A 142,138-nucleotide genomic window follows, 5' to 3' on the forward strand; every position below is an offset into this window, starting at 1 on the left:
CACAGACCTAAATAAGAAAAGGCTTTCAGGTGTCTGTGTGGATAAGGGCACATTTCTCCTCCCCCATGCAGGGGACGCACAGCACATAGCCTCTTCAGCTCACCCATCTGGTACCTCTTCCTCACTCATCTGTGGTAACAGATTCTCCAGTTTGCCTGCCCCAAATTCACCCATGCTTTCCTCATTGCTATCAGAACCCAACTTTGTTCAGGGAGACATCTATTCCTTTCCCACATGACTCATGGGAAGGTGACCCTGTTGCTACCTAAGGCAAATCCTGATGTCTTAGTAATAGTGATCCATTTCTCTTGACAGTGAGGGATTTAGGGTAGTCACAGGACCCAGTTCCAGCAAATGAAAAATGAAGTCTCCAGGATACTTTCTGGAAAGGTCTACTTGGTAATAAAGAGACACCACAGACATGGGGCCTTATGCTGCTAGACATTGTCTGGTTTAAGCAAGACTCCTGGAACTTTGGCAGCTATTTTGAGACCATAGGGAATAATCTGAACATAGCAGAATAGAAAGGTGAGAGGAACATGGATGTTTGATGACTGACTTAACCCTGGAACTGAACTATTGCCTTCTATCTGGATGAGAGCTTAAATGTTTTTTGTGCCGGTTAAATCAGGATCCTACCCTGATAATTAAAAACAAAAACAAAAACAATGGATCCTTTATTATAAAGACCCATACAACATAGAACATATGCAAAACCTTGGGGATTTCATTGTCTTCTATCCAAGTAAAAGTCCATCATCCATTCTTTATTGTGCCAGGTATGAACATGAGCTATATGGGCAGAGATATTCATCAAATACCCCATAGCAAGGTGAATACACATGTCCTGATAGACTGGTACAGAGACCAGACATGTATAGTTTGTTTTATTTTATTTTTTAAAGATTTTATTTATGAGAGAGAGAAAACATGTGAGTGTGTGCACACAAGTGGGGGTGGGTGGGCGGGGGAGAAGCAGACTCCCCGCTGAGTAGGGAGCCCAATGCAGGCCTCTACCCCAGGACCCTGAGATCATGACCTGAGCTGAAGGTAAATGCTTAACTGACTGAGCCACTCAGGCACCCTCATATAGTCTGTTTTACTTTTTTTTTTTTTTTAAGATTTTATTTATTTATTCATGAGACACACACACACACAGAGAAGCAGAGACACAGGCAGAGGGAAAAGCAGGCTCCATGCAGGGAGCCCAAGGTGGGACTCGATCCCAGGACGCCGGGATCACACTCTGAGCCAAAGGCAGATGCTCAACCGCTGAGCCACCCAGGGGTCCCTACAGTCTGTTTTAAATAGGAAAAGTTCTAAGATTCTGAAAATCTTAGAACAAAAGGTTCTGGAGAAGTTGTAAGTTCTTCATCTCTCTCATCTTTCCCATCTACTCTTCCCTCTTTTACTGACTGTAAATATCAAACTGGCAGCTCATCCAATTGTATTGTTATGAGAGAGAAAAAAAAAGGGATGAGTGGGTCCCTCTTAAGACACTTGAAAGAGAAAACCATGTGCAAGTTTCAGGCGTCTGTATGTACCAAACATGCTGAGATGACTTTTCAAGTCTCAAGCCATGGATGTTACAAAGATTATCAGTTACGAAAAAAGAGAATTTTTGATTATTCTAATGCTTATTAATTTTTAAAAATGACACATTTCCTATTGTTTTAGTGAAGATCGTGAGATATGGTCCACAGACTGATATGTGACCTTGTTTTTCCCACCAAATGCTTTAGTCGAGCTGGGAATAAATATTTTAGGGCATGTAGGATACTATGTTGGTTTATACCAAAACAATAAAAACAGAATGTTGACCTTATAGAAGCTAGCCAGGATCTGGAGTTTGGAGAAGACCAGTGAGCCAGTCGGCCTCCCAAAGGAGGCAAGTACAGCAGAGCTTAAGAGCAGCGCACCATGAATCCGACTAGAGGTCGAGTCCTGCTACTGCCACCTAGTAGCTGCTTAACTAAGCTATGAATGCTTTCCCCACTCCCTTCTGGGCAAGTCTTTAAACCTTTCTAAGCCTCCCCCTCCTCACCAATGAAATGAAAGTAATAGGTATCAGAACGGGGTTTGGAGAGGACTAAAAAGGTAATGTTTGCACTGTCCTAGGCACATAGCAGGGGAACGGAAAATGCAGCACGACAGCCCTTGCAAGCCACTGCACAGACTGCTGACGACAATGCCCGTTTTGTGAGGGACGTGGAAGCTCGGTGCAACAACACGAGTCTCCCAAACAGCCCTGCGCGCGCACACACACACACACACACACACACACACACACACACATTTAGGTGGCCACCCCCGAATAATGAAGATCTGGAGCTTAAGATGTTTTTCACTCTGGGGTTTCTTTGCTGATTCCCGCCCACTCCAGTTAATTTGTGTTGATGTTGAGGCCTTTCCCAGAACTTATTTTCTGTCTCCTTGGATGGGGCCATGCCTTCTGCCTTTCTGGAGGGGCCCCGGTCACAGGGCTGGCTGGGTAAGCAAGGACCTGCGCACGCTGGGATTGCTCCTGCATTGGCTGACTGGCTCCACCCAATCAGGCAAGTCCTTGCACCATTATGAGCTTCGTGATTCGGTCTGTCCGAGTGGGGGACCCAGGCCTCTTGGCATCTGTAAAGTAATAACGTGGGTTCCCGGACTGTTTCCAGCATTTTGAAATGTCAAAGAGACACCACGTGTCTGAACTCCTTTGGCCAATGCCCCACTGTCTTCTTCGGAATGACTCCGCGTAGACCTGGCTCTGAGCCGTGCTCCGGGTGACCTTGATCCTCCGACAGGCCTGGGGACACCCTATACCTTCCTTGAGACCTCAGGGACCCACTGCCACAGGAATGCGCATCCCGCGAAGCCATCGCCGCCGGGAACCCCTCCCGCGCTACCGGAGCGCGCACTCCCGGGCCAAGCGGCTCCCGGGTACGAGGCCCCGCCCCGCCCCGCACCACGGCCCAGGCCCCGCCCCTCGCCCTCAGCCCCTTCCGGCCGCGGCTCCTGCTCTTCTGCATGTCCCCGCCCCCCCGCGCGCGCCGCCCTATCCGAGGCCGCGCCCGGCCCGGAGTTCCCGCCCCCCCGCCCGGGCCCCGCCCCCCCGCCCCGGCCCAGCCGGCTGGCTCCGGCTTTCTCCGGTCCGCGGCCGCCCCGGCCCCGGCCCCGGCCCCGCCCCCGCCCCCGCCCCCGCCCCCGCCGGCCGGGGCGCCCGAGCCGCTCGCACTGCGCCCTCCGCACCTCTGCGAACATGGCGCTCCTGGCGGTGCGGGGCGTGCGGGCTGCGGCGTGCAGCCTGCGGGTCGCCTCCGTGTCCGCCGCGCCGGGCCTGCCGCGGCCCTGGGGGCCGAGGGCGGGCGCCGTCCGGACGCTGCGCACGGGCCCCGCTCTGCTCTCCGGTAAGCGCGGGCGGGCACGTGGGGGCGAGCGGGGCTGCGGAGGGCGACGGGCCGACCGCCGGGGTCGCGGGCTGCGCGGCCGCGGCCCCTGCCCCTGCGCCTGCCGCCTCCGGGTGGCGTGGCCCACGCCGCAGCCCTGGTGCTGCGGGCCGGGGAGCGCGGGGCACACGCGCGGCCGCCGGGGGCGGGCTCCTTCGCTCGCCGCTGGAGGACCGCGCAGCGTCGCTAAGCCCCGCGCCCTCGGGTGGTGATGCCGCGGGTGCGCGTCGTTAGGCCTGGAAGCGGGGCATGGTAGGCTTTGGTTCGCTGCGGCCGTCGCTGAGAGTCCGAGGTGAAGTCAGAGCAAGGGCACTTCATGAAACGAAAGCGCTGGCGCTGGATTTTTACTAGCAAAAAAGTGAGCATGACTTTGAAGGCTCCGCTATTTCCTAAAAACAGTGCGATGAAGTCTTCTGGACCCTCCGACGTTCTGCGAAAGTCTGTATCGGGTCCTGAATGTGTTGGGACAGCAATGAGGGCTCACGCGGACCTGGGGTTGAAATAACCGGGGCCCTGCCCACGACCGCCTTGGCTTCTGTGCTACTTTGCGCTTTAGCGCAGTTACTGCAGCAGGAAAAGTTTCCTCACTGCGAGCCCAAGTGCATGAGACGCCACCTGCGCCTCCAGGAATTGAGGCTTCTTAGGGATGCGTATAGGTCTGTGATGGCCGTTGCCTCATTAATTTCACTGTTTTAGAAACCTGTTTGGAAATGGAAGGTTTGATAACATTTACTCCAGTCCGAAACATAAAGATGCTTCTCTGTGGTTGCTAACACTTTCCTTTAGTTCTGTTGGTGACACATACCAATAATTACCAATTTGAATACAAAGGGAAAGCATATCGCAGAGAAGTGAATTTCAAGGCACCTTTTTTTTTTTTTTTTTGGTTATTCAGTGTTGCTGGGTTTTTGCACTTTCCAGTTACCTAGTTAAATATTGTCTAGAATATCAATACCCATGATCTGGTGTTCAACCAGGTTTGTTTTTTTTTTTTTAATATTTTTTTTCTTTATTTATTTATGATAGTCACACAGAGAGAGAGGCAGAGACACAGGCAGAGGGAGAAGCAGGCTCCATGCACCGGGAGCCCGACGTGGGATTCGATCCCGGGTCTCCAGGATCGCGCCCTGGGCCAAAGGCAGGCGCTAAACCGCTGCGCCACCCAGGGATCCCTCAACCAGGGGTTTTTTTTTTTTTTTTTTTTTTTTTTATTTATTTATTTATGATAGCCATACAGAGAGAGAGAGAGAGAGGCAGAGACACAGGCAGAGGGAGAAGCAGGCTCCATGCGCCAGGAGCCTGATGTGGGATTCGATCCCGGGTCTCCAGGATCGCGCCCCGGGCCAAAGGCAGGCGCCAAACCGCTGCGCCACCCAGGGATCCCTCAACCAGGGTTTTTAAGAACAGAGGCCCAAGTTCCAATTTCAGCCCTACCTCTTACTAATTATGTGATCTTGGGCAGAGTCACTTAACTTCTTAGTCTGTTTTCCCTCTATCATAATAGAGGTATTATGATAATACTTCTACCATACAGAGTTGTTGGGCGGATGAAATGAATTTGGTAAATGCTATTAAATATTATAGAATCAAGTAGGTAAAAATTGGCCAATTTTTGTTATCCGACTACTGACTTTATTTATTTTTTTAAGATCTGTTTATTGATGAGAGACACCGAGAGGCAGAGATAAAGGCAGAGAGCAGGGATCACACCCTGAGCCCGAGGCAGATGTTCAACCACTGAGCCACCCAGGCGCCCGTGACTAGTGATTTTAAAACACATACTTTTTTAAGTAGGCTCCACACTCAGTACTGAGGCTGAACTACAACCCTGAGATCAAGAGTCATATGCTCCAACTACTGAGCCAGCCAGGTGCCCCTGATTAGTGACTCTGAAAGGAGGAAAATGCAGACTTTTCATGAATTACTGAAAACACCTCATTTTGAAGCCAAAGATGTTTTTAAAGGCTCAGTAAGAAAGTAATTATTTACCTGACCTGTCCACTTTTATCCTATTGGGCTGAGGGTTAAAGGAGAATTAAACTAATCATTGTCTTTAGCCTAAATAGCTTGGCCTTGTAAAGAGTCTTGCAGACTTTAAATTAAGTGGGCTTGCGGGCATTTACCTTACTAATCTTGCTGTCTTTCATATAAACTTGTGGTTGCTCATTTGCTAAACTGAGTGTGAGCAACCTTATTCCTAAGATTATCTTTACAATTAGGCAAGATGGCAAGGCTCAAATTGATACGCAGTCTCAGAGAAGTCATATTTATAGTTGTCCATTTGTTGCTTTATTTTTTTAGATTTCGTTTTATTTTTTTTTAAAGATTTTATTTATTTACTCATGAGAGACCACAGAGAGAGAGAGAGAGAGAGAGGCAGAGACACAGGCAGAGGGAGAAGCAGGCTCCATGCAGGGAGCCTGATGTGGGACTCAATCCCAGGTCTCCAGGATCACACCTGGGGCTGAAGGCGGCGCTAAACTGCTGAGCCACCCGGGCTGCTCTAGTTGTTACTTTTAAAAGGTATAGATTTAGGGGATCCCTGGGTGGCTCAACCACCTTCAGCCCAGGGCGTGATCCTCGAGACCTGGGATCAAGTCCCACATCGGGCTCCCTGCATGGAGCCTGCTTCTCCCTCTGCCTGTGTCTCTCTGCCTCTCTCTCTCTCTCTGTCTCTTGTGAATAAATAAAATCTTTTTAAAAATTTTTTCAAAAGGTATAGATGTAAACTTTTCATAATTGGTATTGTAATCAGCCAATTCTGGAGTTGTAACCATGATAGGGAGAATTAAGTGTTGTGTAGCCACATACCTATATAGATAATTTGGTCAGAATCTCCTTAATTAAAACAAAGAATTACTTCACTCACAAACTTCTGAGTGGTAAGCTCTGTGTTAGAACTGAGAATACAAATAAAAATGAAATAAGCAATGCTCTTGCTTGCTTTGTGCTTCATCTCCTTCCTGGGGAGAATGGACAAAAGGACTATATGTGTAGCTCCTTAAGTGCTGTGTGTTGTAGGGCCACGGTCCAGGGAGAGTGGTGCAGAATGCCGTGGGAGCCAGCTGGAGGCTACAGAAGGCTTTTTGGCAGAAAAGAGCTTCTCAACTTGAAGTAGTCAAGAAAAGGCAGGGGGGTGGGGGGTGGTGAGAATTCCAGTCAGAACACCAAGTAGAAACTTTGCAGAAAGATCAGATTGACCTTAAGTATTTAGTATTTGAAGTGGAATGAAGCAAAGCAAGTTCCTTTGTGACATTTTAGAAATTCTTCCAGTGAAGACTATGAAATTAAAAGTTTTTTTAATGATTAGGGGGAAAAGAAAGCAGTAAGTTACATTCTGCTTCTAATCATAGCTATGTGATCAAAGCAATTTAATGCTGTTTTAAGTATAACTATCTTTTGGATAAAGAATAAGAGTGAACCAGAAAGACTTACTCTAAAAAAGCATTTGAATTGATGAACCATTGTCTATTAATTTCTGATGCATTAGTTTTGGAAAAATACTTGGCCTCATACTGTGATACGTATATTTAAGAAAATAGCATATGCTTTTTAAAAAATATTCTTTATTATTATTTTTAATTTTTAAAATTATTTTTTAAAATTTATTTGTGAGAAACATGGGGGGAGGGGGGGGCCAGAGAGGCCGAGGCAGACACAGGCAGAGGGAGAAGCAGGCTCCATCCAGGGAGCCTGACATGGGACTCGATCCCCCGTCTCCAGGATCACGCCCTGGGCTGAAGGCAGCGTTAAACCGCTGAGCCACTGGGGCTGCCCCCAAAATTTATTCTTTAAAGCAAGTGCTCTGACATTAAATTCTAAATAGCTTTTTTCACATCTCTCGAACTTTGGTCAGTCTTTTTTCCTGGCCATTGAATGTGGAGCAGAGCTAGACTTTCCACCAGTTAATGCCTTAGCTCTGAGGTGACTGTTGAGTTCTGATCTTAAAGTTTCTTTAAATGATAGTGACCACTTTCTTCAATGGCAGGTTTGAATTCAATTAAAATGGAATTTTAAGGGCAGCCCCGGTGGCCCAGTGGTTTAGCGCTGCTTTCGGCCCGGGCCTGATCCTGGAGACCTGGGATCGAGTCCCCACATCAGGCTCCCTGCATGGAGCCTGCTTCTCCCTCTGCCTGTGTCTCTGCCTCTCTCCCTCTCTGTCTGTGTGCCTCTCATGAATAGAAAATAAAATCTTTAAAAAAAAAGGAATTTTAAGAACTTAGTCAAATTATAATTGTTGCAGGTCAGTTTCAGTTATGTAAGATTCCACTTTATAACCAAGTTGCAGTGAAGCCCTCTTCTGTCAATTTCACCTAAACAGGCACATTTTTTTTTTCATGTTAAATCATTTATGAGCATTATGAGCATTTGTGCTTCCTCAACCCAAGTCTGTCTACAGAGGGACAGACTACCTTCTGTAAGACAGACCAGAAATGAATAAGTATACATAGTTTATATGTGTAATTTACACTAATGTTGGAATAACCATATCTCCAAAAAGATACACAAGGTATCCATTCACATCAGGCCATCTTTGCCTAAATGATACTGTTGAGAAGATATTTTGTCTTTTCATGTGATCTGGTTTTTCCTCAGCAGTATGTTACTAAAAGTCGGTGTCAGTGAGTCAAACACAAATACTAGAGAAGTCTTGCCTTTTGACAGTATTGATATGAAAAGTGCTTTTTAAGAAGTGATACCACTGCTTTTCTGAAATATTGGTCTTCTATTTTAGTGCGTAAATTCACAGACAAACATGAATGGATAACAACAGAAAATGGTATTGGAACAGTAGGAATCAGCAATTTTGCACAGGTATTGGATTGTTTTGAAATACTTAAAACAGTCTGCTCTTGCCTAAATTGGATTGTCTGCCTTTTAAAAACTATTATTCTGCCCCTTATTCTTTGTTTTGATGTTTAAAGAACATCAATCAAGTAAACAAGCAAAATATAATTTAGGGCAGTATATAGTGTTTTAAGAGATTATTAAAAGGTTAACAATTATAAGTAAACATACCTTATTCAAGAAAGAAATATGTTTAATGGTGTTGGGGCAGTTAAGGGAAAAATAAGAGAAACAGAAGGCCTGGGATGTTGACAGTGTTTTGTGAATAACAAAACATGCACAACCAGGGGGCATGAAGAAGGAAAACCCAGATTGGCACAGACTAGACAAAGGCAAACCTTCTATTTAGCCAGTCTTTTTCTCTTAATTTCGCTATTCCCAGTGATCCCATATTGTATCTTCACTGGCCTATGTGTGGCCCAGTACACGGTACTGTGTACAATACGGTACAGGCGCTGTCTTCACCTCCTCGGTTTATTTATACGAGAATCACCTACATGGGAAATTATACACAAAACAGTACATGATGGATGGTGATCTGAGTAGCACAAGGGTTGTAACTCCCCTGATGGAGAGCTGACTTCTTAACTTGGAGTCAAGGTCTTCAGGGAGTACCAGGCCTGAGTGGGTAGGATTTCAGCAAATACAGCAGGGGAAATGGCCTAAGCACAACTGCAAAGGTGGAGGAGCACAAGGTGTGTTTATTCTCAGAGGACCTAGAATATTGATGGGATGGCTTGTGACAGGAATGACTGCTGCTTGTGGGCCAGGCTAGCTGGCAGCCTGTTTTCTTGCAGGTCCTGAGCTAAGAATAGTTTTGCATTTTTGAAGAGTTGTAAGAAAAACAAAAGAATGTGGTCCCTCGAGTGTAAAATAGGAACTATCTGAATTATAGAAGGTTAGTGTTTGGCTTGTTCCTATTTACTAGGAGGTTTAATTTGATTTCTTAGAGGTCTGTGTTTCGTTTGTTTTAGGAAGCTTTGGGAGATGTTGTTTACTGTAGTCTGCCTGAAGTTGGGACAAAACTGAACAAACAAGGTGAGTATTTTTCTCATCTTGGCATATTATTCATGCCTTAAGTATCTTTACTTTGCATAACAACCTGTTTACACTTAGGATCAATTAGAGTGCTTTTTACTCAAGTAATAGAAAACTCATCTAAAAGATTGAACAGTTGGAGTTTATTTTATCTCCTTCAAGAAGTCTAGAGATAGATGGAAACAGGATTGTCTTAGTGGTATAGTGAAGAGTCATCAAGGACATGAATTCTTTTCATACTTTTTCTGCCTCAGTGTGCCAGAGGTTACAAAATGACAGCAAAATCTTCAAGCATCACTTTCTCAAATGGCCGTATCCAACAGTAGGATGAGAAGGTAAAACCTGTTTTTCCTTGGAGGCAGTAAACAATCTGTTTTTCTAAGTATCTTTGACAACATTGGTCATATTTTTTTCTGCTTAAACTTTCCCCATCATTTATCTTGCTTTGAACTTTTTCTTCTTCCTGGTTCTCAGTATCCTAGCTGGATATGTTATATATTATTAGGTCATATCCATTTTGAAGGTCTTCACAGGAACCTTTTCCAATGTCACTATAAGACCCTTGTTGTGATTGATAATCTTTATCTGTCCATTTTTCTTCTGTTAGAGAACAGTTCTTATTTCACTGAACATTTTCTGAATATCTCTTAATAGCAAGTGAGCAGCATAAACCTGCTGTGTTTAAAAAACTTACATTAACATAAATATATCTAAACTAATGAATGCTCTTTAAACTTTCTGCTAAGGCTTTTAGAAAATTGATGTAAAATTTACATACAGTGAAAATGCCTGAAGTGTACAATCCAATGAGTTTTGACAAACATAAACACTTTGTAAACCTTGCCGATTGAAAAACCCTTCTCAAGACAACCTGTTCTGATTTCTGTCACCATAGATTAATTTGCCTGTTATTTAACTTCATTTAAAAGGAACCACACAGTTTTTATATTTTATCTGGCTTCTTTTGTCCAATATCATGATTTTGAGATTTATGTTGAGTGATCAGTAGTTCATTATTGCTGAAGAGTGTACTATTATATAGCCTTTTAATCCTTTGTTGATGGATTTGTGTTATTTCTAGTTTTTAGCTGTTAGAAATCTATAAACTTTTTTTAGTAGAAATCTTTCTGTAGATGTCTTCATTTCTCTTGGGTACATACATATAGGAGTGGAATTTCTGGCATGTAGTATAGTAGTTGTATGTTTAACTCTGTAAGAAACTGACAAACAGCTTCCCAAAGTGGTTATACCATTTTACATTCTCACCAGCAGTATGAGAGAGTTCTAGGCACTGCAGATCCCACAGTGAGATAACAAATTGTTGAGCAGCCTTCCATGTGCTTTTTGCCACTCACATCTTTTTTTGTGTTTAGTCTCTAGTCAAACCTTTACCAAATTTATTTGAGTTGTCTTTTTACCATTGATTTTTAGGCATTCTATATATTCTAGATACAAATCTTTTCAGATCTATATATATTTTTTTCAGATCTATATTTTGTGAAGTTTTGTCATAGTTTATGATTTTGCCTTTTCATTTTCTTAACTGTTTTTTGGATAAACTTTTAATTTTTAACATGTCTAAGTTACTAATGTTTTTATTTATGTATAGAACATTGTATATTTTCTAAGAAATCTCTTATTCATTGATTCTTAACAGTCCCTTTATTTCATGTTCATATCTTTGTTTTCTTCCTTCAAGTTAGACTTAATTTGCTCTAATTTTTCTGACTTCTTTAGGTAGCAAATTGGGGCTTTTTAGTAAGTACGTTCTTTACCCAAACTGTAAATTGCATCTCCCTTGTAGTGAGTAGCAGCTAAAATCTAAGTTTAATTCTTTTAGGCTTCACTGGGATGCCAGCCGTGCGTGCATGGTTCAGGCATCATTCAGGGGCCTAGACAGAGTTTATACATAGGATTTGGGGCTCTCCCTTTTAGTCTCTCTCCTTACGATTTCCCACCTCACTTTCTATTAGTTATGGTGGCCTCAATTCGTCTTCTGGTCCCTTACACCAATTAAGACTGAGATTTCCTCTTAGAACTTTGGCTGCCCCAAATGACATAGATTGGTGTCTTGTCTTCAGGCTAAATGCCATTTTAAAAAAAAATCACCACTATTGTCCCTTCTTTCAAGTGTTATCTCCTTTCCATGAATTGACTGCTTTTGTTCATTTTCTAGTGTCTTTAGAACTCAGAGATCATTGATTTTTTTTTTTAACATGTTCTTTGTAAATGAGACCTAAAGATAATGATTTCCTTCAAAGCACTATTTTAGCTATATCCCACAAATTTGGGTATATTGTATTCTCAGAATCATTCAGTTCAGATCACTCGATGTTGTCCCACAGGTGACTAAGGCTCTGTTAATTTTTCAGTCTTTTTAAAAAAAAGGTGCTCTTTGTTCACATTAACTGACCCTTTTGCTGTTATTGCTATCCAGTGAATTTTATTTTAGATGTTATACTTTCCAGTTCTAGAATGTCCACTTTTTAAATTTCCATTTTTTTCAATTTATTCACGAGAGACGCAGAGAGGCAGAGACATACATAAAGGGAAAAAGCAGGCTCTTTGTGGGGAGCCTGATGCTGGACTTGATCCCCAAGACCCCAGGATCACAAACCGAGCAAAAAGGCAGATGCTTGGGATCCCTGGGTGGCGCAGCGGTTTAGCGCCTGCCTTTGGCCCAGGGCGCGATCCTGGAGACCAGGGATGGAATCCCACGTCGGGCTCCCGGTGCATGGAGCCTGCTTCTCCCTCTGCCTGTGTCTCTGCCTCTCTCTCTCTCTCTCTGACTATCATAAATAAATAAATAAATAAATACATACATACATACATACATACATACATACATACATAAATATAAAAAAAAAAGGCAGATGCTCAACCACTGAACCACCCAGGTGCCCCCGCCCCCAATTTTTCATTTCTTTGCAGGTATTCCCCCATGTATTTATACATGATGAGCTTTTTAAAAATCTGAAGATAATAGGTTCTCTGCTTATCCCAAAATGTAGGTCTATGGGTCATCTCTTAACCATAGCCCCCTTTTTTCTAGGATTTCAGCCCTCGGTTCTAGCCACCTTGGCAGGCCTACATTCCGTCCTCTGACCCCTCAAATAAGACTGGTTTTACTCTGTGTTCTAGTTAACACTGTGCATTTTAAATGGGGTTGTTAGTACAAATTACATGAAGGAAGATCTCACCCAGTTTGCCCCCCCCCACACCTTTTTAAAGATTATTTATTTATTTATTCACAAGAGACACACACACACACAGGCAGAGACACAGGCAGAGGGAGAAGTAGGTGCCATGCAGGGAGCCCGATGTTGGACTCGATCCCAGGTCTCAAGGATTACGCCCCAGGCTGAAGGCAGCGCTAAACTCCTGAGCCCGCCAGGCAGCCCTGGGCCCCCTTTTAAGGATTAAATCCACCTTTGGTCACTCTTCACAGCCTTCATATGGTTGTTTTTCATCTTGTTTAGAGTTTATAATTGCTATCTGCAGGAAGGCTGGTCGCATGAGGTACTTCACCATTACTGGAATCTCCTGATACTTGCTTTTTAGGAGCCACAGTAAATTAAAAGAAAATTGAGTTTTATACTGAATGAAAGCATATTTGGTATTCAGATATGTCACCATTTGTTGTTCATTCCTAAAACAGGTCCACTTTATTGAGATATTTATACCCTTCTCACAGGTGATATAAGCAGTGGTTTTATTTTTAAATTAAAGATATTTAGAATGTGGTATCATCCTGAATCAAAGGTGACTACTTCTGTATTTTATATTTTCAGGTTATTGACTTTTGATATTTAATGTTTAAATTTTCTCAATTTAGATGAGTTTGGTGCTTTGGAAAGTGTGAAAGCTGCTAGTGAACTCTACTCTCCTCTATCAGGAGAAGTAACTGAAATTAATGAAGCTCTTGCAGAAAATCCAGGACTTGTCAATAAATCTTGTTATGAAGATGGTAAGTTGCTAGAATTTTTTTCAAAGGATTATTGCTGCAGTTAACATTTAGAATTTAAAGCAAGCTTCAGCAGATTATAACTTCATCTTTTTGCACTTTTGAAACTAAGTAGTGATGTTGTGCTTTAAAAAAGGGAAACACAGATTAACTGAATATGATTAACTGAATATATAAGGTTAGGTTTAAGATCTCAATAAAAACATCGCCTTATTCTTCAGAGTTCTTAGTACTAAGCTGTAGTAGACTCTTCATGAACACTTGCAAAGTATTCACCTCTTCAGACATAAAGTGTCCAATCATATTGTGTGATGTAGGTGGTAACAGAATAATACCTATTCAATCAGTTTTGTCACATTTTCATCTTAATAACTCGGTGAAATGCAATAGCAGCAGTTTTCTCCATTTTGTCCATGAATTGCAAAATTAGGATTAGTTTGTAGTTCTCTGTTGCCTCACCTAACCCTTCTAACACTAGTAGTGCTTTCTGCTCCCTGTTCCCCTTCACCTCAGCAGTTACAGTATCTGTGTTCCTTTTGTTAAAGCTAGCTATCCCTGGTCTTATATATTTGGATCTCTCAATGTTGTTGATGGTTATGACAACTCAAGGCTTTTTAAAAAAAATTTTTTTAAAGATTTAATTCCAGTATAGTTAATATATAGTGTTTATATTAGTTTCTGTGTACAATATAGTGATTCAGCAATTCTGTACATTACTCGCAGCTTATCATAATAACTGTATACTCTTTAATCCCCATGCCATATTTAACCCATCCCTCCACCCACCTTCCCCTAATAACCATCAGTTCTCTGTACTTAAAAATTTTGATTCTTAGTTTCTCTCTTTTTTTTTTTTCTTTGTTCATTTTGTTTTGTAAATTCCACATATGAGGGGTGTCTGGGTAGCTCAGTCGGGTAAGCATCCGACTCTTGACCTCAGCTCAGGTGCTGATTGGAGCCATGAGTTCAAGCCCCATGTTGGGTCCATGCTGGATGTGGAGCCTACTTTAAAAAAATTCCACATGTGACTGAAATCATATGGTATTTCAGTGTGGTATTTCAGACTGACTTATTTTGCTTGACATTATACTCTCTAACTCCATCCATGTTGTTGCAAATGGCAAGACTTCATATTTTTCTTTATGGCTGAGTAATAATCTGTTTTACACACACACTACATCTTCATCTACTGATGGACACTTTGGCTGCTTCCATAGTTTGGCTATCGTAAATAATGCTGCAGTAAACCTCGGGGTGCATATATCCTTTCAAATTAGTTTTTGTATTCTTTGGATAACTACTCAGTAGTGCAATTAATGGATCATAGGTTAGTTCTGTCTTTAACTTTGAGGAACCTCCACACTGTCTGCCAATGGCTGCACCAGTTTACATTCTCAACAGTAGTGCACAAGGGTTCCTTTTTCTGCACATTCTCATCAACACTTGTTTTCTGTTTTTATTTTAGCCATTCTCATAGGCATGAGGTTAAGCATTCTTAATCCATTATAGTAGAATCTATTCTGGTTTTCTTTTCAATTGTGATATGCAACAATATTAACTGAATTCTTAAGGCTAAAATATAAAGCTCCTTGAATAAATAATGAGTGATTTATATAAAGAATACTAGATCAGTTTTGAGGCACTCAAAAATTTTACATTTTGAATGAATCTGACTTTTATTCTTTAAAAAGGTAATTTGGAATATGATACTTTTTTTTGGTTGCAGGTTGGCTGATCAAGATAGCACTCAGTAATCCTTCAGAACTGGATGAATTAATGAGTGAAGAAGCATATGAGAAATACATAAAATCTATTGAGGAGTGAAAATGAAACCCTAAATAAACTAGTATGAAACAACTTAATCTAGCATAGTTGTCTTAAATTAGTGGTGCATACAGGATTTAAAGAGCAACTATTAGCAATATCCGTGGAAAAAGAAACTACTTGCAATAATGCTAATGGAAGAAAACACCCTTAATTTTACAATGATTGCAGATAAACACAATATGCATCTTTTTTGCAACACCTTTGGATTATGCTAGGCTCCAGTTATGATACTCAGAATCCTGAAATTATCTGTGGTTAAAAACTAGTTATAAAAAATTATGTAATTCAAGGATTTGGGGTCAAAATAAATAATCTTTCCATTGGAAATAACTGGCAGTAGAGAAAGGTTTGTTAGTCTTATAGTGTCAGGTAAGGAACAATACTACCTTAATTTTGCAGCATTACTGCACTTGCTGGTGCTATTTTTATACAATGAAGCAACAGCCTTGCAGGAAGAGAAATAGTTTAATAATAAAATCTTCAACTTTGTTAATCATGGTTTTTTTGTTTTGCTGTTAATATTTCATTGAGTGACTCTGCTAGTATTTGTGAAAATGCTAATTTTAACTTATGGAAAGTTTTTTTTTAAAAGGAAATTTAAGCCATAACAATGAAAGGTTTCAAGAAAATGTTTCCTTTTAATCACAAATCTGGTTTTTCTTAAAGACCTAATTGCCTGATAGCATCAAGTACCATTTTTGGTCATCTTTAAGAAAGCACTGACTTTGGTGGTTTTTGTTTTGTGTGTGTGGTTTTTTTTGTTTTTTTGTTTTTTGTTTTTTTTTTTTTTAATGCTGCCAAGTTAAAAGACATAAGAGGAAAACAAGGAAAAGTTTGATAAGCATAACATATGGCATCCTTAAGAAAGTAAACCACATTCATGTTTAAGTAATGGGAACAGAAATGGGCATAGTGAAACTTTTTAAGAGCTCACACACTGACTTAGTAAATATCTGCTTAAGCAAATTTACAGTGCCCAGTGGTATTTTTAAGTAGCTAGATACCATATTCTCTAAGCCAAGTGTAATAAGCTGATATTTTGATGGGGATATGATAATATACTCACACACAACTATAAATATATATAAATACATAGACATAGCAAGAGCAGACATACTTCTATCATTTTTCCCAGTTAGTGCCAGAAAAGGGATATATTCAAATACCACCACCTTCTGATGGTGAATAAACTGCAAATGTGAAAACCTAGAGGAAATATGTAAGTAAATAGCAAATCTTTCTGCTCAGTAGAAACAAACCATCCTTTAATGGCTATGTCACTGCTGAGCTGTATTTTTGCAACCTTATCAAAGTGTTCAAAATATTTTTGGTAACTATCTCCTTGTTTAATTATTAGTCAATTTTTAATTATTAAAAATTAATTTGACTCTCCTTTGGAAATAGAAAAGAATGAGTAACAATTACATAGATTTACTCTTTTGAAGTACTCTCATACATTACTTCATGATGATTAAAGCAATATCCAGGGGCACCTTAGTTGCTCAGTTGGTTAAGTGTCTGACTTTGGCTCAGGTCATGATTCCAGGACCCTGGGATCCAGCCCTGCATTGGGCTCCCTGCTCAGCAGGGAGCCTGCTTCTCCCTGCTGCCACTCCCCATGCTTGTGCTGTCTCTCAAAAAATAAAATATTTTTTTAAATTTTTTTTAAAGATTTTATTTATTTATTCATAGAGACACAGAGAGAGAGAGAGGCAGAGACAGGCAGAGGGAGAAGCAGGCACCATGCAGGGAGCCTGATGTGGGACTCAATCCCGGGTCTCCAGGATCACGCCCTGGGCTGCAGGCAGCACTAAACCGCTGTGCCACCGGGGCTGTCCAAAAAATAAAATATTTTTAAAATAAATCCATATCCAGAGCTAGGTAGGACAGATCCATAAATACTACCATTTCACAGAAAAGAAAGGTAGCAGGGATGATAAGACACTTAAAGAAAGCTGGGCAGCCATGGTTAGGATTTTCACATTTCCTGGTGCATTCTCTTAATTCCTTAGCTAATGTTACTACAAAAATACTTAAATTGGAATAGGGGTGGTAGGGAGGGAGGATGAAGGTTCTTAAGAGGGGAAGCAAGCAAAAATGGCAATTCTAGAATAAAAGTTCATCAGTGATTATAATCTAAAAGAGATGGGCAGTTTTTTATTCTCCCATCCTTTCTCAAAGACACACTTGCACTGTTAGACTCCCTCTGAACTTTTTTAGAGCCAAACGGTATGGCAACGTGTTCTTTTGCTATTTAGAATACAGAACCATTTCAACCCTCATTTCTATTATAATGCTGCCAAAAATATCAGGCATTCGGTGGCCCTCCAAAAAGTAAATCAACAGAGAATTTAATTTCTCTGACCTCATATTCCTTTTGAATGGTTTTGGTTTTAATAGAGCAGTTTCATAAAGGTATAAAATAATGCTGATAATTTAAACTCAAGAAATGGAAAAAGTTACTCTAAAGGTATTAAATTTTTTTGATGATCTTAAAAATTTTATCACTTCCCCGAGTTTAAGGACGCTGACAGCCTTAAGTTTTAAGAAAAACTACTATGGGCGCCTATCCAGGGGATGGCTCAGTTCACTGAGTGTGTGATTCTTGGTTTTGGCTGGGGTCAGGATCTCAAGAACCTGAGGTCAGCCTGCATTGGCTCTGACCTCAACAGGGAGTCTGCTTGAGATTCTCTCCCTCTCATCTCTGTCGCTCCTCTTGCTTCTGTGCTCTAAAATCTTTAAAAGAATTATGCTAATTGTAACTGTCCTTATTACTGCTTAACATTCAGACCCAAACACACATATGCCTTCCTCAGAGAAGGCCTTCACTTTACAAGGAGATTAAATTCTTTATTCCGTGCAAAATGGCTTTACAACTCACCACCTACCCCCATCAGTATTCTTTGTAGACCAGATTTAGATTCACAACAAAAATAGAAAATATAGTTTTCATATATCTCCTGCCTCTATTTTTCTGTTTTTGAAACATTCCTTGGCTAACTCTAGGATCTTACTCTACTAGAACTCCTGATATCCTGATTCAGCCTATATTGGCTTTTTGTAAACATGACTAAACAGTTGACCCTTAATGTTTCTACTTAGTCATGCTATCAGGTTTTTACCTGCTAAACTACAACAAAGAGCCCATTTAAAAGCAAGGTGTGCAGGCACAGTTCTTGTGAAGGAAATCAGTTAACCATCTTCCAACTTCCACATGTACTTAATGAGAATGTGCTTACAGTCAAGCTTAATTAAGAGTCATTCAGTAAGGGGGCAGCCCCGGTGGCGCAGCAGTTTGGTGCCGCCTGCAGCCTGGGGTGTGATCCTGGAGTCCTGGGATCGAGTCCCACATCAGGCTCCCCGTGTGGAGCCTGCTTCTCCCTCTGCCTGTGTCTCTGCCCCTCTCTCTGTGTGTCTATGACTAAATAAATAAAATCTTAAAAAAAAAGTCATTTAGTAAAATTCTTAAGTTTTTTGGTATACTTTCTAGAAACAAAGTAGCCTTCATGACTAGGTAACAAAGCCTTCTGTTAGGTGATTTCAAATTTTCTGTTTTCAAAATAAGTGAAGGAGGACCTAACCCAACTATTATCATTAAAATATTTTTTGCTAACCGTGATTTCTGTTTGGAAAGGAATTTTTAAAAAGTTGAGACTGCTATAACAAAACCTCTTTTAAGGCGCCTGGGTGGCTCAGCGGTTGAGCCTGAGCCTTTGACTCAGGGCGTGATCCCGGGTCTGGGATTGAGTCCCCACACCTGGCTCCTCCAGGGAGCCTGCTTCTCCTTCTGTCTATGCCTCTGAGTCTCTATGTCTCTCATGATTAAATGAATAAAATCTTTAAAAAAAAAAACAAAACTCTTTCATATGCATCTTGTATGACAAGGTATTTCAGATTATATATATTTAGAAAATGAATAAAATGGGGTCTGAATCTGTCTTATTCTGACTGATATTTATCCACAGATACAAGAATCGGGAAGGGGAGGAACAGCGTCCCCCATTTCATTGATACGCTTCCAGTAACATTGTCTAGTATTTATCAACACATGTAATACATTCCTGATGTTTGTCAACTGAGTATTGATTGAATAAAGACATTTCTCAATCTGGAAACATTGGATTGTTTTAGCCTTATAGTCTTTAAGTTTTGCTTTCAATTTTTTGTTGTTGTTGCACCCCAAAGTGACACGGCTACTCAATAAGTCTTCAACCATAGATATGTTAGAATGAAGTTCTGTGTTGGAAGTAGAATAAGAATACAATTATGAATTTAAGGAGAAAAAGCAAAAGAATTTCCATCTTTTAATTATATTTTAAATAGATGTTGATGAGTATCAAACTCATTAAATTTAGATTTCTTCCAGTACTATTCAAATGAAGATTCAACATTTTTTTAAGGTTTTATTTATTGGAGAGGGAGAGAAGGTCCAAGCAGACCCACAGCGCAGAGCTCAGTCTCACAGCCTAGGAGATCAGGAAATGAGCAGGGCCCTTAGCCGACTGCCACCCCGGCGCCCTGGGGCGTAACATTCCTGAACGCCAACATTTGTGATACTGCGGATGTCAATACTTTGCTACCATTTAAATTTATGAACGTTTTATAACAAAAATGTGCAGTGAAGTAACGCAGTTTTGTACAACTTTTTATTTTTATTTATTTTTTTGTACAACTGTTTTTAGAAGTATGCAGGCATACCATTTCTTCCAGGTTGTGGGATATAACATACAAATGTGCACATTTTAGGTAAAGAAGATGACACCTAAAAAAGTATCCAGAAAAGTACTTTGCTCTAATATCCCAGAGAAATGTCACACAATAGTTTTTCCAGGCTCATTAGTACCGTGGGTTCTGTATAGGAGCCTTAGTGGCTATCTTCCCGAGTGCCTCTTAATCACAGTGCGATAAAAGACCTCTAATGCTTTCATACAGCAGAAACACTCAGAATGGGGGGGCCCTAGAAAGCGGACGGGCTCTCGGCTCCGTTGTGAGCCGGGTCCAGGCTCTGCCGCAGGGCACCTGGCTGCACCTCCAGGTGCTCAAAAGTGCGAGGCCCAAAGCAGGGGAGGAGTGGGCTGCCCCGCACCGTCTCCCACCTGCAAGGGCGCGACGCTACTTGCCTTCGGGGTCCCAAGGTCAGGGAGCGCGACGCCGTGCGCCGGCCTCCCGCAGGTGCTGGGCCTCCGACCACGCGCACCGCTGCGCCCTGTGGCCCGACGGCAGCGGCGGAACCTGAGAAGCCGCCCACGGGCCCTCGCCTTCTAGCGCCGGAGTCCACGGGGCATCGGCCCGCGCTCCGCCTGACCCCTTCCCTCGACGGCGGGCGCAGGCGCTGCCCCGCCCTCCCCCGCAGGCGGCGGGCGCGCAGCTGCGCAGAGCCTGCCGGGAGCACGTGCCCACAGCCCGCCGGCCGCGGCGCCCCGCGCGCCCCAGCTTTGTTACGAGAGGCGGGGTCTGTGTCACTTCCGCCCCCGCCCCGCAGGCCCCGCCCCCGCCCCGCAGGCCCCGCCCCCAGCGCGTCCGTAACCCAAGGCAACCGTCGCCCTCGCCCGCCCGCGGGACTCGGCTGTCGGGGGCCTTCCATCCCGTGGGCCCCACAGGAGGGTGTGAGCGGCCGCGGCCGCTTCCCCGCCCGCAGGGCAAAGCCCCAGACTCCGCAGGCAGCGGAGCGAGAGGCCCTGCCCGGTTCGGAGCTGCCTCTGAGGAAGGGAGGCAAAGCGGAGAGGTAGTTAGAGGCGCGGGGGGGCGGGGAACGGGTGGGGCAGTGGGAGGAGCTGGTGGGCGGGGCCTGCGGGGCGGGGCCGAGGCGGAAGGGGCGGGGCCTGCGGGCGAGTGGGCGCGTTCTGCGGGCGGGCAGGGCGCTTGAGAGGAGGGTGGGCATCTCTCGGGGCCCAGCAGGCACTGCTGGATGAAGAGGACCAGGAGGGATCTTGGAAGAAGGGATCTTCCCCCCTCAGGGAAGGGGAGGGGCTGGCCTAGGAGAGGGAAGAGCCCCGTGTGGAACACCTGGGCTTGAGGAGCAGCAGGCGGAACAGGCGGAGTGCGTGCTTGAGGACTTGGGCGTTCCTGCAGACTCGTCAGCCGTGTGACAGCTGGGGAGACCCGCGCTGCTTTACTGCCCTATTCCCGGAGGGATGGTGTATAAGCCACGCCCCTAGGGCTCCTTCTTGGGGTCGCCAAAGCTGCTGTGCTGTGTGGGCAGGTAATCGGCATAAGGCACGGATAATGAACTCGGAGAGATAAGATTTATATTCCTGAAAATGGGAACAAACTGTGCAAGTTGAGCGGCGCATGTGCTTGACTTTGAGGCAAAGATTCAACTCCCTGCGGACTTGCGTCCAAAACTGTAAATTAGATCGAAGTCTTCATATCATTTTCCTTTAGAAACTATATTAACAGTGATCAACGTGCCCAAGACAGTCTTCAGGACTTAACTACTTCATATGCCTGAAGCTTGGCTCTGCATGAAGAAACTTCCACCATCATTAACAGTGTTTCTATTCCTTGATTTGTCTTCTTTCAACACACGTTGTTAAGGATCCTCAGAAACATCCATTCAGAATTCCAGTTGAGATTGCCAGAAACCCATCTTTCCCTGGCTGATTTTTTTTTTTTAAGATTTTATTTATTTATTCATGAGAGACAGAGAGAGCCAGAGACATAGCAGAAGGAGAAGCAGGCTCCCTGCAGGGAGCCCGATGCAGGACTCAATCCCCAGACCCTGGGCTCATGCCCTGAGCCAAAGGTAGATGCTCAACAGCTGAGCCACCCAAGCATCCCTCCCTGGCAGGAATTCTGACATGGATTCAAAATTCTTTAAACCTGAAACTCCAGGACGCCTGGGTGGTTCAGCAGTTGAGCATCTGCCTTTGGCTCAGGGGTGATCCCATGGTCCCAGGATCAAGTCCCATATCAGGCTTCCTGCATGGAGCTTGCTTCTCCCTCTGCCTGTGTCTCTGCCTGCCTCTCTCTGTGTGTCTTTCATGAATCAATAAATAAAATCTTAAAAAAAAAACAAAACCTGAAACTTCCAGGAAGATGGGGGTGGGTGTAGGGCACGGTGTAGGGCCAGGGAGGTGGCAAGGAGTTTTGAGGGATCATAGCTTGCTTTTGATTTAAATATCCTGGGCTTTTGACCTCTCCTGGTCCATCAGCATTCCCCCCGCCCCCATTAATCTAAACCTGGGAATGTGTCAACCAGGTGTAGGAATCTAGAGTACGCCATTGGAATCTGACTTTTTATATAAGCAATGGCAAATAGGTGGCATGTGTGCTAGCACTCTTTATTCTCTGCAGACATCATTAATCAAACCACAACTTTTTCCTGCAGTGGGCAAGTCTTAACATCCTTCCCTGTCTCTCTTAACATCCTTCTCTCTCTCTCTCTCTTTTTAAAGATTTTATTTATTTATTCATGACAAACACATAGAGAGAGGTGGAGACATAGGCAGAAGGAGAAGCAGGCTGAGAGGAGCCTGATGCAGGACTTGATCCCAGAACCCCAGGATCATGACCTGAGCCAAAGACAGACACTCAACCACTGAGCTACCCAGGTGACCCTTAACATCCTTCTCAACACAATACCCTAGTTGTGTTGGGACTGATTTGAACTGACAATTGGCAACCTATTCTTCATCCCTATTATAGACAGTAAATATTTTAAGAATTAATAGACATCAATGTAAATATAAATTCATTTAACTCTTGGTAAGAGTCCTTTTTTAAAAAATTTTACTTAAATCAACAGATCAAGAATCCTGTAGATGAGATTTATATGCATAGGCCAGATAAATTGTATAATGAGGTGAATTTGCAGCCAGTTGGTAATTAGTAAATGCCCCAGTACAAGGCATATCCACATGGCATTGTCCTTTACCCTCTCCTCACCAACATTTTATCAGTGACAGATGATGTTACAGGAGGTATGCCCGTCAAATGCAAATCTTGAAGTGGTAATGAATGGCCAAACTGTGGGGTGTCAGAGTCAGATTGGCAAGTATCTAAGCAGGTTGGAATGATAGTCCAAAACTAAGAAGAGGAAATTTTAGAAATCTGATCCATTCAGAGGTCTATATCTAGTGCAAAAGAAGAAAAAAAATTTAAAGAAAATTAACAGCATGGATATGGAATGAAGAAGACAGGGATTATTAACCATTCATGTGGGAAAAAATATAGAATTTATAGTTGACCTCCATCTCAGTGTTCATCAAGATTGGGATATAGCTTTAAAAAATTGTAACAACCTTTGTTCAATTAATAGCTGTAGATTTCAGATCAAAGGGAGTCAGACTTAAAAGACATTTCTAGATGACCACATTTGAAATATTAGCCCCATTTCCAGTTACTATATTTGACCAGGAAGTTGTGCATTCTTAAGATGAGGGAATTTGAGATTCTCTTCTGAAGTAATCATAGCTGTCTTCAATTATTTTCAGGATTATCATATGTTGTTTTTTTGGGGGAACACCAGGAATTGAGGAGCATAAGTTTCAGGATTGCAGATGTTTTTGAGAACATTCTAATCTTCAGAGCTATCGGTGGAGTGAAAAAGGATGCTTGTAAAGTAATGAGCTCTCGATCATATGATTGTAAAACTCCATGGAAGTCAAGAAGTGGAATAGTATGACCCATTGATTTACTTCAAATCTGTAAACTAGGCATAATTTACCATCAGAAAATATGACTATCGCATCCATGCAGATTTTTGCATTTCAACATAAAAGTAAGAATGCATACAATTTGTAAGAAATCACATATCCACTCTTTTAGTTGATCTTAATAGCTTTTTGTATACTTGTATTTGTCATCTCTTACATGAGTTGGAAGAGAAGAATGGGCAATAAAATTTGAAGGCATGATTATTGGAGAAAAATTTAAAATTAAGACAGTTTTTCCACTAATTGAATTCTTTTTTTTTTTTTCTAATTAGGAAAAGACCACCAACATTCTATTTTTGTAGTGGAACATCTTATCCAGCTTGAACAGTATTCCAGAGGAGCACCTCGCAATCTGGTATGCAGTAATCTGGCTATTTGACTAAGAATACTATGTTTACTGACTTCAGAGATTATTCTTAGTTTTTGGTCATAAGGAGTCAATATGCTCCCATGATCCTCCATTAAATGAATAAAATACTTATAAAACACAATATTTATAACATGTAAAGTGCCTATAAAAATGCCTGGTGCACAGTTAAAACTGTCATGCAGCTGTTACTTCTATTATTTAATGTTATCATTACCTGGGTTTCTTTCGGCACTTTGGAATATAATGCGATTGGAACTTACTCTGGTACCCTCACTGGGTCCAACTTCTATTGACTCCAAAATAGGGGCTTCCTATTGGAAGGATAGTGGATGGGTATTGGATACCTGCCTCTTTGGCCTCCACTGTCTGTCTCAATATAGAGTTAATATTATCTTCCTCTCAGATTTCATATATTTTCATGACATGTGAGAAGTCATTGAAGTTGCTGGAGATGGTTAACCTGACAGAAGAGTATGTGGAACCTTTTCATAGGGCCATTGGGGAGCTGAGGCAACAGGCAATCTTTGAATCAATGATTCTTCAACCTTTTGCAGTGACAGACAGCTTTGTACCTCTGATGCAAGCCCTTTTCCTGAAAAAATGCTTGAGCATTTTCCAAGGTGTCCTAGATCTCCTGAAATGAAATCCATGCATGGTTGGGAGGGCTTCCCATCACAGAGCTTAGCTCTGGAGGGCAAAGGAGGACAACAAGGGTGGAGAATATTGAGGGGGCAGGAATACCTGTGTTGGGGTCAGTATAAGAAATATCTTCCTGATAGCTCTGCAGGATTGTGCAATCATGTTAGGGTAGTTTTAAAAGTAGTGATGGCCAGACTTTGTCCAGACCAATAAGAATCAGAATCTCTGTGGGTAGGGTGTACAGCCAAGTTGGAGTACCAGTAAATCAGAGCAGTTTGCCATTGGAACAGGCTAAGTAATGAGCGCTTTGCCAGCAGAGATACTTCAAGTGCAGAACTTTTTTCTTAATGATTTGAACATTCTAACTATACTTAATCTCTGCTAAACTGTATCTGTTTCTTTGCTATACTGACCTCAAGTGCACATTTATTTTATTATTTAAATAAACGACTTTCCTTTTGATTCTCTACCTTTTTCCTTTTGAACTGTACACTTCTTAAGTCTTTGGGCTCCTGTGGGACAAATGTATTTGTAATTCAGGAAAGTGCATGACTGAGTTGGGAGCTTCTTTGGCCTGAGCAGTGACTGAAGTGAAATTTCATAAGATGAAGGGATCAGGCTGGTTTGGACAATCTGGTCCTTAATCATGTTTCTGTTAATAAACAGAATTACACTTGTGGTTTTTAGTCACTTCTAATACCATTTTTTTCCTTTCAGATTTCATTTATTTCCTCTGATGTCATATTGGAAAAGATTAGGATGTCCAAAGATATGTGACCTTCCATAGGTAAATGGAACTTTATTAACATCAAAATGCCACTTTAAGCGTATGTGAAAAAGCCAAAATGGTAATTAAACAGATGTGGTTATAAGAAGTTACAGATCTAAAAAAAAAAAAAAAAAAAGAAGTTACAGATCTTTACCTCAACAGAAAATTTAAAAAGTGGGTTTCTAGTAGGGATCATGTTAGGGTAAGAGAACAAAGTATGTGGTCCCCAGGGGGTGTCATTATAAGCCAGGAATCCTCAAGAAGGCACTGGCTGTTCCTTAGCATACAGCTGGACCATTGGAGGTCACTGCCTAGGCCCTGGGATTCATCTCTGCAGCTTGCATGGTGCTCAGGGGGAGCCTCTGTCTGTAGGAAGGTACTAAAATCATGCCCATCTTATAGATAAGCAAACAGACTTGGACATGTAACTTGCCCAAGATCATACAACTAGTAATAGGATTGGAACCCTGGCTGTTTAGCAACCAAGTCTGTGCTCCTAATCAGGATGAGAACTTTCCATAGGTGGTTTAGTTGGTTAAGCATCTGAGTCTTGATTTTAGCACAGGTCTTGATCTCAGGGTCCTGAATTCAAGACCCACACTGGAGCTCCATGCTGGGTGTGGAGCCTACTTTAAAAAAAAAAAAAAAAAAGGATGACAACTTTCCTAACTCTTTGACTGATTATAAAGGCCAAGCCCCATTTTTCAGCCTGGGAAAATATCATTAATGATAGACAATATCACCCCCATCATCACTGCGACTGCTACCATTACCACCACCTACGGGACTAGTATGCTAAGGCTGCCATGATGTAGTACCATAGACACTGGACAGCTGAAACCACAGAAATGTACTGCCTCACACTTCTGGAAACTGGAAGTCCGAAATCAAGGTGTGGGCAAAGTTGCTTTCTTCTGAGGGACATGAGGGAAGGATCTGCTCTAGGCCTCTCTCTGTGGCTTGCATTCTTCTCCCTGTGTCTCTTCACATGGCCTCCCTTTCTGCGTATCTGTGTCCGGATTTCCCCTTTCATAAGGACCCAGTCGTCCAAGGTGGGTAGGATGAGCAGAGTGACCTAGCCTAGACCACATGTTCTCCAGCCTTGGCTGGTATCTGGAGTTGCCAGGAAGAGAAAGAAGGGAAAGTGGCCGGGTCACCCATGCTGACCACAGTTCCCGTGGTGTTAGCACAGTAGCATCTGGCCTTTTTTTGGAGTGGAGGGCAGGGGTGCTCAAACCTGCATTCCCTGCTGCACTTTACCCCATCACGAGGGATAAAGCATCCGCTAACATCTTATCCTCTCTTCTTCAGTCCCAACTTCAGTCCTTAATTAGATTCATTAGTCTTTCCAATTAGCTGTATTTTTTATAATACCAATGGCTGGCAATGGCTGATTTTGTAATATTTCTTCCAGTCTATTCTGGAATGTGTCTTTTTTTTTAATATTTTTTTAAATTTTTATTTATTTATGATAGTCACAGAGAGAGAGAGAGAGAGAGAGAGAGAGAGGCAGAGACACAGGCAGAGGGAGAAGCAGGCTCCATGCACCGGGAGCCCGACGTGGGATTCGATCCCGGGTCTCCAGGATCGCGCCCTGGGCCAAAGGCAGGGGCCAAACCGCTGCGCCACCCAGGGATCCCTGGAATGTGTCTTGATGTTATTTTACCTGGGTCATTGATTTGTTTTTTAAAGAAATGAATATTATTATAACTAAGTCCAGCCTGCATTTCATGCTATAGGAAGAAGATGTTAAAAACCCTTGGCCACAATCACAGTAATGGATCTCTGTCAGAAGGAGACTGAATTAGAAATCAGTGAAAATAATGAAATTCAAAGCCCAGAAGAAACGGAATTAACGTATACTTGCTCAGATGAAAGAAGTGAAAAGAATCATGTTTGTTGTCTTCTCAATATCAGTGACATTACGCTTGAACAAGATGAAAAAGCCAACGAGTTTGTCATCAGAACTGGATGGGAAGAAGCCGTGAGTATTTCTTCAACTGACCTCAGTCAGGCATCTGTGTTTTGGTTCAAGCTTTTCCTTTTGCCAAAAAGAGTAATTACAAAAAAAAAAAAAAAAAAAAGCATTGAAATCTAGGAACCTTAGGAATAGAAATGAGATATAAATAATGATAACAGTACCTTTTATTGGGTATTTGTGGCCAGTTGGTGTTGGCAAGCTCAAATGCTTCACATACATCCATTCATTTAACCTCTCAATAGCCCTATGAGGCAGGTATTATGAACAGCCTCACTTTTCAAGCAAGGAAAATGAAGCATCCAAAAGGTGAAACAGTGTGCCAAAGATCACCCAGCCAAAGGCCAAGGCAGGGCTTAAATCCAGCTCTTCTGGACTCCAGAACCCAAGCTCCTTAACTGCTGTGCTAAGCTCCCCAAGAAATCTGAGATTGCTGTCCTAGTGGTTCCACTCAGAACACCATGGGTTTATTCTTAAACTCTTCCTAGAATTAATAATGGAATCCTAAATTTAGAATTATAAGGAAATTTGATCGAATTCACTGATTCTCAGGTGATGCTTGTCAATGTCACACAACTGGGGGCTCGGGGAAGGGGATGCTACTGGCATCTATTGAGGGTGAGGGGAAGGGGATGCTAGTGGCATCTATTGGATAGAGTCCAGGAGTGCTGCTCCAAATCCCACAGTGCCCAGGACGGCCCCCACCACAAGGAATGAGCCAGCCCTGTCTTAGTTTGGGGCTGCTATAACAGAATACCATAGACTGGGGGCATATAAAACAGACATTTATTGCTCACACTCCAGAGGGTGGACATTTGAGATCAAGGTGCCAGCATGGTTGGGTTCTGGTGGCGGAACCTCTTCCTGTTTTGTGCTCACATGGCCCTCATTGGTACAAGTAGATCCCTTATACCCTCTTCCTCTTATAAGGGCACTAATTGCATTTTGAGGATCCCACTCTCTTGACTTCATCAACCCTAATTACCCCCAAAGGTCCCACCTCCAAATACTACTTTGGGGATTCAGGCTTCAGCATGGGAATTTGGGGGGACGCAGTCATGCAATCCATAACATGCCCTAAATGTCAGTAGTGCTGATGTTGAGGAACCCTGATATAATTGGTTTATTTTATAAATATGGAAACTGAGGCCAACACTTGGCAGAGCAACTCCCCCAAGTCTACTTGACAGTTGAAAGAGTTGTGTCTTGAGGACCTTTGTCTTGTACTCTCTCTTGTACCACCCTCCCACCCCACTACCTTGTGTGCATGCAAGCTCGTGCCAGCTAAATTAGGATTATAAACAGTTCTATTTGACTATATAAAACTTTCCAAGTTTAGAAGGTTCAGTTTACTACTGAAAGTAATGACTTTCAAGTGTATATATCCAAGGGCTGTTGGAAAAGAATTTTCTTTTAATTGGAAGAAATGCCACATGTGCCCCATGCTTAAAGCATGTTTGCTGTTCACAGTGGAGGATGATCACACCATGCCATCTCCTCCTGCCTGCTGCCTGTTGCTCTTCACTTTCTCTGCCAACCAGTCCCCCACCCCTGGTGTCTCAGGTGGCCTTGTCTCAGGGTGGGTGTCAGGGGCCTCTCTCCCACCAAAGCTAGCTTCCTGCACTGGCTTGTGGCCCTTTGATACTTCCTGTGCTGGTGTCAGGGACCCATGGGCCAGTATGTATATGAGGACAGAGAACACTTTCCTGGCAGCAATTAGTGAGAATTTCCTATGTTTGCAGAGCCAAGGGACCTCACAGGATGGGTTTCCTTAGGGCCATACATGTTTGACTCAGACCAACCCAACCAACATGTAGCTTACCTGTGACAGCCTACCTGTGAGAATCAAAAAATCCAGGTGTCATTGATCTCTGGACTTGGATCCCCTGTCAGGCCACCTGAACACCTTGGAGATATAGATCTTCTGTAGCAGCCTCAACCCAAGGCTCACCTGGGGTGTTATTAAAACCATCTGCCCAAGTCCATCCTGTGAGTATTGGCATAGGTTGGGGTGGGACTCAAGAATCTGGATTTTTAAGCAGCAGTGCAGATGACTCTTAAGGTCAAACAAGCAGAGAACATTTTCTGAATCAACAGGTGCACCTGTTTAACAGATTAAATGGGAAATCTGTAAAAAGATTAAAGTTCCAGAATTTAGGTTTCTCTCAAATATCCAGCTGAGTCGAAGTTGGTGTGCTCAGTAAGCATCGCCAGGAGATGAATCCCCTTGTCTGGCTGGAGGAGGACGGGATGTGCAGGGGTATAGGACTTGTCTCATTCCAGCTGAAGCCACCTTCCATAGAGAGGCCAGTTAGCCTGAGGATCTGTTAGCTAACGTGCTGGGACCCTTCTTTGCAAAAGCTGGAAATTCACCTGGGAACTCAGGGTCAAGAGCAGTGAGGTCTGAAGCAAGGAATGTGGTCCTCTTGACCCAGCACCAACTCCGCAGCACATGAAGGGACAGGGTTCCAAGACAGAAGCTGGTGGAGGATGCTGGGAGAGGTGTCTTTTGGCTATCTCGAGTGTAGCGCACAGGGCAGCGACCTTACAGCTCCCACATATCATTGCCATCTAAGAATTGGGACTTAACTATACAAAAGAAAATGGGAGTTTTTTGTTGGAATAGATTCAGGGTATCTACTTGAATACCTTGAATTCCAAGGAATTTGGAATAAGAAAGACCAGATTCAGATTCAGTACTTACAGGCCGATAACCTCAGGGAGGGCTCCTTCCTCTAGCTCCAAGTTCCTCAGTTCTAAATTCTGGCCCTAAAGGATGTATGAGGAGGGCAGGAATGCCTAATTCAGCGTCAGGCACTTACTAGACTTTCTGAAAAAGGGATGCCAAACACGATTTTTTAACTGGAGGAATCTGGGGAGCTGAGCATGTGCAGTGAGAGGGTGCAGAGATCAGGAGCGAATGATAGTAAAGGGATGTTTTTGTGCAAGACAACCAGAGGCTGGCCTCCTGTGGTGGCCCGGGAGACGCTGTGTTCCTCACAGCCTCTCCTTGTCCCCTGCGTGGAAACACACAGACCTGAATGTGCCAGAACCTGCCGTGGGCTGTAATGATATTTTTGTTTGTTTGTTTGTTTCTTTGTTTGTTTGAAGATTTTATTTATTTATGAGAGACAGAGATAGGCAGAGGGAGAAGCAGGCTCCCTGTGGGGACCCCGATGCAGGACTCAATCCCAGGACTCCTGGGATCATTCTCTGAACTGAAGGCAGACACTCAACCACTGAGCCACTGAGGCGCCCCTGTAATAATGTTTTGAACAACAGTTTCCACCTTTGTCATCTGGGCATCAGAATACCTGAATTAAAGTGCTGTGGTGAGGGTTAAATGAATGAATGCCAATAGATCCTTAGCTCAGTGTCTGGAACATAGTAATAACATGGGAACTATGTTTGCTTTTTTTCTTTCTTTTTTTTTTTTAACATATAAGGGCCAGATTTAGCAAATGAAGACACAGGATGCCTGGTTAAATTTGAATTTTGGTAAACAGTACCTAATATGTCTAGTGTTGAGTATGTCTCAGATGTGGTCCTGTATTTTTATCTGGCAACTCTATTTAATGGTGAATCTGTTGCAAGCTCAGCCAGGAGACTCTAGGCGTGTACAGGCGGAGAGTGGCGCAGGGGTTCTGGGATACACTGACTCCAGGACCTGCCTCTGCTCATCCTCTCTACCTCCAGCCCGTCCAACACAGCAGTGTCCCAGGGTCTGATAACAGAGCCTGGTGGTCTAAGAGAACCTGGTAGGGAGGCAAGTACAAACAGTTCTGATTTTATATTAAGAGGTCTGACTTTAATGTGCATCTGAAAACATATAGAGCCAGCACATCAAGATGGCCATTTACAGATATTTTTGCTTAGTATTTTACTATGAAATCCAATTGCTAGTATTTCAGATTAACAAGCACTATTACAAATGCTATTACTTAGTATGAGGCTAAAATAGTATTAAAATTAACAACAGAAAAAAAAAAAAAAAAGGTGAGTCAGTTTTAAGGAAAATACCAGTTCCGAGAGGATGGCCCCCAATGGGGATGTGGTCACCCCTGGAGCAGCTGGACTGTAAGCAGCTCAGCCGGGAGTAACATGCTACTTTATTTGCAGGTTCAAGGCTGGGGAAGGACTTTTCCAACTGCCTGCATCTGGCCCAGGAAGAAGCCTAAAAAGGCGAAGGTGGGAGAAGTTGCCAGCGGCTGCTTACTCTGTGGCAGCCTCTCCCAAGGGAGCACTGAGGCCAGGCCTCAGGCTGGGAAATTGGGGTCAGGGGCTCCTGCTGAGGTGGGTCCAGAGAAGGATCAAGGAAGCCCCTCCCAGACTCAAGGGACCCCTCAGGGTCCCACTGCTGCCTCCAGGGAGATTAGCAAGATCTGCTTTCCCACCTACAGTCAGGGAGAGAAAAAAAGTCTGCAAATAAAGGAATTTGTTTGGTGCAAGGAAGACTGGGCCACCCCTGAGACTATTAGGGGCAAGGACCCCAGAAGTGCCAGCAGAGGTCCCTCCATCTCAGAGTCCTTGACTTCCAGGGCTCTTTTAGTTCTGCCTCCCCTGAAGGCTTCACCCCCAAATGGCTTGGATCTTCTGGGTAAGAAGAGTAAGAACTTTTTCTTGCAGCCGGAAGAGAAGGTGCTGGGTGTGGAAAAGGATGAGTGTGTGGCTTGTGCGTATGGATTGAAAACAGTTGACGGGAAAGGTGAAAAGAGACCCATTGAGCTGGCCAAGCACCCCAAAGTCAATGACACCCTGCCTTTCCCTCCCCGGGTGGCCCCAACACCCCTGCTGGCCAATGTGGAGCCGTGCTGTCTGCAGTGGTCCCTCCTGCCTGAGAGAAACCTGCTGTGCCCTCCCAATCCCAGCAACGTGCACTATCTCACCACCGTGCAGCTTTTGCAGAAACAGGGAATGCAAAACTACAAAGCCAAATTCAGAGCCAGGGAGCCAAGACCTCCCATCAACGCTCAAAAGCGCATTCTCACGGAGGCCAAGCAGGAAAACAGGCTCCAAATGTTGGAGACCAAAGTGTTCCCGAGAACGCTCTTGCCATCCCTCACAGTGAGCAGAGTTGTTATTCCAGTCTCCACTCACAGACTGCTCTGAGCTGCCACAATAGACCTCCCTGGGAATAAGTACTGTTTGAATTCTTTCATCCTCTCCCTGTCTCTCCCCCTCCATCCCATCCTCCTCTCTTCTCTTCCCTCCTGCGGTGCTCTTCCCGGCCACTGGCCCTCCCCTAGTCCTTTTTCTTTTTTTGCTGTAGAACCAGAGGAAATGGAACCTCACTGTATGGGTTTCAATTCATTCTCAAAACCCCCATGTTTATGTGTCACCTGCTTCTGTTGCTTAGCCATTTACAAAATGCAAACTGGTAATGCCAGTCTCAGCCTCTGCCTGCCTTATCTCTCTACTCCCCCTGGAAGCCAAGCGGATGGTGGGGACTCTGAAGGACCTCCCTCAGTGCTGCCCATGTCAGCCTGGAGCCAACCGGCAGGGGTTCTTTCCACCCCACCCCCTTGCCGTAAGCCAAGTGTAAGGGCTTGTTTAGACCAAATTGTCTCCTGATCTTGCGAACCAGGCAGTTATCTATCATATATAGTTATCTATCATGCTTCATTTTCTCCTGCAACAAAGATCTGAAACATTGCTTTAATAGGTAACCCCAGCCTGTGTCCAAATAAACATCCTTGTGTCTGAGGTGTCATATCCTTATATCCACGGATATACCGCATCCACTACATGCTGCACATCCCAGGGTTTCATATACTTAGGTCATAGCCTCATGCTAGTCTCCATGTCTGGAAAAGTTTTAGCCGCAGCTCCATAAAGTCCATCTTGGGAAGCAGGTTAAGAATAACTATTTGGGGAAAAAAAATGTCACTGTGATTATGACTGTCACCCCTCATGCTTCCTCCAGTCTGAACTTGTGTCTAATTTTTGGGAACTCTCAATCCCAAACAGACACAGAATAGGGAATACTTTCTCCCTTCTTCCCTCATTTTACCCCAATGCATATTTCCTAACGTTGTATATAAATTAAACATTTGTAAATGAGTTATATTTTAAGTGCTAAGTGACAATGCTATGTAGAGAAATGCTCTGAAAAACCACTTTGTAGTATGAATAACCATTTAGCCGCTCTGTAATTACATAGTTTGCATTTGCTTAAGATAGGTTGTACTTGATCTCTGGACTTCCTGTCCCCTAAATTATGGGTAGACAGACGTAGGACTGTGTTTGTAAACATCTGCTTTCCACAATTGGTCTTTGTAATGTCTTGTCTCTTAGTTTAGTTTTTTTTTTTTAATTGTTTTGTGATTTGTTTTTACAAAACACTAGAAATGCAGAAATGAATATAGTACAATGGTCATTAAAAGGTGTACTTTGCCTATTGAGGTCGGACACTTCTTTTTTATAGTCTAAAAGCAATTTTTAGCTTCTGCCCACCTCTTCTTCTCTGAATGAAGAAACCATCTAGGTTCTGCCCCCAAGAAGCTGTTGCTCTCCCGCTGCGTCAGGACCGTGAAGTGTGAGACCTGGTGCTGTGTGAGGACCCAGCTCTGGCAGCCTGCCCTCCTGCGTCAGTGGTTCTTCAAGCTTCATCTCAGAAACAGCAAGATGATGTCTAAGCTCAGTATGGAACATGGGCAGGAGTGTCGCTGGGAGGGAAGCATGTCTACCAGCGTGAGCAAGGGACAGAGCCCACCTACTTAGCCTCGGGGTGCTTACATTTTGAGATCTGGAGACAGTCGGAAAACATTGATCTAAGTTAGAATTTTTTTGTAAGAAAAACCCTTTTGTTGTGATAAGGGTCATAAATTCTACAGATTTTGAGGGTAATGATTTAGAATTAGGAGGGCTGGTCTGAACAAAGAAAGGGCCCAGATTTAAAGCTTTGTAGTATCCTTCTCTTTGAGCAAATAATTAGTTTGGCCAACAACACACTGACTAGGAGATTCCTCTATGAATAGATACAAGTATTGTGCATTTGGCATCTCTTTTTTTTTTTTTTTAAGATTTTATTTATTTATTTATGAGACACACACACACACACACACACACACAGAGGGGCGGAGGGGGGTGCAGAGACACAGGCAGAGGGAGAAATGGGCTCCATGCAGGGAGCTCAATGTGGGACTGGATCCCGGGTCTCCAGGATCACGTCCTGGGATGAAGGTGGTGCTAAACCGCTGAGCCACCCAGGCTGCCCGCATTTGGTGTCTCTTTAGGTATTTTTTCTATTAACCTGATTAAGCTCCTCTGGGATCTTATTGGCATTAACCTGGGTGTAGCTTGTTTTCTGTGGATAAAATCACTCTAGGTTTTGCCTGTTTCCATTGAGATTGAATCAGGGCATCCAGACTGGTCTTTGATGTCCATGTCTAGATAAAGGAAAAATATATAATATTTATACTTGTTGAAAAAGATTTTATTTATTCATGAGACACACACACACACACACACACACACACACAGAGGCAGAGACACAGGCAGAGGGAGAAGCAGGCTCCATGCAGGAAGTCTGGTGTGGGACTCGATCCTGGGACTCCCGGGATCATGCCCTGAGCCAAAGGCAGATGCTCAACTGCCGAGCCACCCAGGCATCCCAAGGAAAAATATATAATAGAATGCAGTCCCCATTAGGGATCTAGGTCACCAAAAAAACTTTCAGGGGAAATCCCACCATTTAAGGGCGTTAAGCACATTATGGCAACAGCCTTCTTCCTGCCTCAAGGTAATGGTCCTAGTCAGGTTTTGGATCCTCTTGTCCTCTCTAAGCCACACGTGGAGGGCTGTGTTTCATCCCTCATTCTCATTGGATGTCTCATTAATAAAACTCTCCAAACTCCTATTTTCCTCCAAACTTTAAAAATCACCAAGTGAAAGTGTGGCAGCACCTGACACAGGGCTCCTGCAGGGCCTGAGGTCACCCTCTGAATGAGGCCAGGCTGAAGCCTGGGGTGCTGCTGCGGGTCTGGGTGAGGCAAGGGGGTGCTTGGAGCACCAGGAAACCTGGACAATGTTTCCTGACAGAGCCATGAGGCCTGGCTACATTTGGACACGTGTGTAGGATTTTGGCTACTCAGGGAGACTTCCCCTAATTTTTAGCTTTATTCTTTTTATTCTGGATGTGGCCTCCTTCTGTGAAATTTACCTGTACTTCAAGGACCATGCTACTTGAACCCAGAACCAATTTGGTTTTCATTCCCTCCAAGTTCAAGAGCTTTGGGGACCCAGAGAGCCCACAGAAACCCTGCCCATTTCTCTCTGGCTATCCCCAGCTGTCCAGGAAGGCCAAGATGCATGACCTGAGGCCTCATGTCTGGGCCTTGGTGGGGTATCTGGGTTTGGGTCCAGTGCAACCTTGGTGCTGCAGCTTAGGGGCTTCTGAGAAGCAAGATGGAGAATAAACGGAGGGGCTCCTGTGTCTATGACCAAGGGCATATCAGGACAGTCGCTGGTACCCCAGGGAATACTCTACCACCGTCTGCCAAGCTCACTGGGACGCTGGTGCCAGGACTCTGTGCCGTGCTCTTGATGTCCAGACTAGACTGCCCCGAGCTCTGCCAAAACCAGCCACACAATACAGAAATTCCTTTGAATTTACAAGGCACTGTTGTAAGCCCCTTCTGGGTATTATCTTTATCCTAAGCAAATTCATGAGTGTTGAGGATCATTTTCTCCTTCCTTTGTTCAGGGGCTGGATAATTCTTTGTAGGGACTGTTTTGTACAGAGTAGAATATTTAGCAGCATCCCTGGCCTCTATCTGCTAGATACCAATAGTATTCCTCAGTCGTGAGAATCAAGAATGCCTCCAGACATTACCAAGTGCCACAAGGGCAAAATCTCCCAGTTGAGAACCAGTGCTTTAGGGACCCAATGCCTGTGTTTGTGGCTTCTCCGAGCACAAGTCCTGGCACAGGGACAAAGGAAGAGTGGTGATGTCTGGCTTGCCGCATCCTGGAAAGCACAGGTGCTCTGGATCGAAAGCCCTCTGGTGCTCTCAGTTTTGTCTTGGTCCTTCAGGGTCTTCTGGTGGTACCTTCCCAGATACACCCCAGAAGGAAGCGATCACAAGCCTGCTTTTTTCTCTGAGATAATTCCTAAGAAAAGTAGGCCCGCTTAGCCAGTGCCCAGGGGAAAAAAAAAAAAGCTGTCAATATTCTCATATTCATCTTTTGAGAATGTGCATTATTGCTTTGGCAAGGTTCTCAAGAAAATTCAATGATGTTGACATGTTTACATTTAATGCCATTGTTCAGAATTCCCTACTGTTTAAGCAATCCTCTCAACATTCACTGCTTGTGTTAACTCAGTGTGAATATTAAGAGGTGGCCCGCATGGCTATACCACTCCTTGTAGCCACTGGCAAGTTGATACATCATATGTATATATGAAAATAGCTCTTGTCCCCGATTTAGCTCAAACTACAAACCTTTCTTCCCTGTGTATCTTTTCAAATGAAACAATTTCTCTGCTTCTAAAAACTTTCACTGTTAACTTGAAAACATACCATAAACTAGTCATATTTTTAGTGTCACAGGACTGTTAGCAATTTTATTTTGGTCTGCATGTGTTCTGAAGAAAACTAGAAATCAAACATTTAATTTGGGATAAATACCACCAGTTCTGATTCTGTTCATGACTCTATGAAGGCTTAGTTTCAATCCTCATGACTGATTTCTCCCATGTAATTTCGGGAAAATGGAATGTCATATCCTTATTATAGTAGCTAGAGAACATTAAATCCAGACTTACTACGTAGGTGCATGTATCTCGTTAGAGAATGGTGATTTAAATGGTTTTATTTTTTTATTTTTTAAAAAGATTTTACTTATTCATGAGACACACAGAGAGAGGCAGACACAGGCAGAGAGAGAAGCAGGCTCCATGCTGGGAGCCCGATGCAGGACTTGACCCCAGGACTCCAGGACCACGCCTTGGGCCAAAGGCAGGCGCTAAACCGCTGAACCATCCAGGGATCCCCGATTTAAATGGTTTTAAAATGGGGCAAGTATTACCAAAAAGGTGAAAAAGAACGAACTGACAGCAGCTTACAATTAATAGCATTACACTCTCAAATATAGCTAAACAAAAAGTATTCCCATGAACTGAATAAGCCAATAAATCTCGAAAGCAGAGTTGGCTAGTTTCTTGAAAGTGTACTCTAAGGGGCGCCTGGGTGGCTCAGTCGGTTGAACATCTGACTTTGGATATCAGCTTGGGTCATGATCGGGGGGTACCTGGATCAGGCCCTGTGTCCAGCTCTCGTCCCACCAGCTCCTCTCCCACCCTCCCTCTCATGCTAGCATGCTTGCTTGCTCTCTAAATAAATCTTTTAAAAGTGTACTATAAAATTGTAGTTTCTGAAGGCTCACTTTAAATGGGGAGATGTTATTGCGGTGCATTGGAAGGTTAAATACCCTTTTAGGATTACTTAATTCAGATGCATTTGACTTCTGCCACATTTTTATTGCAGCACAAGCTCTACATTTTCTGAAGTCACTAAATTTCTTGTTACAGTACAGGAAAAAGGTAAAGGGGGATGACCTTCAAATTCAGTCCTAAACAGCAACATGTTTGAGAGGCAATCATAAAACCAAACAAGGACATGGATAGAGCAGTGCATCACCAGAAAGCAAAGTAGAGAAGCTGCAGGCAAAAGCAGTAAAAAGGTCTTACTGACACATACCATGCTAATAAGCTCCTGCCTTTATGACAAACAAAACAAAACAAAAAAACCCAAACAATTTGGTTCACATTGAAATGACATATATACTTTTGAAGGTAACAAAGTCACCATGGAGATACTTTTTCAAAAGGTGATTTCATTTTTTTCACACATTTGACCGTTTCACTGATAAACTAAAAGAGTATCACTTTTTAAAAAATACTTTGCTGTTTCTTTTTTGTAGCATTCTGTCCCATATTAACTTGCTCCACAGTCAAGTACCAAAAGTTAGTGGCAGGGCCTTGGCAATGAGTTTCTGCTATGCCAGCCTTCACTATTTTGACTGTGGATCTAGAACAAAGTTACAAATGTGTGCATTTTATGATTAGTGAGGTGATACAAAATTCAGAGATTCTTTCCTGAAGTTTGTTGAAAGAAATGAATGAATATTGGTACTCTTCCAGTTCAAGTGTTACAGACAATGCTTGAATTTATTCACATCTTTCCGGCATTTGCTCCTTCAAAGACACACGTTTTTAAATGTAGTGCCATGTTTGTTAGTTTGAGAACACTGACAACCTGGGAATCCCCTTCATCTTTAGCCTGCCTCTCCTGATATGTAAGCTGACACATCAGGGTGTCTGCTCATCAATACTATTGACACAACTGAGAACCCTTTGAATCAAAACACTGCAAAAGAAACGTTACTTGACTAAGTTCTTGGCCATAAGAACTAGCTAACATCTTGTTGAAGAAACTAGATGAAAATCCGTCATTTAACACAGTTTTTGGATGTTGGGAGTATGAAGCCAGAAAACTGACATGCTCTTTCCAAGTGCCGAATCTGATCAGCGACACTTTAATGTACTATTGATGGGAACACGTACATTTATTGTGAAATGCAAGGAAAATAAAACCACATAAATACTTGAGACTTCAAGTCTTTGTCCCTAAATGCCCAAAGGTACACATTTCTTCTAAGAGCCTCCTGAGGACCGGAGTGAGAAGCACTGCTTGAAATAGAGCAGAGTATTTAAATGGTCCTTGGAGTCAATATTAGATGGCAGGTTTGGTGAGGTTTGGACTTGTTAAGATAAACCTTCCAAAACTGAGGCCATCAAGGATTACAGGAAAGTATCACCCTGTCAATTTGCCACTACTACTAAAACAACTTCAAAACTGGACTGATACGAATATATTTTCTTCTGGTCCAAATAGCCTCAAACCTTACTCAGCATCTTTCAGGTTAGTCTACAAAAATTTTCTATTTTTATTTCTCTTTTGTATCAAGAAATCAGAAACACACCGATTGGGCTTTTTGCAAATTAGTGACTGAGCAAAGAACTACTCATATTCTAACCTTATTTTTGTTCATAAGCTAGAATTACATTATTTACAAAGATAAAGGGGACTCCATTATAAAATGGTCACCTTTGGCAAATGCATGAATTGGGAGTAAGTTACTTTGAAATTCTCCAAAAACTTAAAACTGTAAGGTGTATCAAATAAAATCAGTTCTACCAAATAAAAACTTCACATCAAAATACAAAGTTTAGTAATGGAGTGTCTTTTCATTTTCTTCTAGTAGGAAATTAGTATATTTTCATGAACAAAGGTAAAACGGTAATGAAAATAACTAGGCACAACCTCTCCTTTATCAGAAGATGATGGGTTTGTGAAAAGTCAAGGCAACAAAATAGGTCACTTTATGTCAAAGAATTCACAAAAAAAGTTAGAATTCCAACTTCTTTTTAATCACTGAACTTCAGTTTTTATGAATAATCTTAGGACAATTCAGGTAACTAAGGTTTTGGGAGGAAAAACAGTTCTTACTTGTACATGAAGAACTATGACATGCTCAACTATTCTGTAAATAACTCTATTGGCTGGATTAACATTTTCACAGAAACAAATTTTTTTTAAAGCCAAAGATCACTGCGTTTGTATTTACAAAAAGCCATAAACAAACATGCATTTCTCCTTTACTAGGAGAACTTAAATGTTTGAACATTAAGGCAGTGACGATTCTAAAACATAATGAAATTCTAAGTTAAGGCTTTATGTTTGTTTTGAAACCCATAATCATAGGCCACTGTGACCAAAGCAAACTCTGATCTACCGGGTTGGGTTCATCTGTCCAGGATTTGTTATTCACTATTCTTCTATGGGATAGGAATTAGTAATATTACTGATTTATTAGTTCACACCTTAGGTTTTATTTTGAGGACTTAGCCTTCAGCAGCATAAGCATGTGCCACAGAAGGAATTTTTAAAAATAAACTTAGAAAACGTACAGACTGCATCGATTTTTCCTTGACTGAAAGTTGGACAACAATCCTAAATACAGAAAACCTCCAAAGTATATTTGACTTGCTCCCATCTAAAGAACATGGATGTTCTTGATTACTGAAGTAACTGGTCTTCATCTCCTATTCTTTGAAGACTGTTTGATATTGCTGTCTAAACAAATAAAGCAACAAAATGCAGAATGCCATATTTTAGGTGGAATTTGTTCTATACTTGCTATCCTCAAGGCACAAATAACATCCTTGCTAGGGTAAAGTTTCTCCTTATTCAAATAATATGAGGTGGATTAAAAGATTCACTTTAGAGTAATTGTTGATTGCACTCTCGCCCTATTAAGTTTACACAAAGTACTGAAATTTAGGGGGAATGTCCTTTTCTCTTTCCTTTTTTTTTTTTTTAAATAAACACTTAGACAAAACTCAGATCCAGCCTACGGGAACACTCTTGAGAAGCAGCTGTGGAGCACCACCCTCGCCTACAGGGGAGAGCAGTAGGGATGTTCCCCAGACACACTGCATTATGAGCTAACGGGCACAATTCACACCCAGTGTTTCCACAGCTGGGATAATGAACAGTTATGTAGACCAGAAGGATCACTATTTACACTAAGTGCTTGCTGCTACTTCATGAAGCAGTAATTTTACAGCAACACGTCCTATGAGGAAAGTACGTACACTTAGGTTGGTATCAGCAATAGTTCATACAGAGGAAGAACGGCATGGACTACACGAAGATGGTCTCAAAAGCTAAAGACAGCTGTCATTTTCCTTTGTCTTCAAGTCAGAAAAAAGTGAGATGTCAAAGCAGATGAAGCTGCATGCAGCATGAGTCCCACGCCATCTAAGCATTGGTGCTTAAATCTGATGTGTGGCATCCAATTTCTTTAGATTTACTATCAGGAAACAGGGATTTCTAACAAGCACTTTAAAATATTTTAGGTGCAATTTAAGTTAAGCAAGTCACATTTCCACTGAAATGTTTTGATGATCTGAAAAGTCTACCCTAGTACCTGGTAAGCTTGGCTTCAGTTAATTGCTAGATGGATTTTAAAGGTGTGAAATACACTTGTGTTCTTAAGATGGGAAGACTAACTGTGAAAGGGCAAACGTAGGCAACACAGAAACAATATTTTTAGATCAACATCTTACACTTTATAATACACTCACATTTATACACAAATTTCATGTTTACAAGTACAAAAGGCAAAAGACCCTCCAAGAATAGAAGTAAATGCATCAGTAACTACATTCAATAGTGTTAACACTGTTGTCCCACTCTCCCATTTTCCCAAACCTAGGAGGAAATTGTAACAGCTGTTGCACACACGGACATCAATTTCAGAAGTTGGAGACTGTGTGTAGTTCCGCACATGTCTGGGTTTCTACAGAGCTAAACTGAGATTCCATTGTGTTCCAGGCCAAATCGGCCAGAAGAAAGTCGTCCATTGCTGTTTGAGTTTCGTTGCTGGTGAAGAACAAGCTCCCCAGGGTTTCGAAGCCGGAATTCATGGTTTGTGTTTCTGTACTGTTCAACTGAACTTTGCTCTCTATAGTAGGTATATTTTTAGCAGCGGAGATTCCTTCAGTTTGGGTCTCTGTGTCAGATGAATCAGTACTCATGGAAAAGCTGGAGTGTTTCAGAATACTTCCCAGAGGCAGATGGGGGCTACTGTCTAAAAAGAAGTTTAAGTCTGTCTGTGTCTGTGTGTCAAACATTTCAAGGCCTAAAAAGTTAGAATTTCCCCTACAACTATAGGACTGAGCAGAGGTGTCTGCAAGGAAGAAGTCTGTTTGGGTTTCTATGTCCAGCGATTCCAAGACAGGCTCAGTGGTCATGGTGTTAAGCTCACTCTCTTCGGTTTGAGTCTGGATATTTGAGGCCGACAAGAACTCTTCAATATCAAAATCGATTGCGGGATTCTGGGTCGGGCCAGATGGAAGCTGGGGGTCAGGTCCAGTACTCGTGTCAGACAAAAGACTACGATTGTCCAGTGTCTGACTGGGCAGATTACTTGACAAGATGTTTTCTAAATCACTTAATAAATCTATAGTTTGGGTCTGATTATCTGTCATGTTCTGTGAAGGAAGCATACTGTGCTGTGCACTGAAGTTTATAATTGGTGCAGATTTCTCAAGATCTTGATTTAAAGTCTTAGGGTGGTTCTGAGGTAACAAATCATGAGTGACAGTCTCTGCTACTAAGCTGCTGCTTATAATACTGTCTGTAGAAACACCATAGGATGGATGGACGCTCTCAAAAATGTCTCCACCCATTACAGCTTGGTCCATCTGTACTCTGTCATCTGTCAGATTATGCATTCCACTGGTCTGGGTTTCTCTGGAGATCCCACCTGACTGGTAACAGGCATCTATAAACGCATCAGTCTGAGCAGCTATGGATGAGGTCAACTTAGAACTGGGCAAAAATGTTTGCGTATGAACGCTAATGGGAAGGGAGACTTGAGAACCAAATGTCAAATCTGTTTGAGAACAAGAAGATACAGAGGAATCAGGGCCAGCCCACTGTGTGGAAGGTACGAAGTGTGGTGTGGCATAAGATAGGTCCGTCTGTACGTTGATGGAAGATATGCTGTTCTTCTGACAGGTGTTCCCTAGTTCTTGTGAAGGATCAGACAGGCTCTTACCCAAGTTCACTTGAACACCTGTACTAATTGGCTCCATGGCCACAGGACTTACAATTTTTGAAAGAGGGAGACTCTCTTTAAGACAGGCAGCCTCTGAATCTAGGCCAAGGATGAGGGTTCCTACTGACAAGGGTAGTATGTGCACAGCGCCTGGGGCAGAACCTTGATGATCGACACCCAACACCACAGGCTGAGCCGAGGAGTCGGCTGTAGGCACGAAGACAGGCACGGGAGAAAACTGCATAACAGGAAGTTTCACCAGGGCCACCTTGGGCTTGGGTAAAAGCAACTTCTGAGGGTATCTTGGAGGTGGTGTAAGAGTCTGCTTTCCGGCATTAGAGCTGCAAGAGTCTTCAAAAGACGCGACCAGCTTTATTTCTGAAGTTTCCAGTTCCTGAGTGTCTGGTTTTGGAGCTGGTTGGGTACTCAGGGACTCAGTGGTCTTACTGGACAACTTCTGGCTGTGCAGGCAGCTCTCCATTTTCCTTTTTTTACTAGGTGGATCCCTGAAAACAAGGACAGAGTAAAAAGAAAACCAAGTTTAGGCTGCAGCGTTCTTCAACCCTGATGCTGCATCTTCAATTACTTATGCATGCTGCTCCCCACACCTACAGCAGAGGTCAGACTACCTGGTGAAGAGAGATCCATCCTTTTGTGCTCTTCTGGGCCTACTATATGGTGGGCAGAAGTTCAGGAACATGCAAGTAGGGAAGGAGGAAGCACATCTTTTTTTGGGGCAGACCTCTGAGTATTCCAGAACTCAGCTTAACTCTGCATGCACGAGGAAGCTACCAGATTACATAATGCAACTTTTACTGTTTCTTTAAGTAGGAAGCTATTACTCCAAATATAAATCTGACCTTTAAAATGAAGTAGAGTTTCATGATAAAACTTAACTCTTCAAGAACCTAACATCCCTCTGATAGGAAATGCTGGAAGTTGGGATTTTCAAATGGGAAGAAATAAGGAAGAACAACTGGGTTAGGTAGATCTGGGTCCTCTGCTAGTACTGCTCACTTTTCTGAAAGTTCCCCTCTTCCATGTCACATCTATTTTCCATTATTCCTCCTTTCTTTCTCCCTGCACTAATGGCTCTCCAGAAGTTTCATCTGAAACTCTTCCCATAGCCACTGACTTCTGTACCACCATGTCTTCCCCTTTACCTGTGCTCTGCTGGGATCTCATGGCCAGTGCGGTAGATGTGGGACTGTAAAGCAGTTCTACTGGCATAGGGACAGCCACACGTGCACTGGAAGGTCTTGCCACAATCCTCTGCATGCCTTTTCAAGTCCCACTCCGTGCCATAGGAATTGCTGCACTTACTGCATTTATGCTTCTTTTCAGCATGCATTTTCATAAAGTGCTAGGAAGAACACAGAAGGGACCAAAGTGGAAAACTGCATCTGCTCAAAACATTTCATGTACCCATGTTAACAAGGAGTTTACATGACAAACTAAAGCAGTCTAAATCAAAAGGATGGAAAAGCAGGCAAACTGCAGTTTATCACATGCCCCTTCTCCCTGCCACTCCTGCTTTGTGAAAAGCAAGGACACTGTTTTGGAAATAATTCATAGCACTCACCGTTTAGGTTTTATAAATTAGTGCTGCAGGCAGGAGAACATCTGCCATGGTTTTCTTAGGACCCCTCAAGCAAAGCCTTGGACAAGTATTATAGCTGTCAGGCTCTGCGGCCCTATGTCACCGCTTTCCTCACTCGCTAGACCCCTCCCTTCTCCTAAGGCAGCTGCTTCGGAAACTTTTCCTGACTTCTGCAGCTTCGTACTTCCTTAGGAGAAGGAACTTTTCCTTTGTGCCTTTGCTCCTCTGGCCTTGGAGGCACACAGATTCACAAAGGATCTGGAGGACACAATTCTCATTTGCTGAACCAGTCTTCTTGTCTTTCTCTCCAAATTCACTTCTGTATGTCTTCTCCCCCAAACAAGCCACATCTCCTTCACTCGTTTTATATCTTACCCATATTTTCCCCAACAGGGAGACTCTTGGGAGGCTATTCTCACAAGCAGCTTTGAGAGTCTTCCAATTATGTTTGGTAAGTGATTAGAATGCATGTTAGGTTTATATCACCTGTATTTCATCCTCAGAGAAGTATACTTAAGACAAGTAAAATACCTGTTTTACGAGAGAAAATTGAGAAAATGGTCTGTCAGGGCCTCTAGGGCATCCTTCAATTGGACAACAGTAGAATTTCGGTACGGTTTTCAAGTCTTTTCTTATTGTTGGATTTACTATGCCATCCTGCAAAAGAAAAAAAGAATTATTAAAACAAAACAAAACAAAAAAACTGGTTGGGAGCAGAAACAAGGAATGACTAAAGATGGGTACAAGGGATCTTTTTAAGGGAGATAAAGATGTTCTAAAATTAGATTGTAGTGCTGGTGCACAACTATGTAAATCTAAATAATTATTGACTTAAAATGGGTAAATTTTATGGTGGATAAACTGTAGCTCAATAAATCTGTAAAAATTTTTCAAAACAAAAACACCCATGCTGCTGAAAAATCTTCTATCCATTCCTTTGAAACTCCTCCTTCTAAACTTAAAATCTCTGTCCTTAAAGCCAGCTTTCTCTGTTTATAAGTGATATATTCACAGTTTTTCAGGCTCAAGATTTTGGTACTCCAGTTGTTTCCTTCCCTTTCATCCTACTCTCAATTATCGGGAGCTCCTGAAAAAACCTTTGACTATGGTCTAGGCCTTCCTCCTAGCATTATTACTTTCTCTGATCGTTGTACCACTAAAGTAGCTGAAGCTGGTCAACACAACTTTGATATAGCAGCTTGAATATAGGCACCATGCTATGTTTGACATTTAATAATCATTAGAGTAACCAGTACTTATATTGCTTTTATTTCTGTGTCAGGCATTTATATATATTAACTCATATATTCCTAATCATCCTGTGTTATTAAGCATGTGATTGACTTTTTGGTTTGGAGTTTAAAATAACTGGTGACTTAATTTAAGCCTGAAGTGCTGTCTTGGTGCCCCCGATGAGCCCACATACTGCAGGGGTGAGAGGCCTATGACCTCCAGTGTAATTTCCATCTGCCCTAAAGGAAGGTAGTGGTGGTGGTGAGGGGGGTGGGTGGGGGTGGACCTCTCTATAGGTCACTGGAAACATCAGGACATATATTCATGTAAGCAGGGCTCAAGGGTACAGGAGCACCTGACTCTGGGGGTCCCAAAACATATGAAGTTTGGCCACTCACCACTGACAAAATCCAAAGGCAGTGAGATAAGTGGTAGTGAAACAAGAATGGGATTTATTTCAGTGAACATCACCAAGAAGACAGTGGACTAATATCTCAAAAATGGTCTGCAAAGTGCTGAAAATACTTCCAGGTTTATGTAAGGGTACGGTGCAAGTGGGCAGTGAAGGTCAGGTCAATCACTGTCTTGAGTTCAACCACCTGGGGTCTTGCTGGTGTAAAAGCAGTCCCTGTTGCTTGAGGGACTAGTTTTGAGTCCCCATCATGGGATGCTTTGCCTCCTGGGTCTTTTGGCTGAGTGAAGAGATAAGCTGGAAGGAACATAATCGATTAGGAAGTACAGACTGAGGTCAAAGTGGGGGTAGCAGAAGTCCCCATTCACTCAGGCCTCAGTTGCTACTGCAGCACGTAGCAGCTATTCTGGTCATCTAGTGTTCTGATGAGAAAAGCCATTACTTTTCGAACATGTCCACTTCCTTTTCTACCATAAATGTTTCTGGAGAAGTGAGAAATGAAGAACCATGTGGCCAAGGTTCCTTCCCTTTGCCTTCCCAATGATCTCAAGAGGAACATGTTGATCTTGCTGAGTCTGTGTCCACTCAGAGGGGAAAAGAAGGTATTCTTGTTTTATTTTTAAACAATGTAATTTATCTTTCCATATCACATTCAATTAGTCCTCCATGTTTTCCACACTGGTCCACCCTTTTATAATCCTACTGCATTATACTGCCTAGATATTCATATCCATTTGGGGTATTCAAATGGTCTCTTAAATACCAAAAACTTATTTGTAAGGTCACCAAATGGTGTGTTACACCTCCAAATTCCCATTATAACCCTATCTTTTTTTCTGTTCCCTTTTCATACACCACCCTACTCAGTCTCACATTCTTCCTAATTACAATTGCACCTTCTATCAAGGCCCAATTTGTCCTACAACCTTCTGGCTCTCTTCAGGCAGAATACAATGGTGGAAAAGGCACTTGGCATTGCAAGACCTATAAACCACTTCTACCACCAACTAGTAACCTCTCTGAGCCAGTTTACTCATTTCTGAGACAGATACAATAGATAACTCTCAGGATTATTTTGTACTGGATTATCATTAAACTGAACCCAGAACACATTCTCAGTAAACAACACTCCTTGTTCTGCTTACCACCATCCATATCTAGAGCTCTATTTCCTGTTTGAATTAAAAGATAGTAAAACTTAAGCTATTTTATATATTACCTTTTTTTCTAGAGTTCCTGTCTCTCCAACTAAATTTAGGGGCAGAAACACTTTTGCTCTTTTGTACACCTCTTGGTATTGTCTTAATGCTTAAAAAGAGCAATTGCCTGCTAAATGCAGAGCATTTTTTGAAAGGCAGGGTAGGGTAGTGGTTTTCAACCTGAGGGTCTGTGAAAAATTACCAGACGCTTAAAAAAATATCTCTGCCTGGTTGCAACTCCAGATATTCTGATACCATTAGTTTGGGTTAGGGATTAGGGATCCATATTTGGTTTTTAAATCTCCTCAGAAGATCCCAAAGTGCAGCCTAGCTATGGAACCTCAGGCATAGTGGTTAAACCCCTGGGTTCTGGAACGTGGACTGCCATAGTTTGAATTCTCTACCTTGTCACTTTCCTGTGACCTTAAGATGAACTGTCTTGGTTTCCTTATCTGAAAAGTAGGCAAAACAGGATCTACTTCAGGGCTGTTGTGGGGATTTAGTCAAAATGTATAGGGTTTAGAATAGTGTTTATCACATAATCAATCACTCAGTTATTATTGCTGAGTTATTTGCTGCAGAGAGTTTTGTGTCTTCTTTTGTTTTTTGCCAACAACTTAATGCCAATGATCTAATCTAAACCAGTGCTTTACATTAAATACTGTCCTTATGAAATTCTGACTGAAAGGCTCTTCTGTTAAAACACTTGCAGCTGCTAGCTTTAATAACTGCCATGGTCTCATCACCAAACTCATCCTATTCACCAAGTCATCTAGTGTTTGTTTGTTTTTTTTTTTTAATGAAATACTTTCAGTTAACTTCTATTTTTCCATTTAGTGTTATCAGCAAGAGAGAGCAAAATGTGGGAAGAATATTAAGGGAGACTCAGAAATCTTTCATTTACCTGGCAATTATAAAATTCCTCTTAGTGATGTGCCAATGACATGGCCCCTTTCTGTTCCAGGTTGTTCGGATGTTCCACAAAACTGCCTATAGGGTCACTACAAAATTCACACTCCCTTCTAATATACAGCTCTGCTTGGCATGCCTCTTATGATCCCTTTTCAAACTCCCAATCATATTCTCATATACTTGTTCACTTCACTTTTAAAAAATTAACAAACTTAATTTTTTTAGAGATGTTTTAGGTTGATAGGAAATTGAGTAGAAAGCACAGAGTTCTCATGTATCTCTCCCTCCGCAAACAGGTACAGCCTGTTCCACTATTCGCAATTATCCCCTACCAGAGTGGTACATTTGTTACAATCAATGAACCTACACTGGCACATCATTATCACCTAAAGTCCACAGTTCAGTTTATTCTTGCTCTTGTACATTCTTTGCTTTTGACAAATGTGTAATGATATGTATCCACTGTTACACTACCACACACTATTTTCACTACCCTGAAAATCCTCTCTGCTACACCTATTCATATCATTCTTCCCTTTAAACCCACCCTGGCAACCACTAATCTTTTTTGCCTTTTCTGGAAAGTCATATAGTTGGAATGATACAGTATGTACCCTTTTCGGATTGGCTTCTTTCATTGAGTATATACACCACATCTAAATTTCTTCCATGTCTTTCCCTGGCTTGATAGCTCATTTCTTTTTAGTGCTGAGTAATATGCCGTTTTCTGGAGGTACCGCAGTTCATCTATCCATTCACCTACTTTGAACATCATGCTTGCTTCAGAGTTTTGACAATTAAGCACTTCTCTTAACGTGGCTGCTACCACTTCCCTCACCTTTCCTTTCTCACTGTTACATCACTAGTTCAAGTCATCCTGACTCTCTGGGCTTTCATCATTAACCTCTTAACATCTCTAGAATTTCAATCTTTTTCATTCACACTTTGCCAGATTCATCTTTCTAAAGTATAGCTCTGATCATGTCATTACCTCATTCAAACATTTTTGGTGGCACCCCAAATCTACCCGAGTCCAAATTTCTCTAGCTTGAGACATTCAAGTCCCTTACTATATAGCTTTGAATTGCCTTTCTCTTCTGTTATTTACCTGTTTTACCTAATGGAACTACTTAAAATCCCCCAAACCTTTTCAAGAGGAGGAATGTATTTATACCTTCTTTTGCATTTGGGAATGTCTGGATGGAGTAAATGTTCAGTAAAAACCGGGAGCATTATACTGAACATGTCTGAGTGGCCATCTAAGCCAAAATCGTATCATGCACCAAGATTAAACACTAAAGACTGCCATGCTGGACATCAACAGTCCCATTGTCCTGTTGTTGCCTTTATCACATGGCATGGCAACATGTTTATCAGGCATGGCAACAACCTGAGGCAGTTCACACTTTGCTTTTCTAAGGGCCAATTGATTCCTCAGCCTCCCCATCACCATCCCTCCACCCCAGTTCCGGAGCCTCCCTCCATCCCATTCTTGTCCTGAGACAATACACTCAAAGGAGAGGATGGGTGAAGATGAGAATGGGGAGATAAGAAATGGGGATGGCACAATACCACATGTGAGAAAGTCATCTTTTGTTCAATATGCTCAAGAACAAAATTCACCAGACTTTTTGTGCTTTATCTTTTATGTGCGAAACTAAAAAGAGAACATAAAGGGATCCCTGGGTGGCGCAGCAGTTTAGCGCCTGCCTTTGGCCCAGGGCACGATCCTGGAGGCCCGGGATCGAATCCCACGTCGGGCTCCCGGTGCATGGAGCCTGCTTCTCCCTCTGCCTGTGTCTCTGCCTCTCTCTCTCTCTCTGTGTGACTATCATAAATAAAAAAATAAAATAAAATAAAATAAAAAAATAAAAAGAGAACATAAAAGATACTTCATGTTTTGCATTCCTTTTTGGGGTACCTGTTACTTACAAAATGTTTCAAAGCAAAAAACATTTCAAAAATGTTTATGAAACATTTTAAGTAAAAGAATTTGGAAAAAAATCTTGGAGAGAAAACAATCAAAAAACAAGATGGAAAAAAATAAATAAACAGAAGAAAAGCAGGAGTACGGACACACTAAGGAGAAAAGGTAAAAAGGAAAGGCTTGGAGGAATAGTGGCAAAAAATGGGGAAAAAAAGGCACCATACTCTACACTTGACTGCCTTCATAGAAAGCAACCAAAAATATCAGTTTGCTCTGTTGTCTTCTCATTGTAAAATTTAAATTCAGATGTCTTTATACAATATGGCCTATAGAGTGACTTGGAGCCTTTCTTTTCCTTTGGTTTTTTTTTTTTTCTTTAACAAAACAAAAAACTTCCTGGCAAATCATTCAAAGCAAACCCTGGACTGAACATAATACAAAAAATCCTTTAAGCCATGTTTTAAAAATATAAATGCTGCTGGGTAAGAGGTTCTTTAAGGGCCCTCCTGTTCCCTTCACTGCTTTCAAGCATGAGGAATAAAAGAATCTCTAACAACTGAAAAATGTCCATTTACTCCTACTCTTCCTTTCCCTTAATCCCCAGCTTTCATTTCCCCAGGGATTCCCCCTATAGGCAAGGCTAGACAGGGTTATTTCCAATTTCCTTATAGGAGATGGAATATAGACATATCTCATAAGAACCCACATAAAACCAAAAGGCAGTATGTCCTTACACCTTACAACTCAATCCCCATTCTTTCCCATCATCCTTCAGAAAGGTTATTTACATTAAGAAGGGAATATTTATTTGGGGGCAGGGTAGTACCTTGTGAAGAAAGTCTAGAATAAAATAAGGACCATACAGCAACTAATGGGGAAGGAAATAAAAGATTATAACCTAGAAAAAATGAAAACTAGGAAAGAAACTATAATTTTGCAAGTAGTTGTAATCAAGAGAATCAGAAGGAAAAACTCCCACTGAATATTATGCAAATCTGCCAAGCAGATATACTCAGACCACCTTCAGAACAGAAAGTAGGCACACACTTGACTGGTACCGGAGTCTCTCCAAACAGCTTTCAAAACTACCCAGAGCTCCCAGTTGGCTCTTGTCCTCAGGCCACCTCCTTCTAATACTTTGAAAACAAGTGTCAAGGGTAATGTTTGAACTCAAGAGCCTTCTAATCAGGATGCAGACTGAAAGTAGAGGTTCACCACACTGGGGCATCACTGTACAGGTATGTCTATTTTGTCACAGAAGTCACCTTCATTAAAGAAAATGAACTCCTTTCCTCCAATACAGCAGAGGCTCAGGGGTTTCTAGGTGCTATGGTTAAAAAGGCAGAACAAGGGGGGAATCCCTGGGTGGCTCAGCGGTTTGGTGCCTCCCTTCGGCCCAGGGCGTGATCCTGGAGTCCCGGGATGGAGTCCCACATCAGGCTCCCTGCATGGAGCCTGCTTCTCCCTCTGCCTGTGTCTCTGCCTCTCTCTCTCTTTCTGTCTCTCATGAATAAATAAAATCTTAAAAAAAAAAAAAAAAAAAAAAAGGGCAGAACAAGGCAGGAAAGTGAGCCCCTTGGGCAAGAAAAACACAAAACAATGATGGTTCTGGGTGATTTAATTCCTGCTGAGATAGGTCTCCCTAATGACCTGCGAAGGAAAATCAGGAGAGTCCACTTTTCCCTTCAACATTTTTAGTTGAGAAAGGGATCCTGAGTGCACTCACTGTGCTGTCTTCACACAAGAGACATCTGAAAAATGGCTTAGAAGTGGGAGAATGACTTCCCACAGGTTCTAAGCAAGGGAGGATACTGATGCTTTGAAACGTCCAGGTGAAGATTTGACTATCAAAATTTGTATTTGCCTCAAACATACTCCTCTGTGTTAAGCCTATTATACTTTATATTTTGTATATGTATTGCATATTGCATGTGTTTGTATATTTTGTATATGTATGGCTATCTTCATTATTCTTAAACTTTACATATTTTAAAAACACAATTAGAAATAAAATTCTTAATATGCTATCAAACTAGTCCTGAAGAGTGTCAGAGTCTTGAGTGAGAGAGAGAGCATGCTCCAGATAGCAATTCCAGAGAAAAGAACAATAAAACTCTCACAAAGTGCTTGTTAGAGTGATCTCTGGGCCAATACAGTCCTGGTCAGGGCAGCAGCTTCTCCTGTGCACAGAGGTGTAAGGTGTCCTGGCTGTTCCTCATTGAGGACATGATACTAAAGGTGCGTGTTGGCTGTTGTATATGAATTGAGAGAACCAAAGGATGTACAGTTCCTACAAATACATAGTTCAATTACCTAGGTTAAAATATAAAGAAAAGGAAGGATTTCGTTAACAATATGAAACAGAAAACCCAAGACTGAAGGCCATTCCCAAAGACCACGGAAGAGTTACTGCACTTGGGTCCTGGAAGAAAGGGAAACTATTCTGAGGGAAACTGCTGGCCCACCTGCAGGGCCGTCCTCAGCACATTTCCTAACAGGGCTCCCTCTTCTTTACGGGGGAACGACGTTGCATCTGCTCAGCTGGTGCCAGATGGGGACTGCCTCTCATGGGAACACGTCAGCCCTACTAGAGACTATAACCTCACACCTCCTGCTAAATTCTTATCAGAAGCCTGATTCTTGGGCAGCCCGGGAGGCTCAGCGGTTTAGCGCGCCTTCATCCCAGGACGTGATCCTGGGGACCCTGGATCGGGTCCCACGTCAGGCTCCCTGCATGGAGCCTGCTTCTCCCTCTGCCTGTGTCTCTCTCTCTCTGTCATGAATAAATAAAATCTAAAAAAAAAAAAAAAAAAAAGCCTGATTCTAAGGGAATCTCCAGGGAGGCTTTACCCGAGGGGCAGACAGGGCAGGCACCACGCCAGGGTCATTCCAACTCATTCCTCAATCAATTCAGACCGTGAAAAGCTGCGTCCACAAGGCCGCTCTGCGTGGCATGCTCTGGAATTATGTCACCGCTGGCCTAGAGAGAAGCGAGTGACAAGCGGTGGAAGAAGCTTCCTATCGTAACGACTGGGAAGTTGTAACCTAACAGGTCTAGGGTGGGCCCAGACACCGGGATTTTCAAGGAGCTTTCCACACACACGCCCTAAAGGTTAAAGCCCACGGCCCCACCTTACAGAGGGTGGAAGGGACGTCCGCACTACTGTCCTGCTGGCACACGGGTCCCTTCGGCAAGGCCTGCGGGAGAAATCTCCCTTAAGGTCTCAATCCTGAGCGAACCGGATCCTACCTACGCTGCGAGGAAACTTTCCGACGGGGCTTCGAGGCCAATCTGCGGCTCCTTCAGGCTGAGCCTAGAGGCCTGAGGGCGGTATCGCGCGTGGGCTGAGGAGCAGCCAGCGGGGTACAGCCCCGCGCAGTCCGGCCGCGCAAGCAGGGTGAGGGGCGCGGGCCCACCGAGCGGCCGCAACCACCGAGGTCGCGGGAAGGGCCGCCCGGGCCGCGAGGCCGCGAGGCCGGAGCCGACGGCGCGGCGCATGACACAGGGTTTTCCCGCTGCGCGTCCCTGCGCGCCAGCTCCACGCTGCCCGCCGCGACCCCGGCCGGTTGGACGGCGGCCCGGGGCTGCACCACACGCACACGCACCCGCGCGCACACGCACACGCGCACCCGCACCCGCGCACCCGCACACGCGCGACCACGGCCGCGGCGCCCCGCACGCCCGCGCCCGCGCCCCCGAGCGCCAGGCCCCAGGAGGCGCCGTTCGGCCGCGGGCTCACCTGCAGGCGGTGGCTCTTGACCAGGTGCATGTTGAGCGCCGGGCTGTTGGGCAGGATCTTGCCGCAGCCGCGCACCGTGCACAGGATGTTGGTCCGCACGGCCCGGGACAGCTCGCTCACCGACGGCTGGATCAGCTCCCGGGCCGGAGGCGCCGGACCCGCGGGCTGCTGCCTCGCCGCCGCGGGCCGCGGCCGGCTGCCTCTTAGCCGTCCGGGGGGCCCCCACGGGCCCGAGGCGGCGGCGGCGGCGGCGGCTCCCCTCGCGGCCGTCGGGACGGTCGGGGCGCCCGAGGCCAGAGCCGCGGACCCCGCCGCCGCCGCCTCAGAGGCCGCCATCGCTCCCGCACGGCAGAAGGGCCGAGGGAGCAGGCCCCGCCTCCCGCCGCAGCCACTTCCGGCAGGGGGAGGGGCTTCCAGGCTCATTAGCATCCGGCGGGGCCGGGACGGCCGCGGCGCCCCCTGCCGGCCGCGGAGGGCGCGTCTGCGGGAGGCCGCCGCAGGAGGGGGGGGGGCCCTAAACGCCCCAGGGGTTCCGGCGAACAGGTAGGTCCAAGGATTGGTCCCACGGATCCACCTTCATCTTCCCGGAAAACTTAACCTGGGGCAATAACTGGGCAGGAGAAAAAGCAGTATGTCCAGGAACTTTATTTCCCCAAAGGTTAGAAACAACCCAAATGTTCAGCGGCAGGAGAGGCAATACGTGTTTTCCTCCATTTTGCAGAGAAGTAACTAGCCCTAGGTCGCATTATACAAACGAATGAGTTGCTATGATTGAGTTAATCATTTTAAGAAGGCTGGATTTACTTGCCCATGTCTTTTTCTTCTTCTTTTTTTTTTTGGCCTGGGACAGTATAGCTCAGTGCAGGGTTCCAAAGCCTAAGACCTTGGAAGGACTAGCTAGACCACGTAAATGAGCATTGGAGGCCAGGTGTAGACAAAAGGGAGAAGGGGGGACTGCAGTGAAATGGAAGATTCATCCTTTGTTTAAAGGGGGGGAGGGCAGCTGCTATTTATCTTTGGTATCACTAGATCTATTTTTTGAAGGTTTTTGTGTGAAAACTTCTGACTTCTAGATGAGCAGCTGTACTAGTTTTCCATTGCTACAGTTACAAATTACCACAGTGGCTTAAAACAACACAGATTGGTTATTTTACAGTTCTGGAAGTCAGAGGTCTGACGCGAGTGTGAGGTTTAGGTCAAAATGCGAGCAGGGTGGCATGTCTTCTGGAGGCTCTGCAGAAGAATCTGCTGACTTGCCTTTTCCAGCTTATCAAAGTTGGTAATGGTGAGTGGAGTCTCTGTCACATCACGGACTTCTCCCTCTGCTCTCTCCTATTCCTGTTCCACTTTTGAAGACCCTTGTGATTACAGTGGCTCCATTTAGGAAATCCAGAATAATCTCCCCTTTGCAAAGTCCTTTTGCCTTGTAAGGTAATATATTTATAGATTCCAGGGATTAGGATGTGGATATCTTTGAGTAAGCGGGCATTATTCTGCCTATCACAGAAGCTAATTCTGATTTTAAAAGTACTGCGAGACCAAAAAAACCCCAGGTGTGTGGGATAGCACCCACAAGCTATTGTGTCTTTCCACATGGCGTCTAAGAGTGCAGGCTCTGAAGTCTGACTGCCTGGGGCTAATGTGGGCTCAGCCACTTACCAGCCTAAGCTTTGCTATTCACTTCAGGAGAATAAGACTAGTAATGCTGCCGGCCTTATAGGATTGTTATGAAAGTAAGATAAGGCACATAAAATACTTAGCACCGACATAGTAAGTACTCCATAAATGTTAGCTATTCATTTTTATAATAAATTCCTTTGGCTGTAGCAGTCTTTGGGTCTGCACTTACTGATCCATCTGTTCCCAAGACTGCATCTGGATGAATGCAGTATGTGTCTCTGGATCACCAAGTACATAAAAGAAGTTCTAGTGTAAGTCAGCGACATACGAAGAAATTGAACTCCCCTCTTCTATAGAATTGCACCAAATTATACCTTTAAATTTAAAGAATAATTCCTCTTAAAGAAGAACTGAGGGCTGACTAAACATCAGGTACATAACAGATAAAGAGTTTCACATATTCTCATTTCCTCAAACAGGTGCCTGTCTCGGAGGGCCGCAAGGTGCAGCCTCAAGTGATTCCGCTGTAGCCTGGATAATAGAATTAGTGTCTTCCTTGTTCAGGCTCCAACTGCACATCACTGCCAAGCACCAGGGAGGGCAGGAGCCTGTGAGGAACCATCCCCGAACCAGCAGGGCCTCTGTGCAGAACTAACAGAGGCCTTCAGGCACTGAGCAAAAGTGCCCCCAACATGTGTGCACACAGGGACAGGTGCTCGACACCATGTCTATGGTCTACAAGGAAATTAGCATTACTGAGCCCCTGCAGACTCAGTGCCTCACTGAGATAATGGAAGTGTCTATACCATTTGCTATTTAAGTAAAAAAAACATATTTTTTGCATATCTATAATCTGTAGACAGTACCATCACAGTATAAAGTATTCTTCAGCCCCACTTCTGTGACTGTATTTACATATCTGCATATTAAGCCTGTTTTTGGTTTTCATCAAAAGTAATTGATGTACCAGTTTTTAAGTATCTTCATTCACAAATTCATGTTTTCTTCACTGCTTTGCCCACTGGCTGACACTATTTCAATTATTCAAACTTATAGCAGCTGGAGGTACCTGTATGTATGTTGTTACATGACTATTTTATCGTCATAATATCTGTTTTTATACCCCAAATCCTTTGTGGAACAAAATAGGGACTAGATTTTGAAACATAATTAAGAAAGGACATGCTACTTAGTGATAATCACTGAAAAATTTCCATCAGAAGTAACCGATATACCAGCTTTTCAATCTTTATTCATAAATTAGTATAATATGGTGAGTCTTAATATATGATAAAACAGATTATGAAAAATATCATATTTACAATGAAACTATTATTTTATATTACTGAATCATTTGATATGCTACCTCCTGCTATAGCATCATGGACCCAACTCTACCCTTTGAATGGACCAATTTTATGATTTTCCTAGGAAGTTTTGAGTTAAGGATAGTTTCTCGCTGCTTCTTTCCAGGATCCAAGTCTTCAGACAAATTCCTGGAAACAAGCAATTAGAACCTGATCTCTCCAGGATGGAGGAGAAAAAGGACATGTCACTTTTTAAAAGCTCACAGTTGCTATGCTTTGCAGGATATGGGAGAGAGGGGTACACAGAGGAGGCATACAGAATCAATCCCAATAAATATATTGAACATTTGTGAACTGTCAATATCAAGAATTAATTTCTAAAACACAAGTTCATACACAGAAGCTATCCTGCTAGCTGTTAATTAAATGCATGGACAATAGTCAAAGAGATGCTGTGCTTACAAAAACCACATACATCTTATTTATCTTTAATTTTAAAATAATTCATCCCCTTATTGGGTATGCAAGTGAGCAATGGAGAAAGTGGTGCATCTGCAATACCTGAAATTAAAAAAGAAAAGAAAAGAAAATGAGTCAGTTTAACAATGGCCAAGATTTGAGGGCAGATTATGGACCCTCATGATGTGCTGAAGCAGAACATGCAAAATAGGGCATGAGGGGATAGCAGACGAGAGCCAGGAGAACACTTAGAGGTAATTAGCCAGCCAAGAGAGAGGATCGAATGTAGTCTGCTGTTAATTCTTCCTGCCTGTAAAATAAGCTGACTACTTACCAGCTGGTGCTAAGGATTTCAATGCTTCTAGAAGATGCGGGCTGGAGAACTTTATTAGGCACCGGAGGGGCTCTTTTCTCTCCGCCAAGATGTCTCCATTGAAGTCACTTTTGAATTTTGTTTCAAGCTGTCAACGAATATATTTATAAATAACTACTAAATATATCAGCTGGAATGGCAAACTATAATGGAATCAGGTTATGCATTTTATTAATTCTTGTCATCAAGAAATACAGGGATTAAGGGGTGTGTGAGCCACTTAAATTTGCTAACTGCAAATGTAGAGGAAAAACCAGTGTTATCAAATGGTATCACACATAAAATACTTGGCACCTGACACACAGGAGACCTGGGAGGTCAGTTCCACCTTCAGGTGACCTGAGCATTTAGTATGCCTTCTTTTTTTTTTTTTTTTTAAAGATTTTATTCATTTATTTGAGAGATCCAGCAAGCATGAGTGGGGGGAGGGGCAGAGGAAGAGGGTGGGGGAGAAGAAGGCTCAGGGAGCCGGAGAGAGATGCAGGGCTTAATCCCAGGACTCTGACACATGACCTGAGTTGAAGGCACATGCCTAACCCACTGAGCCACCCAAGTGCCCCCTAGTTTGCATTCTTAACGGCAAATTAGCACCATCTTTTGTAATCTGTCATTTTGATGCAAAAGTATATCTTTTGAGTCACTACCACTATTTATTTTTACCTAATTATGTAAGATTTCAAAAGTACACAATAGTAAGGAACACAATATAATGAGCCCCGTGTGCACATCCTGCAGCTGAAACCATTATCAATTCACGGCTAGTCTTGTATCATCTACAACCCTACCTCCCCGTTCCTTACTGACCACGGCAATTGGATTATTCTGAAGTAAATCCAAGACATGATGCTAATCCATTTAATATTTCAGTATGTATCTAAGAAAGACCTGAGAAGGACTCTTTTTAAAAATTTCACCATAACATTACCACATCAAAAAAATTAGTAACAACCTCCCAATCCTTTAATAGCATCAAATACGCAAATCCACTGCTTCAATAGGTACTTGAGTTTTAGATTCTAATTTCAATTTTTCTTTTTAGTTAAAATGACTCTTAAAATTTATTTTTATTTATTTATTGTTAAAGATTTATTTATGTATTTATTCATGATAGACCTAGAGAGAGAGGCAGAGACACAGGCAGAGGGAGAAGCGGGCTCCATGTCGGGAGCCCAAATCGGGACTCGATCCCGGGACTCCAGGATCGCGCCCTGGGCCAAAGGCAGGTGCCAAACCGCTGAGCCACCCAGGGATCCCCGACTCTTAAAATTAAAAGGCATTATCCTGAAATATTTAGAGGTTGAGTAATGTCTGCAACTACCTCAAATGGTTCAGAATAAATCAACAAAAAGAAATTAAGGAATTGTGGCAAAATGTTAACAACTGGTGAATTGAAGCAAAGCGGAAATAGGTGTTCATTGTAATATCCTTGCAAGTGTTCTGAAGGTTTGACATTTTTCAAAATAGAAAAAGTAGGGAAAATTAAAAGCTTATATGAATCAATGTGTACCTTGACTTACAGAGTATAGCTATTCTAAACTGTATATACAAACTGAGATTTGTGGATTCTTACTTATTCCTGATCAATGGTTCCTTTAGTGGGCAGAATCAGCCAGAGGGCTTGTAAGAACAGATGGTTGGGTCCCACCTCCAGAGTCCCTGATCCAGTAGGAGGACCACAGTGGGGCCAAGAATCTGCAATTCTTACCCATTCCCAAGTAATGCTGATATGGTGGGTCCAGAGACCACATTTGGGAACCAGTGTCCTAGAGTATGGGCTGTGCAAAGGAACTGGGTTAAAACTGCCATTAAGGGAGCACTAAGTGAAATATATCAATCACCTTTTCCCACTATAAACAAATTAAAGAAAATAGGTGTCAGGCTTGAGTGATCAGATGAATGGCAGATTTAAAGTATTGCCTGTGGCTGTAGGGGGTGCTACGCAGAAAGAATTTTACTAGACGGGGGAGGGTGTTGAATGCCAAGTATTAGATTAGGGCAATCATCATATGAACCTTGAATTCTTCTATTGGGGGCACTGGGCTTGCCCCTAAGCTGGCCTTCTTGGTGGGCAGTGGCACACTTCTGGAATGAGCTAATTTCGCAGTACTGACTAGGCTACTGGTTTTTCTCCTGTGATGCCAACTGGGTTATGTCATGACTTATTTTTTCATTTATTCTTTTGTTCAACAGGTATTTATGAGCACCGACTATGTGTGTTGCTCTAGGTATGGATGGGCTAGAAAGGTAGAACTTTTCTCCCCTCAAAAATATAGATTGTGGCCAGTTATACATAACTAAATTAATATGTAAGATTAAATAAAGGTAAATTCATAATTTCAAAAAGTCCCCTTTGCTAACAGGCACTTAATAAATATGATAAAGATGTCTATCCTAACTCATAAATTCATTATGCAAAATTAAAGTGATACTATACCTATTGTGGTAAGTAATGTATAGAATTGCTGCATCACTGCTGTACACTTAAAACTGCTATAACATCGTGTGTCAACTCTATTCAATAATTAGAAAAAAATTAAAAAAAAAGTGATAAAGGAAAAGAAAGTTTCTTAAAGCTGTCCACTTAAAGTTTTTGTTCTTTTAAAAAAATATGGATAACTCGTAGTTCACATTTAGAGCAAAGTCCCACCTTATATTGTGCGAATTCTAGTCTCGGTTGAGAATAGTCTCCAAAAGTTTCTTGAGTCACTCTCTGGACTCTCTCTTTTTCTATTCTGTTTTCATGAATGATCCGAGAATCCACTAAATATGGAAGATTTCAAAAGAAAACAGATATTAGAAATGTACTTCATCCGTAAAGTATCCTCTTTTCATTCCTTTCAACTTGCTCGTGTCATTTAAAAATAATGTTTAGTTTCTTCTCTTGATTGCAATAATTCCTTATTAAAGGAAAGTTGCAAAGCACAGGCTGATAAATAAAATAAAAATCCCCCATTCTACCAATGCATAGAAAGCACTGTTAACATTTTAATGTATTTCTGTCTAGCCTTTTCCTTAATGAATAGAAAGATAAGTATTTTCTAAACTGAGATGATAAAATACACACAATTTTGCATACTGCTTTTCTACTTAACATGAAATTAACGGCAGTTCCTATGCCATCGGAAAGTCATAAAAATGTTTATTCAAAACTGCTGTACCATTTCATTTTATTGCCAAATCATTGCTGAGAGATAGGAAAATGTTCATTTCTATAAATCTAGATTGTATCCCACCACTCTTCTCAACTTTCTAGTTCACTCCAGTAGTTTCTTACTCTCTTCTCCCAGGTTTTCCAGGAGAGACTCCTGCCATCTTCAAGTAGCAACAAAGTCACCATTCTGATTATTCAAGGATTGGTTTATCCAGTGCATTTGGAGACAGGGCTCCAGGGCTCCACACTCAAGAGAGATTTGGATTTCACACCTGGCTTTGGTGATTACTAGCTGTGTAACTTTGCCTAGCAAGTTACTAAACCCTTCTAAATCCCAGCTGCCTGATGAATAAAGGACTGTTCAGGAGACCACTATGAAGATGAAGGAAGTGATACCTATAAGCATCTGAGTGTGGTGCTTGGCACAACAGAAATGCTTGACTATAAGTTAATTTTTAAGTGTTATTATTTGATGTTCTAGTAAATTCTAAAAGGAACCTATGGTAGTTTAGATTCCCTTTGCATTAAAAAAATTTTTTTTTAAAGATTTTATTTATTTATTCATGGGGAGACACACAGAGAGAGGCAGAGACCCAGGCAGAGGGAGAAGCAGACTTCCCTGGGAGCTCAATGTGGGGCTTGATCCCAGGACCCCAGGATCATGACCTAAGCCAAAGTCAGACATTCAATCACTGAGCCACCCAGGTGCACCCCCCCCAATTTTTTTTTCTTAAAGATTTTATTTATTTGAGATAGAGAGAAAACGTGAGTTGGGGGAGGGGCAGAGGAAGAGGGAAAAGCAGACTCCCTGCTTAGCAGGGAGCCAGACATGGGATTGATCCCTGGACCCCAAGATTATGACCTGAGCCAAAGACAGCCAGCCTCCCAACCCATTGAGCCACCCAGGAGCCCCTTAGTTTCCCTTTTCAACAGAAAGTTAATTTTCAATTTTTCTGAAAGCAGTACATAGTTTTGAATCCGGCTCCTAGGGAATCCCTGGGTGGCTCAGTGGTTTAGTGCCTGCCTTCGGCTCAGGGCGTGATCCTGGAGTCCCAGAATTGAGTCCCACGTCGGGTTCTCTGCCTGGAGCCTGCTTTTCCCTCTGCCTGTGTCTCTGCCTCTCTCTTTCTCTGTCTCTCATGAATAAATGAATAAAATCTTAAAAAAAAAAAAAATCTGGCTCCTAATGATTAGATGTTTTACCAAGTGACAGAAATCTAAAAAGGAATGATGTGCTTCCAAATTTCGGTTTTATCTTAAAACACACATACTGTGTATATCCAGCTCCAGGGATTTTTCCTGCAGAGGTGTAGTGGAGTTGTAAGTTTCAAAGGTCTAAAAAAAGAAAAAAGAAAAAAAGTGAATCTTTTCCTAACTTTTAACATCTTGAAATATAAATAATAAATGGTTTTAGTACATAACAGCTTGTCAAATCTTATCTTTATTTATTTATTTATTTTCAACAGAAAGAGATTTGAGGCCACATCCAGGCTGAATTAAGCATTTCTCCCAGAGCAGGAGGCTGGCAGAGGCTGCTGGGCCAGCAACATGTCTGTTTTGAATGAGAAGCTCTGTACTTTGTTAGCATAAAAATGATTCTGGATGAAGCCTGGGTGGTAAGTGGAAAAGCTAGAAGAATCCCAGGCAGAATTTGCAATGTGATACTTCAGCTTTACAGCTGCATCTTCATTACCGTAGAATATTCCCTGACGCTCCTTTTGGAAAAATCATTTTGCTACTGAAGCCAATCTCTCAATCCCATCTTACTTGCAGTTGATGTTTTTATAATTAAGCATGTGACGGTGTGAATTTTCCTAAGAATGCAACTGTCATAGCAGAACAGCTGGGAGGGTGGAGGGTAAGAGGGGAGAGGGTTACTGTGGGCAAAAACCATTAACTTAGTGTTAGATTTTTTTTTTCCGTAGAGTGGCTTGCAGAGAGCCATCACTTCTTTCTACTTAAAAGAGATGAAAATACACATAAATATAACATATCTAAGGGCTCAAAGATATACCCAGAGCACTAACAATCCATCTACAGGAGTCTAAACATATGAGCACACTGTTGCCATGCAGAGAAAATAATCCTGAGTCTGTGAGTAAAGCCAGATCTCTTATCATGAAAGGAAACAATGCCTTCAAATAATTTCAACAAATAAATTGTGGGATTTAATAATAAACCAGTGCTTTCCCCCTTCCTTGTAATTCCTATATCACCTGCTTGACTAATGGGACAAAAAAATTAATTCTACTTCTCTCGGGCATAATAGAATAATATAATTAGCTTTGAAAGACAGTGTCAAGTTACTCCAAAGATAAATTCTAATTGGAATAGCTGATTTGGAAACTGGGATCTGTAACAAACTCTAGTGAATAGTGAATAGTATAAAACACAATGCAATTTAACAAAGAGGACAGTGAGGCACTGTGGTTTCCTTTTATGTTAACTCACTAAAGGCTTTTCTCCACTTCAGTAATATCGGAAATAATCTCCTTCTGTTGGAGGTGGGTTTTCCCACCTGCTCAGATGCTTCTAACACAAGTGTGAATGAGAAAATGGAGATGTGCTTACCTGATTATACTGTTTAAAAACAATAGCCTTCAGAGAGTCCAGATACCGGCTTCTCAGGTCCATTTTCACAATTTTATGGTGATTGCTAGCAACTGTCAGTGCCTGGAAGTGAAAATTGGCAAGACTATTAGGATTACCATGTTCATCCCCCAATATCTGTAATAACTATAATATTTGGTTGAATTTTTGTATTAAGCACACATTACTTCTAGATTAACAGACAATAAGAGAGAACTCCAAACTCATGCTTGTGCCATGCTACCACTTGTAGAACACTTTCTGCTTGTTTTAGGAAATCAAGAATTACATGTGGCATTTTATATAAAATGCATATTGAGCAGTTTAACCCTACCTAAACCTCTGAGATAAGAGCAATAAGAATATTATAGCTTATAGTAATTGGTTCCATACCTGACCCAGAAGAGGTATATTGCTCCTCAGTGGGCAGGAGGAAGTGAAGGCATAGGGAGTCTGGGAGTAATATACCACATAAACAGGTTTGTACTGGTTTGGCTTTCTATACTGCGTTCCCCAGGCAATTCGAATCCATACTGCATTCTCCTCAGCATCTCTGAAGCTGACCATCACCTTAAAAAGAAAAAAAAAAAAAAAGAGTTAAGTTTCCTAATTAAAATCTGTACCAGGGGTACTGGCTGGCTGAGTTGGTACAACATATGACTTTTTTTTTTCTTTACAACGTATGACTCTTGATCTCAGGGTCATGAGTTCAAGCCCCATGTTGGACATAGAGCTTACTTAAAAAAAAAAAAAAAGCCACACACACACAAAAGTCTGGGGCGCCTGGGTGGCTTAGTCAGTTAAGTGTCTGCCTTCAGTTCAGGTCATGATCCTGGAGTTCTGGGGTCAAGGCCCATGTCGGGCTCCCTGTTCAGTGGGGAGTCCACTTCTCTCGCTCCCTCTGTTCCTAATAAATAAAATCTAAACAAATAAACAAAATCTGTGGCACCAGCAAGTGCTCTTTAGGGGTGAAGGATGTTACTATAACCTTGCACACAGGCTGAGATCCAGCAGTCTTTTCTACTTTCCATTACAGTGTTTAGGGATCTTTGGGAAAAGATTTTGTGGTTGTTTTGGAAAGATACATTATGCCTTGCCAGGTCTTTTGGAAAGAAAACAAGTTTTAAATCCTACAATCAGGATATCCCAATTTTTCAATAATTTCTTGGGCTTGTTTAAAAAAAAAAACTGTTCCCTGACATGTAAAAATTTATGAATGAAGGCAGCCTTGCAAATGACATAACTGTTTCATAATGAAGCCATTTCAGCATAAGCACAGACCTAGTGTGTACTATAAAGTTTAATAGTAAGATTTCTATGTAGTGATGGGCTCTAATATATTAATCCTAATGCTCATATGCATTTAACTCAGATGCTAATAATTACTCCAAAGTAATGTGGTAACAATATAGAAAATTCTATTTCATTTCCATTTCATGGATAAAACACAGATTTTTCCAAACTTCTAAATATAACTGCCAGTTGGTTTGGAATTTAAAAGCCTGTTCCTAGATTCTTAGGCTCCCCCTCAATCCAGCTTCCCCTGGGAGGCCAGATCCTGGACAGGAGGCACCCGAGACAGGCACAGTTGGCTTGCCCACATCTTTTTACTTCCTCCCTCTTGTATCCCACTCCAGAAGAAGCAGGCTGCAATGTGGCTGCTGGCATTAGCAAAGAAGGCAGTTATTCTGACTCTGCCCACTCTTTATCTGGCTGCTTTCCTGTATTCCTTTGGTGTATGATACAAGGAACATTCCTTGTGTGGTGTGGAGGGTGTGGAGCATGTGGAGTGTGAGGAGCTTTCCTGTATTCCCTTTCATGATAAGAGATCTGGCCTTACTCACAGACTCAAGGTTATTATTTCCTCTGCATGGCAACAGTGTGCTCATGTGGAGACTCCTGCAGATGGATTGTTAGTGCTCTGTGTATATCTTTGAGCCTTAGATATGTTATACTTATGTGTATTTTCATTTCTTTTAATTAGAAAGAAGTGATGGCTCTCTGCAATATTTCCTGTATTCCTGTACTTCCTGTTTTCCTGTATTCCCTTGGTGTATGATACAAGGAACCTTCCGTGTGTGGTGTGGAGGGTGTGGAGCGTGTGGAGTGTGAAGAGCAGCCTGACCTTCTCGAGTGAGCAGCACAGTGCTTGGCCCTAACAGGCGCTCAGTGGACCTCTGCTGGCTTCAATGGAAGAGGACAGGGTCTAATTCTGAATAGCCTCTTTGTGTCACATTACAAAAGCAAAGCCTGTAAAATCAAGATTGAATGCAGTATGTGGAGGGAACATTTTACCAGAGGGAGAAAATTGGTTGTACTCAACATATTCAGGTAATCTCTCTAGCCCAGAGTGAGGATAATTTAGGTACAGCCTTGTGGAGAAGCTTAAAGATGTGTCCTCCCTACATTGGATGTATAGTTGGGCATACATGTTTAAGTGTACAGTTTCCTGGAGGTCCTGTATCACTTATCAAATTTTTCCTAAGGTTCTATGATCCAAAAAAGATTAAATAAAGATCAATGGACTAAGAGAAAAGGATATTCACAGAACCAATATAATCTTGGCCAGGTGGCTTTCAGATATTAGGTCTCACATTCTTCTAGTAAAGATGATATTCAGATACCTGAAGAGGTAGGGCTCAAATGCAGACCGTTACTATTTTCCTAAGAAACTACCTTAATAGATATCATCCTTTAGTAGTCAGGACAAAGCATTTTTCATCAAGGATAGCTCAGATAAATATTGTTCAAGCCTAACTGGTCATGGCCACAAAAAAGTTTAGTGTGGTAATCAAATGTAACTTACAACACAGAGAATTGCTACATATTTAATTATATTAGTATATTTAGCATAGACTATCATTATTATACCACATGATCTACAGGTATTAAAAGGAGAGTAAATATGCTACCTTTTTACAACTGAAACATATATTTTAGTTTGTCTTTTCTTTCTTTGTAAGAACATAGTGTTTTGAATAGTTTTACATGGTAAGATAAAGAGTTAATCTCTCTCTCTCTCTTGCACACAGAGATATACACTCTCAAAGGCTCTGGATGGGATGTCCTGTAGCACAGGCTCCACCCATTACTCCCCAGTTAGGTTCCCAGCTGCCTCTCATACCAGCTTCTCTACCCAATTGGTTCAAGGGCGGGAAGTTCTTTTTTTTTTTTTTTTTTAAGGGCAGGAAGTTCTTAACCTGAAGTCCCTGGTCAGAACTCAGAGTGCCTAAGAACTAACTGAAATTTAGCATCTTCTTTAATTGTGAAGGTAGGCAACAAAATGTGGAATGTTAGGACCTGTTTGCTTTTTGTAGAAACTGTCCCAAATATTTTCTCAATACATTACAATTGTTGGCACCTGCCTCAAAAATATAATTTACGACTTTGAAACTGTTTTTTAGACCTACTATGAGAGTACTACTGTGTTAATTAAGAAACACATGATGACTATAGCACAACTTAGTATTTTAATGCCTTAATAATGGTCTTTTAACATATTTTGTTTTTCTTGTAATTCTATGTATTATAGCATTTAAAAATAATCTTCTGGGGATCCCTGGGTGGCTCAGCAGTTTAGTGTCTGCCTTCAGCCCAGGGCATGATTCTGGAGTCCCAGGATCAAGTCCCACATCAGGCTTCCTGCATGGAGCCTGCTTCTCTCTCTGCTTATGTCTCAGCCTCTCTTAGTCTGTGTCTCTCATGAATAAATGAATAAAATCTTTAAAAAAAAATAAAAATAATCTTCTAAGAAGTGGTGTGTAAGTTTCACTAACAGCAAAAGGTGTCCTTGGCAAAGAAAGGTTAAGATGTCTGTCCTACATCAGCGGGCAAGTTTATTTTCACTCCAGGAGTCTCTACATGGCATGATATCACCATTGTCAGCCTTTAGGAAAGTGGGGTTATCCAGCTGCTAGTTAAGTTATGAAGAGGAAAGTAGGAAGTTGAGTTGAAAAACAGGGTTAGCACATGTGGGCCAGCTCACAGCAGGGGAGCCAGGGAGACAGAAAAGACACAGGGTGGTGGGCGTCTGCTGGCCTTTCAAGCAGGAAGATCTGACCAATAAAAAAGCTCCTTTGTTCTCCCAGCCTTTCCCACTAATCTGCCTGAAATTCATTCAGGAGGCAAAGGCTTTTGGCACACTGCAGTGACAAAAGAAGAAATCTAACCACTGAAATACATGGCCATGGAAGTAGGAAGATATGGGAGCACACTTCACTCTTCTAGAATGGTCAGGACAGGGGATCCCTGGGTGGCTCAGTGGTTTAGCGCCTCCCTTTGGCCCAGGGTGCGATCCTGGAGTCCCGGGATCGAGTCCCGCGTCAGGCTCCTGGCATAGAGCCTGCTTCTCCCTCCTCCTGTGTCTCTGCCTCTCTCTATATCTATCATAAATAATAAATAAAAAATTAGAAAAAAAAAGAAAAAGAAAAAATAGAATGGTCAGGACAGGAGGCGTGGGGTTCAGACCTCAGAAGTTCCTGGTGCTGGACAGAAGGGCAGGAAAGACTATCACAGGGGAAGAAGACACTGAAAGGGAAGGACTCTGACAAACTCTGAACTGCAGCTAAGAGCAGCTCTCTCTACGCTTTTGGCATGGGGTGAACAGGGTGGGAACATGGTTTCTCAAAAGGATTTAGCCAGTCGTGCTTGGCTTCATAAAAAAGGCTGCTTCCAGAAGGGTCCACACCAAATATCTATATTTATGGACAACTGGCTAGGGATTCTGGGCCAGTGAGGCTCGTTGTTTAAAGAAAAGTAGGTGCACATGCCATACCCACGGTCCATATGGGACTCTCCTTTAATCTCTGAAAAGTGTATTATCTCATGGTATGAATATCTTTCAAATATAATAAAAAATAACAAGAACAGAGTAGCAAAGAGTGATTATTCACAAAAGATAAAAAACACTACCCCCCACCCCCGAAAACCCAAAGAGGAGACATACCTTCTCTTGGCTCACAATTACCCTTGAATTAATTTATAAATTAAGTAGACCTCCACTCAACACGATGAAGATTTCATTTTGTAAACCTGATAAAATGATTCTAAGTTTCTTCTTGAAGAATAGCCAGGACATTTTTGGTAAAGAAGAGTAACTGGGGGTAGGGACAGGGCTGACTTGTTTTAATGGTTATTAAAATATTTTACAAACCACAGAATTAGAGGAATGAGCGATTTGCAAAGAATGTGCTCAATCCATTCATCCCCAGCATCTGTTGCACACTTGCCTGTGTCAGAGAGGGGCAGGATGGTCGGTTTCCTCTCAGGGGGACTATGACAATTAAAGTAGGAAAAGGGAAGAGTATGGTGACAGTAGCACAAGACAGGGGAACTGCCATGGGGGGAGGGCAGGGACAATCCCTGAGGGAGCACTAGTTAAGAGGAGGCCAGAAGGATGGGGAGGAATGAGCTGTGTCAAGGCCAAGTAGTGGAGGTCCTTCCAAGGAGGAGAGGGAACAGCCTGTGGCAAGTTAAAGAACTGGAAGAAGACTGGCTCAGTTTGGCTGGAGTGTAGAGTACAGGTGTTGGATGTAGGAGTGCACAAGGAGAAATAGATCAGAAGTAGAACAGACTCTAAAAGCATGAATGAATCTGAAGAATCCAATGATGATAAACCAGTAGAAAAAGCTCAATTAGTCTACAAATGGCATTGGGACAACTCATTAGCTTCTGAAAGGGAAATGATGAATGACTCCATCACCACCTCCCTCCTTGCTTCCACTAAAGTAAGTTCCCATGGCCGAACTTCACCGGGGGGCAGGCTGAGTGCAGAAACTTGGGGGGTGCTCTGGCAAAGGACAGAAGGCAAGGAAGGGAGTCAGTCAGAGACAATGAAGTGCACTTTCGGATGGGCAGAAGACAACCGGAAGACAGAGATGGAGGATCAGGAGGGTCTGACTGCCAATTCTTGTGACCTTCCTGAGCACAAGAAATGGATGTTGTGCATCTGGTGCAGGGCAGAGACTAAGCTGTAAGAGCCTGTCAGTGTCACCATGAGGAGCATGAGCTCAGAGCCACCTGCCTGGGTTTAAACCCCAGCTCTGACGCTTACCACTGGGAGACCCACCTTGTTTTATCAGGAGGGTGCAGTGAGTTAGTGACTGTCAAGGGCTTAGCCCAGGGCCTGGCACACGTAGCTGTTTGCAATCAGGATTACTGGGGAAAGAGAACCATGGGATTTTATGATATCACTAGTGCTGCCAAACAGGGAGGTTCTTAAACTTGACATTAGCATCACCTGGAGGGCTTTGGCCCACCCCTATGGTGTCTGAGGGAGCCCAAGAATTTGCAGGTCTAATATGTTCCCAGGTGACGTGGATGCTGCTGTTCTGGGGATCATACTGTGAGGAGTACGGCCTTTCAAAACCCGGTTTCAACACAAAGACAAGAGCAGTGGCCAGAATGCAAGGGGCTTAAGCACGAAGCCAGCAAGGGTGTATTACCCTTTTAGAGGGTCTTTTTGGAAAGGTTTTTGAAGTCGCCAATAAATACCACCCTTCCAGCCTGTTCTGCTAGACCCACTGCTAGACATAAGGCAAGAGTTGGTAGGTGGAGGCCAAGCAACTGGTGACTGGCTCAGGCAAGTGGCCACCCAGATATCAAAATCTGGGTGCAGGCAGAGTTGCCCACATGGTCATGGACAGAAGCACCCTGGGGTGCCTCCCTTGCAGGGGGAGAGCCAGCTCTGGAAGAAGAGCCCAGGATAAATGTCCCTGTTAGCACGGCTGCTCTTATTCTCCTGCCAAAGAGAGGGGAGAGGGACAGGGAAGGGGGGGCCAATGTCACTGTGGCAGCAGGACACAGCAGGAGCAAGAAAAGAACATTTCTCTCCAAGAGCGTTGTGGTCAAAAGAATAGAGCTTGAGGCTGAGCACTGGGAGTAGATGTCCTTCCACCGAGACCTGAGCATGTTTATACATAGCAGAGTGGGAAGCAGTAGAGACTATAAACTTGAAACAGAACAGAGAATAGCAAACCTGCGGTCCTACGAGGCTGCAGGAGATGGATTCCAACCTTTCACAGGAGGGGTGCTATAAGAACATGCTCAGTGACAAGCAGGTAAGTACAAGTATGGTGGAAGTCACAAAGGGTGAGCTGAGCAGATGGAAAGACCATTGTGTATGGAGAGGGAACACTACCATTCTGGAAAGGACAGCCAGAGCACGGTGACTGCAGCAGGTTTTTGGGAATGTCTTGCCATGCAAGGAGAACTAAGGCAGATCAAGGTGGGAAGAGAATGAAGTAAGGGAGGCCATTAAAAAAATGACTGCCTGAACCTACGGGACAATATTCGGTGGTGGGTGCCTGGGTGGCTCAGTTGGTTGAGTGCCTGACTCTTGATTTCAGCTCAGGTCATTATCTCAGGGTTGTGAGATTGAGCCCTGCATTGGGCTCTGCGCTGGGCGTGGAGCTTGCTTGAGATGGTCTCTCCCCCTCTGCCTCTCCCCTCACGCTCTCTTTCTCTCAAAAAAAAAAAAAAGAAAAAAAAAGAGGGGGACGCCTGAGTGGCTCAGTGGTTGAGCATCTGCCTTTGGCTCAGGTTGTGATCCCGGGGTCCTAGAATCAAGTCCTGCATCAGGGTTTTTGCATGGAGTCTGCTTCTCTCTCTGTTTCTGCCTCTCTCTGTGTCTCTCATGAATAAATACATAAAATTAAAAAAAAAAACAAAACACCTCAGTGGTACTTGTGGAATGGCAGCTGAAGATTCACGGGTGCTCTAGAGCTACACTGACCAGTTCTGTAGCCACCAGCCACCCGTGGCTACTGCACTAAAATTCACTACAGTTATAGAAGATGAACATTACACTTCCTTGGTCACACTGGTGGCCACACGTGATTACTAGCCAGTGTACCAGACAGTGTGGATTTAGAACAGTTCCATCATTGCAGAGTTCTACCCCCCAGTGCTCCTCTGAGAAAGAAGCATTTGGCCCTGAATTGACAGGTGAGGGGAGAGGGAAGTTTTCATAATTAAGCAGGATTTGTCTTTGATCTGGCTTAGCATAGTATGGGATATTAACAATTAAAATCCTTACCAAAAAATAAAAACAACCCAAGGTAGTAGGTAAATTTTAACGGCACAGATGTCTTGATATTGCATTTCATGGAAATTCAGACAAATTTAATTCTTACATTTTTCAATGCTCTCTGAAGAATTTTCTTAAATGAACTTTTGAATTGTTCCATATCAAAAAGGTCAATGTCTTCACCTGTCAAAGTGAAAAGAAAAAGAAAGACAAATCAAGGGAGTACAGTGTTCTAGAAATACATTTGCAGACTCTGAAGGTAAGCATTCTGTGTAACCTCGAAGAGCTACAATGATCAAATCAGAACAAAGCTGTCGGGTACCTCAGACACAGCATCACCAAATATATTTTTCATTTTTCCCACAAAAGAGTAATTTTGAAATTACTCATTTTGAAAGAAGAGACATTTAAGAGGAACATATTGCTATTCATTTTTAAATTGCCAAAATATAAAATCTAAGTGTTCAGTTTAAAATGGAAAACACTGAAGTCCCTGGCTGGCTCAGTGAGAAAAGCATGTGACTCTTGATCTCAGCATTTTGAGTTCAAGCCCCCTGGTGGGCGCAAAGATTACTTAAAAAAAAATTTAAAGATTTTATTTGTTTATTTGAGAGAGTAAGCAAACAAGAGAAAAGGAGCAGGGGAGAGAGGCAAAAGGAGAGGGAGAAGCAGACTCTCCACTGAGCAGGAAGCCTGACACGGGGCTTGAACTCAGGACCCTGGGATCATGATCTGAGCTGAATGAAGGCAGATGCTTAACTAACTGAGCCACCTAGGTGCCACAATTTTTTTGAAAATGGGAAACATTACCTGGTCCTTTACTCATCTGAAAAACATCCCAAACTTTCCGGTGCCGATGAAATTGAGTATCTGAGAGAGGAAGGAAGAGCTTAATCCTGTTATATCCTAGAACTCTTAAGTAATGTGCTTATAAATACATATCTCAAATATGTATTTAACATAACATGACACCAGAGAAATTAGGTCAGACACATTTTTGTTCAAAATATACCTTTTATATGGATTAAATTTTCTCCCCCCAACTATCATCTCACCCAGGCTATTTTCCTCCCTTGCTTAGATGCTCCAACAGACTCCTATAGGTTCTCTCCCATCCTCCCCAGTCTCTGTCTCTGCACTGTAACCAGTGAGCTCTGAAAAAACAAGAACCTGATTCTTTCTTGCTCATAATCTTCATTGCTCATAAGGCTTTGCATTATTCTTAGTATAAAGACTGAAATCCTCCAAGTGGCCTCTAAGGCTCTGTATCATCCGCCTATCCATGCCTCATTTGATTTGACACCTCCTGTATCCCCGAGTTCCCATTTTTAACCTCTCCACTCCTCTACTTCATCCTCCTGCTCCAAGACTTCCAGCACTGTGCCCTTTGCTCTTCTGTTCCTTAATCTCCCATCTTCCCTTTGCCTAGTTAATGCCACCCATCCTTTGGCTCTCAGCTCATGTCCTCAAGGAAGTCTTCCCTAAACCCTCCGTGTGGCAGATCCCACTCTGCTCACACAGAGCCCCTCTATGTTATCCTTCATAGCATCTGCTATAGCCTGCAAAAAGGCATTTGTGTGATTAAGCAACCTGCCTCCTCCATAAGACTATGACCTCGTAAGAATGAACCAACCTGTTTGACCCACCAGCACCTAGCATACAGCCTGCCACTAAGTAGTGCTTAATGAACATCTGAACATGTGAGAAATGGGAACTACGTGGATCCACCATTTATAGTCTCGATGTAATCCAATCGCTGAAAATTAGACAGACTTAACCAGAGGTTGATGTGTAAATGAATTCAGCTATTTCATAGTTGGAGCAGAATATAAAGCTAATATTTGTTATGCACCAGGTCATAAAAGGAGTTAATATAAGTTGATAATAATTAATAAATACCAGGCTATGTTCTAAGAACTTGACAAGGACTCTTTATTTTATCCTCATCATAACCTTATGCAATGTTATCGTTATGATGTAGGTCTGTCAAATGATAATAGTAAGGCATAGAAATTCTTCCTCTCTCATAGATTTACTCATTTATTGATCCCATTTACTATCATCTCTGTTATGCTCCCAATGGCCTCCCCCAGGACTCACAGGAAACAATGACAGAGCCATGAACCGAACCCAAAAAATCTGGCCTATGCTCTGTTGCCTCTTGACGAGGAGAGTAGACATCTTAAAAAAGTAGAAAAGAAAACTAGGACACAAAGGAAAAGATCCAAAGACGAGGAAGGAGAGGGGAGGTAAAAAGCTACATTGTAATAAGAACATTGTCAGAAATATATTTTCAAATTCTGCTAATAACAAACCCTAACACAGTATCTACTATGTGCTTCCTATAGCCAGTGACCCTGCTAAGAGCTTTCCAAGAATCTGATTTAACCCTCCAAGCCACCCTGTGAAGTAGGTGCTACTGTTTTACTCCATTTTACTTAGGAGGAGTCTAGGCTTAGCAAGGTAATGAGACTTCTCAGCCAAGTCACGACTGGTACATGACAGAAGAGGGATGGAAACCAGGTCCACCTGACGGAAGAATCTGAGCCCTTACATACAAAATGGCCTCTCTGATGAAATGGGACTGGGAAGTGTAAATACAAAGCACCGACACTCACAAACGATGTCTAAAAGGGCTGCATCATGGACACTTGCACGCTTCTTCTGAAAGAGAAGATAAAATATTTAGTGGTGATAGTTTGGTTCTGCTCCACTTACAGTACATTTGAGGGTTGCTCAGAGCAACTGTGTCCAGTTTATGCTCTCCTGACAAGTGTCTCGGTTCAAGCACTCCCCACTCTTCCCGCAGTCTACTTCTTATTCATCACTTTCAGGCTCTTGTTTTGTTTTTAAATCAGCTCTATCCTTCTCAACTTTCTCTACATCGGGGTCTCCCAAGAGGGCACAACTGACATTTATTAGTTGGATAATTCTTTGTGTAGAGGGCTGTCCTAGGATGTTAAGGAACATTCTGGCTTCTACTCACTACAAGCCAGTGGCATTCCCATAGCTCTGACAACCAGAAATGTCTCCAGACACTGTGTCCTCTGGGAGGTAAAACTGTCCTAGTTGAGAATCACTGTCCTATACATTTACATACGTGTATATTATATAGTGTTTTTCAATGTTGTACATAAAGATCTAGTTTATCCTTTTCAATCGTTGAAGAATATTTTGTTATGTGGATGTATCATTATTTATCTATTCTCCTAGAATAGCTGTCTCCAACTTTTTTTTTCAACTTTTTGTTTTTTTAATCAAGGCTACTTAACATTTCTATTTATATATATATATATATATACACATAGATATATATATATATATATATATACATATATATATATTTACATGTTCATACCTAAGTATATAAATGTTTACCAATTATAATACTTATATGTATATACATATATACACCTTGTTTTTTATTAATTTTCCTTTTTTTAAAAAAATATTTTATTTATTTATTCATGAGAGACACAGAGAGAGAGGCAGAGACACAGGCAGGGGGAGAAGGAGGCTCCCTGTGTGGAGCCCAATCCCAGGACCCCAGGATCACGACTAGAGCCAAAGGCAGATGCTCAACCACTGAGCCACCCAGGTGCCCCATTAATTTTTCCACAAAAATTTCCCACAGTGGAATTGTTGAATCATAACGTGTATTTATTTAAGAGTGATTGAGGGAAGAATGTACAGGGATATGAAAGTTCTTTGTACTACACCTGCAACTTTTCTGAAAATCTGATATCTTTTTAAAACAAAAAGTAATAGATTCACATGAAAGAGGTCTTTTTTCCATACAACTTTAGTTTGATTTGTCAACATATAGCATAATACCCAGTGCTCATCCCGTCAAGTGCCCCCCTCAGTGCCCGTCACCCAGTCACCCAATAAAATGTTTAAGAAAAAAAAGGAAGAAAGAAAAAACCAAAGGGGTGGTGTGATGTGTAAGTTTCATCATTTTGAACACTGTTACCTCGCAGAGCAGAACCAAGTCCTGAACAAGAGATTCCTTTCTCTGCTGGAAGTTTACATCCTGTAGTTGCTTTTCAGACAAGAAATCCCAGGCTTTGAGGATTGTCATCATTTCAGTCATTGGGATTTTCAAGATAGTCCTCTTGAAAAACTCGGCCACAGTTTCATCCATCTCTTTGGCACTTTAATAAAAATAAAAACAGCACAATAAAGTATTAACCAAATATAAAAGTTTGACTTAACTGGGGGCACCTGGGTGGCTCAGTGGTTGAGCATCTGCCTTGGGCTCAGGCTGTGATCCTGGGCTCCTGGGATTGAGTCCCGCATCAGGCTCCCTGCAGGAAGCCTGCTTCTCCCTCTGCCTGTGTCTCTGCCTCTCTCTCTGTGTCTCTTATGAATAAATAAATAAAATCTTTAAAAAATAAAAAAGTTTAACTGAACTAAATTTTTCAGCATGTTTTTAGCCAGGATTTTGATTTGTAGGTCAAACACCCAAATGTTTATCTTCTTTTAGGCACTCTGCAAAGTGTTTTTCAACGGGAGGATTTATTTATTTTCTCCTTAAGCTGTATATTTAAATATACTTTGGAGGTTTTAAAAATTAGTGCTCTCTTCTCCTTGACTGGCTAGAGTATTTTGATCTTTTATGGTAATAATATGTAAATCATTCATTCATTTACTGATTCATGTAACACAGTTTGAGCACCTGTGTGTGCCAGGTACTTCTATAGGCACGGGGGGATAGTTCCATCTTTAACTGTAAAGACAAAAGTCCCTGCTGGTATGGAGAATCCATTCTAGTGGGGAGAGAGAGGCAACAGGAAAATCATAAAATGTGTTAAAAGTGGTAAATGCTGGGACGACTGGGTGGCTCAGCGGTTGAGCGTCTGCCTTGGGTCAGGTCGTGATCCTGAAGTCCCAGGGTCAAGTCCCTGCATGGAGCCTGCTTCTCCCTCTGCCTGTCTTCTGCCTCTCTCTCTGTGTGTCTCTCATGAATAAGTAAATAAAATCTTAAAAAAAAAAAAAAGTGGTAAATGCTGCAGGGAGAATGAACAGTGCTAGGAAATGATCAGTAGTTAAAATAGAGCAGGCTGGCGATGAGGTGGCAGTGGAGCAAGCAGGCCTTGTAGAGAAGGGGACATTTGAGCCAAACAAGGGGACTGAGTGAGCCACATGGCTAGGTGGTGGAAGAACTTGCTAGACAGAAAGAACAGCAAGTGCAAAAGCCCCAGGGCTTTCAAGGAACAGGGCGAAGGATGCCTCCAGTAAGGCCGGAGTGAGTGAAGAGAGAGAGTGAAGAGAGAAGAGAGAGAGTGAAGAGAGAGAGCAATAAGGTGAGAGAACATGGAGGCCCAGGGATCACCGCAAGGATCATGGCTTCTACTCTGACAAACTGGGGACTGGAAGATTTTTGAGGAGAGGTGGGATCGGTCTGGCTACTGTCCTGGGGGCGAGGGTGGAAGCAGGAGGCCAGCCAGGAGGCTGCTAAAAGGCAAGTAAGAGATGAAGGTGGAGAGAAGCAGAGGTGGCAGGAAGAGGTCAGACTCTGGATATGCTCTTAAGGGAGAGCCCACAGGAGTTCCTGATGGACTAGATGTGGGAAACAAGAGAGAGGAGTCAGAGGTGACAACAATGTCTGTAGCAGGCAGCTGGAGGAACGGAGCTATTACCTGAATTAGGGAAGACTAGAAGTGTGGGCAAAAGAAAGCTCAAGAATTCTGTTTTGAACATGTACATTTTGAGATTAATTGTTCAACTCCAAGAGGAGATACTGGAATAACCTGTGGGATGTATTGGTCTAGAGGACACAGTAAGAGATGGAGGTAAAGAGGATGGTAGTCTCTTTCTCCTTTAAGATGTCACCAATTAACATAGTGCTGCTCTCTCACTTTTCCTGCCCGGTGCCTGAAGGGGAGATTCTTTTAACTGTCCAGCAAGTCTTGAGCCCCAAATCTGGTTTGGCTCCCTCAGCAATTGACAAGGGCAATGATCTTCATGAGCATTGCTCAATGGCTGTCTCACAGCTGTGGCCCTGGGGAGGGGGTTTCTGAGCCCTTTTATTATTTTCCTTGGGGCAGAAGCTGTGGGCCAAGGGTGACAGCTGCTCTTAACTCTGCTACTTCATTTGGAGACCCTGATGCGCATCTCCCTCCCCCACCCCGGGGCCCCTTTTAAAATATGGCACATAAAAAGTAAGCAAGTGTGATTTCTAAAACAAGATTAAGGATAGATGCAGAATTTAAATTTAAATTCTCTGCCTCTCTTGCAATACAAGAAAAGAGCACACGGACTTCAGTGTCTATGTTCAAGATGCAGAAATCAGCCTGTCAATCTCCTTTGCTTCCACCATGCCTACGAGATTTGCGGGGACACAGAGAGACGTGCCCCTCTACAAGAATCCAGGCTGTGATTTACTCCTACCATTTGAGTGTTTGTTGAACACTGTACAAAATCTACACAAAACACCATTGCCAACTTCCAAAAAAAGATACTGATAGTCAACAGGATTTTAAGAAGATAGTGAAAACAGCAGTTAAAGCAAAAATAAAGCGAATTATTAGGAGTGGTTTAGAAAAACAACTGAATTAAGAACGTGAGAACGGAATCAAGATCATGAGAACTGAGCCTGACTTGTTTTCTTATCCAGATACAGGACCAACCTCCCTCAAGGTCAACACTAAAATCCTCACCATGGTCTACAAGACCCTGTGTTTGCTTCTTGCCTCCCTCCCCATCACCTACCCCTCTCTCCCTGGCTTTCTGAGCTCCAGCGATATTCACCCTGAGTTCCTCTAGTACGAATTGTACCTGCAGTTACCCCTGCCTAGAAGGTTCTTCTTGCACCTGTTCACGTGGGGCTCTTGCAATGGAGAGCTAAGCTATCTCAGCTTGGAAAGCTTCTAGTCTGACTTATTCTGACCACCCATTCTAAGGGTATCTCCCCCACCTTGTAGTGCATATGGTCTTTAATTATCTTGCTTTAACTTACTGATTACTGTATTGCTTTACAATATTGGGAACTATGCTTTCTTCATGGCTAGTCTCTAACTGATCAATGCACACGAAAGGAAATGTTAGATACTCTCTGTAAGCAGTGTGCTGAGGAGATAAAATAACCTGGAAAAAAAATCAGGGTCCAACAGTGATATATCAAACCAACGTCTCCCATCAAAAACACTGGATTTGGGGGTAAGCTTGTAAAACTGCAGATTCCCGGGCCCCGCTGATCTGAACTAGAAGGTGGGCGGCATCGAGCGGGGCGTGAGACCTTGCATTTTTTTTGGCCTGATTCTCTAGAATCCCTCGGAAGGCTCCATTCTGGGTAGTTTGCAAAATGCCTTTCTATAGACTTCTGGTAGATTCTATGGACTTCAATCTCACCCATTAGGTTGATAAACCCCTGAGTAAACGCTCCTGGTTCCCCGTGACTAATTTCTTTTTAATCCTAGCTCTTAGCACAGGGCCTGGCATACAGCAGGTGCTCAAGTCACTGGTTCAATGAATGCAGGACAAAAAAAAAGAGCCCTTTTAGGTGAACTTTTGTGTAGATTTACGTGGAGGAGCTGCCATCGGAGTAGAAGGAAAAACACAAGAGGCCCACGGATGGAAAAAAAACCGGAAGCCAAGCCTGACTTAAAAGAAAAAAAAAAAATCGAAACACCGAACTCCGCGCGCAGCCACAACCCTCGGAGAGCAGAGGCGGGTCACGTAACGCCCCGCGGGAGCTCCGGAGCTGACGCACATCCGGGTAAGGCCCCGCCCCACTGTGGGCGGACGTGACGTCACAGCCGGGCGTCACTGCCCTCTGTCGTCCCAGCCGCAGCCGTGGTTCCCCACCTCCCCCGAGGCCAAGCGCCAATCCAGCACCTTGGGACGTGTGGTAGTCGCGGAGAAGTCGCCCCGCAGGCCCGGGGTGTGGCTTCCTCTGGGCTCCCGCCGCACTCAAGGGCCCGGTCCCACGCCGCGCGCGGGTCTCCTGCAGTCCGTCATCGCCCGCAGTGTCTCCGCAGCCGTTCCCGCCCGCTGCGCCTTCGAAGCCACCAATTGCAGTTCCCGCCGTCCCCCAGCCCCGCCTCCCGGAGCTCCCCGTTTGGACTGTACCCTGGGCACGGGGGGCCGCGTCGGGGAGCGGCCGAAGTGAACCTCGCCGCGTGCCCGCATCACGCCTGCCAGCGGCGAACACTAGCTCAGCGCGGCCGGCCGCGGCCCCCAGACCCGGCTGGTTGGTTCGGCGAGTCGCCCCAAGGCTTCGCGGCGCCTCCGTGCGCCCCCGCCCTCCTCCGCAGCGCCGGGAAATGGGCCGGGCCGGGCCGGGCGCGCATGCGCCGCAGTCGCCGCGAGCCGCCGGGGCCGCTGGAGCCCCGCGGGGTCAGGCGTGGAGGGCGCGGGAGCCGTCGCCGCCCGGAGCTGCCCCGCCCCCGGCGTCCCGGGGGCCGGCCTTTGGATGGGGAGGCCTCGCTGGTGACGGTGGCTTCAGCCGGCCCGGTGTGGCCGCAAGGCGGGTGAGTCTGGGCAGGCCGGCCGCGCCGAGGAGCCCCCAGGGGGCCCCCGGCCCCGTCTCCTGCCGCGCTCGAGGTTCCCCGCGCCGGGCCTTGGCCGCGCGGTCGCTGGAGGCGCGCCCCGGGCTCTCGGCCCGCGGGCACCGGCCGAGGACGCGCCGGGGGTGGGGAGTAGGGAGCGTGCTGGGCGCAGGCCTGGGGATGTGGGTGGGCCCCTCCCGTCCTCCAGCTTCCGCTTCCACTTCCACGCCTGTGAAATGGGTATAACCCGCCGTCTCGTTGGTGAGAAAGGGGAGGCCCTTCCCAGTGTTCGGTGCGGGGAGCGCGCAGAGATTTGTACGATTATTCTTGTCGTCGTCTTGGGAGTCTTCGGGCGCATCTCAGCTGCGGTGAAAGTTGCCACCAGTCCGTGTTGCAGAGTGGGAATCCGGGGAGATCCTCAGCAGTGCACTTTTTTTTTTTTTTAAAGATTTTATTTATCCATTCATGAGAGAGACACACACAGAGGAGCAGGCTCCCTGCGGGGATCCTGATGTGGGACTCGATCCCCGCACCCCGGGACCACGACCTGAGTCCTAGGCAATCGCTCAACCACTGAGCCACCCAGGTGCCCCAACAGTACACTTTTTTCAAGGAGAGGAAACATTGAGGTGCCTTTTACTGGGTTTAAAAATTACCGTGCTTGTAGGTGCACAATAGATGCTTTATGAAGACTTTTTTTTTTTTTTTTTCTTTAGATGAAGAATCTTAAGTAAATCCGAGTTCTGGAATCCTTCAGTTAAAATCTTAAATGCATAAGAAGTTTGTGCTGGCAAACTTCTGTTGTGACACGCCTTTATCTCTTTTCCTATACGTATAGGTTTCTGCACTGACTTATTTTAAATGATCTTCATTTTCAGCCTTAAAAAAAAAATGTTGGGACGCCTGGGTGGCTCAGCGGTTGAGCATCTCCCTTTGGCTCAGGTTGTGACCCCGGGGTCCTGGGATCGAGTTCCGCATCGGGCTCCCTGCATGGAGCCTGCTTCTCCCTCTGCCTGTGTCTCTGCCTCTCTCTCTCTCTGTCTCTGTCTCTCTCATGAATAAATAAATAAATCTTTGAAAAAGAAAAAAAAAACTATGTTGAGGTGTGAACCAATTCTCAGATCTGTTGTAATCCTAAATTCAGCATTTGGCAAACATTTATTGGGCGTTTACTATGTGCATTTACAAGAATATTCCCTCACTGTGTATTCTTTGGGTTCTATGGGCTGATTTTTTTTTTCCCCCTCCCAAGTTCAAATGATTTGACAGATGCCCAGCATCTGCTGAGTACCGATAAATGTTCAGGGACAGCTACAGCTTGTCCCATTTCTTAAGAAACTGTGTGGTGGAACTACAAGTCCTTTTCCCCAGGCAGCCTAGGGATTATTCTCAGTAGTGGTGGGCAAGGTCTGTATTTGGGAGCAAGAGTCACTTAGTAGCATATGTTTAGATTTGATCACTTTGTAACTGCAAAGGAAAGGGTAGGGTGGGTAATACCCTGCTGTATCTGGTACCTCTGGGGACTATGGGGCATAGTTTGAAATAGTTACAGAAATGCTAATTTAATTCCATTGCTTTCTGAAAAGTAGACTTTAAAAAGGATGTGTTTTGGAAAGCATTAAGTTTACAGTTCTTGCTGGAGAACAGCTTCTTCAAACTTGGAACAAGAGACTTTCCTGAACTTGCTTTTTTGGTTGTTCTAAAATGATGCTTGAAATTGCAACTATAGTATAAATTTCTGGTGCAGAATGTGATATTCTGCAACAACAAAATATTTCTAAAGAAAATCCAAGTGACATTAAAATCAAGGGTTTCCTCCTTGTGACTCTAGATTTGCTGAAGTGTTACTGGAATGCTTACTCATTTTGCTTTACTACAGTTATGGTATTGGTTACTCTTGGTTTATTTTCTAAAATTGTGCCACCTGGTGGTTGAAATCTATCATGGAATATTCATTATGAAAATTTTACCTCAGTCTTGGTAGAATAAGGCGAAGAAGTGACCTAAGACTATTACTTTTATGTCTTTAGTGAGAGTATCATACCGCTTCTGTACTCCCAGCCTACCCCCAAGTAAAAGTTAAAGTTGCTTTGCAGGGGCCTGTCACCTAGTTATCAAAACATCCAATTGTCACAGCTGAACATTTCTAAGAGTTAGTGGCTGTTTTGGTATTAATCTGTGCACACTTGAAGCAGTGAGTGGAGTTGAGGTGGAAAGGGAAGCATTGTAACTGTGACAAGTTAACCCTTCTGATGTTTTCTAGATGCCAATGCACAGGTGGGACTGAAGTTTGTTGTTTAAATGATAACAGTTTGAATGGAATTTATTTATTTGTTCCTCTTTCTCACTGTGAACATCCATGCATGAAGTCTTAACACAGATGAATGTTCCCTTCAGCTTTGTTCAACAGTGTGGCTGATGTTCAGAATTATTTTGGCCCTACCCTTTTGAAATTCTTTCGTGTGTTCTTAGTGGTAACAAGTCAAGTCCATGGACAGAATTTTAGTTTTGGAAATAGGTTAAAATCATTTAATTGTGGATTTAGATTTGAGAAGAAACTTAAGGATGCAGTGCAAGAATACAGTGTGGCATCCTCATTGATGTAGCCAGTCTCCTTGGGGTATGTGAGGACAGATAACCGAGAACTTCCCAGAGCAGCCAGTTTCCTTGTTGGACAGCTCCAGGAAGAGGACTTCTGCCTTTGTTAGCATCCACCCTTTGGTTTCCAGTCCTGTTCTGGAAAGCACCTTGGAAACACCACTGTAAATTTTAGTTCACCCTTTCCCATCCAGTGACAGAGCATTTCAGATATACAAACACTACTTTACATGTGTCACAGTCACTGCTCACTATTTCAGATGCTTCCACGTATGTTATTTTAAACCTCATGACCACCCAGAGATACAGGTCAAGAGCTAATTGCAATTTACAGAAGAAGAGACTTAGGTCTCAGAGTAAGTAACCAAAGTGTTAGAACTTATGGACAGATAAATCCGTAACTTTTTATTTCAAATCCATTGATTGTCCTACTGAACCAGATTGTTTCTCTTACTGTCTCCTCTGATGTGGACTTCCCTATATTGGTGAATATTCCCAGTTTCATTAATGGCTTCCTGTTTAAACCTAGAGTCAAAGCCATGTTTATCCTGAGCACTGTCTCCAGATACTCACATTGTCAGTATTTTGGACTTTGCTGATCAGGACAAATGTAGTACTGTTCTTTTTCTTGAGGGAGACAAGCCCTCTATTTCTAATAATATAGGATTATTACATTATCACATTTTTGGAAGGTAGGCCTAGAATTAGTGTCTGTTGAACTTGTAGCCAGCCAGAGGCTCTTTGGGAAATAGTTTTTTCTATCTGTATTTATTTCATCCACAAACTGCTGGGAAGGCATGCCTTTCCTATTTTGAACATTGGAATAATCTGTCCTGGTGAGAAATTGCATTGGGTAGTAACTGTGCCACTTACTATGTGACTTGAGGCTCAGTTTTACTCTGAAAATATGAGTAATGCATATTTGAACTACAAAAAGTCATTCTTATGGTTTCACTGAATTTATGAAGTTACCTACTCCCTACAGTTATTGGAAGGATTGTAAGACTTGTGCCTGGTGTGTGGTAAGTGTTCAACAAATTATTTTCTACACTAATAATGTAGATATATTCTTACGGCTTTGATGGAATCTTCAAAGTAAGAATATGGAATATACATTTAGTTTTCTTCAGTTCATAAGTTACTTTTGAGTTATAATAATGCTGATTAGAATTCAGGCTTTTTAAAGATGACTGCTGGGCGATACCAGCACTCACACCAGTGTGTCCTAAGAACAATGCCATTGTTTTATAGCTGTGCTTTGTGAATTGCGAAAGTCTCGCAGAACACCAACTGTTAATGAAGCCAGACAACACTGGGCGCAGAAGAGGGTATCTCAGTAAAAAGAAGGTGGAGGAAAGAGGGAGAAGACTGGTAAAGCAAGGAATTTGTTAGATAAGGGATTTGGTCACTGTTTAGAAGTGTAGGGTAAGTAGTAGCTTAGCTTTTTACCAAGAAGACTAGGAAAAGGAAACTATGAAACTATTTTCTCACTGGACATAGTTACCTAGGATGAGTAAGTAGAAGGGAAGACATCTCATTGGTACCCTGGCTGGGTCTATAGTAGCATAAACTTTTGTAATGGGGGGAGGAAAAATATACATTATGATATGTATGCATTGATACTTGTGTAAAATGTGCATGTATTTATCTCAGCAGCCAAGTGTCTTCTAAACTCTTTGCCAACCAAAGAGATCATTTCACTACATTGTAAGCTTGTTTCTGAACTGTAAAAGCACTCATCTGAGGGCTGATTGATAGAAATATGCAAACATTTTTGTCAAATATATTTACAAAATAAGACATTTTCTAGGTGGCTAAGGCAGTATACATCTTCTTTCAGAAAAAAGTGAGGCAGAAATCAGACAACCAGGTAACTAATAGGTTTAGATGCATAATATTGGTTATAATATTAGATGATCTAAATTGTTAGACTATGTGAAGTCTCATTTTTCTGTTGTAAAAAGATTATTTCATTAAAGGTTTTGTAGTCAGTAGCAGGCAAACCAACTTGAACTTGGCTGCATTCTAGTTTCCATTTTAAACCCTTTGCTGGCCACAATGGCCTGATATGTGATCTTCAGCTGTGCTATGCTGTGTGTGCGTGCACACTTAGTAGTCACTCAGTGGAACAGTGATCTACTAATGTATTTTTATAAACTGAGTTTTGCAGTAGTAGGAATACTATAATTCTCTGGAATTATTTATTTAGATATTTTTGAGGATTTTACTTGTGAGTGGAAGGTAGATAGGCAGTTTGAATTTCTTGAACTTTTTGATATTAACTCTATTAAGGTACAATTTACATATCATAAATTTACCCATTTTATGTAAGTGAACTCGATAATTTTAGTGAACTGCAATTGTGCAACCATTACCACAATCCTATTTTAAAATGTGTTTATTATGTAAAAATATTCCTTTGTGCCCAATGGCAAATAATCCTCACTTTCACTTTCAGGCCCATCAGCCTTTTTTCTCTTCAGTTTTGCTTTTTCTACACATTGCACATAAATGGAGTCATGCTGTATAGTCTTGAATCAGGCTTCTTTCATTTAGCTTAGTGCTTTTGAGCTTCATCTGTGTTGATATCTGTATCAGTGCATTCCTGTTGATTGCCAAATAGTATTTCATTGTCTAGATATACCACATTGGTGTATCCAGTTACCAGGTTATTGGGTATTTGGATTGTTTCCGGTATTGGCTATAATGAATAATACTGTGAACATTCACATACATGCCTTTGTGTGCATATGTGTTTTCATTTCTTTTGGATAGATTCTTAGGAGTTGCAGTTTCATGTTCTGGGTCATTTGGTAAGTTTCTGTTTAACTCCTTAAGACACTGCCAGAATTGTTTCCCTAAGTATGTACTATTCTACTAGAAATGCGTGAGGTCTGTTTGCTCTGCATCCTAATCAATGCTTGTTATTGTCTGACTTTTTGATTATAGCTATTTGGGAGGATGTGTAGTGGTATCTCATTGTGATTTTAGTTTGCATTTCCCTGCGACTAATGGTGTTTAGCAGTTTTTGTGTGCTTAATTAACCATTCCTGTATCATCTTCTGTGAAGTATTCATTCAAATTTTTTGCCAATTTTTTGGGTCCATTTTAAATGTTGGGTTCTTTGTAAGCATTCAACAAATCCTCTTTCATATATGATTAGCAAATATTTTCTCCTAGCCTGTAGCTTGTAGGATATTTATTTTTTAGAGCAGTTTTAGATTCACAGCAAAACTGAATAGAACGTATAGAGAGATCTCATTTGCCCCCCTGCCCCACACATGTACAGCCTGCCCCACTATCAGCATCCCCCACCAGAGTTGTATGTTTTGACAATTGATGAACCCGCATTAACATGTTGTTATCACCCAAAGCATGGCTTGTTTTTTTCTTTTTTCTTTTCTTTTCTTTTAATTATATACATTATGAGATGCTCACCATGATAAGTGTATGAACAATATTATTGACTTCATTCCCTTTAGCTGTATTTTACATCCCTGTGTCTTTTTATTTTAATGGTGTATTTTTTTTTAAGATTTATTTATTTATTCATGAGAATACACAGAGAGAGAGAGAGAGAGGCAGAGACACAGGCAGAGGGAGAGGCAGGCTCCTTTCAGGGAGCCCGACGTGGGACCTGATCCCAGGTCTCCAGGATCACACCCTGGGCTGAAGGCAGGTGCTAAACCGCTGAGCCATCCGGGCTGCCCTTAATGGTGTATTTTGAAGTGAGAACTTTTTTTTTAATTTGATAAGATTTTACCTTTTTTTTTTTTTTTTTTTTAATGAATTGGGCTTTTGGCCTATTTAACTAAGAACTCTTTTCCCAAACTAAGGTCATTATTTCCTCTTAGGCTTTCTTTCTTGAAACTTTTAAAAGATTAAAACAATTAATTGGTTCTTTTTTCAAGTTAAAAAGAATACGTTAAAAAAAGAATAGGTGAATAATGCTACCTAACTTTGGCAAACACTTCAAAATAATGCTTTTTCTTTGAAAGTTGGCTGCTAATTTACTATTTTGTGAAAGAACCAATTATATTTAATTTCTGGGATTTCAGCTTCTTGATTTCATAGTAATAACTGCATTATGGATATATCTGCTAAATTGAAAAACTTTTTTCCCATCTGCTTTTTGTTTCTCTTCATTGTTTAAGTTGGATTTTCTCAGCCAGATGTTAGGAAGAAAGCAGTCCTTATGTATTCACAGTAATGTAGGACTAATGAGCTTAACCTCAGAGGAATATGCATTTTAAAAGGATTAATAAACCAATTCTTTTATGGAATTTCATCTGAACAAAATGAGTTGTGATCAATTTCAGGAATGTGGGGAAAATACTTGAAATTAGGTTTATTAATGCAGGCTAGCTGTTCTTCTGGAGCACTTATTTCCAGGATTGGGTCTCTTGTGGAGTCCTGCCTTTTTTCTGAACCTGCAGGTTCTTCAAACAACATCTGATGACCTGCTGAATCTGTTAAATTGTTGGATAAGGAAGCTCAGGGTCAGGCTTAATAATTTGCCTAAGGTCAGCATTCTTTTCTGATAAAGCTCATGGCACGTTTTTGCTGAAATAGTGTTAGGTCGTATTAACAAATACAGTCACGCGTATTCAAGACACTCTTGTATCCACAGGTTGCCCTGCTGTGCTCCGTCACCTCCTAAAGATGCATCCTGACTTATCTCCACACTTGCACACTGAAGAATGCAACGTCTTGATTAACTTGCTTAAGGAATGTCACAAAAATGTAAGAGTTCAGAAAAACGACCAGAAAGCAAAAATGAAACTTAGGTACAACACACTGGTGTAAAATGTTACCTCCACTAATGGAAAGGAATGGATCTTAACTTCTTAAAGATTAGTAACTGATGCTTGTGATTTTTCAGACACCATTCCCTTTCATGATTAGTAAGAATGCAGCATGTGGTAGCTCGTTAGGGAACTCGTTAGGGAACTTCTGAAATGGTATGTAATAGTTAGAATCCGCGTTCTTACAATAAAACACTTTCCTTTTTTTTCATTATAGGGCAGTAGAACAGTTATGTTAAGTTCTGACTCTTCTGATCATAATGGAATGATTTTAAGATTTTTCTAAGATTTTCTTTGATCTTTACCATTCTGTGTTTAAAGGAGATTGAAACATTTTTAATAATTAGATGTTAGCTAGATTTAAATTATAATTGGTCTAATTTGACAGGTTTACTTATTTGTTAGTGGGATGGAAGTAAAATTCCATGGTTTAAACCAAAATAGAAAGGAAGCCCAGTTTTGGAAAGCATTAAATTAAGCTGGTATTTTTACAAATGTCAAATACTTAGCTTTTTTCATATATTTGCTACATGAGATAGCTGTAAGGAGCATTTCTATTTTTCTTTAACTTTGCATGATGTGTTATTTTCCTTCTGATAGTCATAAACTGTAGACATGATATACATCATTTAAATTATAATAATATAATTATAATAATAGCATCATTTAAATGAGTAAACTTTAAAGACTAATAGTAAGGTAGTGAGTAATACCTGTGGCCTGTGAAGTTAGGTATTTTTGTTGTTATTGCTTGACAATATACTTCAGGCAGACTTTTTTCAGCCTACATCTAGATCAAGAATTGATACCGTAAGTCTTTTTAAGGTTAGTCATTTTTATGGGTGCTGTAGTGTCCTTTTTTTTTTTTTAAGATTTTATTTATTTATTCATGAGACACAGAGAGAGAGAGCGCGAGAGAGGCAGAGACACAGGCAGAGGGGGAGCCCCCTGTGGGACCACGCCCTGGGCTGAAGGCGGTGCTAAACTGCTGAGTCACAGGGGCTGCCCCTCATTTGTTTTTATTTTATTTATTTATTTATTTTTTCTCTCATTTGGTTTTAGATTGTGTTTCCTTGATGGCTGGGTTTTGAGCATCTTTCACATGCTTATTGGCCATTCGTATAAAGTCTTTTGCCCATATTTTATTTTATTTTAAAAAGTTTACATTTTATTTATTTATTCTTATTTTTTTCTTTTGCCCTTGTTTTAAAATTGTGTTGTTTGCTTTATTATTGAATTTTAAGAATTCTTTTTTTTTCATTTGTCATACAAGTCCTTTGTCTGATGAGTGTATTGTGAATATGTTCTCTCAGTCTGTAACATTCTTTTTCATTTTCTTAAGATTGTGTTTCAAAGAGCAGTTTCTAAGTTGATGACGTCTAATTACTAGGTTTTTGTTTTTTTTTTTTGTGGTTGGTTTTTTGTTTTGCCATCTAAGCATCTTTGTTTCTTGGTCACAAAGATTTTCTCTTGTTTTTTCTTCTGGAAGTTGTAGAGTTTTAGCTTTTACATCTAGATCTGTGATTCATTTCAAGTTAATTTTTGTGTATTATGTGAGGTATGAGCCAGTTTTTCTTTCTTTCTCAATGGATATTGTTGTTGCAGCACCATTTGTTGCAGTGACCATCCTTTCCCTACTAAATTATCTTGCTGTCTTTGTCAAAACAATTGACCATATGTGACTGGGCCTATTGCTGGGCTTTCTGATCTGTTCCACTGATTTATGTGTTTATTAACACCAGTTAATTTCAGTGTTAGTGGGGCCACCCTAGTACCCTGTTTTGTCCTCTTTGTCCTCATTCACTTGCACTGGAGTGATTGTTGAAATGTAAGTTGAATCATTGTTCCCCTCTAATGGCTCCCTTTGCCTGCAGTTGTCAAATCTAAATTTCTCACTTGGTGGTGTTTCAGGGCCTTCATGAACCTGGCCCCCACTTATCCCTTGGGTCTCACCACCCTCCTGCACCTCTTCTGCTTGCTCCTGTGTGCTCCTCTGCAGTTGTGTAGGAACATGCTTCCCTCTTCTAAGCCTTTGTGCTTACTTTTTCCTTGTTTATCTTATAGCTCTCCACTATCTCTACTTCCGGTGCACTAGACCAGGTTTCTTCATCCTCCAGGTTTTATTCATTTGTCATTTCCCTTTCCTTTCCTCCTTTCCAGGCCTAGATTCTCTTGGTGTGGTCACTCTGTACTCCAGTAACCACATATAATACAGTTCCTACTGTGAGATAGTTCTCACACTTTCTGATCTCATGACTCCTTTATGCTTTTAAAAATTACCGAGGACCCTAGGTAACTTTTGTGTATGTGGACTATATCCATCAATATTTACTGAATTAGAAATAAAAACTGAGAAATTTTTTAAAAATTAATTTGTATAAAAATACAATAATAAACCCATTACGTGTTAATGTAGTAGTTTTCCATTAAAAAGATCTTATTTTCCAAAACAAAAGAATGAAAAGAATGACCTTGCTTTTGCATCTTTGCAATTCTTTTTAATACCTGGCTTAATAGAATATAGCCAGATCCTCCTATCTGCCTCCTGTTCAGTCTTTGGTGATATTGCCTTTTGTGTAGTGTTTGGAAAGTTCCACAGTAGCCTTGTGAGAGAGTGGTAATGAACAAAATGAGTAAGATCTTTGATTATCAGGAAAATAGTTTTTATTGTGTGCATCCCCTGGAAAGGTCTTGGGAACTTGTGGGTGTTCCTCGAATACACTTGGAAAACTACTGCTTTACAGCAGTCACTTTGTTAGCTGGCTTCCCTCTGACTGTGGACTGAGAGGAGGGCCCAGGTCCACCTTCCTCATGCTGTCTCCCTAGTGCTTGGGACATTGTCTTTGAAATACCAATTGATTCATTTTTCAATCAATTGCCCAGTCAGTTTGGTGATAGACATCACACGCTAGAGGCTTGTGCCATGTGTATACAAGAGAAGTGTAGACCCTGGCCCTTTCGTAACCCAGATCCAATGGAGCACTTTGGGATGGTTTTTCATGTAATGTCACAAGAGTATAATTCTTCATTGGGTTTAAAAGTTGAAAAAGCAAAAAAAACCCCAAAAAACAAAAAACAAAAACCTTCCATCTTGGATTTAAAAATAAGATGTATGTCTATGGGATGATATGAGTCGATGTAAGCCAAACTGAAATATTGCCTTCTGAAAGTCTAATCCTTTCTGTTATTTCTCCTTCAGCAGAAGGCATGTAAAAATACATGGTTCCTGTTCATTTGTTGTCAAGGAAATAAAGAAAAATACACAGCGAAGTTATTCTGCAAAGGTCCTTAGGTAACCAGTAGGAGATCTTAGTTTACCTTAAATGCTTGCCAGAAAAACTGACCCATTTATTCATTGTGGACCAGAAAAAGACATGTACAGTGATGGTGAAGCAGGGAAAGAAAGGACTAGCACGAGGCATAGCTTATTAATTACGTGTTGTCTGGTTTCCATGAAAGCCTTAATTAGAAAAGGAAAAGATACTTATTATTACAAGTTTAAGCACTTTCAGCATGTCATTATAGGATATCACCATGCTCTCCTACCCACCCTTAAAAATCGTGATATGCAAACACTAATTATGGCCTGACTAAAATTTGTGTTCTTGACTTCAGTCTTCATCTTATTCTGCTTTGGAGCATTCATACTTTTTGTCGTGATAATCGTCATAGGCCCTGAGACCACCAAGAGATTTTTATTTTTGCTTTGCAAAGAAAGCAGACTTTGAACTTCAAACATAAGTTTTCTTATATTGTGGATTAGTTGCTTACTTATGTGGCCCATATAAGCCATTTAATAATAATAGTGTTATGTGTTTCTGATGTATTTTGATGACATTTTGGATGGAGGCAAATGAGAAAATTAGCGTTGGCACCCAGCATTTATTAGGTAATTCCTCAAGGGACAGAATGTTTACTCGTGAAGAAGTCACTGGTTGTGTTAGTATGGCCATATCACACTTTGGTGTTACTCTCTGTGATAGACGATGGTTGTACTGTGATTTTCACATGTCCTTAAAGAAAAGAGTATTAGAAAACAGAATGATTTGCACTCTGGCATTGTGAGTTAATAGGTATAGGTTACAGGTTAATAGGTTTCTCTCTTATCAAGGAAAAGTCTTTATATTTTCATTTCTACCAAGAGAACTTTTATCCCTCCTTTTAGGAAGGCCAGGATAATTCCGTTTATTTGTATGTTTTATACCTGTATTTAACTCTTTGCTTATTAACAAGGTGGTGACACATTAAACTCATTTCTGTAGGAATAAGTATTTAAATTCTCTATGCCAGAGACCTTTGTATATGGGATAAAATATTTACCCCTTTTCTTCCTTTTAGCACAGCATTCTGAAATTTTTTGGTCGTTGCAATGATCTTGATCGGGAGATGAGAAAATGCTTGAAGAATGAGGTAAGAAAAGTGTTAGAGGATGAAAATGGTTGAAGATTAGAATAGAGCATTTCTGAACAATATTTAGAATACTGCCATTACTAATTTTTATTCCAAACTTTAGTATAATAGAGAGGATTGACTGCATGTGTATGTTCTCCTCTAAAACCCAGAGGAGAAATGAAAGCCTCTTCTGGGAACAATTTTAGGACTTTGCTATTTTTTTTTGTTTTTTTTTTGTTTTTTTTTTTTCATGCACATAAATGAAAACAACTTTCTTAATACAATCATTGTGACTCCTCTGGATGAATCATGAGGGCCGGGAAACTGAATTTGTTTAGCAGAAAGACTTTGGTCAGTCAGCTATTAGCTGTAGCAGATAACACATCTTGGGCTTCTGCTTCCTCATAGAACATGGCAGGTGCTAGACTTGGGCTCTTCACAGGTTTAAAATTGTGAATTTCTTTATAACCATGGCGTGTATGAGCCACACGGGTCTGGTTTGACTTGGTCAAGACGACTCATTTCCAAAACCCAGTTCTAGACCATGACTTGGACTTGGGCATACAGCAGAGTGCTTTTGAAATCTTTGAAAAGAAATTTGATTCCATTTCTGTTTCGTACATCAATTGTGTTATGTCCAAAACCCTTAAATATCTCTTAACTACTAAAAACCTGTCTTCCAGTTTTTTTCTTTTTCTATATTTTTGAATTTTTTTTCCTATTAGCCTCATATTGAAAGGTATTAGTTATATATTTTAAGCTGTCTAGCATCTATCTATTGTCAACTTTTGTATTTTTCAATCTGAAGTTTTTTTTTCTTCCCAGAAACCCTGTCCAGTGTCTTTACTGTTTGAAGAACTTTCTGGAGTTCTGAATTCAGGGTGATAATTTTCTTGGCACAAATGTGTACATGTAGAAGTGTTTTAAATTGATTTTTGAAGAGTTTTTCTTCTATGCAAGGTGGTTTATATGAAAACTGAACCCAAGGGCTCTGTTCCTGTTTCAATAAGATGATGGGAAAATGAAGCCTACCATATTTTATTCAGTACAACTGTTTATTTCTCACATGCTTTCAGTTGTGTCAGATTGCTTTTCCCCTAAGTTTAGATTTTTTTCTTCTTCTTATGGTTCAATAATTTTTGCCATTGGTATGGTGGTTAGATCTTTATACAAAATTTTCTTCCCAGGTGGTCCTGAGCTGTTAGTGACTGGTAGAACGTCGGAGACATTTTTCATACTTTGAGTTTGTTTTCATGTCAATTCTGGATTTTCTCCTTGACTTATTTTCTAAGTCCTTTGTGTGGTTTTTATGTTGCTTCATTACCTGATTTATAGATGTTTTTCTCTCTGTTCTTTCTTCCTTCAGTCTTCTGAACCTGTGCTCATTTATTTTCTCTCTGCCTTTAATGCTTTCTAGTTGACTGTTTCCCGTCTCCATATGCTCCTCTAACCATCTCCTTCACGTGCCATTTGAGTGCTTCATTGCTTGATGCTTTCAACTAGCAAAAGGGTCTGGCCAGTTCCATTAGCCTCTCTTTGCTGCCATGTCGCTGCTTTTGTTTTTTTTTTAATTGAAATAATGATTACATTAATACTACTTTTGTAGCATCCTCTTTTGTCCTTCTTAGTTGTTTTATTCGTTTTGGTTTGGTTTGGTTGTATCGTTCAGTGAAGTTTTGTGAATAAAATCACATTCATTCTTTTCTTCTTTTATTCAAAGGCCACCTTGCCCTCTGGGGATATCTTGGCAAACATTTTAACATAGACTATGTTTTAATTTGCTCTTTAACTGTTTATTTTGGCTGCCTATGAAGTATTATCTTCTGAAGATTTACCCTTAAAACCTTCTCCCAAAGAAGAGGGGATTGCCAGAGGCAGTCCAGTATATGTGATTAAAGATAGAAACCAAATATTTTTCTCAGATTAGGTATCCCTCCATGTTTTAGAACAGTGCCTCTTTTTAAAAAATAGTTTTTAAAGTGACAAAATTCCCTTTCCCTCTGACAATCTTAAGAGAAAAATTAATGTATGACAGATAAAAGGAATGATTTTGGTTAAAGGGACCTGGTGTTTCATCTGTAATTTGGTTAAAGAGACCTGGTGTTTCATCTGGCCCTTTGATGAAGAAGAAAAAGTTTGAAAACTGATTCCAGAAGCGATATTAGAACTCTTCAATAAAAACTTTAGATCTAGAAAACTTCTTAGAGATAATCTAGCCTAGCTCCTCTTATTTGAGGTTACAGGACCCAAAGATGCAGTGAGCATAAACCTTCACAGCATTGTCTCTCAGGGGTCTGGGGCAGGGCACCCAGTCAGGCGCCTGGTTAGCTCTCTCTCACTGATTTTCATTTCTGTGGCCTTTTCCTGTACTTCTGGCTCCTGAAAGATTTTGATGTCTAGCTGTTCACATATACTTAGTGTTTTCAACTTGAATTTACTTTTACTTTTCCCCCCTTTTCCATAAGGATTCTTCATTCACCTTTAAAATATGTCTATTGGTCTATATAAAAACACTTATATCCAACTTTCTCTGGTTTAAACAAGTGCTTTTTCTAAGTGCCAGGCTGTATATTTCCTGTTACTTGTAACCTACTGGCCAGATCAGAATACTAGGCTGAAAACCTCCAAGGTGAAAACTACATTTAGATCTAACTGATCATAAAAATGTAGGATTTGGAGAGCATCAGGTTTGATGACTATTCATAATAAAAAATCTTGGGAAGTTCAGCTGACTATAGGTTTCCATGTGAACTAATGGGTTATAATATGGTTGCCAAAAGCCAATTACTTTTGAAAATATTTATAGAAATAAAATATCTGTGTCATAAGAACTAGTAGGTCCACTGTAGTTCATATCTGTCAGAGTACATGAAGCACTATATTTAATTCTGGTTGTGATATTTTTTATAAGGGATGTTGATAATAAAGCACTTTATAAACGGTACTTAGTAGCTATTAGAAGGCAGAAGCCATGTTCTGTTAACCTTTGTAGAAATCGGCAATGTTCAGCCTTAGACGACTTTGATAGATTGTGAGCTCCTCCTGTAGAAGAGGGACAAAACTCACTCATCTTAAATATTTACTGAATTCATATTTTGGGAGGAAATTAATTCCGTAAATATTTGTGTATTTATTAGTGTAGGTGTGCTATACTGTGTTTGTGATTTCAGATTCAGTGAAGTAAAAGTCAAATAATTTTATCAGCAAAAACCATTTATTTTGCAAATATTTTAAAATATTTAACTTAGCTGGTACAAATGGTAATATAATGTGCTGTCTCTTTTCTCCCCCCTTCCTTTTATTTTCCAGTACATGGAAAAGAGGACCAAGAGCAGGGAGCATGGCAATGCGATGAGAAAAAGACTTTTTAATCCCGCAGAGGAATCTGAAAAATAAATTACAGGCATACCTTGTTTTATTGTGCTTCGTTTTATTGAACTTCGCAGATAATGCGTTTTTTTCAAATTGAAGGTTTGTGGCAACCTGGCACAAGCAAGTCTATTGGCGCCATTTTTCCAACAGCATTTCTCACCTTGTGTCTTTGTATCACATTTTGGTAATTCTTACAATATTTTGAACTTTGTAATTATTATTATATTTCTTATGGTGATCTGTGATGTTACTATTGTGATTGTTTTGGGGTGCCACAAAGTGTGCCCGTATAAGACAGTGAACTTAATCAGTGTTCTGTGTATTGTGACTGCTCACCAACCAGCCATTCCCTTGTCTCTTCCTGTCCTTGGGCCTCCCTACCCCCTGAGACTCAACATATTGAAATTAGGCCAGTTAGTAATCCTACGATGGCCTCTAAGTATTCAAGTGAAAGGAAGAGTCCTTCATCTCTCACTGTAAGTCAAAAGGTAGAAGTGATAAGCTCAGCAAGAAAGGCATGTTGAAAGCCGAGATAGGCTGGAGCCAAGTTGCCAAATACAAAGGGAAAGTTCTTGAAGGAAAGTAAAAGTGCTACTCCAGTGAACACACAAATGGTAAGGAAGCAAAACAGCCTTGTTTCAGTGGTCTGGATAGAAGATCAAACGTTCCCTTAAGCCAAAGCCTACTCTAGAGCAAAGTCCTAGCTCTCTTCAATTCTGTGATGGCCAAGAGGTGAGGAAGCTGCAGAAGAAAAGTTTGAAGCTTGTAGACACTGATTTGTGAGGTTTAAAGCAAAGAAGCTGTCTTTATAACCTAAAAGTGCGTGGTGAAGCCGCAAGTGCCAATGTAGAAGCTGCAGCAACATCGAAGTGAGACCTTCCAGTACTTTATTAGCAATAAAGTATTTTTTAATTAAGGCATGTACATTGTTTTCTAGACATAATGCTATTATACACTTAATAGACTACAGGCTAGTATAAATGTAATTTTCATACGTGCTGGGAAGCCAAAAAATTCATTTGACTCACTTTGTTATATTTGCTTTACCGTGATGGTCTGGAACCAAACTTGTAGTCTCTCTGAGGGTTGCCTGTATACTTTCCCTGGATGCCTTGGCTGAGAGAAGATGTAAAGACTATTGGTTGATAACCAAAAGAATCTTACCTGATTTGGTCTCCAGAATCCTTTGACTGGAAAGTGACCCAAGAGAAGTCAAGCCATGGAGAAATACAGAAGCCCTGATTCTGAATATTTGTTGGGTGGAGCCTTGGTTACTCTCTCTCATCTGCGAACACACCTGACTTCCAACATGTCTCTTCCCTTTGCCAACAATGGGCATTTGCTTATCTCCTTCAATAAAATAATTGGCTTTAATCGTATTTTTTCTTTTCTCTTAGACTTTCCTGGAATTAGAGCAAAATGGTCCCATTAGACTTAACCTCTTTGACATGTGGCAATTCTGGATCTTAAACATTGAAGACACAGGCTAGGGCAAAAAGAGGCAAAAAGAGTTTGGAAGTCCCAGCTGTGTTCACAATAATGGAAATGACCCAACTCTATTGTTCCCAGACTCATTTCTAGCAGGCACCCCCCAGTGCTCTTTCTGCCAGGTGTTCCTGAAACCAGTGTGGATCTGGAAGTTAGCAACTTCTAGCCACAGCCACAGCAGGGCCTTGACCTTCTTGTTGGATGAGGTGTCAACAGACGGTGAGCTGTGAGCTCCTGCTAGTGAATTCTGTGTGTATGTCCAAATGAGGGCTTGCTGATGTCAGTGTTGAATAAGTGATTTCCCCATCATCAGGGGTGTTCAAGAGTGTGGACATTCACTTAGCAAGGTGGTTACACAGGACAGCAGGTATTTAATGAAGGCTCGGAGGATTTGGAGGAAGAGTAGAATTACTTCTGAGGACCCTTTCAAGACTGAGATTTACGAATATTTATGCAGCCCCTTCCTCTGTGTCAGTCAGTGCAGGTGCAGAAATGAGACATTTTGCCTTCAGCAGCTTGTTGTAAACTGACAAGTTGACTAATACAGTAGTGTCATAGCACCATGATGAGGTAGCTGTCATAGAAAACATAGAAAGGGCATCCATGCCCTGCCTTTAGAAGGAAGCAGCTATTCCAAGAAAGCTACTGAGCAAGGTAACCTTTGACAAACAGAGTGAAAATGGAATATATTCTGGGGAAGCTTCAAGTTGTTTAGCATGACTGGAATATGAGAGCTGTTGGTGGAGGAAGATAAGAAATGACTTTGAATTTAGTGGGAGTTTTTTCCCCTCCATGCTGTTGTGACCAGTTGCAGATTTTACTATGGTGATTAGGGATTTGTGGAGGGGCCTTACTTGGAACGGTGATGTGTTTCTATTTGTATTTGAGTAAGATTTTTTTCTGGTGATAGTTTAGGAGATAGATTAGAGAAGGGAGATTACACCCAGGGAGACCTATTTGCTTTTTGCCCTGATTTGGGTGGTAAATAAATGAAGGCCTGAAATAGAGACCTGGCTTGAGGATCCAAACAGGTGTCTAGATTTGAGGGGAATTTGAACACAGCATGGCTGACTAGGAGGTCTCAGGTACTTCTATCTGCCTGCTGCTGGAGCTCTACCCCAAGTGGGAGGGGTTGTAGCATACGTGTGGGGTACACTGCTGGGTTTGAGGTGTTACGCAGAAAACCCTGGCTTTCCAGCTTCTGAGGATGCAGGTCTGGAATGTAATTGCTGTCTGGACAAGAACAGAATTGGGAGACAGCAGCTTGCATGTGGCTAGAGTTGATTTGTGGACCACCGGAGGTGTTTAATAGAGCAGGATGAAACTTTGGGGTCGCTTGATCTTTTAAAAATTCCACATTTTGGTGGAACATCTGGACAATCTGTGAGTTTTCTAGATGTTGTACCCTACCTAATGCCCCTCAACTCTCCAGAAGTATGGATAACTGACGGGTGGGTCTCTGTGCATTCACATCACTATTTTGGGACAAGAAAAGGAGCCCTGTATATGGAGAAGGAGCAGACCTGGAGAGGGAGGGCAAACCATAGAGAATGGTGCCTCAGAGTTCCAAGCGGGCTCCAGAGGAGGAAATGTCACTGGATCAAATGAAGGGATGAGGCACCAGTCACTTTAGTTCCTCTGTCAACTCTGACCTGAGAGCCGCTTCCTGTGGTGTGGAGTGGGTGGGAGCTTACAGGGAACTGGAGGATGCCAGCGTTTTTGGAAAGTTTTGGCTCTGAAGGGAAGGACAGAGTAAGGTTGAGAGGGTCTTACAAAATCAAATGGAAATGGTGAGTGACACTGGGAATGGGTATATTTGAAAAGAATGCCGGAAGGAGGGAGCGAGTGGTTTGTGGAGGGAAATCTTTGAGGATGCATAAGTGAGTGAGATTCAGGGCCTGTGCTGACAGGGATACTCTTGTTGTTTTTTTTCCCCCAGAAAACTAATGAGAAATTAAAAACTTGAAGCACCATAGGAAACAAAGTATTCCTTTCAGAGAGCAGTAAACACCCGCCTGCGCAGGTGCACTGCTGTCACACAGGCTCTTTTTCTTCTCTTTGAGGACCCAAATCTCAGACACGCTAACATGTTTACCAAGAACTAGTTATCAGCTAGTAAATGTTTAATAACTGGTCCTGAGAAATGAATATAAAAGGCACTAACTTGTAGCGTTTGCCCTTGTCTGTGGTGTACACCTTCCTGCCAAGGCAGATTTCAGACACTAGGCTGATGTCATCGAAGTGGAGCTGTGAGGATGTGCTCTCCGGAGCTGGTCCCGGCTGCGTCCACCTCCCTGTGGCACACCTCTACTGCACAGAAGGAATGCAAGGAGTCATCACTGCCCACGGATGGTCACCTTTCCCATTTCTAACATTGTGTCAGTTGAAAGTACCTGTTACCTATGATGTACACTAACACAAGACTGTTTTGTGCCTTCTGCGACAGAGCACCTTCAGTCCAGGACTGCTGGAGTTCAGAGTCTACAGGGGTGTGTCATTTGTGGAAGACTGAGGAACCGTATGCCAGGTAGATTAGGGAGGAAGTGGGACCTGCCTGTGCCTTGATGATTGGATTTGTGCCCCAGTGCTCAGCTGTCTGCATCTCTTTCTGTCTCGATAACATGACCTGGTTTAGGATATGTCATCAGTTGCCTGCTTTCCTCAGCCCTCTGTGGTCAACGTGAAATCTCACAGTTTTCTCCTTTGTGGAGCATGCACACTTTCCTTCTGGGGATTTCTGTTTTGTTTCTGTTTTTAATTTTTAGTTTTTTATTGCCACTTGTAGTAGGAGCCTAAGAGGCTGGAGGGAGATGGGGTGGGAAGGAGCAGAGGTCCTATGTCCTCTTGACTTTATCAGGCACCTGGTACTGCATTGAGTGCTGGTGCTATAGTGATGAACGAGCTGGACATCGTCCAGGTGAGGGCTCATGTCACAAAGGACCACTTAAGTCCTGGTAGAGAATTTGGGTTTCCTTTGGAGGGCCCTGGGAAGACATGGTTGAGTCTATGCAGGATGCAGAGTGAAGTGATAGATGTACTTCACTTAGGATTTCTAGTGGTTTGGGGTCATAAAGGACCATCTCTTGAAGTTGAAGAGCTCAGGCCAACGTTTTCCTGAGAAATCTAATTTTGTAGACTGCCGTGAGCCCTGATTTTCTGTTCATGACAAATTTATTAACACTTTACTGCAAACAGCACAACAACAGTTTTACTAAAGGCAAAGTTAGAAAGTTGACCCTTTTCTGACCCTTCATAAATGGAGTTTAAAATCACTTTAATGTCCATGGGGTTTTGGTTCAAAGCGCAGTTTGTTTCCTAAGAAAGAGTTTGGGGTAAACCAATAGAGGTAATGTCATTGGTCTGCCAGTGGATACACCAGAGAGCTCTCTATGCTTAGCAGAACAAGTCTCCAAGTCCCAAGTGAGCTGCCTTTGCCACCAACTCAGATGGAAATTGGTGCCCTTTAAATGATGTTATATCTGGGGATTCAGATATGCCAGATCCTGCCTAAATCCATGATCATGCCTGCCTCCCTCAGGGAAGTCACTGAAGGAGGCTGGTTCACAGTGGAGAGCACAAGGGGAGGCAAGAGGAACGCTTGTTGTTAGTCTTCTGCTTCAGTGGTATTCCAGGTGGGGCAGGTGGCCTAGGCTGGAGGCCTGGGGGTCAGTCTCCTTCCTCCAAGTACAGCTAGTCCAGGAAGACAGGATGCTTGAAAATGAGACTGGTGGTAGAGAGGCGGGGTGGGAAAGCGAGCTTGCAGAGCTGTGCTCACTCTTGGAAGACACCCAGTTCACCCAGCGTGAACCGCTTCTGACACTGTGAGGGATGAGAGTGCCACACTCATGTGAGTTATCTTTGGGAAACCAGCTAACATTGCCATTCTCTTTGTAAAGGAAACTTGTCAACTTCACAGAAGTATGCAGACTGTATGAACACTCATGTACCCATTCTCCAGCATTATTAACTGACATTTTGCCATGTTTGTTTCAGGTTATTTTTTTAAAATAAATAATACAAAGGTGGGTGTAGCCTTCTTGTGTGTCTCAGCCCAATCCTATTCCCCTTTCTTCCTTTATCAGAGGTAACTACACTCTATTTCATGCCTGTGTATGATTTTACACTTCTAAGATAGATGTAAGTATCCATAAACTATATTATTTTGTATGTATAAATATTTTACTTAGAAGTTGTCATGATGTGTATAGCCTTCTGTAGCTTACTTTTTTTCACAATTATACTAGTAAATGAAGTTCTTCTTTATTCATTTTAACTGCTATGTAATATTCCATTGTATGTGTACCACAATTTATGCATTTCCTATTGATGGTCTTTTTTAGATAGCAAATTTTTGCTATTAAAATGCTCTCATTAACATTCTTACATGTCTTCTGGTGTAGCCTGTGAGAGTGTCTCTTGAGTATAAACATTGGATTTTGTTGAGCTGTAAGGATACATCTGCAACTGCACTAGGAATTTCTAAATTATACCACAAATAGTTGCAGATGTAAAGTTAATACATCTTATTGATATTGAATTGTTTAAATTCAGTGGTGTTTAAATAATATATCTGTCCATTTTTTCAGGTCTTTTATGTTTTTAAATACATTTTTATGATTTTTAAATGACAATCTTAAGCATCTTTTGCTAGATTTGCTCTTAAGTGGTACTTTTAAAATTGCATGTCCTATTTTACTATTATTAATGTAATGCAATTGATTTCTTTATATTGATCTATCCAGAAAGCTTGCTGAATATTCTTAATTCTAATAGTTTATAGATTATTTTAGATATTTCTATGTAGACCGTCATGTCACTTGTGAATATATTAACAGCATTGTTTCTTCTAATGCTTATACTTTAAAAAAAAAATTGCACTTGGTTCAGGCATCTGGTACAGTGTTTAATAGAAGCATCAGACTGGTTTTGTTACTGAAACAAAATCCTGGAAGACACCTATGCCTGGTTAAGGACGTTCCTCTATGTGGGACGTGAACTTGCTCAAGGTTTGTTCTATGTGTTTCTCCAGACCGCCGAAACAGGAAAGCCATTTTCTCAGATTCTCTTAGTTAGGATTTAACGAATTAGTGTGCATTAATCACTAAGATTTGAATTTGAAATGGGCTTGAACTGGGGAGAGCAGGATGTCAGGTGTTTGTCTTGCTGGTGTGGATCATGGGGGACATGGAGTGGCTATAGGGCCAGATGTTTGTGCTGTGGTTTACCCCTGTTTTTGCCAAGCAGCCTCTTAATTGTGTCAGGAACATAGATTCAGCTCTGCAGATGGCTTCAGGAATTGTTCATGAAGTTTCTTCATCCCTTCCAGTGCTTAGATAGCTTATTCAATACCTTGTAGTAAAAACGTTCTGCCATTATGTACATTATATGCATTATACTTTCCCTTTTGACTTTCTGTTGCTTTATGTTTCTGCATGCCTTCTTGGTGATTTTCTCAGATCTGTTTTCCAGTTTATTATCTCTTCTGCTGTGTCTTCTCTGCTGTTTAAACAACCGTGAAGTTTTTAATTTCAGTAATTGTTGAAATCCCAAATAAAACCAAGTTTTATTTGGTTCATTTTCAAATCCACCTATTTTCATAAAAATAAAAAAATACTTTTTATTATTTGTTTTATTTATTTATTTATTTTTAAATTTTTATTTATTTATGATAGTCACACACACACAGAGAGAGAGGCAGAGAGAGAAGCAGGCTCCATGCACCAGGAGCCTAACGTGGGATTCGATCCCGGGTCTCCAGGATCGCGCCCTGGGCCAAAGGCAGGCGCTAAACCACTGCGCCACCCAGGGATCCCTATTTGTTTTATTTTTAAATAGTTTTCCTTTGATAGTTTTTATCTAATAGTTCCAGTACTTGAAGTTTTTGATATCTAACACTTCTGCTTGTTTGCTGTCTCTTCCTTATGGCAACTAAGCTAGAGATGTGTTACGTGGTTTTTTTTGTTGTTGTTGTTTTGTTTTTTTGTTTTTTTCTATTAGCGTATCTCTAGTGGGTTTAGTTAACTGGACTTTGTGCAGTGTTCCCTGAGGGTGTATCTCTCTGCCCTTCAGAGCTCTTGTATTTGCCTCTGCCAGGTGCCCCAGAGGTGCTACTGACTCAGAGCCACCTTTTGTGCTAATTGTGTTGTTTAGGGATTCCTGGACCCCTTGAGTAATGAAAATTGCTCAGGTTTAGGTGAGGGAAGACTCATGGTTGTGAATTCTGGGTGATAATTTTTTTTCTTCTCAGAGCCCAAGATAAGTTAGGTTTTACTCTGGTCTCCCTATTGCTGGTGAATGGATGGCTGTTTTCTAGTTGCCTTTATTTAGAGGGGGTACCCTTTGGTGGTCCTGGCACTACATAGTATTCTTATTTCCCATACCACTCCTGCAGACCCAACGTCTTTCATCTTTGTCCCGTGTGTGAATGAAAAGGTTTGCTGGGACTGGTCTAGGATGCACAGCATCTGCTGACACTTTTACTTTTTTGCTTTACAGCATTGTGTTTTCAGCCTCCAAAGGTTTTCTGTACTTTCCCATGAGGTCAGCTGTGCCTTAAAAATTTCATTTGAAATATGCACTTTTTATTAGGAAAGTTCTAGGTAATCTAATCAGCTACATTTCCAGGAGCAGGTGTACCTTCCATAAAATTTTAACCTGCAGAGATGGCTGCTTGTGAGGAGTGGTTGTACTTTGAACAGTTAGAGGACTAAGTCTTTAATCCTAGAGGAATAGTGAGTGGGGAGTGAAAGTAGTTGGGAGGATATGGGGAGGTGGGAAGGGCATGGCAGAAAGGGGAGTTGTAAGGGAGCATTGTCTCCATACACCTTCATCTACATCTGCACTCTGGCTGCTCAAACTGTGGTCCACGGATCAGCAATTTCAGCATCACATGGGAGCTTGTTAGAGATGCAGAGTGTCAGGCCCTGCCTCATACCCACTGAGAATCTTCATTTTAATAAAACCCCCAGGAGGGGATCCCTGGGTGGCTCAGCGGTTTAGCGCCGCCTTCAGCTCGGAGCGTGATCCTGGAGACCTGGGATTGAGTCCCACGTCGGGCTCCCTGCATGGAGCCTGCTTCTCCCTCTGCCTGTGTCTCTGCCTCTCTCTCTCTCTCTCTGTGTCTCTCATGAATAAGTAGATAAATAAAATATTAAAAATAAATAAATAAAATCCCCAGGAGAGAAGTAGATGAAAAATTTGACTTACACTATCTCCGATGTAACTACCTACCATAAAGTGACTACTTCTTTAAGGTTAAAGACTTTCCTACTCTTGTTGGCCACGTCTCTAGCTTAGTTCTTTTCCTCCAGTTAATTTTTTTTTAAAGATTTATTTTTTTGAGGGAGAGAGAATGAGCGGGGTGGGGGGTAGAGGGAAAGAGGGAGAGAATCTCAAGCAGACTCTGTGGTGAGTGTGGAGCCTGACAGGGGGCTCAGCTTCAGGACCCTGGAATCATGACCTGAGCCAAAGGCAGACGCTGAACCACCTGAGTTACCCAGGTGCCCAAACAATTTTATTTTTAAGTAATCTCTGCACTCAACATGTGGCTCAAATTTACAGCCCTGAGATCAAGAGTTGCATGCTCCACCAACTGAGCCAGCGAGGCACCCCTCTACCGAAATTTTTGAGAACAGTTCCTATTGGTGATATATTGAAAGGGTGTTAATATGACATATTGTCATGTCGAGTATAACAGCAAAATCTTAAGAGCAAAGCTATTATGAAACTCTCAGGGCATTTGCTCTTAATCAGCTCTTCAGGGTAAAGAACTGAGAACTTGAAGCATTCTGTGGAGAGCTTTAGACCTAGCTAAACTGAAGTGTTTGCATACAGAGCATTTGCAATTCCCAATACCCCAAGTGTCAATATCCTCTTTTGTCCATGTTCTCTCTAACACATCTTTTGGATGATGGCCATTCCAACAGGTGTGAGGTGATGTCTCATTGTGGTTTTGATTTGCATTTCTCTGATGACTGGTGATGTTGAGCATCTTTTTATGTACCTGTATGCACTTGTATGTCTTCTTTGGAAAAATGTCTGTTCAGGTCCTCAGCTCATTTTTTAATCCAATGTTTTTGCTTTTTTTGTTTTGCTTTCAAGTTGTATAAATTCCTTGTATGTTTTGTTTTGTTTCCTTATATGTTTTGGATGGTAACCCTTTGTCACATATATGGCTTGCAAATATTTTTTCCTGTTCTGTAGATTGCCTTTTCATTTTGTTGATTGTTTCTTTTGCTGTGCAGAATCTTACTAGTTCAATGTAGTCCCACTTGTTTATTTTTGCTTTTGTTGCTTGTGCTTTTGCTGTCATCTGCAGAAAATCGTTGCCAAGGCCATCGTCAAGGAGCTTTTTCCTAAGTTTTTTTTCTAGTTTTATACTTTTCAGGTCTTATGTTTAAATGTTAAATCCATTTTGTGTTCAGGTTTGAGGGTGGTGTAAAATTAAGAGACTGAAGAAACATAACCAAATGCAATATATTAATCTTGCTTGGATTCTGATGGGAACAAACCAACTGCAAAAAAGACATTTTGGGGGACAATTGGAAAAATTTAAGTAAGATTGGGTTTCAGGTGATAAGAGATTACTGTAATTTTGTTAAATGTGATAATGGATTGTGATTGCCTTGAAAAAGGATGCATTACTAAAGTATTCATGAGGGAAGTGATAGATGTGTGGGATTTACTTTAAAATACCAGCAAACATAGTTGAGTGCAGGGGGATTAGATGAAACAGGATTGTCCGTGAGTGGATAACTGTTGAAAATAAAAGGTTGATTCATTTGGGGAATATAAAAAATAGTGAAAGGGAATAAAAGGGAAAGGAGAAAAAATAAGTGGGAAATATCAGAAAGGGAGACAGATCATGAAAGACCCCTAACTCTGGGAAACGAACTAGGGGTGGTGGAAGGGGAGGTGGGTGGGGGGTGAGGGAGACTGGGTGGCGGGCACTGAGGTGGGCACTTGACAGGATGAGCACTGGGTGTTATTCTGTATGTTGACAAATTGAACACCAATAAAAAATAAATTTATTTAAAAAAAAAAAGGTTGAGTCATAGGGTTATTATACTTTTCTCTCTAATGAATGCTTGAAATTTCCGTAGTAAAAATTTTTTGGAAAGTCTTAGATTCTTTGAGTCAAGAAGCAATTTCATTAGAATTATAACTTGTCATCAATATGTCCTTTTCTGAGAAAAGGACTCAATACCGTTGATTTTTTTTTTCCTAGATAGGATTTATTTTTATTTTTATTGTTTCTAATAGGTTCTAGGTTTTTCTCTTAAAGACAGAGGGTAGCCTAAAAAAAAAAAAACAAACCAAACCAACAGACTTTGACAATATAAACACTAGGAATGAAATTAGGAGTATGTTCAAAATATGAGGTATATGTGTATATATACATATATATGTACACATCCATCTACATGGAAGCCTACTTATAACTATTTTGGAGGCTTTTTTCCTCCCCAGGCCTTATTTTCCATGACAAATTCCTATAAATCCAAAATGTCTATTTCAGACTTTGTAGAGAGCCAGAGTACTGCTGCAAGAAGGAGTTTAGAGTCCGACCTTGTATTCAGATCCCAGCTCTGTTGCTGATGAACTGTAGTGATGGAGGGAGGACAAATTTACCTAAACTGTCTGAACCTTGGTTCCTTCCGCTGTGAAATGGGAAGGTTAAATTCTACTGCATAGAGTTGTGTGAGGATAAAATGATCCCATTTCAGGTGTGGTGAGATTTAAATTGTGTTCTAAGAATACTAGGAGTGTCCACAGAATCCTAACACATGTGTGCGTGTGTTAGAAAAAACCTCCAGAATGTTGGCCACATGACAAAAATGCCTGCTGTCTGTGCTAAAAACCCTATCTCAATTGTGGCACGTAGCTTTCTGTGTCAGTATAAGGAACTTCTCTGAAGTGAATTTGTACAACATTTTGGGATGCCTAGGTGACTCAGTGGTTGGGCATCTGCCTTTGGCTTGGGGCGTGGTTCTGGAGTCCCATGATCTGATCCTGCATACTGCGTCTATCTCTGCCTGTGTCTCTGCCTCTCTCTCTTTCTCTGTCTCTCATGAATAAATAAATAAAATACTTAAAAAAAAAAGAATTTGTATAACATTTCTATTTCTGGAGTTGACTACTCAGAGGTACATTTCCAAGTTGTTTGTCTCATTTCCCTTTGGACTTGATTTGCCTTAAGTTTTCCCTGGGGAAGAGTGAAATGTGAAAACCAAGCTTAAGCATTATTTGATTGAGGAAGGCACTGCTGGATATCAGGTGAGCAAGACTCAGTCTGTGTTCTCAAGAAGGCCTAGGACATATCTCTGTATCTTTAGGGAAGAAGGAAGAAGAGGTGGTGGTGTGAACAAGTTTTTAGAGTTAGAATTTTTCACTAGAATCTTGGCTTTTCTGCATATCTTTGGCAAGTTGTCTGTCTTCTTTGAATCTCAGTTTTCTCAGGCATAAAATGGAGGTCTCAGCTTCACCAGTTGTGTGGATCAAAGGAGACAATGGCATTGCTTTTGAACTCTGAAGGGCCACACATGTATTCATTGATATTTTCTAGAGTGAGTCAGACTTCTCTTGGCATCCCAAGAGGTATCAGAACAAATTAGGAGCAGCCCCTGAATGCTTTCTAGGCTCTTTCAGGACATGACCTTGGTCTATGAGGGTTTGAAACAGTCTAGCCCCCTTGTCTTATTCTTGGCCTCCCTGTGCTGCTCTTGGGCCTAGACAAGAAGCTGTATGGGATGTGGTGGCACTTGGCCAATGTTGTAGTATCCCTCAAAGCCAAGACGAAAGCCCTACTCAGCAAGGAGAAAGTGTAAGAGGGTCACAATCCCTCATGTCACTCTGCACCTTCATATAAGTCTTTATGGGTTCCCAAGCAGGCCAGCCAGTGCACTAGGTGTTGGAAATATAATATGAACAAACAGACATGGAGTTTTTAAGTTTGGTGAGAAGTTGGCTGGGTGTTCTGTGTGTCAAGTCTAGCACTGTCCAGGAGAACTTCCCGTAATGATCGAAATGTTTACCTGTGCTGTGTAATTCAGTAGCCACTGACTATCCATGAGAGTAGTAGGGCCCTTGAAATGTGGCTTGTGTGACTAAGGGACTGGATTTTAAAGTTTATTTAATTTTAATGAATTTAAATAGCCTCAGGTGGCTAGAGGCTACCATATTGGACAATATTGGACAGTGCCGGAAATATTCTGAGAAGGTTAGAATGGCACCCAAGCAGGCTGGAGGCTTGACTTCTTTCTTTAAAAAGAGCTATGAGACTCAGAAGACCTGGTCGTAGCTCTGCCTCCCAGTATGTGGATTTACCATGGCACTTGGCCTCTTCTCTGATTTAATTTCCTGGTCTATAAAATGGGAACAGAGGGAGGATGGGATTAAATTTTCCCATAAAGTATTAAATTTTGACTCTGTTATGATTTGCGTTTTATTTTTATAGTACATTTATATCCTGTGGTCACTGTAACAAAATGCCACAGACATAGTGGCTTAAAATAACAAAAATTTATTCTCTTAGTCTTGAAGGCCAGAATTCCAAAATTGGTGTCTTTGGGCTGAAATCATGGTGTTGGCAGGACTGTGTTCCCACCTGAAGCTCTAGGGAAAAATCCATTCCTTGCCTCTACAAGCTTCTAGTGACTGCTGGCATTCTTTGGCTGGTAGCCACATCCTTTCGATCTCTGCCTCTGTAGCTACATGGCCTCTTATTTTTGCTCTCCTTCTGCCTTCTTATAAAGGACCCTTATGATGGTATTTAGGGCCCACCAGATAATCCCGGATAATTTCCCCATCTCAAGACCCTCAATTTAATTACATTGCAAAGACCCCTTTTCCAAATAATATACTATTTATAGGGCCCAGGTTTTGGGACCTGATCTCTTTGACCATTATTCAGCCTCCTATACATAGTAAAACTTAATGATAATGGGTTTGCTTTAAATCTCTATAATTGGATGTGTGAAAGTTGCTGCCTGCCTACATGCTCTCCCAGGGAGAAGAATTTCTCAGCTTTCTGAATAGGGACTTGAGTTTCATTAAAAAAAAAAAAAAAAAAAAAAAAGCCTTCCCTGTTCTACCTTGATTTATTTGTGCCAGAGCATCTTCACTAAAAGGTCAGTTAGCTTATGAATGTGCCTCAACTTGTACACTGCACTATGGAGATATTCCTCACATCACCCCTCATCTCCAAAGGTGTGGGAGGGGGCTGTGACTGGGAGTTGAGTCAGGAAGATACAAACTATTGCATGTGAACGAGAGGGGAGAGCATTTGTTGGATCAGCTGGGTAAGTGGTGTTTCTCTAGTAGCATACTCATAAATTTGAAAATATAAAGGATTGGCCCCGACACAGCCCAAGAACAGCTTGTTACTCTGATTTGGAATGTCATGTTTTTTTGTGTTATTTAATCAAATCTGAGAGCAGTGGTTGGGGGAAAGTAGGCTTTGTAAATATTTCTCTGAAGCTTTCACATTTCAACAGAAAACAGATGCCAAGTGTTTTCATTATTATCAATGCTCAAAGTTATTGAAATAAAGCACACATCTATTCCTTCGTACAGCAAAATGCCAGCAGTGGCCCTGAGTTGGGAAGGTGGAGGATGGGGGAAGATAAATGAATTTTGTAAAGTTTGAACGAGGAATAAGTTGTCTGGAAGGCCTTCACTTTTTGCAAAAAGAGGCCTAAAAGTGAAATCTTTATCATCAGAGGGATGTAGAAACACAATTATAATTTAATGTGAGTCACAATACTGTTGTTCAACCAGGGAACAGAATGACTTGGAAGCAGAATAAAATTTCTTCATCTGTGTCTTTTAAGAACAGGGTGTTCTGTTGGTCTGCTCATGTCCTTGGGTTAAATGGTTGAGTGTCTATTCTGTTCTGCAAGGCGGTCAATGGTCTTATTACTGGCTATTTGGGGTTGCTTTTCAAAGAATTAATAATAAAATCATAATGTGTTTATTAAGTGCCAGGCCCTGTGCTCTGTGCCCTACTGACTCTCTCACTTAACCCTCATTGTTACCCTGTAGGGTAAGTATCATTATACCCAGTTTATAGATGAAACAGGCTTGGAGAAGTTGGCAGCTTACCCAAAGTCTCTCGGCTATGGGGCGCCACAGCATAGTTTGAAACCCTTGCCTTCTGATCTAGAGCCCAGTGCTCAGTCACTGGCTCTCCCCTCTCCGAGTACAACAGGCTTGGGAACTCCCTTCACTTTCTCCTGAAAGCCCATGTAAGTGCTCTGGCAAATTTAGTTCCTCGATGTTCATTCATGGTGACTGTCATATGGTGGTGAGGGGGCCGGGGAGTGGGGAGGGGATTGATGTGCATAAGGTTTTTGGCTGCTTTGTAATGTCAGAGCATTTATGCTTTTTTTTTTCTTCCTTTTTTTTCTTTTCTTTTACTGTGACTGTATCTTTTCAACTCCCTCATATTTCTAAGTGGGAGAGGAGACAGGATTACATAGCTTTCCAGGGATAGAGAACACAATCTTTTCCCCACATTTAAAGACTATTTCACTTACTTCCTGGCAGAGAGGATATTTTCCCTTCAGATTCCTCATCTGTTTCAGACCGATGAGTTAACACTCTGGTTTTCAGTGTGTGCTTGGAGCAGGCACTTGAGTTCTGTGAGCTGGTGTCATAGAAGACTGCATTCACCCATTCGTTCATTCAACAAGGACTTATGGAGCTTCCACTATGTGCCAGGCTCTCCCAAGGACATACTTGTGAACATGACAGGCCTCACCCTCAGCCAGAGTTCCTTATTCTGTAGGCCTGTTCATTGTGCACATCCTTGGCCCTGACCCACTAAATTCCCAAGCAGGGAGATAACTAAAAATGCCGCCACGCATTTCCAATGTGCCTCCAGAGGGCGCTGCTGCCCCTGGTTGAGAACCACTGCCAGGGGCAGGGACTGGTTTTGGAACAAACAAGAAGTTTGGATGCAGTCCCCACTGTCCTGGGTGTGGTGCACACTTGTCTTTTTCTAGGAATTTGGCCCATACTAAATTAGGACAGTAGAAGGAGGTACTAGAAAAAGCAGAGGGAAAACCAGATCCATTTATGAGCTCAGAAATTTGTGTGTTGATATGCTCCCCTCCAAGGTGGGACCAGGAAGGCTGGTTTTCTTCTCTTTTTTTTCATCCCTTCCTCCCTGTTCACCCACCTACTTCCCAACCCCCATCTCCATGGGTAAATGGGATGGATCTAAAAAACTAAGCCTGAGCCAGAGCCTGAGGAAGACGCTGGCCAGGAGGTTTAGTGCGGGCTTAGATACCTGGAGCACCCCGGGAAGGAGAGAAGAAGACTTCTGACTGATAGGTAACTTGAGGATAAAGGTAGAGACATCTTTTGTCCACACTCCAGATCCCATGAGTGTGCTGAGTCGGCTAATTGCAAGATTTTCCCGGTAACTCGATTACATCCTCCCTCCCTTCTTATTGCTAACAACACAGCAAAGGATTTATGCAGAGAAAAATAAGGCTGGGAACCTGCCCTAAAATAGTTCAGCGTCTGCCCCATCATTATGTCACAAAACCTACCAAGTGCTAAGCATTGTCTGGGGTCTGGGAGTGAATGGGGTAAACACAGTGGTTGGTTGCCCATCCATGTGGAGTTTGGAGACTAGCAAGAACGACAGACTATTTAAAGAACATTTACAAGACTAACACATTTTAAGGAGGGCTTAGCATGTATTGGCAAGGGTGTGGAGGGGCAAAACCCTCAGACATAGCTGGTGGGATATGATTTCGTTTGGCATTTACTGAGAACAGTGAAAGTTAAAGATATAACCTTATATAACTCAGTGCCGGTACTTCTATTATATACTCATGTTCCTTTTGAGCATGTACTGGGAATGTTCACAGCAGCTTTCTTTGTAGTAGTTAAAGAAAAAAGCGTCAGCCTAAACGTTCACTGACAGGAGAATTAATCCATTCATTGGAATGCATCCATAGAAATGTGAGAACTGAAACTTCACGTATTTACGTGGACGTGTCTCACAGATCCGATGATGAACAATAAAAGCAGGTTGCAGAATAGTATGTGCGCATCCCACGTGTATTAAATTTAAAAACATACCAATGAATGAAACATATTGCTTAGGCACACAAACACATATAGTAAAAACAGAATGAAATCTATGGGGACGATAAGCCCTAAATTTAAAATAGCAGGTAACTCTGGGGAGGAGGAAGGAATGTAATTATGCAGGGGAATGCAGAGATCTTTAACCATAGCTGTATTTTATATTGTAAGGTAGATGGGATAGTGGGCACATTGGTATTGTTGCATCATCATTTATATACAATACTTACCCATCAGTGTCCCCTTCCCGGTCCTTCCTTAGAGACCTCCATTTTGCTTAAATATCTACTCCCCATTTAATGCATTCTGAGGTCATGGGGAACCTGACCCACTTCTAGTTCAGAATTCATGGCCTCCTTAGTTTTAGGATGACCCATCATTCTTATTAGCAATCAGCTTAAAAAAAGGCATGTGGTCCAATTTTGGCCAATTACCTTGGAAAGGTTTTCTTTAGTTTTCTGGAAAGTACCTTCTCTAAGGAGAGAGCTACAGAAAACATCTCTCTGTGTCTCTGTCTCTTATTCTATGACTCTCTTCCTGGACCTGGAAGAGGACGCATGTAGCCATGCTTGCCTATGACAGCCTTCCTCCAACAGTGAAGGGGACAGCCTTAAGAAGTAACCAGCGCTGTAAATGGCAGAGTGGAGAGACGATTAAATCTGTCAACTTTATCTCCCTGGCTCTGAAGTCCATCCCACCTTTGCTCTTCCAGAATGTGAGCCAGTAGTAAGTGTTGTTGAGGTCTAAGCCACTTTGGTTTGGGTTTTCCATCATCTTGCAGCTGAAAGTATTCTAACTGTCCCACCTAGGTTGCTATGGAAGCACACAACAATCACTCCCTAATCAGCAGAAAAATTGTTTCTTAATTTCTCAATTTTAAGTTTTTCTCCTATTTTGACTTAAACATTTGTAGTCTGCTCTGATGGCTGGCTGTCAGTACTAGCAAGATTTAGTCATTGAAGAAATCCACCAACAAGCAGGAAACCAAATATTAACGGAAAAGATATTTAAAAGTCCAGTGTGGTTAGTGTATTAAATTTGCCTTTTTCTGTGAACATCTGTCTAAGTTTCCTGTGCCCACTATAACAACTTACTAAAACCAGGAGTCTTAAAACAACAAAAATTTATTCTCCTACAGTTCTGGAACCCAGAGGTGTTCTATAAGGTATATATGTATGTATGTATGTGTGTGTGTGTGTGTGTGTATTTTTTTAATTCTTCCATTCAACCCACTACAATGTTGTTGCTCTTTGTTGTGATTCTGTAGTGCAAACAGATAATGTAGCTCTGTTTTCAAACTAAAAACTGGTTCCTGAGTAGGAATAAGTAGGAATAAGTAGATCAGTATTCACTGGTACTCTACAGACAGCATTCAGTCTTCTCTTTCCCAAATTGGTTAACTGCTTAGTTAACACTTGAGAGATTTTCTTAAAAAAGATTTTAACAGAGGAGGGGTGCCCAGCTGGCTCAGCTGGTAGAGCATGTGACTCTTGATCTTGGGGTTGTGAGTTTAAGCCCCACGTTGAGTGTAGAGATTACTTTAAAAAGTCTCAAAAGATTTTAACAGGAAATAAAGTTATGTGATATAAATGTTGGAAAACATTTTCTTGACAGTGTAAGTTCCTGGATCCCTGGGAAAGAGGCAGTGTTTAGCCTCAGATATATCCCAGGACAAATGTGGACAGAGAGGCCCAGCACCAGATACAGGCTTGCCAGAAAAGGAAAGTATGAATGAAATTAGCAGAAAGCAGATGAGTGTGAGAAGGGAAAAACCAGTTATGTTATGAGGCCATTTAATCTCCTCTGAGAGGTGGTGGATAGATCCCAGGAAGACAGCTGCAGATGCTGGAAAGGAAAGAAAGGACACTGGACTTAGGTTCAGAGAGTCCCCCTCATGTTTCTGATGTGTTTCCATATGATCCCTGGATCTGTTTTATCTCCCCTAAATTTTAGGAAAATTACACTTCCTGACACAAGTTTATGTCATAAAAACAGGGATGATGATGCACACCTCTCAGGGCTGTTATGCGGATAAATCCAGTGAACCTCATCTACAAGATGGCTCAGTTCATGTCTGTTGAATGAGAATCTGAACTAGGAATGTCTTCAGTGAGTAGCTGGTTGGGAACACCTACAGTGGGTATGTTATCATAATTATTCAGATTCACCAATTTCTATAAGGTTTTGGTTAGAAATGGAAAGGCCAAGATGAACACACTGGACTTCAGTTTCTAGCCACAATGGAGTAAAGATACGGATTAGCCCTCTCACCATAAATAACTTGGCCTGACAAACTATGGGGGGTAACTTTTGTCCAGCCAGTAGACAATAAGTGTGACAAGACTGATCCCTCAGAAGTGGGAAACTTGAATTGAGTCCTGTAACCATTCAGCTCCCTGCTTGGGGATGGTGTTCTACCCGTGGCATAAGGAACAGGAATTTGAGCAGAATGCAATGGTCCCACTGGCTAAAGGAGGCATAGGTCAGAGTTCAGGGCAACTGAAGACGCTAGAATCCATGGGGCAGGGGGGAGATATGTGTGGTGGTTCCCTCTGAGTCCGCAGCTGAGAGACACGTGCAAACAAGACTATCAGAGGTTCAGAGCTGCTGAACAGGTCTGAGAGCAGAGTTTAGGTACTAGAGGACCAGCAGTTCTGGTCTGGGACTCATTGCATTTTCAGCCCTGCCAGAGTGGAGAAAGCTCATTAATGGCTTGTTAATGGCTCATTAATGGCATCTGGCTTCTAGGAAGGCCGTACCTTAGGAGAAAGGATTGTCCTAGAGTAGGATTTCTCAGCCTTGGTTCTATTGCCATTTTGGACAAGAGAGTTTTGTTGGGGCGGGGTGGTTGGGAGGCTGTCTTGTGCATTGTAGGATATCTAGCATCCTGACCCCCATCTCCTAGATACCAGTAATGCCACACCACTGACTTGTGACAGCCAAAAAATATCTCCAGCCATTGTCAAGTGTCCTCTCGAGGCAGAATCACCCCAGTTGACAACTACTGCCCTTGGTTAGAACCTAATTTGTACCTTTCCTAACAGAACGCAAAACTGAGTCATAAGATTTGGAGCAGAGGGGCACCTAGGTGGCTTAGTTGGTTAAGCATCTGCCTTCAGCTCAGGTCATGATTTCAGGGTCCTGGAATGGAGCCACGTATTGGGCTCCCAGCTCACTGGGGAGTCTGCTTTCCTTCTCCCTCTGCTTCTTTCCCCACCCCACTCATGCACTCTCTCTTTCTCTCCCTCCCTATCTTTCAAATAAATAAATAAATAAATAAATAAATAAATAATCTAAAAAAAAAAAAAAAGATTTTCAGTAGAGGCAGAGTTTTCCATACTAATGGTTGAGTCCTGCCAAGTTGGAGGAGCTTGGGAAACACTGGGCTTTCCACAGATCTGGAGTAACAGCTCCTAAAAGCAAACCTACACTAGCTCAAGATGATCCACCAGGAACTGAACTGCAGAAGCAGTGCCTTTGAGAATATAAAATCCAAAAAACAACAAAAAAAGACAGCCACGAGTACCCTATCATGGATTAATCACAACACCCAGTGTTCAGTGAAGAGATACTAGATGTACAAGCAACAGAAAAATTTAATATTTAGTCAAGCAAAACTGCAAGCAATAAAAACTAAACCCACAATGGCCCAGATGTTGGGCTTGGAAAAGGAAAACTCTAGGGCAGCTATTACAAATGCATTCAGAGAACTAAAGGAGTGAACAGGCGACCTATGCAAACAAGTGAAGGCCACAAAAAAAAAGAACAAATGGAAATTCTAGCAGTGAAAGTAAGAACTGAAATGAATAATACCTGAAGTGGAAGTACTTAGTGGTAGATTGAAATAGCAGAAGGCAAGATCTGGGAACTGGAAGGCAGATGAGTAATAATAGTCCAACTGAAGAACAGAGAGTGAAAAGATGTCAAAAAGTGAACTGAGCCTTGGTTTGTGGGACAACATCCAATAGTCTTTTATATGTATCCTTAGAATCCCAGAACCAGAAGGAGGCTGAGAGAAGTCACCTGCAGCAGACCTACACTATAAGAAATGCTAACAGATATCATTCAGGCATAAGGGAAATAATACTGAAATGTAAAGACCAATCCAGGGACCATGTCATAGTAAATCAACAACAAAAAAGTTCATGGCCAAGGCAAAAAATATTCTAAGCTTCATCCCCCAATAATATTCAAGGAAATTAAAATCACAATCCACAGCGATATGCCCGTAGATCCTTCCAGTGGTTTTAAGATATGTCCAAAATTCATCTGCTCTCCCCCCTTTCAAAAGATGGAGGCCAGTTCTCTTCACCTTGAGAGTGGGCTGGACTTGGTGGCCCACTAGTGAACAAAATATAGTAGAAGCGATGGTGGGGATTTCCAGGGCTGGGTCAGCTCCCTCCTGTTCCCTGAGCTGGCTCACTCCCTCTGAGGAAGCTGGCTGCCACGTTGTGAAGACACCCAGGCAGCCCTCTGGAGAGGCCTTGTGATGAGGAGCTGAGGCCTCCTGCCCACAGCTGTGTGAGGGGGGCTTCCTTCCAGTCATCTCGTCTTGAGGTGACTTCAGCCCTGCCTGATGCAGTAACTGCACCCCATGAGAGGCCTTGAGCCAGAATAACTCAGTCTCCCCAGTTTCTGACCTGCAGAAACTGTGAGATGATGTATTTGTATTCCTGTGAGCTGCTAAATTTTGGGAAAATTGATGCAGCAGTAGAGAACTAATCCATTCCCTTTCCTGGGTTCATCTGGGGTACCCCCTCTCTCCCACTATCCAGATAGCTCCAAAGTCTCTTGTCCCAATTCTTATTTTCCTCCCTGTTCAAGCCCACTTCTCCTCTTTTCTTTTACTTCTCTCTCTCTCCTTTATTGTTTGCTTGTTGTTTTTGTTCTGTTTAGCCTTTTCCACTGCAAATCCGTATCCTCATTTCTCTCTCTTCTCCCACCGATTAGCCACATCTCCCCCCAGTAAGACCCTGAAGTGGAGGGTAAGTTGTGAGAAGGGACAGAAGGAGAAAATAATGACCAAGTAGCACCAGCTTTTCTTGAAAGGAGGAGAAAAGCCGCAAATACACATATGTCCATCATTTTTGTCTCTCTTATATTAGTTATTTCTAACTGAAGTCTGTTGTATGCCTGCTGTCCGGTACAATGCTAGGAGTTTCACATGTGTGTATTTAATCCCCAAAACACATCCCAATGAGATAGATGCTATTGTTGTCCCATTTTTCAAGGAGAAAACTGAGGCACAGAGAAATTAAGTGACTTGCTAACAGTCACAGAGCTGTCACACAACAGGGCCAGGGTTCAAAGGTCTGTGTAACTCAGAAGCCCACCACCAAAGTCTCTATGCACATTGCACCAAACTGGGTGCAAATTAGCTCAAACTCATTGTTAATTTCCACAAAACCCCAGGGCTGACTGTCTCACACACTTAGTGTGTGCTAAGACATTTTTAAGCTCATGTTACCTACTCTCCTTTCTTGGGCCAGAAAGGAACCCGGAATTTCCAAGACATACTGAACTCATGGTAGCCTTTCTCTTTTTTCAACCCCAAATGGGATCTGAGCAGAAAATTCTTGGAACATCTGGGTTGGGGATTTCCCCCATCCCGGCCCAAGGAAAAGCTTTTCCAGACCACCAGCTTTCCATTTGTCAGTCATTACCATAGGTGGCAGGACTGTTTTCCCCACAGGATTGAAATGACACATCCTTGGTGCATCATCCGACACATGAACCTTCCTCATCACCATGAAGTTTGGCGTTGGAAACCAGTTGTCTCTACAGCCCGTGCTCTTTTAGGCTTCAGAGGGCTCATGTCTTTAAAAATAAAAATGCTTATTTTTATAATTATGAAAGTAGCACAATGACTACAATAGAAAACAGACGGGAAAATTATTCAAAACCCAAGATAATGATTATTCTTATGACACACGCATCAGGCATTCCGTTGGGCAACTGTATTCTCATCTTTTGTGAATTCTCGCTTTGGGTTCCAGATGTTGAAAGACTTAGCTCTCAGGACTTTCTGTTTTTGCCACTGAAACCTGGACTGCCTGCAGTTGGGGCTCTGTCCTTGTTCAATTCACAAATCTCATTGCTTTTGCATCCTCTTCCCAGCAGCCCTGCTGGAGGGCTCCCTCTGACAAAAGATAGCTTTGTCATGTGTTCTGTTGTTCCAGCCCATGCTTGTTTCTTGGTGTAATTGATTATGTTATTGTTTGCCACCATCTTCTTCCTCCCTATGAGGGTTTTTTTTTTTTAAAGATTTTATTTATTTATAAGAGAGAGCGGGGGGCAGAGACACAGGCAGAGGGAGAAGCAGGCTCCATGCAGGGAGCCCGATGTGGGACTCGATCCCAGGACTCCAGGGTCATGCCCTGGGCTGAAGGCAGGCGCTAAACCGTTGAGCCACCCAGGGATCCCCCTATGAGGGTTTTATATATCCACAGCCTTTGCCACATGACTTCCAGCAGTGATTCCAGTGAGTAGAATATATTTCTTCCAGGAGTTTTTCCAGTAGGTGGAATATATTGTCAGGCTTGGCCATGTGACTTGGCCATGTGACTTGGCCCTTTGTTCAGCCAATGTGATATAAGCAGACGTGATTTTATGCCATGTCAGAGCAGAAACTTTTGAAGATATTGCATAGTCTGGCTTGGCCTCCTGCCTTCCTGCCTTCTGCAGAATGATCGGCATGTCCCAGATGCTCCTTCAGCCTGAGCTCTGGAGTGAGAAGACATGTGGGGCAGGGCGGGGCAGAGATGCAGCTGACTGCAAACCAGAGTACAAGAGATAAACCTTGTTGTTGGAAGCCACCAAGATTTTCGGAGTCTTTTGCTGCAACACAATACAGACTAATACATTGGTTCTCTAGGTAAGCTAGGAAGTGTCCATCTACTGGGACAAACTTTCTTCACTGGAAGCTTCTAAACTACTTCCAGCTCCCTCCTGAGACTGAGTGAGGCATGACATCATTCTTTTTTTTTTTTTTCTCATGACATCATTCTGCTTTCACTGACGGGAGTCAAATGCTGGCACGCACTACACTTTCATCGTGGTGTTGTGACTCTGTCCAGGCTGTTAGAGAAATTTATGGGATGCAAAGAAGAGCTTCTAGAACTGGGAGCTGCTGGAGCTACTGCTACTTGTCTCTCATCTCTTCTGGTTGCTGATCGATTTTATTCTCTTCTCTTGAAGATTAGTTTTCGCCAGTGCCCAAGAGGCAAAGGGCCTCCCGTGCAGTCTCCACTTACACAGTCCAGGAAGGTAGTGTGAACTTGGGTCGTTTCCATCCCTAAATCAGCCTTTCTGTCCAGAATATGTGACAGGTAGTTGTGCCTGGGTTCAAATTCCCCGTGGCTTGGGGTGAAGGCAGGGGTCCACTGCTAGAAGCATGTTGTGGTGGTGCATGGGGCGGGAGGGGGGCAGATCAAGACAGTAGCACTGCAGGCGAAGTGACCACAAACCAGTGTGATTACCAGCACTTGGATGGGGGTTGTGGTAGTTGTTGGCCGTGTAGAAAACACATGGTCTTGGAAGTCAGGCAGTTGTGAAACCCTGTGGAAGTTTCTTAGCCTCTATAAACCTTGATCTCATATAAAAAATGGAGATAATAATTTCTGTCTCACATTTGTTAGGATTAAGTGAGATAACATATAGGAAAGTGCCTGGAACATGTGGTCAACAGATACTAGATACCACTTCCCAAGTCCTGCTGTACTTGTACCTGAGCTGCCTCGGATAATGCAGCCCCCCTCTGCCAATATCCCTATTTCTTACTCGGCAGTGAGAAACACAGCTCTCAAGTGGAGCCAAGGGTCCCCCATTAGTGGCTCACTGCATCTCTCCCTGGAGGGGAAACGCATGGGACAGTGGATTATTGGAGAGTGTCCTGAGAATGAGACTGGAAGGTATAAAAGAATTTGGTGGCTTTCAGAAGAGTTTCTCGTTAGAATGCCTGAAATACTTTCGTGTACTGCCTTAGCAATTTGTAACCCCCATGGGGTGTAATGAACCCCCATGAGAATCTGAGATTATGGACATTCTTCTCTGAAAGATGTATAGTTGTACATACAATTTCAGGAGGTTCACAAAACTCCAGGAAGCCCAGCCATGGGACCCCAGGTTCAGAGCCCTTGCACTAGATGGGGAGTCTTGCCAAGGGAACTCTGATACCTCTTAACTTGTATGGCAATTGGATGGGCATTGCCAACTCTTTCTCCTTGACTTTCCTTTGTTCAGGCATGCATGTCTAACCAACCCTCCTCTGAGAGACACTTACAATGCCAGGTAACTTTGAATCTAGGCACAACATCTGCCCTCAATAAGTCTTTCTTTGTTTAAGTCTTGCCAACCGCTGGGCCATTTCTGTCTCTTCAAGTTGATCCTATACTTCTATTTTGTGGATTTTAAAGCTTTTCTCTCAACGGGTATTCTTATTTAGTGTTTTTTTTTTTTTTTTGGGATATCAGGATTCTTCTGCTTGTGATAGATGGAAAATCCACATTTTAAATGGCTTGGGCAAAAAGAGGGAATGGTTTACACAATTGTTCAAGAGTTATGTCTGACTTCAGCTGTAGCTGCATCTAGGGGCTGAAGTGTCACCAGGGGAACTCAGTCTCATGGGCAAACTGTCTTCCTTTGTTTCGGCTTCATTCCCAGGCAGTGTTTTCCTCGTAGTGGCAGCATGGCTGCCAGCAGTTTCAGGCTTACTTCTTAGTCACTCTCAGAAATGTAAACCAGCTTCCCACAATCTGCCTGGGAAAAAAGCAAATGCGAGATTATCTCCTTTCTTCATCTCCAAGCAGAATGTACTCATTCACTCATCCTACTCTGTTTGAGATGATGTGGTTGTTAGAAGGGCCAGATTGAGACAGGACTTGTAGGATAAATGCAAAGCAGTAAAACATGTGGCCGGAGTGGAACTGGGAACAGTGTAAAAGCAAAAAAGCAAAGAATGTCCTGCATCAGTGAAAACTTTCATGTGAGTGGAGGAAGGTGCTTGGGTAGGAGTGTTGAGAGATAAGAAGAAATGGAACAGAGTGGCAAGGGATACAAGCCCTTATTTACCATAATAAGGAGCCTGGGCTCTACAAAGGAGCAAGGGACAGACTGTCAAAGAGCTTCAAGCTCCTGACACAGACATGTGGAAGATTTGAGAAAGATTGCCCTGACTGCAGTGTGAAAGATGAGTTAGAGGAGGAAGGCCCAGATATAGGAGGCATCTTCCTGGAGAAGTGATCACCATCTTCCAAGAGACAAAGGATGAAGGTCTGAACTGAGGCAGATGAAGGAAGAACGGGTTTCCAAGCTTTTACGAGGCAGAGTTGACAGGCCTGGAGACCAGATGAGTGGAAGATGAGAAAGGAAGAGTCTAAGATAATTCCCAGGCCTCTCTGCTGGGAAACTAGAAGGATGGTGGTGGCTTGCACTGAGACGAGGAACATGGGAGAGGTTTAGGGGTGAGGGGGAGATGGAGAGTTAGTGCTCTTGGGATATCAGGTTGCGGCTGTCTGGATATTAGCTGGATTCCTGCATCCAGAGCTCTGGATGGGCAGATAGGAGGCTTGTGGGCCATGGTGGTGGTGGTTGTGGTGGGAGCATTAATAATCTAGATAGGGCATCACCAGCAGAATGTGCTATTGTTGTTATAATTTTGTCGTTTTAATTAGTATTTTCTTCTGTCCTGTTCATTTCCATTGTGACTCCAAGTCCTGGGCGAGGGAGAGTCCAGTTGGCCAAGCTGGGTCAGAGTAAGCTCTTTGGTGTGGGGAGGGCAAGAGACTTAGATTTTTCACTACTTGGGACACCTGGGTGGCTCAGCAGTTGACTTCTCTCTCTGGCTCAGGGCATGATCCCGTGGTCCCAGGATCGAGTCCCACATTGGGCTCCCTGCACGGATCCTGCTTCTCCCTCTGCTGTCTCTCATGAATAAATAAATAAAATCTTAAAAAAAAAAAAAAAAAGATTTCTCAGCTACTCAAGATGCACAGTGCAGATGAGGTCATTTCCCCAGAAGAAATAAAGATATTAACTATGAAAAGGGGGGAATGGATACCCTCTGACCCCAAAATGACAAATGTCTGTTTATAACTCCACCACTTATTTCAGCCTGTTTCCTTTCTGGTGGTTGCTACAGAGAGGCTACAAGAGTTACTTCACCTAAAGCTCTGACACCCTCCATCTGGCTCATAGCAATTGCTTTTTAAGTGTTTATTATTTTTTATACCAGTGATCCAAAACATAGTTCTTTAGGTAGTGGGCACAGGGCCAAAGTATTTCACAGGAAATATTTCAGAAAGGACACATTTCCTCAAGCACATGGTTACTTTAAACTGTCTTAGGGCATAGGTAACTCTGATGACATAAATCATTCTTGACCAGGTGTGGAGCACCCGAGGCCATGAGTGGTGCCCTCGACAAAGCGGCTTCCTAATGAGTGGATAAACCACGTTTTATGTTGAACACACGGCATGTGTCCGCGGTCAGTCCAGCCATCATGACCCACGTTATTTATTGACTCTCCCCCTGACCTTGGGACGGAAATAGCATTCTCTGCATTTTAAAAGCAAGATAGGCCTCGGGGACTCGGGGCATCGTGACCGGCCCAAGGACACGGTGTGGAAAGTGGCCGAGCCGAGGTGACACTGGGCTTGTTCTACAAGTTCTGGGCAGGTGCTGGGAGGCAGCTGGAGCCGAGGAAGCGCGCGCGTCGCCCCGCGGGCCTCCCTGCGGCCTGGAGCGCAGACATCAGCCGGGAGCCGCGGCCCGGGGCGCGAGCGCCTGCTCTCGGCCGAAGGTCCCACGGGGCCACTCGGGTGTCTCGGGCCTACTGCACTGGCGGGTCTCTGCCGGGAAGCCCGGCCGCACGCGGCGTCTGCGCGGGGACCCCCTTCCCGGGGACGCCGGGGTGAACCTGTGTGTGTCTCCGAGGCTCCGGACTGTCTCAGCAGGAGCCCAGGCCGCAAACCCAGGGGCCCGAGGAAAGTAGGTCAGCGCGCGGCCGGCGGCGCTTCCTGCCCGAGCCCGCGCCTCCCTCGCCGCGCGGGGCTCCTCCTCCCGGAGCGCCGCCCGCTCCCCCGCACGCGCTCCTCCCGCCGCAGCCCCCGCTCCCGCCCCTCCTCCTTCCTGGACCTCCCCCTCCCGCTGCCCGGCCCCGCCCCTCCCGCTGCCCGGCCCCGCCCCTCCCGCTGCCCGGCCCCGCCCCTCCCGCTGCCAGGCCCCGCCTTCCCGCTGCCAGGCCCCGCCCCCTCCCTTTGCCCAGTCCCGCCCCTCCCGCTGCACGGCCCCGCCCCCGCCTGCTGCCAGGCCCCGCCCCCTCCCGCTGCCCAGTCCCGCCCCCGCCTCCTCCCGCTGCACGGCCCCGCCCCCAAACCCCTCCCGCTGCCGGGCCCCGCCCTGCCCGCTACACAGCCCCGCCCCTTCCCCCTCCCGCTGCACGGTCCCGCCCCCAAACCCCTCCCGCTGCCGGGCCCCGCCCTGCCCGCTACACAGCCCCGCCCCTTCCCCCTCCCGCTGCACGGTCCCGCCCCCAAACCCCTCCCGCTGCCCGGCCCCGCCCCGCCCCCGCCCGCTGCCCTTCCCCCCCTCACCATCCCGCTGCCCGGCCCCGCCCCCTCCCGCTGCCCTTCCCCCTCTTCCCCTCTAGGTGCCCGCTGCCCGGTCCCCGCCCCCTCCCTCCCGCTGCCCGGCCCCGCCCCCGCCCCTCCCCCTCCCGCTGCCCGGTCCACCTGACACCTGCCCCACTCCCTCCTCCACCACCACCTTGCACGTCCACTTCTGCTAGCCATAGGCTTCCTAATACACCCAAAGAGAGAACGTGCTTGTTCTAAAGAGATCAAAAGATGCGCGGAAGTTGACGCAGGAGCAGAGGAAAAATCCCACAGCTCAGAAATAACCATCGCTGACACCGGGTGAACCAACTGCTCTAGATATATTTTTATGGATATAGGCACATGTTTTAATGTATTATGTATATGCGTACGGTTAGAGTATAGATATAAATATTGTATAAAAGGCAGATGCTATTTCTTTTAAAGCATTCAATTTAATACTTTACTTTTATTTGAATTCAGTACTAGAGAAGAAATTGTAGCGAGAGGGAAGGAATAGTTGAAAAAAATTTTAAATATGTCTTTACCACAAGAGGGTAATAATTCCTTTAAGAAGAATGACAGGAGGTGAGGGAGGGAAGGAGAGATGTGGGTTGGGGAGAGAATGAGAATTAAGTGGAGATTTTATTTTTCTTTCTTTGTTATGTAGATGTGTTTTATTTATTTATTTATTTATTTATTTATTTATTTATTTATTTAATTTATTATGAGAGCAGGGATAAGGGGAGGAGAAGAGGAAGAGAGAGAGAAAGTCCCAGGTAGGCTCTCCACTTAGTGTAGAGCCAGACATTGGGCTTGATTGCACTACCTCAAGATCATGATCAGAGCTTAAATCAAGAGTCCTATGCTTGACTAAGTGAGCCATCCAGGTGCCTCTATTTTTAAAATTTTTAAGTTTAATTTATTTTTATTAAGTGGTTAGGGATTTATTTATATTTATTTTACATTTTTAAAATTTAAATTCAATTTGCAAACATATAGTATAACACTCAGTGGTCATCCGTTCAAGTGCCCTCCTCATTGCCCTTCCCCCAGTTACCCCATTACCCCCCGCCACTCACCTTCCCTCTTGCAACCCTTTGTTTCTCAGAGTTGGGAGTCTCTTATGGTTTGTTTTCCTCTCTAATTTTTTCCCACCCAGTTCCCCTACTTTCCCTTATAATCCCTTTCACTATTTCTTATATTCCACACATGAGTGAAACCATATGATGATTGTCCTTCTCCGACTGACTTATTTCACACAGCATAATACCCTCCAGTTCCATCCACGTTGAAGCAAATGGTGGGTATTCCTCTCTTCTGATGGCTGAGTAATATTCCATTATATATATAGAACACATCTTTATCCATTCATCTGTTGAGGGACATCGTGGCTCCTTCCACAGTTTGGCTATTGTAGACATTGCTGCTATGAACATTGGGGTGCAGGTGTCCTGGTGTTTCACTACATCAGGATCTTTGGGGTAAATACCCAGTAGTGCAATTGTTGGGTCATAGGGTAATTCTACTTTTAACTTCTTGAGTCACCTCCACACTATTTTCCAGAGTGGCTGTACTGGAAAAACTGTACTAATGTACAGTTCACATTAGACATTTCTGCAAAGAAGACATAGACATGGCCTACAAGTAGGATAGTTCTACTTTTAACTTCTTGAGTAACCTCCACACTGTTTTCCAGAGTCACTGTACCAGTTTGCATTCCCACTAACATTGCAATCCTCTCCAACATTTGTTTCCTTTCTCCAATCCTCTCCAACATTTGTTTCCTGTCTTGTTAATTTTCGCTATTCTCGCTGGTGTGAGGTGGTATCTCATTGTGGTTTTGATTTGTATTTCCCTGATGGCAAGTGATATGGAGCACTTTCTCATGTACTTGTTGGCCATGTCAAGGTAATGCTGGTCTCATAAAACAAGTTTGCAAGTATTCCCTCCCTTTCTATCCTTCAAAACAGCTTTAGTAGAATAGGTATTATTTCTTCTTTAAATAGAATTCCTCTGGGAAGCCATCTGGCCCTGGACTTTTGTGTTTTGGGAGGTTTTTGATGACTGCTTCAATTTCCTTGCTGGTTATTGGCCTGTTCAGGTTTTCTATTTCTTCCTATTCCAGTTTTGGTAGTTTGCAGGTTTTCAGAAATGCATCCATTTCTTCTAGATTGCCTAATTTGTTGGCATGTAGTTGCTCATAATATGTTTTTAAAATCGTTTGTATTTCCTTGGTATTGGATGTGATCTCTCCTCTTTCATTCATGATTTTATTAATCTGAGTCTTTTTAATAAGGCTGGCTAGTAGTTTATCTGTCTTATTAATTCTTTCAAAGTGCCAACTCCTGATTTTGTTCTACAGTTCTTCTGGTCTATATTTCTTTGAGTTCTGCTCTGATCTTTATTATCTCTCTTCTTCTTCTTGGTTTAGGCTTTATTTGCTGTTCTTTCTCCAATTCCTTTAGGTGCAAGGTTAGCTTGTGTATTTTAGATTTTTCTAATTTTTGGAGGGAGGCTTGTATTGCAATGTGTTTCCCTCTTAGGACCACTTTTGCCGTATCCCAAAGATTTTGAACGGTTATATTTTCATTACTTTCCATGAATCTTTAATTCTTCTCTAATTTCCTGGTTGATCCATTCATCTTTTAGTAGGATGCTCTTTAACCTCCATGTGTTTGAGTTTCTTCCAAATTTCTTCTTGTGGTTGAGTTCTAGTTTCAAAGTATTGTGGTCTGAAAACATGCAGGGGACAATCCCAGTCTTTTGGTATTGGTTGAGACTTGATTTGTGACTCAGTATGTGGTCTATTCTGGAGAAAGTTCCATACGCACTTGAGAAGAATGTGTATTCGGTTGCATTTGGATGGACTGTTTTATATATCTATGAAATCTGGTCCAGTGTATCATTCAAGGCCCTTGTTTCTTTGGTAATGTTCTGCTTAGAATATCTGTCATTTGCTAAGAGTGCCTTGTTGAAGTCTCCTACTATTAGTGTATTATTATCTAAGTATCTCTTTACTTTGGTTTTTAATTGATATATTTGGCAGCTCCCACATTAGGGGCATAAATATTCATGATTGTTAGGTCCTCTTATTGGATAGACCCTTTAAGTATGATATAATGTCCCTCTTCATCTCTTACTACAGTCTTTGGTGTAAATTCTAATTTTTCTGATATGAGGATTGCTACCCCAGCTTTCTTTTGAGGATCATTTGAATGGTAAATGGTAAACCCCTTCATTTTCAGGCTGCAAGTGTCCTTAGGTCTAAAATGAGTCTCTTGTAGACAGCATATAGATGGGTCTTGCTTTTTTATCCAGTCTGATACCCTGCATTTTTTGATGGAATCATTTACCCTGTTCATGTTCAGAGTAACTATTGAAAGAAATGAATTTAGTGTCATTGTATTACCTATACAGTTCCTGTTTTTGTGGATTGTTTCTTTGGGCTCCCTCTTTCTTTTACAGGGTCCCCCTTAATATTTCTTGCAGAGCTGCTTTGGTGGTCACATATTCTTTCAGTTTCTGCCTATTCTGGAAGCTCTTTATCTCCTTCTATTATGAATGCCAGCCTTGCTGGATAAAGTATTCTTGGCTGCATGCTTTTCTCATTTAGTACCCTGTATATATCATGTCAGCCCTTTCTGGACTTCCAGGTCTCTGTGGAGAAGTCTGCTGTTGATCTGCTATTTCTCTCCATATAAGTCAAGAATCTCTTGTCTCAAGTTTCTTTGAGAATTTTCTCTTTGTCTTTGAAATTTGCAAGTTTCACTATTAAAGGTTGAGGTGTTGAATGATTTTTGATTTTTGGCGAGGTCTTCTCTCTCTCTCTTGGATCTGAATGCCTGTTTCCTTTCCCGGTTTGGAAAGTTCTCAGCTATGATTTGCTCAAATATACTTTGTCGTCCCCTCTCTCTCTTAGCCTCTTCTGGAATCCCAATTAGACGTATATTCTTCCTTTTCAAGCTATCATTTATTTCCCAAAGCCTTTCCTCGTGGGCTCTTAATTGTTTTTCTCCTTTTTTCCTCAGCTTCCTTCCTTTCCATTAACTTGTCTTCTATGTCATTCACTCTCTCTTCCACTTCATTAACCCTAGTAGTTAGATAATCCAGTTTGGATTGCATCTCAGTTAAACTATTTTTAATTTCGGCCTGATTAGATCTCAATTCTGCAGTAACAAAGTCTCTAGAGTCCTTTACACTTTTTTCCAGAGCCACCAGTAACTTTATAATTGTACTTCTGAACTGACTTTCTGACATTGCATTGAAATCCAAATTCTGTAACTCTGTGACAGACAGTATTGTTTCCAGTTCTTTCTTTTGTGGTGAATTTTTCCTTCTAGTCATTTTGTCCAGTGCAAATTGGCTGTATGAACAAGTTGAGTCAAAAATATAAACCATAACCTTAGTAAAATACACCCTAGATGAGACCAGAAAATAAAAGAAAAAGAAGAACAGAACAAAATAAAACAAAAGGACTCTAAAGTGAAAAACAAATTCTAAAACAAAGTAGTAAAAATAAAAAACCAAAAATGAAGAAAAAAAAAAAGGAAAAAAGGATGGTGGTGGTGGTAGGGAAGTGGTTGTAGAGAGGATGTAGTCTCCCTGAGGGGACCTAGAGGGTGATGCTCTTGGTTTTGAATGTATTTTCTTCTGTATGTTAGAAGGTGCTGACTCCCAAATTTACATAAACCAGTATTACTTATATAAAGACCCAACATTGACCACAAAAACATGAACAAGATAAAATAGGGGGGCAGAATGGAAAGGAAGACAGAATATAATCTCACAGAATGAACCAACACATTGTTCCACTTGGTTCTGGGTGTATTTTGGTCATGTGTTAGAAGGTACTAATTTCCACCATTGTAAAACAAAGTGAGATGGAGAAAACAAAAAACAAAAACCCATATCTCGGATATCTATGAAAATTAAATTGAATGCGTTGAAGGGAATCCAGAAATGAAAAATAAATCTAAGACATGTACTTGTAGAAATACAAAAGTCAAAAAGGAAAAAAAAAAACTTAAAAATGAGAGTTGGTAAAATATTGAAGTTAAGGTAGGAAAAGAGAAAAAATATTGGAAATTTTTAGTCTGGTATAAAAACGAGTCGTAATGGAAAAAGAAAGAAAGATGCCCTCTAGTTCTGTATACTATTTTCCCTCAGTTCTGGAGCTTTCCAGTGCTGCTTGGTCAATAAACTTGTTCTTCCCTTGTTCTTCTAGCTGGTCTTCTGGGGGAGGGGCTTGGTATGCTGATTCTCAGGTGTCTGCCTGGGTGGAGATGCTCCGCCCCTTGCCAGGTGCTGGGCTCAGTATGAGCTCTTTATTCTGGGAGGGCCTTTGTTCCCTAGACACCCTGCCTCTCCCAGGCACAAAGTGAAACAAAGGGAAAAAAATGGTGGCAGCCAGATTTCTAGCTCTGGAGTGGAGCTCCCTGTGAGTAACTAATTGCAGTCTCCCAGTCCACACTGGCCCAGATGCTCTTGGGGACAGGTGTGGGTGCACTGATCTGGACAGCTTGCCAGGTGCCCAGTGGTAGGAGAGTTTTTGCTTTCCTGTGCCCTCCCTGCTTCTGCCTGTCCCAGGGTGAAAGGAGGATAGCTGGCTTTGTCTGCTTTGGCGCCCTCAGATCCAGGGCCTTGAGCTGCTGGACTCGTGCCCCTGGGGACTGCTTCTCCCAAAGGGAATAGAGGACAGCCACCTCCATCTGTTGCTGGGCTGTAGGGTAAAGCGTATTCCGGAGCTGACCCATGTAACCAGCAGTCTTCTTCCAAATACTCCGGATGGCTGCGGCGCTCCAGCCCTTTACCAAGATCAGACTGATTTGCGGTGAGCTTTCCCCCGGGTGCCCCTCCTCTTATGTGACTCTGGGAATCTTTTTTTTTTTTTTTTTAAGATTTTTAAAAATTTATTTATTCAGAGAGAGAGAGAGAGAGGCAGAGGGAGAAGCAGGCTCCATGCAGGGAGCCTGACATGGGACTTGATCTCGGGCCTCCAGGATCACACCCCAGGCTGCAGGCAGCGCTAAACCACTGTGCCACCGGGGCTGCCCCACTCGGGGAATCTTTTTTTTTTTTTTTTTAATTTTGTTTATTTTATGATAGTCACAGAGAGAGAGAGAGGGGCAGAGACACAGGCAGAGGGAGAAGCAGGCTCCATGCACCGGGAGCCCGACGTGGGATTCGATTCCGGGTCTCCAGGATCGCACCCTGGGCCAAAGGCAGGTGCCAAACCACTGCGCCACCCAGGGATCCCCACACTCGGGGAATCTTGATGCTTCACTGCCCCTCCTGCGATTTTGCCCGACTTCCCTGCTAAGCACTTTTCTGTCAGGGAAAACTCAGGCAGGGATTTTTAAAGTTCCCTCTTGTCCAGGGGTGGGCTTTCCTGCTCCAGAGGCTTTCACCACTCCACTTTAGCCTTGGTAGTCACGGTTCCCCTCCCCTACTTTATTTCTTTTTTATTTTATTTTATTTTATTTTATTTTATTTTAATTATTTTATTTTTGCCGTCCTACATTGTTAGAAGCAAAAACTTTTCTCTGTAGCATTCCAGCTCTTCTGTCTTTCCATCTCAGGTCAAATTTGTAGGTGTTCAGGATGTTTTGGATGTTATCTAGGTTAGTTTGTGGACCAGATCAATTGAGGACCCCAACTCTTCCTCCATCTTGCCAGTCCCCCCGTTGGGGATTTTAAAAAGCTATGTGTTTTAGTTTTTAGCCAGTATAATTATTCTTGCTAAGAAAGATGAGAGGATTAACATGTAGGAGTTTCTTCCTATTACTTTTGTTTCTTGATTTTTAAAAATTACACTATTTTTAATTTTCCAGGTTTATAACATTCACATTCAGTTATTTAAATATATTTCCCCATAGTTCTTTATTCTTAGTTCTACATTGAAATAGATCTAGTGCTCATCATCAGCCCTGTTCACATGTCTTCTGCATTCCTGAATTATTTATTTAAGGTCATCCCTCAGTTGTCTGGATTTCAATAGAAGTCATTGTTTCCAGAATGATTTATAAGTCTTGTATTGCTTGAGCATTATCCTGGACTGGGTATAGCATTCTCAAGATACACTTTCTTTCATTTAGAACCTTGTGGACATTATTCCATTGTCTGCTGAAATTGAATGATGCTGTGGAACTGTCTGAGGATAGCTAGACTTTTTTTTCTTCCTTGTAGGTAATTTATTCTTGTTCCTGGGTATGGGAGGAATTCTTTCTGATTCTGTATGATCCCAGCTTAACTGGGATATATTCGGTATTAAGCATTCTTAATAAAATTTTCCCTTTAGAGCCAAAAAGTCATTATTCTTTTTATATCAGGACAATTTTTTGGTATTATGTCTGTAAGTACATCTTCTTAAATCTTTGTTGGATTAGCAGTTTAAGAAATCAAATATCCATATGTTGGGTACTTTTTGTCTTCCATAGCTGCCAGCTTCTCTTGAACAGTTTTAAGATGTTTGTCATTTTAATTGTAATGCAAGACTTTTATTTCACTAATTCAGTTTACCACCCAAAATCACTTCTTTGCTGTCCTGAATTATTTAGTGTTCCAAAATAGTGTTGTTTTGGTTCTCAATTTGTTTCCTTAATTCTTTAGTCTCCGTTCAGAAAATCTCATTCTATTGTTTTTATTTTCTTGTTTGGAGCTCTTGTTTTATTGAGATTTATGTTCTTATTTGTTGCTGGTATGAAGTAGCACATAAGGGATTTCTTCCTTTCTTTTGAGTCATGTTTCCTTCTTGCTTGAGTTTTTGTTTTATATTTGCATGTTTTTTCCTCCCTCCCTCCCTTCTTCCTTCCTTCCTTCCTTCCTTCCTTCCTTCCTTCCTTCCTTCCTTCCTTCTTCTTCTTCTTTTTTTTTTTCTTCAGTAAGTTTGCATAGTTTCTGTGACCTTTCTTTTCATCTTATGCTTGGGCAGCTCTGACCAGACATTCTATTTATAATTATATAGTGTGGTTGACTTCTTAACTCTCTTTCTACCCTATCTGAAACCAGATTGTTTCCTCTCCAAGCTATATTTCAAAGGCTAGGTAGTTTGTGTTCCATGCACTTATTTGTGGCCTGGGGGAATGGTGGAGGGAGGGAGGGAGATCCAGGGAAAAGTTGCTTTAGTCTACAAAGGCAAAAATACTTTCTGTTACAATTGGCTGAGCCCTATTCTCTCTTCTAAATTATACCAGTGTCCTGGATCAAGGTTCACTCCACTAGTGTGTGTGTGGGATATCTCTATCTCTATCTCTATCTCCCCAGGGGTTGGGCCAGTGTTTAGATTTGGAGCTTTTTCTAGGTGTTCCCTTTCTCTGTTCCTGGACTCTCCCTATTTCTTCCCAGCAGCCCTTTCTCCTATTTCTATATCAGAAGAGAAAAGGGTATGAATTGGGAGATTAAGTAAAACTTCTCTGAACTTTATTTACTTAAAGGGACTTATCCCCTCTATGGGATAAGGGTGGTTTGAGAGCCATGCCATGTTGTAATTTTTGTTTTGCCCCAGAATTTTGTGTTCCTTTCTTTAGTTGACATTTCATTAGTTTATCCTGTTGGTCTTTGATTGCTGTTGATGACTGTTTGCTTTTGTACTGGTTTAGCTGTTTTGCTCATTTTATTAGGTGTTGGGAATGGGGAATTTTGAGATGGAATTTCAAACACTATCTTAAACCTCTAGACTTGGAATTTCTGAAGTTGTGTTCAGACCACCAATTGCCCAAAGGCCACATTTTGATTTTTAAAAATCCTCCCAGGCCCTTGTCCATATTCATTCAACTGATCATTGACTCAACAACATTTATGTTTAAGACACTGTGGTGATTATATTATTTCTTTTTTTTTAAATTAATTAATTTATTTATGATAGAGATAGAGATAGAGAGAGAGAGAGAGAGAGAGGCAGAGACACAGGAGGAGGGAGAAGCAGGCTCCATGCCAGGAGCCTAACATGGGACTCGATCCCGGGACTCCAGGATCGCGCCCTGGGCCAAAGGCAGGCGCCAAACTGCTGAGCCACCCAGGGATCCCGATTATATTGTTTCTTTACTATTGCTTCCAAATCACATACTGTATATCTCCACATCACATTATCCAAACAGCTTAACTGAGTTGAGAACATTTTCATACCAAAAAGGAGAAGGAGGCAAAGGAGAAAAAAGAAAAAAGGAAAATTTAAGCAACTTTTTTCAAGTTTTTAGAAGGTATTTAATTTTTAAACACATTCTTTCAATTTTAAAAACTCTTCTGGCAATGTTCACTCTAGAACTAGCTCATGAACAGACATATGCACAAACAAACAAACAAAGAAAAAACCCACCCCCAAAATCCTGGAGTTGTTTAAAACTTTGTCATCAGCCCTGCTATTTATTAGTCTTCCAACTTCCTGTTGAACCACTGTCTTAAATTTTTGCTATTTCCTGTTACTTTTTTTTTTTTTTAAACCACAACACTCATTACTTACCTCAATTTACAAATGAAGGAACCAAGGCTTAGAAGGTGCGACTTTCCAACACTGTTGGTAAGGGTAAGGGGGAAGCAGATAAGAAATGGAGTTTGACACAATCCCTATCCTTGTTTTCCAAATAATACTGGCTCTTGCTGTTTTGAAATATATGGGATGTTTTTACTTACAGGAAATAAAATTTAGAACTTGCTTAAGGTGAAAAACCATTACATATATAATTTTGCACATTTTTTTTTACCCAAGTCTACATCATTAGCATTTTTAATTCTCCTCAATGTTCCAGATGTCATTTTTAGTGGCTATGTCATAATTTACAAGCAATAGTCTACTATTGGACATTTAGTTTTTAGTTGTTATATGCCTGTAAAAACTGAGAAAGTAATCAACATATTTGTGACATGTAGCTTTTGCTTTTGTTGAGTTATTTCTCTGGTATAAGTTTCCAGGAATGAAATTATTAGGAATGTTTCATAATGCTGCTTTCCAAAGAGGCCATCCTGATTTATAATGTCACCTGTAATGAATGAGGTTCTAGATTCTCTCCAACTTGGCCTGCATTACATATTGTTTATTTTGTGAAATTTTGCCAAATTGAATAGGTTTAAAATGATATGTCAAGGTTGCTTTAGCCTGAATTAAAATTTAACAGCATGGATTTCCCCCCCTATGCTTCTTTAAAAGACGATTTATACTGGCCCATACAAATTGCCTATTTCTATTCTTTACCTATCTATCTATTGGGTCTTGGAGTGTCTATATAAATCTGAATTACCTCAGGATTTGACATGTTTATTCTAAATATTTTCCCTGTTTTTTTTCCCACATTTAAATTTTTAAAACTTGAGGCACAATTTGCATATAGCAAAAATCCATCCTTTTTGGGGGTTTTGATAAAGGCACAGGGTTGTGTCACTACAACATTCAAGAAGAATTCCATTACCCCCCAGATCCCCTTGCACCCCTTTGTAGTGAACCCCTTTCCTCTCTCCCAGACCCTGGTGACCAACGATCTGTTTCCTGTCCCACAATTTTGCCTTTTCCAGGACATCTTATAAATGGAAATATGCTCTGTGTAGTCCTTTGAGTCTGGCTGCTCTCCTGTAAATGGGCTGTGTTCCTCCTCCTTGTGGAGCCCTGCTCCATTCTGTAGCTGGAGCAACTCGTTCACCCCTCTGTCTGCTTTAACTCTTCTGTTTAGTTTTGTGCCTTCTCCCTTTCTAAAATTTTTGACTTTTCAATACTTATCTGTCAGCCAGTCGTTTCCTTTGCAATCACTTCTGTTGAGATTTTGATTCAGCAATTTCTTTTGCAAATAGGAGAATTCTAGGAAGCATAATCCATACGTTTGTCCATTGTCCTTTCATAGAATGGCCAACAGTTGTCGATGCCTCAACTTCCACCACCGTGGGCAAATCCATGTTGGGTAAAGTGGCCACAATCCTGAGGCTCCCTTGCTGGCAGCTTTCAATTTCAGTGGAATTTTAATCGGTTAGTGGCAGATATGAAAATGCCAAAAATTACACATGTTCTCCTGGAGGCAAGAATAGATGCCTGACACAGCATGGATGCAGCACACTGAGGTGTGTCAGGAAGTGGGGTGGCATCTCACCTGATTGGGATACCTTGACATGCTGGGAGTAAACATTACTTTAAATTCAAGGAGATGGTTTGTTTTTTATATCAGTTGAACACTGAATAGACATTCTCCTTGGCAACTTCTTTTTTTTAAGTTTTATTTATTTATTTGAGAGAGAGAGAGCAAGCACAAGTGGTGGGTGGGTGGGTACAGGGGCAGAGGGAAAGAGAGTAGCAGACTCCCTGATGAGCAAGGAGCCCCATGCAGGGCTCGATCCCGGGACCCTGAGATCATGACCTGAGCTAAAGGCAGATGCTTAACTGACTGAGCCACAGGTGCCCCTCTCCTTGGCAACTTCTTAAAGCAGCTGATAGATTGTCTCCAGTTCTTTACCTGGGTCATTTTAGGAATCTGAGCTTTCTTGGAGATCCGTGGGCAAAGTAGAAAGCTTATGGGACCTGATTAGTGTGAGGATTCTTGTACCCTACGGAGAGGGGACCATGTGATAAAGAATCTGTTTTTTTCCATATCTCTGGTCATGGCCAGAGATGCATGAAACATCCTCCTGTTCCTCTTGCAGGAGACCTTGCTGAATAGGAACAGCCGTTCTGAACCCTGGGGATTAGTGCCTGTTGCCATAACTAGACTGTAACCTCCATGAGAGCAAGGGCCACATTCGTTTTTGTTGCTCTTGTATCTTCAGAAAATAGCACTTGCTAAATGTTTATTAAATGGCTGAATGGATGAATGGAGAACTAATACGCTGAAAACTTTGGTCCATTTCCTGAAGCTACAAAGGCATGCATCACAGAAATTCATTCGGGAAGCTGACCATGTTCCCCTGCTGGTGCAGTCGGAAATGAGTTAGGAAGGCAGACCTTGAGATGGAGCCAAAGGAGCCACTTAACAGGCTTTGGCTATAGCATCTGAGACTCTGAAGATTTGGATGAAAAGTGAACCCAAACCTGTGCTGTGGTGGCTCAAAAATGTCCAGATTCTCTATGAGGAACTAACGCTGCAGGCTAGAAAGGCAGGGCTCATCCTGATAGGGGATCTCTGCCAGTTTTAGGGGCGGGTGGAGGGAAGATTCAGAGGAATGGACATAAGACGGCTCCTTGGCACAAGAAGGTACCAAAAGTAGGCTATGATTTAAGTAAAATACATCTTCTGAACATGTTTCCTGAGCCCTTATAGCCTCTGTCCACATCCTTAGTCTTCCTTTCTTCCTTGTAAGATACCTTGTAGCCACCACCAAGAGATGCATCTTCAGTCAGCTGTGTAATATAGGAGTTGTCCTCATGGATTGTTAATCTCAGCCTAATCTGAGTGACACTAATTTAACAGAATGATCTCAAGCCCCAATGGAATGTAAACTTGGTGACATGGGTCCTGTTGATAAGGATCACAGCATGTCCTTGGGTTGGCAGGTGCTGTGTGGAGGGAAACTTTATAAACCCAAACATCTTTGTGAATCCACTAATTTTTTATTTATTTGTGTGTTTGTTTTCAGTGGTCATACTCTGTAGACAAAACAAGTTGTTTGACTTTTTCTTTTTGTAACCATTTGCTTCAGAATTAGGTATGGAACAGAGTCCAAAACCCTGTATCCTAGTAGAGACACTGCTAATTTCCAACACAGAGAAGTTTGATAGAGACAGATGCTATGCAGGGACTCTGAAAACCAGCCAGAAATGACAGAAATGCAAACTGCATTCACCTCCCCACTGTTCAGCTCCAGCTGGATGTCCCATGGAAACTTGGAGCTTCATATGTCAAAAACTGAACACATCCCATCCCCTGGTGTCCTCTTTTAGCGATAAATCCACAAATGTATCTACTTGTTAACGTGGATACTCGGTAGTCATTTTCAACTTCCATCTTTCCTTCACCCCCATATCCAGTCACCCACCAAGTCCTGATGATTCTACTTCCTAAATGTCTCCCTAGTCTTTGAACTCTTCCTCTTCTTCACCATCCTCTAGCATCTCCAGCCAGGGTTACTTGAGAAGAACCTCCTGACCAGTCTCCCTACCTTCATTATCGGCTCTCCTCAAATCTGAGCGTACAAGGGGCCTATACAGATATTTTGCATTTTCCTAGGATAAAGGATAAAGATCCTTCATGATCTCACCTTTGTGAGGTAGTCTGGCTCTATGCCCTTCCTTGCAATCTAGACTCTGGCCATACAAAATTCTCTCAGTTCCTTCAATTTGTAGGCCACTCTCTACATGTAGGCCACTCCCCTCCATCCTGACGCCTGGCACCTTATTCCTGCTGTCTGCTCAATCATTAAGCCTACTTAGACATCTCTCCCTGGTGCCCCAATGTGGCAGAGTGGGGGGGGGCCTTCCCATGCATCCTTCTAGTGCCCTTTATTTTCCCCACCATGGCAAGCATCAGGCTGTGTCATAGTTGCCCGTTCATCATTGTAGTTTCGTTACCTATGACAGAGCCTGGCACATAGTAGGTGCTTAATAAGTATTTGTACAATGAATGAATGAACAAAAACAAGAGAGACATTGGCTTGGCACAGAATGAGCATATTAAGACCTAGTAGGTGGGGTGTGCAATCAGTTGGGCATCCACCTCTTGGTTTTGGCTCAGGTTATGATTTCAGGGTCATGAGATCAAGCCCTGCATCAGGCTATGTGCTCAGTGCAGTCTGCTTGAGACTCTTTCTCTCCCTCTGCCCTTGCCGCCTGTCCTGCCCCACTATGCTCTCTTTCTCTTTCTAAAATAAATAAATCTTTTTTAAAAAAAGACCTAATAGGCTACCAGGATATATTAATGAGAAATTTTGGCTTTGTGGGTAATGATAGGATTATTTCTAATTTCTTTCTTTCCTCTCTTTCCATTATTTTACTACTCCTTCTTTTGACTATACATTTTCTAAAATTTCTACAGTCAACATGTATTTCTTTTCTGGTAGTATAAGAAAAAAAATGATTCACTCATTTTATTGCCTCCCAAAATGAATTTTGCATTCTAGATTTTGAATTTTGCATCAATAGAGGAGACACTGAACCCTGGGTGCTGCTCCTTGAAGGCCAGTAGCAACCCTTTACTCTGGATGCATTTTTCCCATTTAGCTACATTTCAGCATTTTAAGGATTTTCACCCAATTAAGATAAATGTACTTGGATGAAATGGCTTTTTTTTTTTTTTAAAAAAATAGTCTTTAAAATGCTAAAATAAGCAAAATAGCAAACGACATTTAAAAGGAAGCAAAAACATTGAAGGGATGAAATGCTACGTATCATGGAAAAAGGAATTACTCTTGACACATTATGTTATAAATATAAAATTAAGGTGGACACGTCCTCGGACGAATGAGCAGAATGGGCTCAAGAATGGAAGCAGGGAAATGACTCCCTGGCCTATGTGCCAGGCAGGACCATCTAGGTGACTGTACCATGTTCTGTTTATTCTTTATGGTCCTTCACTGTGGGGCCCCACCCATCCTACCTACAGGTAGGTGGCCCTTGATTAAGGGAAGCCATTCTTTCCAGGTCAGTCACCTAGGTGCCAGGGATTCCTTGGATAGGAAAAGGGGGCTGGAAGTTTTATCAGGTAGGGGAGAAGGAAGGGTCTTGTTCTTTGGATCTAAACTTCAGGGAATCAGAATGTCTAGGATAGTGCTTCTTTTCTGCATCTGCCTCCCAGCTGGTTCCTTCTCCCTATATCCATTTGTTCCAGTTACGCAGCACTACACAGTGCATTCTCCACAATGGAGTGGTGTTAGACAAACAATATTTGCATTTGTGGATTCTGTGGGGGAAAAATTCAAACAAGACACAGTGGGGACAGCTTGTCTATCCACCAGTGTTTGGGCCTCAGCTGGGACAGCTGCACAAGGCTGGTGGCTGGAGTCATCTGAAGGCTTTTTGACTCATCTGTCTCGTGGTTGATGTCAGCTATTGGCTGGGGGCCTCAGTTTCTCTCTATATCACTTCTCTCCCTGTGAGCTTCCACCTGGGCTTTGGTCATCCTTATAAGCAAGATGAGGGCTTCCACCAGAGCAAGTGTCTCAAGAGGGACGAGCTGGGCGGAAGCTGTATCCTTTGGACGACCTGTCTTTCAGAGTCACACGGCACCTCCTCTACTGGGGAGAAGAATCCCAGCCCCTGTCCTGACTCAGGGGTGGGAACTGGGACCCTACCTCTCATGTGGCCAAGTCATGCTGGAAGAGCATGTGGCATAGAAGATCTTGTTGTGGTCATTTTGCGACTACCTTGCTCCAAGACCTTCAGGAGCATACATTAGAAGCTTAGGATAAAGGTTACTCTCCCTGTATATAGACTCTCTACAAGTCTTAGATTAAAGGTTAACCCTCCCATGAGGTCTTCTTCCCTGGGCACCCTGAATCAGCTCAGATACTCTGTATCACTGTGTTCTCTTCGTTTCCTTTATTGGCGTAATTCCTTTGGGATTATGTGTTGATTTCTTGGTTAAGTACCAGATCTGTGCCTATTTTATTTTTATCCCCATTGTCTAGCACAGTGCTTGGCACATGGTATTCACCCAATGAAGATGCATTAAATGAATAGATGCTACATGGTGCCCACCTCAGAGAGGCTGGCTAGGAGCTGGAACCTAGGGTTGGCGTAGATCCCCAGGTGATCGTATTTCCAGTTAAGTCCCTATGTTTAGATCCCCTTTGCTCTTCCCTGGTATTTGCAAACCTTCATAAACATACTTCATTCAGCCTTGACCCCGCTGAGCTAAGGTTCCTCATTAAGGCCAAGGAGAGCGTTAAATGGGAAGCAGCGCCCCCTAGTGGCCAGAATGCTGGTGGCGGTGCCGGATCCCCATGGGAAGGCAGGGGTCTGGGCTCAAGAGCTGAGATCCAGCTGCCCCTACCCACTTGGAGATTCATTGAGATTCATTTCCCCATTCTATCCTTGGGGAATCTGGGTTTTATTGATATTAGTGAAGGTCACTTTTGACTACTATTGGAAAGACCCCATCACATAAGTGTGCTTACCAAGGGCTGCTGTGTCATGTGTGAAACGTCACAATTATTTAAAACGTGACTTTTAGTAGCTGTCACTAGGCGAACTGACTAACGGCAGCTGTGACTTACCTTTGGCTTATAGCTTCCATTAATAAAAAACCACATAATTACGCCCTGACCTCACTGCTAATCCTCTTCTGTTTGCACACTCCGTCCTCTTTGCTGATCTTCAAACCCATGCAGAATGCCCCATCTCAGGGCCTTTGTGTTTGCTGTTCTCTCTGCCTCAGGTACTCTTGCCCCAGAGTACATGGCCCACACCTCATCTCCTCAAATCTTTGTTCAAAGAACATCTTCTCCACAAGGCCTTCTCTGACCATCCTATTAACAGTTGCAAACTTCCTGCTAAGGTGGGCCCCATCTCTTCTCCAAAAAACTTAGCTCCTTTTCATGTCCTGTAATAATGCTAATGGCCTGACTGTTCCCACCAGACTTAAGCTCTAGGAGGGGCAGGAATTTTTGTTTCCTTTCTTCGCTGATGATCTCCCAGCTCCTAGCACAGAGCCTCGAACATAATTGTTCAATGAATGATTTAACATACTTGTTAAATGAATGATTAAACAACTCTGTTAATAACCATTCTTTATGCTGGGCATTTTACAAACCATTTTAATGATTCACTCCAGCAACCTATTAGATTTTTTTTTTTTTTTTTTTGTCTCTCTTTCATTGAAGAAGAAGCAGGCTCAGGGAGGTCAAGTCATTTGCTTGGGGGAACACAGATACTACTTGGCTGAATTTGGAGTAGAATTGAAATGTGTCTAACTTCAAGGTCAATGCTCTGTTCTGTCCCTTATGGATGCAGACACCCAAAAGAGACCCAACCCTGCTCCGTGGCGGTGTGAGGAAGGGCAGGGTCCAACAAGAGCAGGCATATAGTTCTAGGGTCAGAAACTATGATCTGGGCAGGAAGTGTCAGGGATGTGGGTTGTTCTCCACACCATTCTACAGAGGCTGCACGCTGGAGGAAACGGCTGTGAATTTCAGGATAGTCCTATCTGTAGCAGCCTGACCTGAAGGCACTGGAGAGACGTATTCCACCTTGATTACACATTGGTCAAACTTCCCAAAGAAACCATGGTTCTGAAAGAGTGGAATTTAGGGAGTTCTGTGTCTCACATTGATAATCATGACTATAAATGGTTATAGACTATATGATGATAAATATGGGGAGTCTTCTTAAATACAAGACTTTTTTCCTTAACACAAGACATTTTAAACTAAGTGCCTGCCATGTGACTGCCCTGTGTCAGGTCTCAGCAGGGATTCAAGGGAAGAGGCTGAAGGAGTCTGGTCTAGTACTGTGAAGTTCCCTGTCATAGCTTGGAGATAAGCTGGACTGAGAGATCTGAGTTCTGAACGGGGCTCTTCAGGGACCCTAAACCTGAGCAAGGGAGTTTGATGGTATAAATCCACAGTCCTCAAAGTGTGGTCGTTGGACCAGCAGTGTCAACATTGTCTGGAACCCGTTAGAAATGCAGACTCTTCCCTCTTCCCTATCCAGTGCTGATCTGGAGTCCAGCAGCCTGGTTTTAACAAGCCTTCCAGGTGGTTCTGAAGTTTGAGAACCACTGGTGCATACCTTAATCCAAAATAGAGCCTCAGTGACTCTCTGGTTCCTTCAGTAATATTTGTCCTCATGCCCCACCAGGTGTGCTGTGGGATCTAGAGTCAAAGGTGGGTTTGAATGCAAGGGTAGTTAATTTCTCTGGGCCTCAGTTTCTTTCTCATTAAAATGAGGATAAGGAACACCTGCTTTATAGGGTGATTATATACATATATGAAAGGAGACAATGTGTATGAAGTTCCTGGCATATAGTGTGTATTTAGTACCTTTCTTTGGTATTTGCCTCCTGCCTCCCTCCTCCATTAGCTGGATGTTTTTGGTTATGAGCAATAAAAAGCAGTTCACAGTAGCTTAAGGAAAAAGGAAATGCTTGATGGGTTCAAGGAAGTCTTTGAATAATACTTGCTGCTTCTAGTTTCTCTCATCCCACTCATTTTGAACCCACTCTCATCAGGGTTTTGTACCTCTGCTCCTCCACTGAAAGTGCACTTCAGGTTTCCAGGGGTGACCTTGAGGCTAAATCCAATGGCCTTTTCTGAGACCTTATCTGATAGTACTGAACACAGTTGGTCATGTTCTCCTTGATGTGCTTTCTTCTCTGGCTTTGGGGACAACCTCCTCCCCTGATCCTCCTCCCATTGCTGGGTGGTCAGTCTTCTGTGCTGAGTAACCATAATTCTTTAGCTATCTAATAAAGCCTCACAGCCTGCAGAGCTTGGGCCTTGGGCCTCTTCTCCTTTCTACCCATACTCTCTTCCTAGGTGATCTCATCCAACTTCATAGTTCTGATGCTAACCATATGCTGCTGCTGCCTTGCCAATTTATATCCTTAGCCTGGACCTCTGCCCTGGATTCTACTCTGGAATATTCACCTGCCTTTGCAGTGTCTCTACTTAGATGTCTGAGAGGTTTCTCAAACGCTGACATGTTCGAACAGAGCTTCTGATAGCCCCCATTCCCCGCCTCCCACCAAATCCTC

General features: G+C 42.4%; 5 protein-coding genes and 1 long non-coding RNA gene across 13 annotated transcripts; 4 read left to right on the top strand and 2 right to left on the bottom strand.

Annotated features, from left to right (window-relative positions):
• The first annotated feature begins 3,174 nt into the window (after positions 1–3,174).
• On the top strand, positions 3,175–15,146 carry GCSH (glycine cleavage system protein H). Its single transcript, XM_072731467.1, has 5 exons — positions 3,175–3,395; positions 8,170–8,249; positions 9,257–9,320; positions 13,156–13,287; positions 15,011–15,146. The coding sequence occupies exons 1-5, from the start codon at positions 3,248–3,250 to the stop codon at positions 15,106–15,108; spliced, it is 522 nt and encodes a 173-aa protein (XP_072587568.1). The 5' UTR covers positions 3,175–3,247; the 3' UTR covers positions 15,109–15,146.
• Positions 15,147–20,460: 5,314 nt separating this feature from the next.
• C12H16orf46 (chromosome 12 C16orf46 homolog) lies at positions 20,461–33,925 on the top strand. The gene is made up of 5 exons (XM_025988592.2): positions 20,461–20,836; positions 24,041–24,123; positions 25,495–25,564; positions 27,286–27,530; positions 31,644–33,925. The coding sequence occupies exons 4-5, from the start codon at positions 27,324–27,326 to the stop codon at positions 32,631–32,633; spliced, it is 1,197 nt and encodes a 398-aa protein (XP_025844377.1). The 5' UTR covers positions 20,461–20,836; positions 24,041–24,123; positions 25,495–25,564; positions 27,286–27,323; the 3' UTR covers positions 32,634–33,925.
• Positions 33,926–39,935: 6,010 nt separating this feature from the next.
• Positions 39,936–54,529, bottom strand: ATMIN (ATM interactor). Of its 4 annotated transcripts, none has more exons than XM_072731461.1 (4): positions 54,178–54,529; positions 45,286–45,411; positions 44,318–44,517; positions 39,936–43,660 (listed from the first exon to the last, which is right to left on the bottom strand). In XM_072731461.1, exons 1-4 carry the CDS (start codon positions 54,511–54,513, stop codon positions 41,848–41,850), a joined length of 2,475 nt encoding a protein of 824 aa, XP_072587562.1. In that variant the 5' UTR covers positions 54,514–54,529; the 3' UTR covers positions 39,936–41,847. The 4 variants fall into 4 exon arrangements, with proteins under 4 accessions (XP_072587562.1, XP_072587564.1, XP_072587565.1 ...); XM_072731463.1 differs by lacking the exon at positions 54,178–54,529 and adding an exon at positions 53,570–54,089; XM_072731464.1 differs by lacking the exon at positions 54,178–54,529 and adding an exon at positions 53,688–54,069.
• Positions 54,530–54,638: 109 nt separating this feature from the next.
• Positions 54,639–67,427, top strand: LOC140594796 (uncharacterized). Its single transcript, XR_011996114.1, has 3 exons — positions 54,639–54,720; positions 62,554–62,703; positions 65,661–67,427. It is a non-coding gene; the product is annotated as an uncharacterized lncRNA (long non-coding RNA).
• CENPN (centromere protein N) lies at positions 57,030–79,986 on the bottom strand. 2 transcript variants are annotated; one of them, XM_025988593.2, is made up of 11 exons: positions 79,542–79,986; positions 75,676–75,856; positions 74,321–74,366; positions 72,513–72,572; positions 71,809–71,885; positions 64,070–64,246; positions 63,659–63,760; positions 62,359–62,422; positions 60,584–60,696; positions 57,898–58,024; positions 57,030–57,665 (listed from the first exon to the last, which is right to left on the bottom strand). In XM_025988593.2, the coding sequence occupies exons 2-11, from the start codon at positions 75,844–75,846 to the stop codon at positions 57,583–57,585; spliced, it is 1,020 nt and encodes a 339-aa protein (XP_025844378.2). In that variant the 5' UTR covers positions 75,847–75,856; positions 79,542–79,986; the 3' UTR covers positions 57,030–57,582. The 2 variants fall into 2 exon arrangements, with proteins under 2 accessions (XP_025844378.2, XP_025844379.2); XM_025988594.2 differs by lacking the exon at positions 72,513–72,572 and having other exon boundaries at positions 79,542–79,972.
• Positions 79,974–96,735, top strand: CMC2 (C-X9-C motif containing 2). Of its 4 annotated transcripts, none has more exons than XM_072731468.1 (5): positions 79,990–80,176; positions 85,568–85,605; positions 87,423–87,535; positions 91,936–92,007; positions 95,299–96,735. In XM_072731468.1, the coding sequence occupies exons 1-5, from the start codon at positions 79,995–79,997 to the stop codon at positions 95,383–95,385; spliced, it is 492 nt and encodes a 163-aa protein (XP_072587569.1). In that variant the 5' UTR covers positions 79,990–79,994; the 3' UTR covers positions 95,386–96,735. The 4 variants fall into 4 exon arrangements, with proteins under 4 accessions (XP_072587570.1, XP_072587569.1, XP_072587571.1 ...); XM_072731470.1 differs by lacking the exon at positions 79,990–80,176 and adding an exon at positions 84,071–84,305; XM_072731469.1 differs by lacking the exon at positions 85,568–85,605 and having other exon boundaries at positions 79,974–80,176.
• Positions 96,736–142,138: the final 45,403 nt, after the last annotated feature.

Source organism: Vulpes vulpes, chromosome 12 (assembly GCF_048418805.1).
Source record: "Vulpes vulpes isolate BD-2025 chromosome 12, VulVul3, whole genome shotgun sequence".
Classification (NCBI taxonomy): Eukaryota; Metazoa; Chordata; class Mammalia; order Carnivora; family Canidae; genus Vulpes; species Vulpes vulpes.

Excerpts from the sequence above, each read along its gene's own strand:
- CENPN (XM_025988593.2), bottom strand. The coding sequence starts at position 75,846 with ATGGATGAAACTGTGGCCGAGTTTTTCAAGAGGACTATCTTGAAAATC. Across the intron at positions 71,886-72,512 it reads TCAGATGAGTAAAGGACCAG|GTGAAGACATTGACCTTTTT; the intron begins GTAATGTTTCCC and ends TCACTTTGACAG. Across the intron at positions 57,666-57,897 it reads GAAATCCTTAGCACCAGCTG|GTATTGCAGATGCACCACTT; the intron begins GTAAGTAGTCAG and ends TTTTAATTTCAG.
- CMC2 (XM_072731468.1), top strand. The coding sequence starts at position 79,995 with ATGCGCCGCAGTCGCCGCGAGCCGCCGGGGCCGCTGGAGCCCCGCGGG. Across the intron at positions 85,606-87,422 it reads TTCATGTTCTGGGTCATTTG|GTTGCCCTGCTGTGCTCCGT; the intron begins GTAAGTTTCTGT and ends TTGTATCCACAG. Across the intron at positions 92,008-95,298 it reads GAAAATGCTTGAAGAATGAG|TACATGGAAAAGAGGACCAA; the intron begins GTAAGAAAAGTG and ends TTTATTTTCCAG.
- GCSH (XM_072731467.1), top strand. The coding sequence starts at position 3,248 with ATGGCGCTCCTGGCGGTGCGGGGCGTGCGGGCTGCGGCGTGCAGCCTG. Across the intron at positions 9,321-13,155 it reads GACAAAACTGAACAAACAAG|ATGAGTTTGGTGCTTTGGAA; the intron begins GTGAGTATTTTT and ends TTCTCAATTTAG. Across the intron at positions 13,288-15,010 it reads TAAATCTTGTTATGAAGATG|GTTGGCTGATCAAGATAGCA; the intron begins GTAAGTTGCTAG and ends TTTTGGTTGCAG.
- ATMIN (XM_072731461.1), bottom strand. The coding sequence starts at position 54,513 with ATGGCGGCCTCTGAGGCGGCGGCGGCGGGGTCCGCGGCTCTGGCCTCG. Across the intron at positions 45,412-54,177 it reads TCAAGAGCCACCGCCTGCAG|GATGGCATAGTAAATCCAAC; the intron begins GTGAGCCCGCGG and ends TTTCTTTTGCAG. Across the intron at positions 43,661-44,317 it reads GAGATCCCAGCAGAGCACAG|GGATCCACCTAGTAAAAAAA; the intron begins GTAAAGGGGAAG and ends CCTTGTTTTCAG.
- C12H16orf46 (XM_025988592.2), top strand. The coding sequence starts at position 27,324 with ATGGATCTCTGTCAGAAGGAGACTGAATTAGAAATCAGTGAAAATAAT. Across the intron at positions 27,531-31,643 it reads GAACTGGATGGGAAGAAGCC|GTTCAAGGCTGGGGAAGGAC; the intron begins GTGAGTATTTCT and ends CTTTATTTGCAG.